Consider the following 144179-nt stretch of genomic DNA (forward strand, 5'->3'; position numbering starts at 1 on the left):
GTTAGTACCCTGTTTTCCCCCAAATAAGGCATCCCCTGATAATAAGCCCAATCAGGCTTTTGAGCGCATGGCAATAAGGCCAAGCGCTTATTTCAGGGTTCAAAAAAATATAAGACAGGGTCTTATTTTCAGGGAAACACGGTAACGCGGTTGTTAAGTGGATCTGGCTTCCCCATTGACTTTGCTTGTCAGAAAATGGCAAAAACTGATCACATGACCCCGGCACACTGCAACTGTCATAAATATGAACCACTTGCCAAGCATCTGAATTTTGATCAGATGACCACAGGGATGCTGCCCATTATGCCGTGGTCATTAAGTGTGAAAAACGGTCGTAAGTCACTTTTTTTCAGCGCCGCTGTCACTTTGAACGGCCCCTAAATGAACTGTTGCAAATCAAGGACTACCTGTATTTGTCAGCTACAACTTTGAAAACTCTTTGAGTGCTGGAAAGGGGAGAAGTTGTTCCTTTGTTGCATCGCTTCTTACAAGCCAAACGGCGATCGAAGGCGGCAGGAGAGTCTTCTTCCCCCAAAAAGAACCGGGTTTAATCCAACCGGGCTTCTCGCTGGGTTCAGGCACCGATGGCTTTTATTTATTTATTCGAGGGCCGAGGAAAGGGTTAATTTTGGAAGAGGGAAGTCAGAGGGGGGCGAAAGCTGGAAGAGTTCGTCTCGGCGCCCCGCCCCCCCCCCGCGCGCGTGTGTGGAGGTGGCGCGCGCGGCGGCGGGGGGTGAGTGGGTGGGAGGCAGGGAAGGTGAGGGGGGAAGAGCCGGCCAAACCTGGCCTCCCTCTCCTGTTGTTCTCCCCGGACGTCTCGGCCCAGGCTAGGCAGCCTCGGGGCTGGAAGGCGAGGAAGGGAAGGCCGCGCGCGCTCCGGTCAAAAAAAAAAAAAAAAAAAAAGCGCTCTCAGCCCAGCTGCTTTTGCAGTGAGACATGCGCATTGCGGAGCGCCCTCTCACCCCGCTCAGTTATGCCAAGTATGTGAGAGCCCGAGCTGCAGCAGCAGCGGCGGCGGCGGCGGCAAAGAGCGAGAGGCGCCCAAGGACCAACTAGAGAAGATCATGGCGCGCTCTCGCCAGCCGCGCTCCAAGCTGTTGCGCTTGCCGTTGCCACCGCCGCCGCCTCCGCTTTGCTCCAGGAGCCCCCAAACAGCGGCACCCCTGCTGCGCTCGACGGCAGCGAACTGAAGGAGACGACCAGGCATGGCTGACCCTCTGCGTAGGACTTTCTCCAAGCTGCGAAGTAGGAGGTCGCAGCGAGTAGCCACAGGCGCCGGGGAAGCCGCCGCTGGAGACCCCAGCGAGAGAGGCTGCAGGGGCGTCGGAGCCCATGGAGGGAAAACCCAGCAGAACCTGCACCTCCATCACCCCTGCCTGGAAAACGGAGTGGCGACCGAAGCGTGTCCCGGGTTGGGAAGCCAGGTGGGCGGTTGTGAAGTGCTCCTCGTGTCTCCGGGCTTGCGGGAATCGGCTGCCTGGTCCCGATGGGGAAAGGCGGAGACGCCCGGAGAAAGGTTGCCGGGAGCCGCCGTGGCCCGCGCTTGCCCTCCGAGAAAGCGCGCGGAAGGCAGGGCGCTGCAGCAGCCGAGCCCCCCGGAACTCCGCGCGCCTCCGCTGGCCGCCGAGCTCTGCTTCTCCTCGTCCTCCTTTTTCCCGAGGGGCTCCGAACCCGGCCCGGCCCTGGAGTGCGGCGGCGGGAGCGAAGAAGACGACTATTACGATAACCAGCGACTGCCTGGCTGGGGCTGCCAAGGAACGGCCCAAACGCCCGAAGAAGCAGCGCGGGGAAACAAGGAAGGCAACGCGGCCGCCGCTCCGGCTGTTGGCGGCGGCAGCCGGGCCAGAGCGAGAGAAAGCACCGGCAAACTGCGAAGCCAGCTCCAGGAGGCTTATTACCTGTTGATCCACGCCATGCACGACCTGCCTCCGGCCAGCCCCACCGCTGGAGGACCTTCGCCCCAGCCCGCTAGCCATCTGCCCGCCTCTGAGGCTGCAGAGAGTGATGCTTTACGCTGGTCTTTCTCCTGCGCAGACGGATGCTCGCCGTTGCAAAGATCCGATCCCAGTGCCCAAGGCTCAGCCAAGAATCCCATCTGGCGCCAGGGCATCAGCAAGAGTCTGGAGAGCCTCTGCTTTCCCCAGCCTTCCGCATCCAAGCTGCTGCTCCTGCCGAGATGTCGGAGCGAAGGTGCGCTCCAATCTCTGCCTCAAGAGCCACTGGAGCCCCGTGGCCACCTGCTGCTCGAACCTCAGGAACTTGGCACCAGCCGGGAAACCTGCTTCCTGGCAGCTGCCGCACATGGCTCTGGTGACAGTGACTGTGAGAAGAGTCTCAGCAGCCAAGGCCTTGGTGAAGCACATCCCCCAGGGCTCCAGGAAGACTTGGAGGAGCTGTTGGCCCATGAGCTGTATGGAGCCCAGGGTAAAATGGTGGATCCAGCAAGAGCAGCCAGGTGTAGCCGTGAGGGAAGACCCCAGCAGCCCCCAGAAGATGCCTCCCCGGGCCCCTTCAAGCCACCCGCCGTGACTGTTCGGAAGCTGCAGAAGTGGATGTACAAAGGACGCCTGCTCTCCTTGGGCATGAAAGGCCGGGGTGGGACAGCTGGGATGTCCCCCCCATCTTCCCGCACCAAGGTCACTGGGAGTTGCAGGCCACTTCTTGGCAGAGGAGAGGGGCTCACACTTTCGCCCCCTGCTCACTTGAACGGCCCAGGGGCCAAGGCCCGAGTATCCCCTTCAGACCAAAGAATCTTGCTGACAGGTAATGATTTCTGTGGTCTCCTGTTTTCCTTTCAAGGGCCTTGTGAGCCTAAGGGCTTTGTCCCACTTTTGCTGTTAAGAGTTTCCCCTCTTTCTTGCTTCTCCGTGGTTGTGAAAGACTTAGCTTGTTGAGTGTCTGCTAAGCCTAGGAAACCAGCCATTTTGAAAGCTGATAACCATACCAAAGCCTCCTGTACTCTGTGGTCTTTTTCCAATTGGCTTATCTCTTCAGCAGCTTCCAGGGGCAAAAAAGGTAGTTTTACTTTTCCAGCCTGGAATACATGATTTATGCAGTGAAGTTAATTGAACCTTGTTTACACAATATTATACAACCCTCCTAATTTTCAACCCAGAAGGCATGCAAACTCCAATGCCAAAACCTAAAATGTAAATAGCAGGCTAAGTCTGCAGGAGAGAAGGAGTCTCTGTCCGTGTTTGTAGAGCAGAGCTAGACATTTTCCATAAGGAACGTACCACAGTTGAGTTCCTTTTGGCATAACCTGCTGCATAATACAGTCTGGTTAAATGTTAATACTTGTGTAAACTGCTTCTGTTCAATGTTGACAGTTTAAATGTGTTTTTCTTTGGCTTTATTATTATAGTTTGAAGCATATGGTGTCATGCTTCTGGAACTCCTGTTGCTAAGAGTGCAAGTAAGGATGAGAAATAAGCATATTTGACAATCCTTTTGTAGCTAGTATCATAACCTGTAAAAAATTGCCACGACAACAATGTATACTCTAATATGTCACATGTAACATATAGAAGTTGCTATTGTTTTAGGAATTTGGATACCCGGTGAAGAGAGTTAGGGTTTCCACATGGTATTTGCTACACACCTACTTCTTATTTCTCTCAATTAATATGAGTTCACAAATGATGTCTCCATACTTCGACCTTCCCTAATTAGATCACCTGTAGATTGAGCATACTGTAGTTAAATGTGACCAGGGACTATACTGGCTAGGAATTCTCTGAGCTGCCATTCAACACACTTGGGACAGTAGATTAAAAAATGGACAGTGCTAATAAAATTGGACTACCACTTACATCATTCCCTGGGTAGGAAGCTAAGGGTAATGAGCATTATAGTCCAAAACAGTTAGACTGTATCTGATACACAATTAGGCAAGTGGTTTCAGAAGTTGAAATGAAGGCTGTGTGAATGTTTGATTTTCAGATTCAGTTCAAAAAGCCGATTTGGATAAACTGATCTGATTTAAATTGGTTTTGGTTATTTTGGATATTTTGCATACCTACATAGGAACTTTTTGAAAAAAGAACTGACTATTTGGTTTTCATGGACTCCTGGAAATATCAGTGACATATACATAAATACTTTTCTCATCTCTCTTTTAAAACCCCTGCTTCAAGCAGCAGCAGAAATTGAAAAAACATGGGTCTGGTGAAGCCCTGTGACTTCATTTTATTCTGTCTATTCTGAGGGGTGAAATATTCTAGGAAGAGCTGCCAACTCAGCATGGCCATTTCTAGAAAATGGCTTCCTTTGTATATTAATTGTGTGTGGCTAAAGTGAGTTAATAACTCACTTATTCAAGTACCCATATGTGAAGCAATCTTTCTAAGTCTCATTCCATTTATTTCTTTTAACCCAGCATTGTAATAGTTCAGCATAAGCCTGAATCTCACTAAATGTTAATAAAGGGTCAGGGAGGAAGATGGGACAAAGTAGAATGAACTATCTTTTAAATTACAATGAAGGGAAAAAAATTGAGGGAGAGCCTTCGTAAGTATGCCTTGGCTCCAGACCACACATATTCTTATGTGCGGAAATTAGAAGTTGTAGGTTTTTAAAATGGCAATCTGGTTAATTACTTGTTGGGATAATCATCTTTTTATTGTGCATGCCTATTTTATCATCATCATCCTGAATCAGTTCATTACAATATGAAGACATCTTCACTGAACATTATGGACTGAATCTATTGGTCTACTTCAGTGCAAGTTGTTAGACTTTATAGACTAGGCTTGAGAGAGAGTGACTTCCCAAAATCACCTAGTGAGCTTCTGTGCCTAAGGGAGGACCAGAATCTAAATCTCCATGCTCCAATACCTTAAGCACTGTACCACATTGTTCTTGCATGCCTATATAGTAGGCAAGGAGGGCCATCTCAGAAATGTGTAGCTTTACCAAACCTTTAATTCTACTTGCATTATTGAATAACTTCTGAATCAGCTAAATTATTTGTTTTTCTTTTTTTAAGAACTAGACATAGCCTTAAATCTAGTTTTTACATGTATGGTTATGTATGAACGGTTATGGAAACAAGTTATGTGTTCAGAATCCACTCTTCAGAAACACAGGTATCTATAATGTAGGAATAAGCATCTTCTATTTTAATATATTCTGATCTGTTGATTGGGAGCTAGTTTGGAATAGTGCTTAAGGCATCAGGCTAGAAACCATGAGATCATGAGCTTTAGGCCCACATTAGGAATGAAGCCCTGGGTGATCTTGAGCCAGTCACTTTTTCTCAGCCCTAGAAAGGAAGGAATGACAAACCAGTTTTGAAGGACCTTGCCAAGAAAACAGCAGGGACTTTGCCAGGCAGTGTCAGAGAATTGGAAAGAATTGAACAGTAGTAAAAAAAAAGATTATTTATATTTATGTTGTTATGTTAGCCTTCAAATACAGAGATATTTATCTTACTATATGGTAGAATTAGCCAGTTTGGTGACTTCCTTGTATCTTGAACTTCAATTCCTATGAGTTAGCATAGATAATAGTCAAGGTTTAGAGGAATTTATGCATTTGTTAGATATATATCCTATCTTTTAGGAGCTCAAAGTGACAAATGTAGTATTCTCTTCTCCCCTTTTTTCTACAGCAGTCAATCTGTGACATAGGCTGGGCTAAGCAAGAATGAGTGGTCCAAAGTTACCTAGGAAGTTTCCATAGCTAAGGGTAGACTTGAACATCTTTCTCCCTAGTGCCAGTCCAGCACTTTACCACAACACGATACAGGCAGAATTATATGCCCACACTGAATTTCATAAATTCAAAATACCTGGAGGACATAGGGTTGATTGTCCACATCTCAGAAGCATTGCATAATCAAATTGCATAATCCATCATGCTTAATCATAAAATCAGTTAAGTAGTAGATGTACTGCAAGGGTGCTCCATATCCACCCTCTGATTCCTTCAGCGAGTGGAGAAATATGACTTCCAAGCTACCTTAGCTTGAGTTAACTGCTTTACTAAATGCTGTGTGTGTGTGAGAGATACTACAAATATTTGCTTAGTCTCCCCAAATTATGCATATTTTCTTCATAGAGGAATTGGAATCAATACCAGCTAGTACAACTGCTTCTAAAGTTTGTTGAATTTCCAGGAATTTTACACACCTTTGTATAAATTCTCTCCGGGTGTTGCTGGAAAATCCAAGAAGTAAACCTGCTGTGTTATTCAGGACCCATCCCCCAACGTTACTGTGTTCAGGTGAAAAGGCGTTACAGGTGTTTATGCTTTTCATAACGTTTGAAGAAAGACTGAATTACATTAATAGGCATTCCCTATCTTGCCCTTTTAGCAGTGTGTGGTCTCTCATTAACTGTAGAATCAGTTACATTTTAGTATGGTTTCTTTTTCTTTCATGTTACAACTTTTCGATGTAAGTACATACTAAATTACTGTAGTAGAAAATGCTTTTCAAGCGTGCAGCCACATTTTGTTTTATGTTCTGTTTTAGGATTATAACAGGTTTAAAGTTTCATTGCTTTAAATCCTACTAGATTTATTACAAAACACTTCTTCAGAAAAATATAATTAGCAAAAGCATGCTAAGTATTGGTTGCAAAATATTATTATATTTCACATATTGTTTTACAGGCATAGGGAGGTTACAATGCATATAATTATAATGTACCTTTTAATTATACAAAGTTGAATAGGCATAGTAAGAGAAGCAGATATGTTCAAGAAGTAACTATGCTATGTTGTGAACAATTTTTGGCATGTAGAGTTATAGTATCTTGCTTAGAATTACTGTTTAAAGCAAAATATAAATACTAGCACAGTGAGCAATTAAATGATAGCAAGTTCAATTTAGAATGGATGGTATATAAATGAGGAATTCTCCATCTTTAAAGGAGACTTAGAAGACCTTAGAATAAAAACAGAAAGAGAAAAATCTGTGTTACCTTTAAATATAAAGAAGACAAGGTAATATCAACATCCATGAGTTTACACTTGATAATGAATATGTGAAATAGCGTTTTTTTAAGCAGAAGGATAAAGATGGGCATTGTGCTTGAGACATAAAGACAAGTTTAATCCTAAAACCAATGCAGTACAAATGTGGGATAGATCATAAAGGATCAGGTCATTTTAGTAAGAGTAAAGATACTGGTTAAAGCAGGGGTCTTATATGGTACTGTACAGTTGTGAAAGCTGTTTACTTTGAACTTCAAATTATGAGTTTGGAATTGGCTACTACAAGTATCATGGTGAACAAGAAAGAGCAATCAGTCAGTCCCAGACCAAATAATTCATCTCTTAAAACTAGCAAGCAGAAATGTATATATTGGGCATATAATTCCGCCTCTATCATATGCCCAAAGTCATCCTGATAAACGGAATTTGAAGAAGGGGATAGAGCTATAAGTTACTAAAAACAGCCTTTGCTATGTGTGACTAAATAGTGCAAACTATTACTTGAATTTAGGTATTCAAGTACATGATAAATACATGATAAGTGTAATATCATGAAACCTTAAACTTTGCAATTAACTTAAAAGAGCTCACTGAATTAAATAGCTGAACAAGAGAGGAGCTCCCCGTTTCGTGGTTAAGATATTGAACTTGGAAGATGCAGATTCAAGTCCTTGATAAATCATGGAGTTCACTGGGTAACATTGAATCAGTCATGCATTCTCTGCCTATCCTCTCAAGGAGCTAAAAGTACACAAGATCCATCATGTATGCCATATTACCCTTCCAGAGGACATGATAATTCAGTTGAGAATGATTCTTGGTAATTTCATAGACATAGCCAGTATTCTTGGCAAGAAGGTGGAAGGGAGATTTGCCGGTACTTTCTTCAGAGACTTTTTTTTCCTGATCTAGGCCAAATTCTTGAGATTTTTCTTATGGTCTCCCTTTGGAGTCCTAATCAGGTCTGAACCTGCTTAGTTTTAAAATCAGCTGAGGCCTATCTAACTAAGCCCAGAATTGTGTGCACTGGCTCAAAAAAAGGTTGTCTAATCCTGCTGTAGATAATTATACAATTTTCTTATTTTTATATGTTTTGTGTGACTAACAGATTTTAAAATATTTTTAAAAGGGATATGTTCCCGTATTCGTTTGATTAGAAGCAGGAGGAATACGTTTATTAAAAATCCAACTTAAATAGGTCTTGTTAGCTGGGAATATCTTACTTCCAGAAAAGCCAGATACATTCCATTCAAGAATAATGCTGTTGTGCTGGTTGAAGCAGAGCTTCCTTACTAAGTGAGCATTTATTGAGCATTTATTAAAGGATGTAATGGACTTCTGATTTGCGTTGTTGTTAGCAGAGGGGGAAAGGGGTAGTCCCCTTTTTTTGGCATTATCAGTATTCCTGGAAAATCATACAAATTCTGATATTACCATAGTAACATTGGTACAGTAGTTATATCATGTCTATTACTGCTGTCAATATATCAAATTACGTAGTTTATTCATAATGTACTTATGTAGTTTCTCTTAAATTAAGAGATTGCTTGACTCTTGAATCAAGCTTGCCCCTTCTCAACTTGGTGCCTTTTTTAAGTATTGCAAATGAAACTACCAGCCAGTTTGAATTTAGTCTTTTATATGTGAAAGTGGCATTTTTAGAATTTCTGGGTAGATGTGGTGTGCTGTTTCTCTTATCATTGTGGGTTGATATTGCCCTGCCCCTTTTTTTTAAAAAAAAATCCTTTCTGGCCTGTGTAATCAATTTAGTGGCATTTATTTTATATCTTGAAATGAAACACAAGTAAACTCACATGCATTAATTAAATGTATCCATAGTGATCTCAGTGGTAACTAGATACAATGCATGAAAAACACGCCAAACACAATGTGCAGTTGTGACATGTTGATTTTAGTATTCATTGGCTTCTAATACAATTTAGTCTAACTAAATATAGAGTGGTTTGGGCAATCTGTTTTTCCAAATATTTTTTGAAATATGTTTCCCAGTAACTTCAGCCATCATGCAGAGGATATGTATGTAGGGACATTTATAGTTTTTCAACATCATCTGGGCCATACATATTTCATTCTTGCATTACAGGTATATCTATGCAGATCTTACTCAACATTTCCTTGGAATTAAATCCCAGTGATTTTAATGGGATTTGAAGGGCTATTAAGGCTTTAAAGGAAGCTGAACTGCCTTCAGCTATAAACATATTTTGCGACTGCTCATAATATTCATGAATGAAGACAAATATACGTGTACCAGGATAATGTTGCAGGATCCAATGTGGGTCAGTCACCAGGATGAGAAGCTTTGTCTTCTGAGATTTCAGACTTGTGCTGGAGCCCATCTTCAGAGAACTTCTACTCTGACATACAGTAGTCTGCCAGAGAGAAGTTTTTTTTTGTTTTTTTTTAAATTTGATTTATATGCCGCCCTTCTCCGGAGACTCAGGGCGGCTTACAATGCGCTAAGCAATAAGTTCCCTCAGGATGGGCTCCAGCACGAGTCTGAAAGCTCAGAAGACAAAACCTCTGGTCCCAGTGACCAACCCAAATTGGATCCTGCTCACAATATTATTTCATAATTTTAAATAACTTTAGATAGGGAGAAATAAAAATAAATCTACATAATCTTGTGGACATAATCGTACAGCTTATGAAATATATTATCAGGCAGTTGAGTAAAACCTAAGTTTTTTGGGTTTAGCGACACTAAATAAAATTTGCCATAGATTCATTAAAATAGATAGATATAAAGGTTAAGACTGGATCAGATCAGTGGTGGGTTCCTCCCGGTTCAGCCCGGTTCCACCGAGCCAGTAGTGGTGACGATATGACATCACCGAACTGGTTCTGACCCCTGCCGCCGCCCCCGCATTATTCTTACCTTTTATTTGGCCCCACCCCCAATCTATTGTTGCCTCCTGAGTCACAGTTGGTCGGCTAGAAGGAAATAAACTGTTTAAACTCTTGCTGTGGGGCTTCAAAGGGCCGCCCTACGGCTGATCAGTGTTAAAAGACAGTCTGGTGGTAGACCGGTGCCTCCAAAAATAAATGGGTAGACCAGTGCCTCCAAAAACAAATGAGTAGACCGGTGCCTGCAAAAATAAATGGGTAGACCAGTGCCTCCAAAAACAAATGAGTAGACCGGTGCCTGCAAAAATAAATGGGTAGACCAGTGCCTCCCAAAACAAATGAGTAGACCGGTGCCTGCAAAAATAAATGGGTAGACCAGTGCCTCCAAAAACAAATGAGTAAACCGGTACAGCTCTGCAAGCAGTTAAAAGCCTGGTAGACCAGAACCTCTGCTAAAGAATTGTCACATGACCATCAAGCCACGCCCACAAAATAAGCCACACCCACAGAACCTGTAGTAAAAAAATTTAGAACCCACCCCTGGGTCAGATGTATTATGTTGACCATGGTCTGAAAAAATACTGCAATTCTATACCAAATATATAAGCCATGCTTAATGGAGCACCTGACATTTAATAACCAGTCTTTCTAGTATTACAAAGTTGCATGGATGGCAGTAGAGAAAACATTATCAAGATTTTGGTAATAATTTGGCCATCATCTTGATGGATGATTAGCTTTGCAAGTTATTTTTCTGTGTTTCATTTGGACTTTACCTTTAAAACAGCTTGCTGTATTTCTTTCAGCACATTTTATCATGTAGCATTTAATCATATCACCCTTGATTCTGTTACATGGACAGAATAAGTTTTGCCATTTTGCAACTGGACTATTATCTTCATGGATGAAATCTTGATTGCATTGTGTTATTTTATGGCTCTTTTTTATGTTACAATATTTTACATACACCTGATACCAATAATGACAACTTGATGGCATCTAACACACTCTTTTATTCCCTCTTCCATTTTATAGAGCTGATCGAAAATGTTTACATACCTTCTGTGAGCAGAAGAGAACTTAAGAACTTGAAATCCAGTGAAGTTTCCGAGTGCAGGCCTCAGATTGCTAGCATTACTGTGTCCAAGAAGCGGAACTGGTTACATCAAAGTTCTCTGAGAGTACCTAGTTTGGAAAAAGGAAACACTTACAAGAAATTTTCAGGAGAAAATTACCAGGTACTGAAATCTTCCAGTCCTTTCTTTGAGCCAAAAATGCCTCAGACTTTTTCCAAATTTCTAGGACAGGAAAGCCCTAGAGGAAGAGTCAGTTCTGCACATGCTGCTGAGAATGGAACAAGATCTTTGGCACTACAAAACTGTACTTTAGATTTTGGTGAAGATAATGATGCAGATGATGAAGGAGAAATATGGTACAATCCTATCCCTGAAGATGATGAGCCTGAGTTCCCTTGTTTTCTAAGTGGCCATAATAATCATTTGGACCCCCAAGGCTTGAATTGCAAAATAGCACCTGGGAATGATTTAATCAAAGTCATAGGGCATAGTGAAGGCCTTCCTCAATTTTTAGACTGTTCTGGAAATGGTCAGCCTAGAGAAACAAGTCAAACAGATAATGTGCATTCAGTGGAATATTTGCAAACACAAAAGCCAAAGCCTGTATGCAATACTCTGACTGGGTCTGCAGTGGATGAAGGTCTTCTTAAAGCTACTACGGGAGGTAAGAGCAATGTAAACATTTAACTTACAGTATAATTATGTCTGCCCCCCATAGCCATGCGATACAGTCATGTTTTAGAGAGGTGAAAATTCAAATCTTAAATTGGAACTAATTATGCACAACCTACTTAGATGTGTAGATGTCTGTCTTGTATGAATATCATGTTCAGCTGAAATAATTATTTGTACCTGTAATATATGCATTTCCTAATAATGTGTGTGCATCAGAATACATTTTTATAAAATTTCACCATATCTTAGGCCTGTGGGAAATCTCAATGTTCTACTCTGTCAGAGTGGGCAGGAAGCATATCTGAATCACAGCTGGTTTCTTCAGCTTCATATTAACTCATGGCTGCATTTTTGTAATTTAAATCACACATGTGTTAAGGTGGCAAATTATTGTTTAGCATGCTAAGATTATAAAAATCATTAAACTGTAACTATTCTATAGAGATGGAAAGAAATTTATTTGGCGCCATTACTGTGAAATGGTACATTGAAAATCAATAACTGCTACAAAAATGTTGATTTTTTTTTTCTCCTGAGGAAAGATAAATTACATTTGTAAAATAGGCAATCCTCGCTTACCAATGCTAATTGAGATCAGGAATCTCAATTCCATCGCTAAATGATGTGGTGCAAGACGCAATTTGATATGGCTTCATTGACTTACAGCAGGGGTGTCAAACTTGCGTTGTCATGTCATGTGATGTATTGTGACTTTTTTCCCCTTTGCTAAATCAGGAATGGGTGTGGCCAGTGCGTGACGCATTTGGGGCACGGGCCGCAAGTTTGACACCCCTGACTTACAGGAACAGTTCCAGCAGTCTTGTTTGCTGTTGTCAGGTGAATCCTGCAGGTCACAGCCTCCCATGGTTATGTGATCACTACATGTGACTTGTCAGCATCCCCATTAATTTACTTGTCAGAAGCCAGCAATGCAAATTGAAAATGGCAATCATGTTCCCGTAGGAGGCTGTGGTGCCATAATTGCAAACTAATTGCCTGAATCGTGCTGATGTGATGGTGGGGATGCTGTGACAATCACAACTAAAAGGACACGTTGTAGTTCCCTTTTGTTCAACACCGTGATAACTTTGAATAGTTACTAAGTGTACATTAAGCAAGGACTTCCTGTATTTGTTGTACAGGTAACTTGGAGTATTGACAGCTTCCCTCCAAAATGAATCCTTCTCATTGTAAAATAACTCTTTCAGTAAATTGTTTAAATCAGTTATAACTTTGAACCAGTTTTGGGGAGCATCATACCTCTGTTTTCTCTAAATGTTTATGTCCTCTCTTTGTAGTCACATAGCAATCTGTGAGTTTTATCTTTACGTGTCTCCTCTTATAGAAAAGCAAAACTAATCCTCAAATTATATTTTTATATCCATTGGTTTGGAAAGAAATGTCTTTTAATTAATCTTTGAATTCCGTTAGAGGAGATAATACGGTATATCTTTAGTTATTTATACTTTGGAACAACAAAGGTTATAATATCAATAACTCAATGTTATTAGCCAAAATATATATTTCTTCATAAGCTGGAAACAAGTATGTCCAGTGGATGTGTGTGTGTGTGTGTGTGTTTTCGCAGAAGTAGTCTCATGAAGTTCAGGACGACTTTACTCCTAATGTATGAACATAGCACTGTAGTCTCGGGATTGGTGTGTTTGAGGGAAGATGATTAACATTAAGGGGGTTTACATTTGCTGTAGCAGCACTGTTAACGTTTCTTGGCATGTTTTTATTTTTATGGCTTTTGCTAAAATGTTAATAATGGTTTTTATTTACTAACTGGAATATTGTAAACTGTATGCATTTATATTGCAGTGTAATTCAGTGATGTTTTTTCTCCACTTGTTTTAGTTGACGTTTGTAACACATCCCATCCCATCATTTACTAGAGAAAATTAAATAAGAACTTTCATATCATGGGCACAAAAGTCGTTGCTTTATTGAATGTTTTGATTATGAGACTATAATGAACTCTAGTGACATTGTTTGTGAGTTTATCCTACACTGTCTCTTTATGGAGTTAATGAAGCTATTTTAAATGCCTCTTGGGGTTTTGTGTGAGTTGAATGAGGATCTCTTTGAACGAAATAATTGATGAGGAGACTTCCTACTGTTAAGTAATTGGCTTTATTGCTAAGTAATACTTAACATTTCATTTAATCCTGTTAAGGTATCTACTAGTTTAATTTTAGTTAAACTGAAAATGACAGTTTATTTAGGCAAAATGACTACATAAAGGACAGTAGGCCAAACAAGCTCACATTATATGAATGTGAAGCAGTAAGCAAAATATGTTAGGCTTATATGGATTGATGGTGGAATTAATAATTCTTTTACTACAGTGATATTTTAAACACAGTAAGTATCTTTCTAATATCTACACTTTATGTGCTGGGTTACATTACAACACTAATGAAAAAGTAACTTTAAAAATAACTCCTTTTTTGACTTTATGATTAATCCTCACATTTGCCACCTTTGCAAGCCTTTAATGCCAAGGAAAGCTGAAGTTAGCTCATAAGCATATTTGTGGTTTTACTTAGTGAACACTTTGCTATTAACAGAGTTGTTGGTCCCAATTGTAATTGCTAAATGAGGACTACCTGTATTGTAGAACAATTAATGCTTTCATCATGCTTTATCCACTTATACTATTCTGCTGTTTCTTAATCTTAGCATGTTTAAGATTTGTGGATTTCAACTTCCAGAATTCTGGGAGTTGAAATCCACACATCTGTTTTGACCTTGGCTTCTTGAGAAAGCATAAATCACCAGTTTAGTCCCAAAAAACCTCTTTTATTGAGACGGCTGTGAATTATGGTCATTCACAGCCCGTAATGATTCACAGTCTGTGAAGATTCTGACAGATGTCGGCTCGAGTTGACACAGTCTTTCAGGGTAATGTTGATAAGCACCCACCTTTATCTTCCTTGAAATGCTGCCAGAGATCTAATTGCCAATTAGTTTTGCAAGGCCAAATGGAGCACAGAGTGAAACGGACTTCTCAGAGCTTGAATTGACTGTATGAACTAATTGCTTCCTGCAAAGGCTCACATCTGTTTGCTCCTCTTTTATGTCTTATGGGAGGGGCCAATCATCTCCAAGCCTTACTCCTGAGTCACCTTTTTTTTCTTAATTGTTCTTGCCTTCTGGCAGTACTGCGCATGCGCACACTGGGAACAGGCTCACATTGTTCTTCTGCCTCGCTGATGTCAGATTCCGGAAGCAGCACATAACTACCAGATGATCCTGGCCCCGTCTGCCTCCAACGCAGAGCCCTCGTCCGAGCCTTCCCCAGACTCCAGGACTGGCCCATGTTCCTCCCCAACCTCTCCACTGTCCAAATCTGCTGCCAGCTCTGCTGGCTGCTGGTGGGCCACAACAATATCTTAAAGTTGCAAAGGTTGAGAAACACTGCTCTATTTCACTCCCCCATCTCTCTTGCCCTATGCCACATCCACAGCCAATTATAATAATGACAAAATAACAAAAGCTGCAGTGGTGACACCATGATGCAAGCTCTGCCCTTTTTTTTAACTTACATTGGAGCATTACACAGCAAGTCCCAAAGAGGCATATATGCTTTGCAATGTAACAATGCATCTTTCATCACTTGCTCCCTCTTACCCCTTCTTTGCTGTTGCCGATTCTGCACCCACCATCCTCACCTCCAAGTTCTGGATACTAAAGTGACCTACTGACTCCTCTTTAAAAAAAAAAAGTACTGTAGTTTTCTCTTTCAATGCTGTGACTTTGTGCGGATATCTAAATGTGGCACCAGAACTGTTCCTCTTAAAGGATTACTAAAAACAGTCTTAAATTACATGGCACAGAAGTGCTTCAGGAATTGCATTCCCAGAAGATGGCACGGTGCTTAAATTGCTACAGACTCCTAAGTCCCTTAGAATGTATTGTTTTATTTTCTTTAGTGCAGTTGTTTCTCACTCCCCTTGCCATTAGAAAGCATTCTAGAACGAAGGAGCAGCTTTTTCTTATCAAGAAGTATAAACACTGCTTGTCCTAGAAAAAAAACAAAACACCCCTTTTTTAGGCAATTGCAAGCTTCTCGAAATAAGTTTGTCTTCTCATTGCAATTGCTATTTCCATCTTAACTATAGTGCTTGATGGTGAGGATTTTGGAGACAATGTTTACAGAACTATGCCTAGCTCCTTTTTCAGGCTTTCTTTAGAAAATTAGAGCAGGTCCTATTTTAAGTTAAGGGAGAGACTGAAATGAACTAGAGTCTGTATTGAACTTCCTGAAGTCTAGTAGTGCTTGTAATTTTTATCATACTGTTTCCTTTTTTTGCACAAGATTTGTGGTCCTTTTGAATTTTTAAGGCTTTCGAAGTGGGTGTAGAAACGTACAGTTTTGGCCTTCTGAAATAATGGGAAAACATTTTTAGCCACAGTACCTCACTGGAAACTTGTCAGGAGATGCTTGATCACAGTGAGAAGTGCCAGAGCTCATAACTATTACATATAAGCGGATGCACATGGTGATAGACAACTAGTATTCACATGTGATTTAGGTCATTGGAGGTGAAGGCTCCTGATGGAGCTGACTTTGCTTATAGGAAAAGCAAAAAAGCATTGTTCCAGTTACCTCTTGAAATTAAGACTGTGCAGTATTTTGGATAATGGTAAAAGGCTATGAGGTACTTTGTGTGTGAGGCCTAGCACCTGTCTGCACATTCTTAGCAGTGGGGGCTTTGCCTGGAATTGTATGACTTGTCCTCTGTAAACTGCAGTACAATTCTTTAATGAGGATTTTATTAAATAATTCTTACATGTACATACACACTTACACAGGCAAAGAAGCCATACACTGCTTTAGAAATAATTTGGAAGAGGTACTTCAAGTGTTTGCACAATTGCTTGTGCACTGCGGGATGTTTCAGGGGAAAATGTGGCTAATTAAAGAGTTGAAGACTGATCTTTTTGGAACAAATTTTGAAGTATTGCAGATAGATAGATAGATAAATAGACAGGTGGAGAGAAGATATCACTTATGTAGACTTCTCATTTAGGATCAATATATTGGACAGATTGCTTGGTTTGCTTGGTAACAAAGTTATGACAAATGACCTTTCATAATTTTTTTTTCCCAGAGAAATTTCAACTGTGAAATGGTGGGGTATAAATTTAAATAAATAAATATATGCTAATACAAATGTGAATTATTACAAAAAGCAGTGCTAATAATATTGAACCATTTCATAATTCTACATTGTGTGATTAATGTAAACAGAATGATCAGTGTTAATCATAAACACTTTTAGCGTTTAGAAGCTGTGGATTCATATCCTTAACAAAATAGGTCTTCTATTGAATAAGTGAAATCATAGTGTGTACAGAAGGAACAGGCACACCTGTTGCATAATTTTAATATACTGTTTATGCTGAAAGGAGATTTTCTGACTTGATCAATAATGACCATATGATTTCCTTTTAGTAGGATTTAAAAATAATTTGTAAAATGGAATACAGAGTTAGAAATACCAACTGCTGACAGCCTATAGTGACAATATCACTTACAATTATTGGTCGGTAAAATAGTTGTAGTAGATTTCAAAAAGTTGTCTGTTCCCTCTGTGTATGTAATATATGGTTGCTATAATTCCAAGAAAGGTTCCAGTGTCCTTTTGACATTATTTATCATTCCAACAATGAAAGAATAGGAAGACTTTATGAAGCCACCGGAAGTTTGAGATAAAATGTCAGGAATGTTAGATTGACTTCTCAATTTTTTTATATTTTGGCTTGCTTTTCTAAGCCTTTGCCAGAGGCTTCTGACAGAGAAAGATTAATGTGAATTAATTAAAACTTTGCCCTGATTACTATGGAATGCCTCAGTACAACCCACTAGTGAGACTGTGTGGTGATTTGCAGTACAAGAGAGGCCTTTGTCCAGATTTATCAAATACCACATTTTTTATGAGCTGTTGCCAGAAAAACACAGCGGGAGTGCTAGAAATAGTCTATTCCATGTAAGGAAATAGCCTCAATAGAAGCAAAGCAGTTGAGCGAAACAAGAAATTTCACTGAGGCTCTGGAAAACATATTTTGTGCAGTAGAATTGTCTTCATCGTTTTTGAAAAACAAGCCTAGTTGTTAATTTCCAGCAAAAAAAGAGAGTGATTTAGCTCCCGTTTAAGAAAATAACAGGGGTTCTGTAGAATGTGGATAAGGTGCTATTTATTTGAATCTCAGTTTCTAATTGGGTGGGCTGCAGAAAAAAATGGAATTATTTGTGTGATGCTATAAAAACACAATGCCTACTTGGTCACTAAGCAACAGGGCTCCTGCTATCAGCAGCACCCTAAATTTTAATTAATTAATTAATTAATACTTATGTTGCCCAGCTCTCCTATAAGGCGGTTCCAGACCATAATATAGGTATCTAAGCAGGGTGGATAAAAATCAATGATTTTTTAAAAAAAAAATCAAAAAAATTGGATTTTTTTGATTTAAATCGTATTTTTTTGATTTTTATTGAATTTATTTTAATAAAAAACTTTTGGGGTAAAAATCTATCGTAAGATAGTTTTCTATTTAAGATACATAAATAATTTAGTTTATTCAGCATGAAATGGAGCTTAGTTATGTAGCACAAGGCTGTATATTCTGCAACACTGGGACTATCGGTGAGTCAACAGCGGGTCAAAGGAGTAGCAGAGATGACAGTTGCTCTTTAAAAATTATGATTTAAATCGAGTTGATTTAAATCAAGTCTTTTTACTAGTGATTTAAATCATGATTTAAATCATGATTTAAATCGACTCGATTTAAATCAAATCCACCCTGTATCTAAGTAGTGATAGGGAGATTTGATAAGTGTTTTCATAAGCATTTGCTTAGATTTTGTTTGGTTATTTTTCCTTTGAATGTCTAAGCTAGGCAGTCAGACCTGGTTGGTTGTTGAGTGGGAAAGAAAAATTGAATTAAGAGTCAGATGAACATTTGCTTTACTTTTTAGTTAGGATCCAGATTGTTGGGAGCAATATGCTGACTCTGTAAACTACTTAGAGAGGGCTGTAAAGCACTGTGAAGTGGTATATAAGTCTAAGTGCTATTGCTATTGCTAAATGTACTCTCTGTAGTTTTTATGGTACAAATGAGCAAATGATGGTCTGGGGGTCCATTCTGGTCCCTTTGATGGATAGATTAGGTTAGGATCTATGCTTTCCAGATATTATTTCTTGTCCCTTTGAGTATATTTTAGAATGCTAGAAGAAAAACTATAAATAATAAATTCTTCTTATTGTCTCCCAATTCTACAGTAAAAATGGCCTTGTATTTTGTGGTGTAAGGTAAAATGTGTCCATAAAGTTTTCCAAAATCCCTTTATTGCTGAAACACATACATAAAAATACCAACTTGAAAAACTGCATGGCTGAAAGTCAGCATTTCCCCCCTCCATTTTCTGGCAGTGTGATCTAGTTATGTCCTGTTGTCCCACAAGGGATACTAGAGGATAAGGCCCCTCCACCCAATTATTAAATTACAGTTGGTAGTTTGTACTGAACATCTGTTTTTAACTCTTAGATTATGAAATTGCTGAATTTGGAACACAGTAGAGTTATTGTATATTTGTAATAGAATTAGACATAGACTTATTAGACAGTAAACAGGGTTATGATGTAAAAATGTTTAGGTGAGCCTTCCACTTCCGTGAGGTAAGAGCCATGAACAAAAGTTCATGGGGGCTCATTTTTCACTATGAAAAACTATGGTGTATAAATTGCTATTATTGTATGCTGTATTCCAGTTTTGCATTTTTATTTATTTCCTTCTATCAAACTGGGTTTTTTTATAAAATACTTTGACTATGCAAATAACTAATTAGGAATCCAATATTAACTTATTTCATTGGTTGTTTATGAAATTCAGATTTCTTTGATAAATGTAACAAATGTGTAAGAAAGGATTTATTAGTGGATTCAAAGAAATAAGTCATGTTGGAAATTTGTGGAGAATTGATTCCAAATATATCATAAATTCACTCTGGCATAATGAGAAGAGGCATACATGTTTGTTTGCAAAGGGGAAAAAAAACCATAAAAAAGAAAATTACTGTGAAATAGCCCACCTTTGAAATGCACAGGAGCCCTAAAGCAAAGTAATTCCATTTGTTTTCCAATATTTTCCAGAACTTGAGAGTGTAGGCAAAACATACCATAGAATTTTATTTTCAGAAGAGATGCTGAAACAAAACAGTTGCATCCAGCTTCTCCTTTGAAAGACATCAATTTAACATATACAGGACAACAAAACAAGCAGAATGGTCCATCAGCAGAGGGATGGGTCAGTGATTCCTAGGTAGCATCTGCCTCCTTTGTCTCTTTTAAGGAAAGAGGGACACATGTTCTTCGTTATTCTGGCACACAGGAAGGGGTATTCATGGGAATAATGTAGATCAGGGTCCCCAATCCCCAGGCCACAGCCCGCTATAGGGACTTGAGCCCTTCCTAACCGAGCCATGGAGGTGGTGGGCAAGCACATGCATCCCTACTTGTGCGAGTGGTGGGCAAGCATTTGTGCATTCCTGCCACATGCACAATGGAGCTGCGTGTACATGCCTGCCACATGTGCGGAACCTTCTCTCCCTCTCTCCCCGTCCCCCAGTCTGCAAAGTCAAAAAGGTTGGGGAACTCTGATGTAGATGGTGCTCAGCATCTTTCTAAATAGACATTTTTCAGATCACGACAAAGAAGTAGTTTTTTTTATTTCCAAGTATTTTTTTTTATCATCTCTTTCTTTTCTTTTTTCAAAGGTCCTGGAATCATGTCTGCAAACAAGGCAGAGACAGGAACAGCAGAATATTCTCCTCCAAGCCCAAACCCATTGAAAAAAGGTGGCTCGATAAACTGGCCTTTCCCTGATAAAATAAAATCCCCAAGAACAGTCAGGAAACTTTCCATGAAGATGAAAAAATTGCCTGAACTCAGCAGGAAGCTCAGTGTCAAAGGAAATTCAAGCCATAATAGCTCAGACAATTCTTTGTTGCTTAAAAATAATTGCCAGGAGGTAGGCCATGCACCGTTAGCTTCTTCTGGAAATGTAACAGCAGCTGCTAGCAGGAATGTTATAAGCCGGTATCATCTTGATAGCAGTGTATCCTCTCAACACAGCTATAAAAAGAAAAACAGGGGGACTTCCAAATCCTCCAGCAAAGGGGGCTACCTCAGCGATGGAGACTCTCCTGAGCTTATAGCAAAATCAGGGAAATATGCAGCTGAAAGCAGGGTTGGGAAAGGAAAGGAAGTATTTGCAGGTAACATGGGTAATAAATCAGAAATAGACATTGATGCTTTTCGACACTACACTTTTGCTGACCAACCCAAATGTTCCCAGTACATATCTGGACTCATGAGCATTCACTTTTATGGTGCAGAGGATCTGAAACCACCACGGATGGACTCCAAAGATGTCTTCTGTGCAATTCAGGTAGATTCAGTCAATAAAGCAAGGACTGCTTTGCTGACTTGCAGAACAACATTTTTGGACATGGATCACACTTTCAACATAGAGATCGAAAATGCTCAGCATCTAAAATTAGTGGTTTTCAGCTGGGAGCCCATGCCAAGGAAAAACCGGGTCTGCTGCCATGGTACGATAGTTCTTCCTGCTCTTTTTCGTGTGACAAAGACTCATCAGTTGGCAGTAAAACTGGAGCCTAGAGGTCTTATCTACGTCAAGTTAACTCTTCTGGAACAGTGGGAGAATTCTCTTTGTGGGACAGATGGAGAACGAGAACCGATACTCTTTGGAGTTGATGCTCGGAAAGTTGTTGAGAAGGAAAATGAAGGTTTGATGGTCCCTCTCTTGATGAAAAAGTGCATTACGGAGATTGAAAAAAGAGGTTGCCAGGTAAAGAAGTAAAGTTTTATAAATATAATGTTATTTAAATCCAAAGAATACAACATCCTGTAATCCCTCATCATCTTCATTTGAATAGCTGGCCATTATTATGGTCTTCTTAACATTAGGGTACAAGATGAGATGAATAAAAAGAATCATCATCCTTTGTGTAGCCTACAATCCTTTTGTATTTGCCAAATTTTAGGTGACTAGTCTTTAGGACTTCCAAACCACTAGTGTAATGGTGGCATTTGTATTTATAAGGGCAGATAAATCTCAAACAGGATGCAAGATTCAGAAATCGTAATGAAACAAAACTGAGGGTAGAAGGGTTTTTTTTGTAAGGTAACTTTATATGTTGTTTCTGTGGGAATTGTAGGCATTGCCCTACAGATGTTGCTACTATCACAGCAGACTGTTGCATCATTCAGTAATTGCATCATTCAGTAATAATAGGACTATTTACTTTCACTTCAGGCAACCTATATCTGATTTTCCCCCCCCCCATCTCAAAAGCTCAGAAATCATGAAACCGATTAGAATGATTTCTTCCTACCTTCCTGAAATTCATGGGAAGGCCGCTGATTTTAAAAAGATGTCTAACGTGGCTATAAAAAATGCTTGGCATGAGCTGTAGGGATTTTTTTTTTTTTCAGTATAACAGGTAGCCTGTCAGCCACCATGCCTTTAGAATCACAGTGTGGATGTTTGACAGGATTAAGAAGATGCTCCAGGGCAGCCTTAGATGTAAAGATACATGCATAATATGCACATTTTGGATTAAAAATATAAGTGGGTAACAGAGTCCAAGAATGCCCACAAATCTCACCCCAGTATTCAGCAAATGGGTATCACTGGAAATCTTTACGCATTGAGAGCAAGATTTCCTATTATGGGAAAGCTAAGTGCCTTGTATTTAAGCCTTTTAGATCTCAGGTTTTAAATGCAGCCAGATTTTAAATGTGCTTTACCTTGTCTCTTTGCTTATAAGAATTTAGTGCTTTTAAAGATCATTAATCTAGAAATTTCCAAAAGGGGATTGAAAAAATAACAAAAGACTAGCAAATATATTGTGGTTGAAGCTTTTGTGGACTGGGTTCTGGAGAAAAATGTAATAAATGAGTTGGTATTTAAAGTACCATAATACTCTCTGGTATTTAATGTTGATGACTAAAGCTTTTTTATACTGTTTTAGTTTATATTATAAAAGAATTGTTTACCCAACTTCTCAATTTGTTAGAGAAAATGTAAGCCTGAATTTCAAGTAGCATGTAAACATTTAGTTCTGGTTTAGACTCTATCACTGTAACAGGATGTATTTATATGAGAAATATTTGGATTTAAAAAAATAATACCAGATATATTCAGTGTCTCACTCTCTTACATTGCATTGTGCAGGAACAATGCTTCATCCTACAACTGAAATAACATTCATTTGTAGTAATGATGCATCTAAGAGTGTTACACAGTTTGTACATGAGGTACTATTGTTATTAGTTAAATTTCTATTCCATTAAAAATGCTAAGATAATACAACTTTCTTGCTATAACTTATTTTCCCTTTTATGTTAGCTGAAATGGAGTTGCCTTTTGAAAAAACTCTTAAGAGATTACTTCTACTTTTGCTAGGAAAGAAGCAATTTTTCATGATATGATTTAGATTTTTTTTTAAAAAAAAATTGTGCTAAAACTATATTGGTCCATTCCTTAAAGCATAGAAATTCCTAATCAGAAGGGTTCCTAATCAGAAGAGCCTTTCAAATAAGTTTTACTGCTAGCAAATTGCCTGCGCATGATTTCTTGAGACTCGTGATGTTTGGCTGTACCATGCAGAAGAAAAATATTTGCTTCTATAAAAACATCTTTGTAAGTCCGAATTGCAATAAATGCATCACCATAATTTAATTAATATAAATAATTTATTATTAAAAAGACAATGGTACAGTGTTCCCTTTTCCATTTTCTTCCCGTAAGAATAACTACATCAGGGATAAAAACTGGGTTTGCAGTTTTTGGTAACCAATAGTTTATTTAACATAAGTTTATTAAACAACCCAGAAATATCTAGGTCCCACAACACCCTAACCTATAAATGATATTTTACAACTCACACTCAGTGCAGACAACACTTTAAATAGGAAATAGTCCATCCTCATTTCAGGATGCAGGCTACTGTATTTCAAAGTGAGTGTCTATGGAGATTCATCAATCATCAAGGTCATGGTTGTTACAAGGGTGCTTTTCAAAAGGCAACTAGGCTTTCTTGGGATTTTTTCCTTAAAACGTTTTGCTTCTCATTCAAGAAGTTTCTTGAGTTCTGAAGAACTGAACTGAGAACTGAAGAAGCAAAAAACCAACAAAGTCCAGTTACTTTTTGAAAAGCACCTTTGATTCAAAATGAGTGTTTATCCCTGAGAAAGCCCCTCTATGACATTTTTCCTTGACTTCTTGGATAAGGATTCTAATAGAGTAGGCAGGTAGACTCTACTAGGTTAGACAATGCTGAAGGTAAGATGGACCTAACCCATCAGTTTGATGACTAGGACTGAATGTAAAGTCCCTGGGAAAGTTTATAAACTGTAAGCTTTTGTGGCTGAATATGGATGGACTTTGGTCTCCCCTGTCCTATTATACCACTCTATTCATTGCAATTAAAGTTGATATACTTCTGATAAAGAATTTATTTCATACAGGGTTTCCTTCTAGTCCTTTTAGAGTCTTTTATGGTAGACTATATACATCTTGGTATATTGACTACACTATATTTAAAATTGCATTTCTGTTGAATATTTGTTTTATATTTTAGTACTCTTTAAACTAAATGAGGTTGCCCTGTAAGGTTTATATTTTATTTCTAGGTTGTAGGGCTCTACCGTTTATGTGGGTCAGCAGCTGTGAAGAAAGAGCTCCGAGAGGCATTTGAGAAGGATAGCAAAGCAGTTACTCTATGTGAAACTCAGTACCCAGATATAAATGTGATAACAGGTAATAAATTTGCTTTTTATAGAAGGATAAATAAATGCTCAGAATGTCATTGGGGTTTTATTGTGCAGTGTATCGTATAAGTAAATATTAAAAGAAGTTTTTAATAAGTAATGTCCTAAAACTGAGCCTTTTGAACTAACATCTGCCCACTGTGGAAACCTTGTCACTAAATGCAAGGTAAGAGGGTTTTTTTAATTTTGTAAGAACAATATTGTCAGTTTTGATATAGATTCAGTTTTGTTCTGGATTCTGGAATAATTTTGGTTCCAGATGAATGCTGGCTGGAGAATTCTGGAAGTTGAAGTCCACATCTCTTAAAGTTGCCAAGGTTGAGAAATGCTGTTCTAGATTCTAGTCAATATGTATGTATGGAACCTAAGCTTGGGCACATTGAAGAAAGAATGGCAAGTGCTTTGTTGTATCTACCGTCAGTATATTCACAGCTTAATAAAAAAACCTGTGTAACAATTACTATTTAATGGCTACCACATCTTGATACAAAGGCTAAATCAGCTGTAAGGGTCTTATGAAACCTATTTTTAATGAAGAAAGTGGGGATTTGTTCATATTTCAATGAAAGCAGAAATTCTAAAGGCATGAACCAGTGAGCCATCTGATTTCAATTGCCAACCCCAGTACACTGATAGGAAACTTGTCTATAGCTTGTTTATGATATATGCTGTGGATCCCGTCAATCAAAGAATTTCGGCTGGCAGGATCCAGGAGAAAAGCCTTCTCTGCTGTGGCCCCAGCCCTTTGGAGCATCTAGCCCCCTGAGGTTAGATTGGCATTCACCCTCCTGATTTTCCATAAGAGCCTGGAGACCTGGCTCTGCTGGTTGGCTTGGAGCCCTGATGGGGGAATTTCACACTGGAGGTGGTTGATCAGCTAATAGCAGTCTCCATCTCACTCCCTATATATTCTCTCTTCTTCCCCATCTTTAGTTATAGCTTGAATTTTATTGTAATTTTGATGCGATTTTATATATTTATGGTTTCAGTTTAATGTTGTAAGCCACCCAGACTCACCTTGTGATGAGATGGGTGACAAACAAATTTAATATATAATGTTAATACATGTATAACCTTTCCTTTCTTCACCCAAGGTTCTGACCTTGGATTGCTTAATTAAAGCGTGCATAGTAGACAAAGCTAGAGGAGAAAAGATAGTTCCTTAGGGCTCTAGATGTGGCTGTTTCCTTCTCCCCATTTTCCTCTCCCCAGTTCCAAACTGAACATTGTCTGAGGGTGGCAGCTGAATATGTAGGTTTCTTCAATTTTTTATTTTTTATTTTTTTTGGTAACTAGGAAATGAGCTTGCTCTACTGAACAAATAAACCAGTGTACATTTTCTTCCATTCTCTTATTTTGAAACCAATGCAAGCTTTGTATAAATCCAAATTATTTTTTTGGTCAAGCAGTTCTTGGAGCTATGAATCCATGGAATACTGGAAAAGCTTTTGAGAACTTCTTTTACATCTGGCAATAAGAATGGAATTTATTATTTCCCTGAGATAATTAACATGTCAGCTACGTACACGCTGAAAAATTATACATGTTTGTATTATCTACTGTCTTATAAATCAGAAGGGTAAAATGTAAATAACCCTATTCCATATTATGCCCCAAACAGCTTTCCTGCCCTTTGCAATAGCTTTGCAGGAGTCTTTCTTAAATATTTATTGTACTTGAGTCTCTACAGTAGTATGTTTGTTTCAAAAAAGTGTACATTCTTGGTTTCTTATGCAAGAAAGTTAATTATTTCTTCATTTGAAATGTTTGGACTGTTGAATGCCATTGCTTATGCACCTCAAAAATATTCAAGGGATGTTAGAGAGTTCATAGGTGTGCAGAGGTTCAAAAGGCCTTGGTGGTAAAAACATCTCAATAGGATTTTGCCTCCAGAAAGTAACGACCGAGTTTGCACAGTACAAATCAGAAGTGGGTGTCTGTGCAGGCAAGAAACAGGTGGAGAATCTGCACCCTTGAGGAGAGAACTCTACCAAAAAACATTTTTGTTACACATTCTAAAGTATCACCCCCAGTATAGATGAATAGAAATATGGGATATCATCTTGAATCATCTGGTAAACTTTCTCTGTGCTTTTACGTTGTCACGCAGTTGAATAAAATAAAATTTATAACTTCCTTTTTAAGGAAAATTCCTGTTTTACATTTCTTGGATAACAGGAAGGTCACCAAAGTGGAATTTCCTGTGGGGATGGACAGTTTCAAGCAACGTTGTTTGAAATACAGCTGTTTTGGAATTAGAAAGTCTCTTGTGTTCTTTCCTCTTCTTTTGAGCGGTCACAGCTGCTTTTATTTATATGCACAGACTCTAAATTGTAGTGTTCCCCAAAAAGAGTTTTGCTGCCTTAGAACAAGCATTCCTCCTTAGAGCTAGTATCCTATTGTCATCAGTGACCAGTGACCAAGTATTGTGGGAAGTTTACACACAGCACTTCTGAGGAATAGGCCACACTCCTTGCATGTCCTTTGCCTCTGTTATTCACCTCTGAACATGATAGAGTTACATGACAGAGTTATTAGACAAGTAGATAACAACTCTTGATATATAAGCCTTTTAAAAAGCCCTGTAGTCTAATGGTCATCATGTAATCTGTGAGGTTAAACGCAATTATTTTTGTGCTTTGAAACCACAACATTAAAACATTTGGCCCAATCCAGTGATATCAAAAAATCCCTGCAGTTCTCAGAAGTCAATAGTCAGTGCAGATGTTTCTATCCCTAAAGCAAAATAGGATTTTGTAGCTGAGAATGGGTAAAAATAATACGTTTTCTGTCTGCCACACATATTAAAGTGCTTGTAAATATATAAGACTATTGAATTGTTAATCTTGTCTTGTAAATCTTCAAAGTCCATTATTTATGATTTATTTGGGGCATATAGCAATGCCAGGGATAGTTTTTTTTATAGTAGCAAGAATAGAAACTGGAATCAGCTGCTGAGTTTCATGTCCTAAAAATCACAGCTTTCAAGTTTAAAAAGCTACCTCTCAATCATCATTAATCTTAGTTTCCCAAACAGCACTTGTTGAAAGCTCAGAAACTGGAACGAGTTTATTTGATTATTTATTTGTCATAACAAGTGGACTTCTGCTCTTTGCTGAGAATGCCAAGGAATCAGACTTTTCCCAACTTCAAAGCTGCAGGTGACACCAAAGTATGAATCCTGTTCTTAGAATACGTCTCTGACTTGGGCTTGTAAGGAAAAAAAATATCTCTGCTGATCTAATTAAAACGAGCACTGTTGGAGAATGGACATGTCAGTATTTACATTTGTAAAGGTTAGACTGGAGTATTATATTAGATTTTTGTTTTGTATGCTATCCTAGAAGAGTTTTGAATCAGATCGAGCAGTGGCTTCTGGATATTGAGGAAGGTCTTTCAAAGGGCACTTTATTGAAAGAGAAGCACCTTATTAAGAGATTTGCACATCTCTAATAAAGTAATAGGCATTGTTCTAGTAATTTGCCAGTCTTCAAAATTCCTCTTCGGTGAAAAACCACGTATACATATTTTCCTTTTAAAGTCAAATACGACGGAAGATCGCTTTTTCAAGACTGGGTCTCAAAGGTTTCTTTTCTTGCTGTTTTGAAGAACTATTCTGTTGCTCAGGAAATGCACATTTAATTATTAAACCTTGATTCAGAAATGTATCTGTGGCTGGCACTGGCTTACAGTGAAATGCACATGTCATTCAGAATAATGTGCCTTAGCAAATTTAGCAGCTGGCTGATTTCTGATATTTCTGCATCGTGTCTGCTTCCAGCCATGTGAACTCTCTCGTAGTAAAGTATACCGTATAGTTGACAGTTCAGTGGGTTAGAAAAATGAGAAATTAATGAGGTGGATTGGAGAAGTATGCGTTTTCTCTCATTACTGCCTATATTCTGTGCCAGCAATGGTTGGAACAAGAAAAATAAAGCTGTCAGGAGATGCCAGTCCATAAAAAATAACTGCCCTCTCTTAAAGGTCTCTAAAAGGAGAACAGTGTAGGGTGAGAAGACTGACAATTTGTTTCATAGAGGAATGAAGCGAGAGAAAGTGTTTTGAAAAGGAAAGACCAGGTGACTTGATTGCAAAGCTTAGTGTGGCTCCTGTGAAAAAACATTCCAGAAGTGCCTTCTTATTGAGTACTTTTAAAAATGCATAGCAGACTCATTTCCTCTTACTTAGGTATTTTGTGCTGTCTTCAGAGCAGTTCCTTTGCTAGGAAGATAGCAAAATTCTTTCGTGATTAGTTCCCCTACTCCTAAGCTTCAAAATATTGAAAGCCCAGAAGTGTTATTTACAAGTATTTGATCCTGCTGTAGATTTAAGCCTTTCCTAAACTGGGATCGTCTAAACCAGAAGTGTCCAACCTTGGCAACTTTAAGACTTGTGGACTTCAACTTTCAGAATTCCCCAGCCAGCATTCTGGGAGTACAGGTCCACAGGTCTTAAAAGCTACCGAGGTTGGACACCTCCGATCTAAATTTTTGGGTTATAGTAAATCGGGAGATTATAGGAAGGTTAGTTGAAGCTATTTGCATAGCATTAGGTTGAGGGGAAGGCTGGTTTAGATTGCCGATTTGTGGACAATCTTCCCTTGAAATACTTAGACAAAAATAGCTTTTTTGACCTGCAAGATTCTGAGGGTGACACTGAAATTATGTAGTCCCAATCACTTTCTGAATCCCCCTCTCTATGAAGAGTAGAAATGGAGCCCCTTGCTTTAATCTTAAAAATTCTGTTCTCTTAACAGAGTCTTCAATTAACACAATTCACATTACAGTTGGGTCAAAGGGTAGGATTTGTGGTAGGCACACTGAGTCTTGCAACAAGTCTTGCTTTGTTAAGAAAAATTCAGCAGTGGTATTTCTGTCATGGTTTGGGGATTAACAAGGCCTTTATTTGCCAGATACTTAAATTGGTATCTCAGCTTCCTACTTTCAGCTCTTTGTTTTCATTCTGCATTAAACGGTACGATTTATTAAGGCTCAGCTTATATTCAGCGGCTTGCATGAACAAAATGGGAGCAAAGCAATTAAAATCTGACACTCAATTTTAATAGTTAGGAAAATGACTGTCACAAAAATATCTGTTTTTGTGTTTTGACATTTTATAGTCCAAAATGTAGCATGGGATTGGAGAGATTCCTGAAATAAACAGGATGTTGTAGTTTAAACTGCACAAATGTAAATACTGTTGCTTTGCCTATTATGGTGGTGGGCAATTTTGGAGAGGGTGAGGAGGTGCAAATCAGCTTCTCAGCCTTTCAAGTAAACATAGGATGCCTTCTAGTAATAGGGAAGAAGCAATCAATTAATTCAATTTATTTTGATCAAAATCAGATTTTTTTTAAAAAAAGATAAAGGGACAATGTAAAAAGTAGCCTGAAGAGACCTCAGGAACTATATTGCCATAGGACCTGAAGGCATTTATCTAGTGATGCTATCAGCTACCTTTCAAAACATCTATGTGTAATAAAAGTGTTATTATCTGATTAAAAGAAAGTAATATAACATTTGCAGTGTGGTAGCCGAGAAGAAATGAGACTGCTTCCACTATCAGTAAAAGGGAAGGTTGGGTTCAGCAGGACCAATATTAATGGTGAATCTCTGTTCCCATTCTTACTCAGATTTTTCTGAATTAAAAGGCTGTGATTCAATTCAGTTTTGAATTCTTCCCTAATTTAATCTCTTTTTTAAAAAAATAGACAATAGAGAAAGAGGTAGACCATTTTTAAAAATCTGACTTGGTTTGTTGTGTTTCCATCAAGAACAAATTTTTAATGTTAAGGGAACAACCAAACTAATATAATTTTTTCACTTGGTAAGATCTATTCCAGGGGTCCCCGACCTGTGGACCGTAGCCCACTACCAGGCCTATTAGCAACCTGGACTGCGTAACGATGGGCTGGCGTGCACATGCATGCACACTCACAGCCCAACTCATGTGAGCAGCTGGCTGGCCGCTCACAGCCCCACTCGCACAAATGGCGGGTATCTGCACAAACTCACACAAATGAAGCCATGTCTGCACATGAGTGTACCTGCCCCTCGCACAAAACCATCCCTTCTTCCCCCCCTCTCCCTCTGCGCTGGGCCACCAACTCCAAAAGGTCTATTCTGCTTCTTTTAGCTTTTGGAGGAGGGAACTAGATATGGTGTTTATGTCTGTATGTATGTATTTACTCAATTTGTACTTCCACCTACCTCAAATATGTAACTCAAGTGGCTAGCAATGTTTAAAAACAAGATTAAAACATAATAAATCAATATATAACATATGCTGCCGTTGAGATAAAAAAACCAACCAATCATAATTAATATAACCAAGATGTGAGCTCAACTGTGCCTCCTTTTACTTTCACCTACTTTGCTGTTTTATTTTTAACAAGTCTGTTGCTTGCTTGGGTTTGAATGCCTCAGTATAAAATTTATTTATTTATCCAATTTATATAGCCGCCCATCTCAGAAACATGTGACTTTGGGCGGCATACAACAAAAATAAAACAAATACTTAAAATTATTATCATAAATATATGCCCACCTTCAGCTAAGGGTTACACATGGCATTTGAGTGTCCTCCTCCACAGAAAACTTAATTTAATGGAAATTAAATTAAGTAAATCCACATGACTATTCCCCATATAGTTAATAATAATAGTTAATAATGTCAAACTTCTGTTAAATTAAAATTTATAATCTGTTGCAACTGTTGGGGATCATGCGCATGATAGCAATAGCAGACTTACATACTGCTTCTTAGTGCTTTACAGTCCTCTCTAAGCGAATTACAGAGTCAGCATATTGCCCCCAACAATCTCGGTCCTCATTTTGCTGTCCTCGGAAGAATGGAAGGCTGAGTCAACCTTGAGCCGCTCAGAATCGAACTCTTGGCGTGAGCAATGAGTTAGTCTGCAGTACTGCATTCTAACCACTATGCCACCACAGCTCTTGAAATCTGAGATGGACTGCATTTGATTCAAGAACTGTGGGTTATGCATTAGAGCGGCTTGCACAATTTGTAGAGAAGATAGGGTCCAGCTGATAAATTAAAAAGAAAGGTGGGCTACAAAGGAATAGCTGGGGTACTGTTCATCTGTTGGCAGCTAGGAGAGCATTGGCAGCAAAGGAGCTGGCAATGTGGGTGAGATGTAAGGGAACAATCAAAGTGGCAGCTGCGAATCTTTACTGGGGCAGTGGCATTTGGCAGCAGTGAATGCATTGAGTTTTTAAAAAATGCCACTGGACTGCATATGGCTGGAACTAGAGTGGATGATGTATGTGTGAAGGGAAAGGAGTTAAGACATTGCAACAGAGGGGGCCAGTACCTTTGTCCTGAATGTCCAGTTCTGAAATTTTGTTTTAAATGACATGAGACACAGTGAAATTAACATATGTAAATAAGAATCAATAAAGCATTTGCAACAGTTCTGAGCTGGGGACAGAACAACCTGTATTTGCTTGTGGTTGAGACTACTATGATGCATGATACTTAAAACATTCTGATAAAATGTTGTGTATTAAAATTTAGAAGTGATGTAATGCTATGATTGCTATCCCCAATAAAGTTTACATACATACATACATACAGTGATGGAATCCTACCAGTTCGCACCGGATTGGGCGATAGTACTGAACCGGTAGTAAAAAAAACAGTTTGTCTAACAATCAGCTCTGCTGCGCGATTTATATTTGCTAGAAATCCTGCTTTCTAGCGAATCTAAATTGTGCAGCAAAGTTGTTCCCCCCCTCGCTGTTCTACTTACCTTGTTAAGTGTCATTTTCAGCGTGAAGCACGCATTTTGTGTGCATTTTGCTTGCATGTGCACTGCATGCATTTGGTGCACCATGCGCAGTGTGAGTTTGGCATGCACCGCGCATACGCAGGCAGTGAACCAGTGGCAAATGGCGATATTGTATGTGTATGTGTCTCCAAGATACCCAATTTTGAGATAATTTCTGCAGGAGCACTATTGATTGTCCTGCTGAAATGTGATTTTCTGATAAATTCATTACACTTTGTTTTCCCTGCATGTCTTGTTTAGGTATCCTCAAAGATTATTTAAGGGAGTTGCCTTCTCCGTTGATAACTAAACAACTTTATGAAGCAGTATTGGATGCCATGGTAAAAAGACCTTTGAAAATGACAGCAAATGGATGTGAAAATGATTGTAATGATTCAGAATATACAATGGCTCTCTTGGATTGCCTGCCAGAAGTTGAGAAAGTAAGTATTTGTTAACCCATTGAACTAGTGCATGGCTTAAGGCAGCAGTCCCCAACATTTGTGGCTTGACAGCCCAGCTGTGGGGGAGACGGGAAGTGGCCCTCGTGAGCAGCGGGCCAGCCCGCATACGTTCCAGTGCCTGTCAGCCCGCCACTTGCAACAGTTGAGCTGCACCTGTGCATGCTCAGGCTAGCTGCTTGTTGGGCCCAGTTCCGAATAGGTTAGCGGTCCCCAACCTTTGCGGCTTGGCCTAGCTGGGAGGAAGAGAGGGGAACTGGGCCATTGCACTTGAGCGGCCCAGTTGCAAATAGGCCACTGCCTGGTAGTGAGCCGCGGCCCAGGGGTTGCGGACCCCTGGCTTGAGGAGTACAGGTAGTCCTCAACTTACAACTATTTTCATTTGGTGACTGCTTGAAGGTACAATATTACTGAAAAAAGTGACATGATCAGTTTTCATGCTTATGAAAATCACCGTTTGTAATCTTCCCAGCCAGCTTCCGACAAGCAAAGTCAATGTGGGAAGCCATATTCATTTAACAATCTCACAATTCACTTAACAACTGCAATGATTCACTTAACAACTGTCTTGCTTAGCAATAGAAATGTTGGGTTCATTTGTGGTCGTAAGTCAAGGACTACCTGTATCACTTTCACTTTTTCCCTCTTCAGAATAAAACTTTGACTTGACTTCCAGTGACTTCAGCTAAGTTGGCTCAATGAATTGATTCACAAGTTGTTAAGACCACATCAAGGATTCTTAATATTTTTGATACCATGATCTCCTAAAATAAATACATGTGTGTACCCACCTCTGAATAATAATAACAATTTCATTGATTAATTGGAGTTAACAGTTTGGCAAAAATATATCATTTTTAATCATTAACATTTAATCTATCATATAAAAGCAAATAGAGCCTTGCAATTCTATTCAGTTTTCATTGAAATGATGAATGACATATAAAACCCCATTTTTCATAGGAAAGATTAATTTCATTTCGGTTGCAAATATGGACTTTATTTTTGAGAAAGCCACTATGCTCTATGTTTATTCTGGATTGATTTTTGCTTTTTATAGCAGCAGTTGGAGAAAATGAGGACTCCTCTGTCAGCTTGTTGAGGGAGCCAATCCTGAGCTGGACTTGCATGCCTTTTTGCTGGAGATAGTCAGAATTTGCTTTGATGTTGCTTGTACAAAGCAGCTGTTGGTTTGTCCAGGCAGAATCACAAGAAGTGATCCAGCTTTGCACATGAAAGCCATTAGACCATATTCAATTTGCTTGATGCCAACTGGGAAGGTTGGCTGCCGGCTTGTCCAGGCAGAATAGGAGCAAGTTCTGGCAGTAACTCAGTTTTGCCATTAGGTTTGCAAAGTCACTTTGCAAAGAAGATTTGCTGGAATTATTCTATAATCAAGCCAGTTTATGTGTGTATAGCAGAATAGATGCAGCACGAAACTTGCTTGCAGTTGCATTGAAAGAAAGACTACTTAAGTATTCCTTTAAAAAAGATTCACCAGTCTGCCTAACCTTAATCCTTCCAAACCCACAGTAAGTTGTTTAATTCCCTTCTCCCTAACAAGTACGAGGAAGTGATGTGAACAGTGATTTGGGGGCTTTCCCTTACTGCTATTGTCTGATGCCAGCTAAAGGTAGACAGTTATATAACCATTTCTCTCCTTGAAATGTTTGCTGCTGCAACTTCCAGGAAAAAAAAAGATACAGATCAACACCAAAACATTGCCTGAAGCTACTTGTTCTTGATAATAGCAGATTGGCCGGCAGTACACTAACTAACAGTTGTCCAATTATTGAGGCAAGTTGGATTTTGCTGGTAAATTAGAACAAGGGTTGCGAAATCTACAAAGATCAAGATGACCATGATATGGCATTAAAACTAGCTCGCTTCGTTTTATTTTAGTCTTTTGGAGACTGTGTGAAGTCTTGTAGCCCAAATCAGATAGCTTCAGGTAGAGCAAATTGTGAACTGACTGACTGGGGTTTGAGTTAGTATGTGTGGGTAGAAAAAAAAAAGAAAGTAAAGTTCTGTTTGAGAGATGGAGAGAACAGTGGCCACTAAGCAAATCCGAAGCGGTAGATTCCTCCCACTCCATTTTGGTAAGCCGTCTTTTTTTGGAGGCACTTGAATTTGAATAAATTCAACCTCTTTTGATATTAGAAAAGTATACCATAGATACGCTAGAGTTGAGGGAAAGAGGCATCATTAAGGTTCAGGACACCATAAATTAATATAGGCATGGGGTTATTCCCAGGGGTGAAATCCAGCAGGTTCTGACAGGTTCTGGAGAACCGGTAGCGGAAATTTTGAGTAGTTTGGAGAACCGGCAAATATCACCTCTGGCTGGTCCCAGATTGGGGTGGGAATGGAGATTTTGCAATATCCTTTCCCCAGGAGTGGGGTGGGAATGGAGATTTTGTTGTATCCTTCCCTGCCACGCCCACCAAGCCACGCCCACAGAACCGGTAGTAAAAAAAATTGAATTTCACCATTGGTTATTACAATGTTTCATATGCTTTGGAAATTAGGCTGAGAATGGGAAGTACCCACTAGCACCTAAACTAAGGGACACAATCACCTGGACCCCTTTGCTCTTTTAGCATGATTGTGCAGGTGCCCCTGTTTGTGCAGCCTCTTTTAACTTTGCACTGCCAGAAATCACAGTTTTTCTGTGTCTTTCCATTATTCCACACAGCAGGTCTCATATAATAAGCAAAGGGAAGCACGTGAAAGGGAACTTGTGCCTTTAAGGGCTCCCACTCGGCAATTCTTATCAGGACTCCAAACTGTAGCTAACCTTATGGATTTGGATTGGAAAGGTTTTATCCTGGGAGGAGAGATTTGTTATGCATGTGCAAAGCAGTGAAATAATCAGATCAGTTTGGTGGTAGCAATATGATCCAATGGTTTCTTTAAATCCGATCTCCAACTCACATTTTTTGCACACTGTCAAATAATACAGAAGGATTTAATTCAAAGTTATTGGTAGAAACAAATGGTTTTCAAGCAAAGTTGAACACACTGAATACTTAATGAATAGTCCTCAATCATTTGTTTAGTGACTGTTCAAAGTTACAGTGTCATGAAAACAGTTATTTACAATCAGTACACATGTTTAACAACTGTCTTGCTTAGCAAGGGAAATTCTGGTTCCAATTGTCATAAGTTAAGGACTACCTGTAATGCTCTTGATTTGGTAATAATAATTTATTAAATTTTGTGCTGTCCAACTGCCAGCTACTCTGGACAATACACAAGGTTTTTCTCCTGGCAAGCTACCATTTTCGGGCACCTATGCCTAAAACATGCTCCTTAATTAATTTTATATGGTGTCATAATATGCTGAGCTACAATGTGGAAACTTATTTGTCTGTTGCAGAGAACCTAGTGAAGGAAACCAGCTGTGGCCTTTTATGGGCAGGCAGCTAGACAAAACATTTTTCTTAGCAGAATTGCTTCCCTCAGATCTTACAAAAAGATGGTTTTATTTATCATCAGCATCTCTCCCCTTCTTTTTCACTCTGCTTTGTATTTAACCCTAGACATGTTATTTGACCATATATTTCCCTTTCTAAGTAATTTTGGTTATGAAAGGGCACTTCATAAATTATTGCTTTCAGCTAATAACATTCCCCCCAAATGTTGATTAAATTATCTTCTGTCTTTGCAGTGGAATGCCAACATAGATTTTATATATGTTTTCACTAGTATGGTATCTTTTTTTTAAAAAAAGAGATAATTTATTCATCTTGCAATCTGCAATAGCTGTTGCAAATAAAGAATTATAAATCACACACCAAAAAAAGCCAAAACCAAAAGAATCCGATTAGGCTGGGAAAGACGTTTTTCTGAAACTTCAGAGGGTCTAATCAGATAATAATTATGAGCTGGATTGTGTGGTATTCTAATTTTGGTAATGCAGCTTCCTGTGTTCTTAATGAAGTGGTGGGAACATCTTACTCTGTTTGTTGGTTTTGGCACAAGAAAAATTAGTTTCATAGAAAGTTTGCCTGTGACCCCAAAGGACAAACAAATCTGGGGAAAGGAATCTTTTTTACACAAGAGATGAGCCCCAACCAAATATTTCCAGCCATTTAATTCAGTGCCAATTATGGGGCAGAATTTCTGTGCTATTTAGTTTTAGTTAAATGCAGTGCTATTAAATTGGTTCATGGGAATAGGCTGATTGTTAAAGCCTTTCTCCAAGGTGTTTTGTGTAGTTTATTTCCAGGTAAGTATGCAGAAAATTGCAGTTCACTGGCCTTTGCAAAATATTTCCTTAAGGGCATGTATAGGATAGTGAGCAGCTGCAAAATCCTCAGATCTGTGTGCTCTTCTGCTTCACAAAAAGGTATTCTTGACATGTTATCTTAAGTGGACACCGCTAGTGGGCATGAATGACAATGTTGTGATGGAATTAAAGGAACAAGGCCTTCAATAATATTGCCACTGCCTCTCTTCTTAATTACATTTTTCCCCTGTGATTAATGAACTAATACCATTCTTCTTTTTCTTTAGGCAACTCTAAAGATGCTCTTGGACCATCTGAAACTGGTGGCTTCATACCATGAAGTAAATAGAATGACTTGCCAGAATTTAGCTGTGTGTTTTGGGCCTGTATTACTTAGTCAGTGGCAGGAAACTACCAGCCACAACAACAGAGTGTTCAGTGATTCAGAAGAGCTGGCCAGTGCCTTGGATTTCAAAAAACATATAGAAGTTTTACATTATCTGCTCCAGTTGTGGCCAGGTAAAAAAAATTCTCACAATGGAGAACATTTAATTTCATTCAAGGCAATGTATTAATCTGTTGCAGTAAAAGCAGTGGAATCTCTTGCATTGTTCAAACTTTTATTGTAGCATAAATTTACAAAGACAAATTTATTATGCCATATTATTTATACCTGTTATTATGGTATATCAACTACATTATAACTTTATACTATTGTAACCATTTTTTCACTTTATTAGTTATATAAATTAATATCTTTCTAATGTACCCTTTTACTTTTGCATTTGGTCCTGGCTTGTGTCCTTAAGTTTCTTTAATATAAAGATGAATGGGATTTTTTTTGCACCCACAGTAAGAATATAAGATCCAGCCATATGAAACAACTGAAACTGTGTGTTTATTACCAGTGCCCTGAAGCGTCCCCATTGACTTAATTCAAGGACTATACTCATGGCCGTTGTCTCTATGTCCAAAAAGCATCGCTTTTTCATGAGCCTTATTTCCACCACCACCACCTTTTTTTTTTTTTTTTTTGTCTTTACAATTGGGGACTTCTGCCATTTCCTTCTTTCTCTACACTTATTATTGGATAACCTTGGTTCTATCTATAACTTCTCTCAGGCAGATATTTAGGGGCGTAATTTTTGGCCTTGGTTTAACTTCAGCAGCTAATTTTTCAGACAGATATGAATAGGTTACACCGAACAACCCTAATTGTTTTTGGAGCAGTTGATCTCTACTTTAGCAATAGCATCTTCTGGTGGTCAGATGTGTAATGCCACTGTTGTACTGCCAGCTTTTCTTTAACACTTAGCAATAGCACTTAAGACTTATATACCGATTCACAGTGCTTTACAGCCCTCTCCAAGCGATTTACAGAGTCAGTATATATCCCCCAATAATCTGGATCTTCATTTTATCCATCTTGGAAGGATGGAAGGCTGAGTCAACCTTGAGCCAGTGACAATCGAACTGCTGACAGCTGGCAGTCAGCAAAAGTAATCTACAGTTCTAACCACTGCACCACCACAGCTCTTTGAAGACTCATTGTTAGCACAATGATCAGGTTGTTAGTTGAACAAAAGTCAAGATGTTTTTTCCCCCGAATGTGGACAACTGATATTATCTGCTCAGATAAAACATACGGAAATAAGCAATATAGCTGCTTGATTGGTGATTCAAAATGGAGTTATTAATAATCAAGTCCTTGAAGGTTTTTCTCTGTAAATGTATCTCCTGGATGACTGGGTGTATATTGTCAAAGAATTGAACTAACATAAGCTTAAGCATTTCAGCCTTTTCTATAACTACAGGGTATCATGCCAAGTTCTTTGGCTTTTCAAAGATTTAATTAAACATTGTGGCGTGAGCTCTGTTCCTGTGAAGGAGTAAAGCCAAACATCAATCCACTGATTAATATGGAAAACTTGATAACGATGCTTGTGACCAACTTCAAATTTTCATTTATCTGTTTTTTTATAAATTGAAAAATCATGGTCCTTGTTTATTCAGAAAACTTAATAATACTGGCACTTAATGTTTAACACATGACCCCTTTGTTCTAAAGAAAAAATCCTAATCAGAAGAGCTTTTGTTGATGTACGTGTTTTCTCATCTTTTTAAAACAAGAAACCAGAATTGTTAGGCAAGTAAGATATACTACTTCCAGGGAGATATTTGAACCTGAGTGAAAGTTTACTCATATGACTATCTGAGTAAGTGGCAGGTTGCATTTGTTGGCTTCTGTCTTGTTATGTGATGGAGTTAGCTTTTTATATCACAACAATCTCCCTTAGAAGATCTCCCAATCTTCTAAAGGAAAATCGGGATTAAATATAATGAATATATAAATACTATAACCCCTGGCAGATACAGTTAGAAATAACAGAGCCACTACAGTTCATGATGGTCTTTGAAGAAAGATATCACATAAATAGCAATAGCACTTAGACTTATAAACTGCTTCACAGTGCTTTACAGCCCTCTCTAAGTGGTTTACAGTGTCAGCATATTGTCCCCAACAATCTAGGTCCTCATTTTACTAACCTCAAAAGGATGGAAGGCTGAGTCAACCTTGAGCCGGTAAGACTCGAACTGCCTCACAGGATAGATATGCTTGGTATACCAAATGTTTTCCATTCCACCTAAGAGGCGGAATATACAGGTAGTCCTCGACTTATGACCGCAATAGGGACCAGATAATTTGTTGCACTCCATTTTACAACCTTTTCTGCCTTGATCACATGACATCATATGATGCTGAATTGCAACCTTCCCTGCTGGTTTTCCTCATTGACTTTGCTTGTCAGAAGCTACCTGGGAAGGTTACAGAGGGTGATCACATGATGATGGGACGCTGCCACCATTGTATACACACCACAGTTGCCAAGCACTAGAGATAAACACATCACTGCAGGGATTTTGCAGTAGCAGAAAGTGCTTGAGGTTGATCTTAAGTCAATTATTTCAGTGCTGTTGTAAACAATTGTTAAATGAACAGTCATAAATTGAGGACTCCCTGTATAAATTTAAGTCTTGAAAGTACACTCTTCTTTTGCTAACTGTCCACCCCCTACAATGGCACTTAATCCTCACTCAGTTTTTTTCTCCTTATGGCCTTCCCTGTCCTACAAGATCTTTACTTTTCAAGTTATCTTCCTTCTACATTCTTTATAACAAGCTTCGTCTGCATATTAATCAGTTTTTGCATCTTCTGACAAGACTAGCTAGAGAGATACAACTCCTTCCATCCAGTACTGTTGAAACAATTCAAAGGTCTCCTAGCTATTTTTGGACCTAATTTCCTTTAGTCTCTGCTGCCATTTTCTCTCCATTCCTTATCAAGCCTTATTGACAAAGTTAGTAAAGATGGTAGGAAGGATGTCCCTTCTGTGTTCCATTACGCAACCAGAATATTGTGATCAGCAAAAATAACAATAGAATCAATAATGATGACAATAGTAGAACCAAAAATCGTAATAATAGAAATAATAATAATAATAATAATAATAATAATAATAATAATAATAATAATAATAGAACCATTACTACAGAGAGGTGCTTGGAAGAGAAACTTTTACAGTTGAATTATGTAGCAGTTGTTGGTGAATAAAACATTTGTACTGTTTACCATAGGAAGGCGATAACAAGAGGAGACTTAGTTTCTAGAGCTGTAAAACCATGAGTTCAGGTAACAAAAGTGCCAAATGTGTGTTTGTTCTGCCTGCTTTTTCTTACATAGTTGATTGTAGATCGCATTTGGAAGCTCTTCTTCGAACTGTACTGTGATTTTGGACTGCGATTAACTTGCAAAATTAACTTGCAGAGTTAATCAGGTTAAACTTCCAATTTTAATAGATTCCTCCAGCGGCAGTAGACAAAGGCATGGTAGTTTTAAGATGAAATGTTTACTAGTTGGCTTTTCCTTTTCAATATAACTTGACTGGCTGGTACCAAAATCAGTACAATAGAATTATTGGCTGTTCAGTGTGCATGCATTAAATGCATGTTCCCAAGTCATAGACCGGTGGAAAAAAATAAAATTGTCATATTGCTACTTTCTTTTAAGGCGTACTGTTAAGCTAACATGAGTTCCAATTATGCTTTATCATAGTGCAACATCCATCAGCTGAAGAGTCAGCCTTGCTGGAGCAGCAGTCCTCTGTGAACTATCTGAGGCCTAAGAAACAGCGGCCTCAAATGTTAAATTTAAGCGAAGTGTCTGGGATCTTGCGATCCAGGCCAGCCAGACTGGACAGCCCTTCAAGCAACCGCTATGCCGGAGACTGGACTGCTTGTGGAGAGAACTACTTTGTCAGTCCCAAAGAAGCTCTGAGCGAAGCAGACTATGATGATGTCCCTTCAGAAGAGGCAGAAAGTGGGGACGATGGCAGCAAACTGGATGCTTCCAGAACGCTGCTCCGGCGGCCCATTTGTGTGTCCAAAGAACGCACCTTTCAGGCCTATCTGACAATGCAAACAATGGATTCTGCGGTGAACCATCAAGTTAACCTCAAAAACTTGCAAGAAAGCATTGATACTCTGATAGGAAACCTGGAACGGGAACTCAATAAAAACAAGCTCAATATGAGTTGTTGATCACTTTGCTTTGCTATGTCTCCAGTTTTGTATATCCCTTCTGTTGTGTACCACCAGGAAAGTATAAGGAAAAGGATGAGTTTTGGATGGGGGTGGTGGTGTCTGTATTATAATTGCATTGGGCAATGTTGGAGATCACTGGGTAAGTTAGGCATTCATATTACAGTCTTTCTCCACCATTTGAAAACACACTACTTTTTATAAAACAATTCCGCAATATTCCTTGTCAAGGTACTATGCACTTAGGAAATTTGATCAGTTTATTGAAGATATATAATGCCTCATCTCTATCTTTGTTATACTGGAACAGTACACTTTGTTCCTGAAACCTTAGCCCTGGTACGGATGTTCTCCCAGAAGAGAGGAGATTAATGTTGCTACTTAAGTGATAATATGCTGCACAAATTCTATGTAGATCACGTTCTATTATATTGACACCTTTTCACTTGCAATGCAAAGGCTGCTATGAAAAAAAAAAGGCTTTTTGATAAGTTCAGTTGTATGAATATTGTTGTATTCCTGTAGTAACACTTTCAAGCAACTACTTAAAACTTGCAAAAATATTTTTCTAACTTTTGTTTTGTAGATATTTATATGTGAAAAACATTAGGCGTGATTTGGGCCTTTCTAGTTGAGGTACGTTTCATTGGGCAGGATTAGAGTTATTTCGCTCTGCTCCAATCTGGTGCTCTGAATTTATGTTAAACTACAGTTCTTTAATTTCCCAGCATAGTGATGATGATGGTGGTGATGTGTGTGTGTGTGTGTGTGTGTGTGTGTGAGAGAGAGAGAGAGAGAGAGAGAGAAGAGTAGAGAGAAAGAGAGAGAGACCAAAAGGTGGGGGTAGATTAGCATAGGAAATATCATTTCTTCATAGAGAGCAAGCCCTGCTATTGCATTAGATGATTGTGTAAAATGAAGTGGTTGTGCACTATTTCTATAGTTTGCTCACCCTTCCCCCTCATGCCAGTCAAGTAAAACTGCTGATGCAGGAGGTTAGTATTTTTTATGCCCAATTGGAGATGTTATACATGACAACACTGTAAAAAAGAGTACATGTAGCTCAGGGTTGAACTGTAGAATCCTTGGTGCTTTCCAGGGTGGATTTGATTTAAATCAAGTTGATTTAAATCACAATTTAAATCATGATTTAAATCACTAGTAAAAAGGCTTGATTTAAATCAACTCGATTTAAATCATAATTTTTAAAGAGCAACTGTCATCTCTGCTACTCCTTTGACCTGCTGTTGACTCACCGATAGTCCCAGTGTTGCAGAATATACAGCCTCATGCTACATAACTAAGCTCCATTTTATGTTGAATAAATTAAATTATTTATCTATCTTAAATAGAAAACTATCTTACGATAGATTTTTACCCCAAAAGTTTTTTATTAAAATAAATTTGATAAAAATCAAAAAAATCCGATTTAAATCAAAAAAATCTGATTTTTTTGATTTTTTAAAAAAAATCATTGATTTTTATCCACCCTGGTGCTTTCTGAGCTTGGCTGTTTGTTTGCAAATGTTTATCCAGCTAAGTAGCATCAGCATTTTAATGGGTAATGAAACGTCTGCAAGCAAATAGTCATGCTCAGAGAGCACCAAGGACTCCACGGGACAGCCCTGTGCCCATCTGGCCCACTCTAGATTTGAGAGCTGAAAAGAGACTTGCCTGTTGTGTTGTCAAACAATCACACATAAGCAATTGTGGGATACCCTGGACAACAAAGTGGTTGAATACTGAGATATTTGAAGGCTGCAACTAAAAGCATACAAATTACTTTAAGGTATCCAGGATAACAAATTGTCTAGACACAATGGCCTGTTTGTCACACCTTTCTGAAATTCTCATTGTGAAACTAAAAACATGTTTCTAGAGATGCTTTGAGACTTGATTGCTTGGCAGAGACCATAACAGCTACCAAATCAAAACATTTTTTTATTATGGTCCAACAAGTTATTCTACCAAATTATCCACAAATATGCACATTTAAAAAATATGTAATGACTTTAAATGCAGATCTTTAATCTGATCAGCCTAATGTTAGCACTGTGCATAGACAATAATCAATGCAGTCCAGGGTGCTGACCGTTAAAGCATCTCCAAATATAGTGAACCATGCTTAGGCATTATTATATCAATCTCATTGGATTGGAAATACAGAAGCGTAACTTTGTATATCATTACAGGTAGTGCTTGATTTATGACCACAATTGGGAATGGAATTTTGGTTGCTAAGCGATGTGGTTGTTCAACAAGTCATCACATGACCAAACCCAGTTTTACAGCCATTTTACTATGGTTGTTAAAACAAATCACATGGTCATTAAATGAATCCTGGGTTGTTAAGTCAATCACATAATCATAAATGCATGCCAGTTGCCAAGTGCCTAAATGGTGATCACATAATGAGGTAGGAGTTCTAGTGTGATGGTTGCAATTTCGAGGATGGATCATAAGTCATTCTTTCTGAAGCCTTTGTAACTTTGAACCATCATTAAATTAATGGTCATAAGTTTAGTACCTTACCGTGTATCTTGTCCAGTTTGTTTCCCGAATAGGGAATTTTCCCTTCTGCTATGCTAATGGGAAGCTCCTCAATTTTGATAGTTGTGCTGTTTCTTTATTTGTGATAAAGAACCACTTCTTATATACTTTAAATCTGACCTCCTAATACATTTCTACACCTTTATCCATCCTAGGGAGACCCCCAAAGAGTTCGCCTCTTTTTCAAAGGTTGATATGGATGAAGAAAGTGCCTTTTAAAGTAATGTGTTTTAAATGGCCTGAAACATTTTGAAGGTCTTCATTCCAGTTGGTCTACCTTCTTTAATCCCAAGAATGTCCTTAAGTGCTAAGACGATCAATGTATTGTTTATCTTGCCAGGTTTCTCAAATGATTATTGACAGCTTTTCCAGTTTGTTGTAAGAAGGGTAAATTTAATAAATCTTGATTGGATTGGTCTGCAGATTTTTAATATTCACTGTGAACCAAAGTAAATACAAGCCTGATGCAAATTTAAGTTCTGTCTGCAGTTAGGCAATAAGACCCAAGCAGCAATAAATTGCAACCAGGTGCCTCTTAAAAAAAAGAGATAGCAATGGAGTAGAGTATGTCTTAAATGGCATACCTTTAAAACAATATTAGTTAGCAAGCAGGGGAAGCCATTATCTTTTTAAGAGTGTTTTGAACACTATTTGCTTTGCATTAACCTTCATCAACTGATGTCTTCAGTTGTTTGGAGATCACAACTTCCTCAATTCCATCTAGGAATTCTGGGAATTTTTTTTTTTTAATTTGATTTATATGCCGCCCCTCTCCGAAGACTCAGGGCGGCTTACAATGTGCTCAGCAATAGCCTTCATCCTTTTGTATATTTATACAAAGTCAGCTTATTGCCCCCACAACTGGGTCCTCAATTTACCTACCTTAGAAAGGATGGAAGGCTGAGTCAACCTTGGAATTATAGTCTTAAAATAGCTGGAGGACAAGGAAAGGGTACCCTATATTATAGGTATGGTTTCCCCCCCCTTGTTTATTTACATTATCAGTTCTCCTCTTTTTTTCTTATGGATCTGGTACAAGTGCTATTTAATTTGTTCCTTGATATTGACTATTATAATTATTTTAGCTATTTATTGACAATAGGATGACTGAATTTGGTGCATGATTTTTGCCACATTTTCCTTAAAGAAATATTTCAGCATTTTATACAGTCTGGTTAATTTATTGATGATGATGATGATGATGATGATGATGATGATGATGATGATGATGATTAGAGTGGCGGTACATGACTACAGTCATTTCAATATAGTGATACAGTTTAAAAACATATATTTTAACCTGAAGCATTTATTGATAAGCTGACGTATTTTTTTAAACCGTATGTACAGGAAGTGAATTATTTTTGAACTATGTTAATTCTGAATAAAACCCAAAATTCAAAATAACTTGATTTTGTATTTTTGTAAAATGTTATTATTTAAAAAATATATTTTAAAGATAAGACTGTTAACTCGTGTGAAAAGACTTTATATGTGCAGGATTGTTAGTCTGCTTCACTATGAAATGGGAAGAACACAGACTTAATCTAATGTATCAGTTTGGGTGATGATATGGAGGGGCAAACCTTTCACAGTTGATAAGAGCAGATGGCCCTTTTATCCGATCAGAGTCCATCTTGTCCAGAATCCTTTGAAGAAGAATGAATGGAATGGAATGGAATCACTACTTCCACTCAAGAGTAGATGTCATTTTGGACATCATGTCACTTGTTGCAGTCCTTGGTGTCAAATCAGTACACCTGATGGCCTGAACAACACTGGCAAGTCTACTTTAAATTATTCCAATGTTACTGATGCAATGCAATGCTGCATTATAAAAAAGAAATGCAGTACATTGATGCTTTTAAAGCAAAAGTGGCTCCATTCTTTATCCTGCAGTAGCCCCACTGAAATATTGTCCAGGATTTTACCTACTGCTACACTTTCAAACGTGGAAAATATGAGCATGGCTGTGTATGAACTCAGAATGTTGACCTGGGTGAAAGGTGAGACCTGCATGTAAGTTTATAATACAAAATTCAACCTTGAGTTTTATCTGGAGATTCTCCACCATCCAGGTCATCGTTGACCCAAAGGTGATTTTTCAAGAGGCAACTGGACTTTTCTGTTTTTCTTTGAAGACGTTTCGCTTGTCATCCAAGAAGCCTCTTTGGCTCGGAGCCAGTTGCCACTTGAAAAAACACCTTTGGGGCACTCTTTGAGTTGGCTTTATCTTTTGTTTTCTTTTAACACCACAGCTTCCACAATGCCATATTTTACAAATAAATAGGCGTTTATTAAATCTGCATTGTGACACTACAGCAAATTAACAATAAATATTGCTTAATTAATATTGCATTTATTATACATAATATAGGGATAGGGAAGAACAGCATATACATGTTTGTCTGCTATCTTTGGCCATTCTCACTGTCGAAGGCATAATTAGCAGTGAATTAAAAATAGCTGGGTGTCTGTTTCATGGAAGGACTTACAGTATAAATTATATATGTTGGGAGTCACAGCTATTCTGAAGTTGTTCATTATCGTTAAGTAGTGCTAAAACTACATGTTTCTTGAGGGGCTAAATTTATCTGGTCCTTTTATTAATCCAAGTCGAACCAATATGGCTTTCTCCAAATCCAAAAATTCTACATAATTTTGATTGGTCTGTTCTTCCATTAACTCTCTTGATCGCTGACCACCAACCACTTTCTGCAAAGAGAAGAGAAGAATGAAGGAGGAGGAGGGGGGAAGGAATTATAAGTTACCCTACAAAACAGGCATTTTTCCCGAGTCTCACCAGATTCCATCTTTACATTCCTGAGACAATATCTACTTTCAAAATAGCCAGCAATATCATATGCTAAATGTTATTTTTAAAGTAACTTAGTAGTCAAGAGGAGTCCTATGGGACTGGGTGGCTATAATAAATTTAAATGAATAATAATATTTTAGAACAGCCTTCTCAGCTTGAGGTTCTCAGAAGTGTTGGGAATACAACTTCCAGAATTCCTAAGCACATGGTTATGGGATAGGCATCTTGAGATCCTACCAGTAACAGTTCCAGTTTGTCTGGAGGTCATTGTGCAGATAGCCCTCGACTTACAACCAGTTGCAACTGCACTGAAAAAAGTGACTTACAACTGGTCCTCACACTTACAACTATTGCAGCATCCCCACAGTCACATGATCAAAATTCAGGCACTTGGCAACTGGCATGTATTTATGCCAGTTGCAACATCCCAGGGTCATTCATCACCATTTGTGACCTTCCCAGCTGACTTCTGACAAGCAAAGTTACTCACTTCACAACCGCAGTGATTCTCTTAACAGCTAATAAAAAAGGCTGTAATATCAGGCACAATTCACTTAATTATCACCTTGCTCAGCAAGGAAAATTCTGGTCCCGATTGTGGTTGTAAGTCAAGGACTACCTGTACAATCTGATAGAGACCATTATAGGGGCAAAATAAGAAAAGAAAGCAGACTAGAGACTCAGTACCATTTTTGGCTTTTCTGTTTCCAGGAATTCAAAATGAAGTATGGCTTAACTCAGGGGTGAAATGTAAAATCTGTTACTACCGGTTCTGTGGGCGTGGCTTGGTTGGGGGGGGTGTAATGTGACTAGGTGGGCGTGGCCAACTTTTTTTTTTTTTAATTTTTCAAAGCATTTTTTCTAATGCTTTGAAAAGCCTCTCTGCCGATTAGGAACTCAGCTGGGATCGTAAGAGGGGCTCTTTAAAAAATGCCTCTCTACCATCAGGAAACTCATTTTTCATTTTCATTTTATTAGATTTCTATACCGCCCTACTCCCGAAGGACTCAGGGCGGTGCACAGCCAAACAATAAAAACAAAATACAAAATTTAAAAAATAGAATAAAATCAAATTAAATAATTTTGGCCCCGACAAATTTAAAACCCCAAACTTTTAAAACCAATTTAAAATTGAATATATAAAATACTAAAATATATTTAAAATTTTAAAAATCTTTTATAAAAGAGGGGGAAAATTAGGCCAGGCCGGCCTGGTGAAATAGTAAGGTCTTTAAGGCGCGGCGGAAGGTGCGCAGATCTGGGATCCTCCGTATCTCTGGGGGGAGCTCGTTCCAGATAGTAGGTGCCCCCACAGAGGAGGGTCTCCCCCTGGGGGCCGCCAGTCGGCATTGTTTGGCTGACGGCACCCGGAGGAGCCCCTCTCTATGGGAGCGTACCGGCCGGTGGGAGGCTATTGGTGGTAGTAGGCGGTCCTGCAAGTACCCGGGTCCTAAGCCATGGAGCTGGGATCGTCAGAGACTTTTCAAAGCATTTTTTTTAACCACCTCTTCAGCCAAGAGGTTGCAGAAAAAAATGTTTTGAAAACCCTCTGATGATCTCAGCTGAGCCGCGATCATCAGAGGCTTTTTTTTTTACTTTTAAAAGCATTTTTTCATTGGAAGAGGTTGTAGAAAAAATGCTTTTAAAAGTAAAAACAAAAAAGCCTCTGTTGATCATGCGGCTCAGCTGGGCATGGGGGAGGGCGCAGAGATTTTTGCTACCGGTTCTCCGAACCACTCGCTGCCATCGCTACCAGATCGGGCGATCCAGTCCAAACCGGGAGCATTTCACCCCTGGCTTAACTGCAATTAGCCCAAACCACCATTTGGTTTTGGATTTACTAAGATATAGTATTGTAGCTATTTTAAAAAAAAAAAAATAGAAAACTTCCTCTTGCTGAAGAAAGTTAAAATAAAGTAAAAACTTGCATTTTATTTTTCCCTCCCTTTCCTCATAATCGCTTTCCACAGATTGCAAATCTAAGAGTAAGGAATGTTCAAGTTTGTATTGGTTTGTATTCAGAGGTGGGTTTCAGCAGGTTCTGACCAGTTCTGGAGAACCGGTAGCAGAAATTTTGAATAGTTCGGAGAACCAGTAGTAAAAATTCTGACTGGCCCCTCCCCATCTATTCTCTGCCTCCTGAGTCCCAGCTGATCCGGAGGAAATGGGGATTTTGCAGTAACTTTTCCCTGGATTGGGGAGGGAATGGAGATTTTACAGTATCCTTCCCCTGGAGTGAGGTGGGAATGGAGATTTTACAGTATCTTTCCCATGCCACGCCCACCAAGCCATGCCACGTCTACCAAGGCATACCCACAGAACCGGTAGCAAAAATTTTTGAAACCCACCACTGTTTGTATTGGTTTGTAACATTATCTGAGAATGTTTTTGGCTGCAGAGGATAGAAAACCTTGTAAAAATAATGATTAATAAAGGATTAGGCACAATGAAAATATTCTTTGTTCCTAAGGATATTCAATTGGCCACCATCCCCTACACCATAAACCCACTTATTTTAATCTACTTTTTCGTAGTTCACTTGCCCAAGAGGTTTGTAAATTAAATAATATTCATAACAGCCTTATCTTAGCTTTTTAGTCTCTAAAGATCTTACCGTTCTCTTCATTAGCTTTTCATACTCAAGTGCCACCCTTTCTTGATCTCTGAATTCCTGCCGCTGCTCAAAATACTCCAGATGTTTGACTTCTCGCTCAAAGTAATGAAGAACACTGGAACGCTGACATTTCCAATGTATGTTTAATTATAATGAGCATGGTTTGTCCATTCATAAAAACATGTTTAGCTTTATACAACTACAAGAACTGAAGAAACCTGAATACTATCTAGCCTGCATTTCACAGTGGAAGAGTGGAATATAAATGTGAGAAATAAAAAGAAATGAATATTTTTGTTAGGCTTGGAGAATAGGCCTATCCTAACCAGTGCCATCCAGATGCTTTCAGCAAATATCTTGCCAGTAAACTTGTTAATGGATGCTAAAATCCAGAGTATCTGGAGAGCACCATTTGCTAAATCCAAGAAGTGTAATTGTTCACCAGGATAGAAAACGGGACATGGTACATTCTGGTCCTGCCTTAGGTACGGAAGACGATGGGGTGACTTTGGCCCAATCGCTATCTCTCAGCCCAGCCCACCGCACAGAGTTGTTTTGGAGAAAATGGGAGGAGGAAAAATTATTGGGTAATTTGCTACCTTGAGTTATTTATAAAAATAATAAAGGTGGGGTATAAAAAAAAATAAAAATCCAGTAGCTGTAAATGTGATCATTTTACTGATTATTTGAAGCTCTCCCAAATGCTATTCAGGGACTTTTTTCCTGTATAACTGACTGATACTATGGTTTATATGTAATGAAATTCTTCATCTTTTCTGACCTTATTAATTGATCTGTGGGATAGCAGATTCGCTGATGGGGGACACAAAGCTGCATTTGCACTATCCTATTGCCTTTCTTGAATCAGATGTTTCTTGCCTAATGTGGCCTACATCTCAGTTTTGTTTGCTAAATGGCAGGGTTTGCTAGGTGCCACAAGTTGCCCCACGCTACTCTATTCTGCAACTTTCAATAGCCACCCACAAAAATTTATGAAATGAGTTACAAACCTCATTGCTGGAAGGGTGAATTAATGACCATGAAATTTCTAAAATATGCAAGGTGCCAAAATCATCAGCAACTGCTAGGAAGTGTTGCTTTGCTGTAGGAGAAGACAGAAAATATTATTGCGGGTGAAAACATACAACTGCTAACCATTGGAAGAGTATTTGCTTTCATTATTGATGTTGGTGAATAGGTGTGAAAATGCTCATTTCCAGAATACATTCTTCCACTTGTTCCCCAAGCAAATGGTACTAAAACCTGTTAGATTGATATAACCTGCTAAAATATATTGGTTCATGACTTTGGAATAGAGTTCGCAGATTTTTGCTCATAGTTAAAATTCTTACACAGAATTCTAATGATAAGTAAATCTGATTTATGCTCTCTATTGTAATAATGTTTCTCAAACTTGAGAACTTGGGAACTTTAAGATGACTGGACTCCCAAGAGTTGAAGTCCACCCATTTTAAAAGTTCTCAAGGTTAAGAAACAGTGCTATAGAGCATTTAACTGAGAGCAAATATTTTATCATGATTATAGCATATATAATGGTTTGGCCAGAAACTTAGGTTTCAATTGCTGGAAAGTGGCAGAGGCTAACTCACAGAATGAATTACAGTTAGTCCTGTAGAGAGCAATTGGGACTGGAATTTCCATTGCTGAGTGATGCAGTCATAAAAGCTGGAAGTCCTGCAGCTGCATCGCTTAGCCATGGCAACCCTGATACCCTCCCAACTCTGTCCTGCACCCTTCCTTGTGAGGCAACAACCAGCACAAAAATGCGTGGCTCTAGGGCTGCTTGCCATATTATTATTTATTTCATTAATTAAAATTTTATGCCACCCATCTTCCCTGAAAGGTGGCTCTGGGAGGCTCTGGGGTTGTATACAAAATGGCAGCTGCCCCAGCCCACCAGGTACTATGGCACAAAGCCCCAGTCACCCCAAGCCCTACCGAGTCCAGCAGCAAAGGGTGAATTTCCAGTCACAGCTCCCTTGCCACCCCACACTCCAAGGCCTATGCTGCCTCATATATCCCCACCCCAGCTGACCGTCACTATCTAACAGGGTTTGTCCTCAAAGGGAGATTCAACCTGGAAATAAAAGAGGAATTGTTCTAACTGGGAGAATGATTAATCAGTGGGACAGTTTGCTTGCTGGAGTTGTGAATGCTCCATAACTCAAGGTTTTCAAGAAAAAGTTGGACTACCATTTGTCCAAGATGGTATAAGGACTGCTGGCTTGGGCAAAGGGTTGGACTTAAAAGACCTCCAATCTCCCTTCCAGCTCTACGATTGTATGATTCTACCATCTTCTTGTTTCCGGTGCTGATGAAGTATGCCCAGCTTGGCCCTTTGCAAGGCAGCACAAGGCCTCCTTCCCTAGGTCTAGTAAGAAAACTGCTGCATGCCACCTTGGAAGGAGAACCTTGCCTGGCCAGCAGCTGCCCCACAGAAGGCCAAGCTGGGTATCCTGGGTTAGCAGCAGGAACAAGAAGAGTGCAAAGGTCAGCTGGGGAAGGTGGAGTGCAGGGCAGAGGGGGGTCAAAAAGGCAGAGATGGAGCAGGGACACAGGCAGGTGGAGGAAGTTGAAGTGCCCCTGTGGCTTTAAGTGCCGGGGGTGGGGCCACCAACAGCCCAAATTTTGATCATGTAACCATGGGGGTGCTGCAGTGGTCATGACTTCAGGGACCAAGTCTAAGTGACATTCATTCAGCACCACCATAATCTCAAACCTCATTGAGCAAATGATCGTAATTCGAGGACTACCTGTATGCCTAACATGAGAGCCAGTTTGGTCTACAGAAGGAGTAAGGTGAGTGATATATGTTTGCTGCCTTGAAATATTTGTAAAAATGATAAAAGGCGGGATAAAAATAAACAAATAAAAATACTAAGCCAGAAGGATGAACAATTAACAAATGTAATGAGTCTCACCATATCTCTGTTTACGTTCTGTCTAGTCAAATGTCCTATCTTATAAAGCCATATTTTAGTCTTTAGTTTTTGTTCCAGTCAAACGGCACCAACATCTATAGATTTATAGATTTAGTTATGGAATTTGGAGATGGGAATTGAAGTTGCCAGGATTGAGGAATACTGGGCAAGGACATATTTGCTATTAAGTCTTATGGTTTAATATGACATAAATTAGTCTGTGACCATGTGATATTTTTTCATTCCACAGCATAGTTATACTGTAACTGTTTTTTAAATGAAAAGTCACTTAGATAGAGTGAAAACTAATGTTAATTCAGCTTTATCAATTCATTTTTCCATTTTTTTTCTGCCTATTACTTCCCACTCCTCTACATAGGATTCAAGATAGCATTTCTGCTAGCAAAACTGTGATTTCTGAAGCACCACTGTTCAATCAGCTTATCAAGCTTAAATTACATGCATTTGTGTGTAATATACAGCTTTTTTCTATGTTTAATTTATAAGATTCACATCTGGACTTGTTCTATATTTTCTACAACTACTATTATTGTTGTTATTTTGCCAAAATTAGTCACCACCTTCCTTGCTTGCTTGCTTGCTTGCTTTTTTTTTAGCAGCTCAATCCACTTTATAATCATTTAAGTGTGAACCTGACACTAAGAATTTGCATAGGTTGGTATTTTCTGTTTACCCCCCAATATTGTCTTGCTACATAGCATCATCTCTTTATTCACATGCTGCTAATTGCTAAAGAAAGACCCATTGCAAAATTATATTGTTTATGTAGAGAAATACAATTATAGCAAACTGTACTGACGTACAAGAATAGATCCAGGGCTTAATACAAGTAATATGTGCAATGCTGATATTTTGGGTCTGAGATGCTTCATGGGTTTTCTCCAGTAGGTCCCAAATGTCAACATTTCCATCTTCTCTTCCAATAAAGAAAACTCCTGGTCTTGATAAAGACCAATGTCCAACAGTATATCTCTTTGCTGCACAGTTTGACTTAAGTAGTGGTCCACCCTGAATTAAAAACAAAAGAAATGTTTTTTTTAATATTTTCTCAATTATTTGCCACCACAGCTCTCAAAAAGCTTACACTGTACAATCAGATAGACTTCCATATACCTTCTACAGTTTTGCTCATCTAATTATAACACCTTAAATTCTATAAATTTTGCTTTATTTTTATGACAGCAAGTTTCTAAAAAATAATTTAGCAAGAAAGTCAAAATCACCCAAAACCACTATTGACACAAAGCTGCTTGCTTCTACATAACACACCACACACACACACACACACACACACACACACACACACACACCAGGGATGGGTTCTACTTACCTTTACTACCGGTTCGCAATGGGGCCGCGCGCCTGTGCTTGCTTTGCATGTGCAGAAGCTTCTTGATGACATTGGGGTTGGTGGGCGGAGCCTACTGCTGGTTTTACTACCGGTTCTATGGAACCGGTCCGGGCAACCCGCTACTGACACACACTCAAATTAAGCCCAGGCAAAAAAATCTCAATGGATTTAATTACCAGCAATTCTGCCACCTCCTCTGTAGGGATTGTACTATAGTGAAAAGTTTAAGTAAGTTTTTAAGGTGCAGAGCTACTCCTAAGTTCAAAGGAGGCTGCAACGTGTTTGTGCACCTCTGAGTTGCCCTCTGTTAAAATTTTTGATCTGCAACATCTTTTTGGAGATTTCTGATTCCAAAAATCTTTACCGTAACACCTTCTTTCCATATTGCAAAATTCCAGCCTCCGATTGTGAGAATGATATCTTTGAAAAATGGTGATCTTTGTACAGTGTGAACAAGTCCATCATGGGTGCTGTGTATGTTAGATGGTTTCTGGCCTGAAACAGGAGGAAAAATACACAAATACAAAATTTTGTTTTTCTGTTTTTTCTCGCAGAGTTGGGCTAAGAAGCTGGCCCAGATTTACTCAATGAGTCTCCGGGCCGAAGGGGAATGTTAATCCTTATCTCCTTATTCCTAATCCAGTCCGTTAAACAGTGGTGTTATACTCTGGTTCACTCAATTCATCTTCCTAGTTCATGTGGCTGTAGTCAAATGTTCAACATAGTTGAGGCACCAATAGAAGGGAATAGTTGTAGTTCAGGGTTGAGCGTGGGGTCTTTGGTGCTCTCTGAGCTTGGTTGTTTTCTTACAGATGTTTCATTATCCAACCATGTAATGCTGCTAGTACTGACGATGTTAGGTAATTGGGTAATGAAACATCTGCAAGAAAACAACCAAGCTCAGAGAGCACCATGGGCCCCATAATTAAGTCATTTCTCCATCAAGAGAGATCAGGATGAGGAGTTCTCATCCAAATTAGCCTCTAGTACCGTTACACTTATTTTAATTGATGATTAAGTATTGCAAAAATAGATTGTCGATTCATTCTACTCTAGACTCCTTGGGATTGTAGCAAAAGACATTGTTCATGCAGTGGTCTTAAAAAGAGATACTATACTGAATGTTCTTTGTTCTACTGTTTTTCGCTCCTTCCATGGGATCCATGGTGATTTGAAAACTGTTTAATTGTCAGCTTTCACAAATTTGTGCTCTTAGACCATTTGACTTTCATATCTATGCTGCCTGTGAGATCATGTGAATTGAAACACAGCAGGCTGGGAGAAGCTGCTATAAGAAGTATTTTAATGATTCTTCTTTCTATCTCTCTATATCACCCTTTGACTTTATTCTATCATCCTCTATCGTCTATCTGTCTGTCTATCTATTCTATCATCTATCTGTCTATCATCTGTCTATCATCTATCTATTCCGTCTATATCTATCCTATCATTTATCTATCATTGTGAACCCACCTGGGTAAAACCAGAGAAGGAACAAAATAAGATGAGCTAAATCTATTTTATTCTAAGGCTGCATTAACAGTCTGAAAATACAGACTTCCCACTGCCACTTTTAACTGCTTGACGCGTTAGGGTAGATTTTCCTAAGAATAAACTCATTCTCTGACTGTTAAGCCACTGGGGGTTCCTCCCTCTCTTGTCTGATTGTTACTCAGACAGCACCTCTTGCCCCTTTTCCCTTAGAGCATTCCCATATTCCATTACAATCATCTATCTATGGTTCTGGGCACTCACAAGTACAAAAAAAGAATAGAACGTTTATAAACAATTCATATAAAAACATTTGACCAACATTCCTCCCACACTTTCTCCAGCATGGTTTCAACTTTCATCGCTTGGGAGAAAATCCCGGTCTTTAATAACTTTAATGTCAATGGGAGCCCCAGTTTGGTGTAGTGGTTAAGGAACCAGCCTAGAAACCAGACAATTATGAGTTCCAGTTTTACAGCCTGCTGAGCGATCTTGGGCCAGTCATTCTCTCTCAACCCTAAAAGGTAATGGCAACTATTAAAAAAAAAAAAAAACTTTGCTGAGTAAACTGCAGGACTAGTCCAGACAGTTGGGAGAAGTAAACCCCCCCCCAATATCTATCTTGAAGAGTTCCACCACTCAAAAAGAAATTTAATTGGGGGCACCCATGAGAATCTCTGGGGAGAGATCATTCCATAAGGAAAGTTTGGCTTCTGGTCCCATTAGCTGACACAGCTTGATTCATGGGACCTTAAAGTGCGACTAGCCAACTGATCTCACTGAATATCAACTGATGGTAGAAACCACAGGGACCGGTTGTTCCTCAAATAACCAGGCCCTAAGTCAACTACTAGTGTATTCGGACAACCATTTTTTAAAATACTAATTCAAAACAACAAGATGATCCGTGTTTACAGAAATCCAACATATATGTTGTGCTTTACAAGTTAGTTTTTTATTTTTTTGAAAAACTCACTATCTGGGTCCTACAGCCGTTTTAGAAATATTGAGAAATTTAAGACATACTAAGCAGTCTTCCTGAGTCACCATCTCTTTCCATCTTCCAGTCTGAATAAAGAACTTCACCGTCCTGCAAAATGCCACAAAAATGTAATTAGCAAGGGGAGCAGGAGTTCAGATGAAATATGGGTTTACAGAATGTGATCGCTTTTGAAGTTTACAAAACTCTTGCAAATGGAAAGTATTTTCTTCATTATCTTGACATTTAGATCTTTGCAGTCTGAAAACTACCCCGATTCAGTACTGATACTTTAAAAATATGCTTTATAATACAATCCCTTGTACAATTAAAAATAATTTTTGGCAAGATACCGGTACTTGTATTTATGGCCAAAATAACAAAGCCTTTAATCTATTCTGTGGACTGTCTGAAAGCTCAGTTTTCTTAAATCTGATAAAAAGCTCTTTTCATCTTGGATACATCCTCACCACCTATTTAATGTGCTCCATTATATTTCTGAAACATCACATTTTTAGAATAGTAAATTTTGCTATTGTTTGTTTAAATGGGAAGCAGCATGGGAAAAAATTGACAGGATCATAACCTATTTTAGTTATATTTACAGTACTGTATCATGTTTTTCATGTTCATATGGAAGTCAATCACATTGTGTTCTGAGGAGAACATATGCAGGGGTTGATACAGTGAGATTTATAATCAGAAATTAGTCAAAGACTTCACGGAAGGGATAGCTTTGAAAGAAGAGAAGACTGTCTTAGTCTTATGTTTTTAAAAAATAGACAACATTCTTCTTTATTAATTCTTTGCATTGTGATAATGAAAACACAGATTCCACATACAGCAAAAATTATATCATTTCACAGAATATGAACATATTTGATGCTCAAGAATAAAGGCTTTTAAACTTGAATGCTCACAAAACGTTTTGCACTACATTTCTTATAACTACACACAATGGATACAATTAGCATGGTTAGTCTCTATTTTCATGCAGAGAACCTACTGATGGAATTCCAACTATCCAGTCTAATCTATTAAATTAATAGTAAACCAATTACAATAGTCTAACTAAAGTAGATTAAAATTAAGTTTCCTTTGCGAACATGTCAGATAGGCCAGCAAAGGTATTTCAAAAAGAGAGAGAGAAACCATACCTGCTACAAAGACATATGTCTTGACAGATCAAAGTGGGGAATTCCCTGCCCACTCACAAGAAATGGATCTGGCTGATCTAAAACAACATTGCCCCAGTGTTTTTCATGTGAAATATGAGATTCAGTGTGACTACAAGCTGATCTTTAGTGACCACTTATAAAAACCATTTCCACAAATTTCCAATTGTACAGGCCTAACCAGAAAAGTCCAAATGTACCATCATTTTGTCTTCTTGCTTTCTTTGCTAATTTGTGTATTTGTTGATGCTTTCTCAATAAAATGCATATTCTAAACGGGAGTTGTTTTATAAGCTCAATAATAACAACACCTGCTTTAGATTTTCCAATAGCATTATAATGGCAGCAATTACTTTTATCCAGGGTAACTTTTTGAGCTGTGTTATTGAACACAACTCCTCCGTTTATAGAAAAACCCAGCCAAATAGAATCCCCGTGCTGAATTCTAGCAATGGTAATCAAACCCATATATGGGTCTGTGTAAATAGATTCACAATAACTCGTTTTTCTAATGATGCTGCTTTGTAATAGGAATTCATTGATCAGCTTACAACGATTCTCTCCAACATTCTCCAGTTCTCCCATCTTTCTGAAGATAAGCAATCAATTTGCACCCCAAAGAAAAACTTACTTCAGTTCCAACAAAAAAGCTGGTATTTATATTTTCCAGCAGCTTAAGAGGTTTCATCATTGTGCCCTGAATCTCCGCATATGGAATTTTTTCTATGGGTGCCTCTTTGCTTTGCTTGCTTGGGACGGCTGTTTTGTCTACAAAAGAATTGGAATAAGATGATTGTGAGTAAAACTTACATAATGAATTATTTTTCTCATTCATCAAAGCAGGTTAGATGACAGGGGAAAGGGAGATGTTTTTAAAATGACATAGTTGAATGGGAAACTGATTAACTTTCTAATTCAACTATATAAATAGCTCTGCATAAACTGAGGGCTTACTAGCTGAAGCTCATAGGTTCCTGGCCTGGCAGAGAACAGAAATGAAGAAACTTCACAATCTTCAGTTTAGAAAACTTATAAAATACTTTTGCATTATGTACTGTATTTATTTATCAAATTTAGACAGCTACCTATCTCTGAAGTGTGTGACTCTGGGCAGCATACAATTAATGATTCTGGGTGTGGTACAATAATTAACCATTAGGTATAAAACTTTAGGAATATAAATTATACTTAATATTATCTACTAGATACAAGCTCAATTTGTATCTAGTAGATAATAAAGTTCATAATCAAGATCCAATCGAGTTCAATCCTATAAAGAGCTGAGGTGGTGCAGTGGTTAGAATGCAGTACTGCAGGCTACTTCAGCTGACTGCTAGCTGCAGTTTGGCAGTTCGAGTCTCACCAGGCTCAAGATTGACTCAGCCTTCCATGAGGTGGGTAAAATGAGCAGCCTGATTGTTGGGGGCAATATGCTGACTCTAAACCGCTTAGAGGGGCCTATAAAGCATTATGAAGTGATATATATTGCTATTGCTATTGTTATTTACTTAGTCCTAGTGGACAGAATCTTGCCAAACTCAAGCTATAAGCATTTAATTTACTAAATTATATCCTGAAAGATGCTAGGGTGTGGCTACTCTGAACCAATTCCCCACTCCCCCATCCAACTCAGGACTGTGCAGTCTCTTAATCTGGTCCTCTATCTGGGAAAGTTCTGTGATGCCAAAAGTTTCCCCAACTCCTTTTACAGGTACACGATCCATCACACCTTACAAATATACAAAAACTACTCAGATTATTTATTAGGAAATGGAAGCATCCACAGAGGGACTCAAGGGGTCAAATGATGAATGTGGAATTGCACCGATGCAACACAACCTCTGCTTCTTTTGTACCTCTCATATTGTACCTGTCATATTGTACCTGTCATATTGTAGCAGATGTCTCTATTAGGAAGCCATACTGATCATTTGGGTAAGATTTTTCTCTTTCGGTATTCACTCTGCCACACAGTTCTAAATTATGCTAATTGTTGATATATTTCCCCAAAACTTAAAAAATGTTTACCTTGAATTTTGGTGTGATAGTGCTCTTCTCTGAAGCTAAATCTTATTGGACTATATTCAGCACTTGTATCTGCCTTGGGCAGATTGATCTGTTTTAGGATTTAAAAAGCATAATGGAAAAAACAGATATGTTCATTGAAAAACAATGCCAGAAACCTATTTATGCTAACACAGTCCTCTTAAAAACACAGTGTTTGGGTTGCAAATATACAATACAAACCAACCAATATTATTCTAAGATAATTTATAGTTCCTAATTCATAATAATCATAGACACACTATTAATTGATGTTGTAATTAGCATCTGACTGCTTGATGTGTTTCCATTTTTAACAATACATTTTAAAACAATATGAAAGGACAAACTCAGAAGAATTTAATGCTATTAAATCTTCTAAGATCAGTATCAGTTTAATTATTTTTTCTTTTAATAAAGTTTGGCTATTTCCTGTTAAGATAAAGCTATTTTTGGTGCACTGCATTTAAAGATATTACAGTACTGTTAAATTTTTTAAAAAGAGATTTCACATTAGTTAAAGGTCACAATTATATATGTATTATATACCTCATATAAAAATATTATTGGCTTTGAAAGACAGACACGAACTTACATTCAACAAAACAAATAAAGCTTTAACATAGGTAATAACTTGAAACCGAAAAAGAATCATGAATGGGCATGACCAAGCCATATGAGTTAGAGAACTCTCTTGTAATACCAACACACAAAACCTGTTATCTAATCTTCTTAAAACATTATTTAAGGAGCTCATTAAACATGGTACAAGATTTTTTAATGATTAACTTTATCCTGGTGGACTGGTTTTAACTTCATCATCAGTAAACTACCGGTAACTTCTTTAAAGAAGTTTCTTTAAAAAAGAAATGGACATGATACCCCAGAGAAAGAATATTAGGAATGAAAGAAGCCCAACCCAAAATGTATTTTTTAATTCATAGCTCCTTTTGTATTAGATAAATGTTATAACTGCTATACTAGAATGAAATTCATTCTAACTGCAGTAGAGATTAGGAGGAAATTTGGGGAAATACAAGAAAATATTTATTTTAAAGCTGATTTCTGGGTATATACTTGTTGGCATGTTGGTATTTTAATTTTTCCATCTTAGTCATTCTTTAAAGTTCTCTGCATGTCTCTGCTGTACCTTTATGATAGGTTTCCAGGCAAGGTCTAGGTGTTTGAAGGTGGTGGGCACATCAGGTGGAACATTAATAATGCCCTCTTCTTTTTTCTTCTCAGCTGAAGATTGTAAGGTAGGCCTGTAAGCTCGGAGATCCCAAACATATATTGTGCTAGATAGATGGGAATAACAATAAAACTGGAAGAGTGCAGGGTTATCTTTTGTATCTAAACTACATCTGAGTATTTGAGTAGTTTCTGCTATATCTAATCAGTATCCAAACTAAGTAGATACAAGAAAAACAAATTATGCTATGTTGTTCAACAGTCAGAAAGGATATCAATAGCCTTCATTATGGCCTGCCAACCAGTCTTTAATGCACTCTAGCAGAAGTGGTATTCAGCAGGCTCTGACCAGTTCTAGAGAACCAGTAGCGGAAATTTTGAGTAGTTCGGAGAACCGGTAAATACCACCTCTGACTGGCCCCGCCCGCGTCTATTCTCTGCCTCCGAGTCCCAGCTGATCGGGAGGGAATGGAGATTTTACAGTATCTTTCCCCTGCCACACCCACCATGCCATGCCCACCAAGCCATGCCACGCCCCCAAGCCACGCCCACAGAACCGGTAGTAAAATTTTTTGAATCCCACCACTGCACTCTAGGCTGTTGCCTCAAGACCCTGGAACAACCGATAATTCGTTTCCTCCTCAATCTGTCTCACATTATGAGAGCAGGGTTAACAAATCTGAACTGCAAAATTTCAGATGAATATCAGATGGCAGCAGATAAGAGGGGTCTATTTTAATCTCTCTTTCTTCCATGTACAGTCATCCAGACTTTCACAGGTCATGTCTAGTAGCGCTATTTAAGAGGGCAGCACAGTAGTGGTGTTTTTGAAAGGGCCTTTGCTCATCCTCAGACGCTTCATGCCCCATGTAGCCATCTTGGTAGTTCCATCAACATTTAACGCTTAAGGTGACATTGGTATCAGATGACCAGCACATTAATAGGATGGCCAGGTTGAGCATTGCTTTGGGTACTTTCAACAGTGCCTTGACCACTTCCAGGAACATTTGTCAGAATGAGTAAGTGAAGCGAGCAGCTATTATGGCAGGAAACGTCAGCAGCAACAAGCAACAACCATATATAGTGGCTATGACAGGGTCAATGAAGGCAGCGCATCAGAACTAGGGATGGGTCCTTCTAAGGTCCTGGCCTTCAGCAGCTAATAATCACGCTGACCTCTGACACTGGGGCTGCTGTTTCTGTGGTTCTGAGCAGGACCTAGAACTCCACAGGCTACCTGGTGATTTGCCCTCTATGACATGTAAACTGCCCCCAATTTGGAGCAGACATAATTTTAATTGGAAAATGGAACAAAGTGAGAGTAAACCAGCCTTGAAAGTTTCTTCACTTAGGCAGCTATTTTGGTACTAGTGGAAAGGTGAAACTCTTCCCTATCACTAGATCTCCCTTTTTAGGGTTTTTAAAAAGTACCCTGCTCAAATGTTTAAAAAACAAAACACTTTCAGGCAGTAAAAGAAATTGAAAATCAGATCCCAATGGTGAGATGCTCCTATTGTGTTTGAGTAGAGCCTGAACAGCCATCTGTCATGGGCGCTTCAGTTACCCAGAATAGGGGTTGACTCAATGGTTTAAACAATTATTTTGAACATTGGCTCTATAAGACTAAAAGTTACGAAAAACTCTAAACTCAGCTGCAAGGGTGCAAATGTTTCTGCCCAAAAAAACCAACAATTGTTCTCTAAAAGAAGAAACAATGTTCCATAACTAGGATGTCTGCAGGGAAGGATCAAAAAAGTCATGATCAAGCCACCTTGATCAGATGATAGAACCTCGTCCCCTTTTTATATGACCCTCGCAAAAAAGGAGTAGGACTTCAATCACATTTGCTCAGTCAGTATTCTGTGGTGTTGTTTTTTTTTGGGAACCACCCTATATTGACTGATCCCTTTTTTTTTCTGTACAATTGAACTTTGCAAGTGACATTTCTTTGCACTGTTCAAATGGCAATTCAGAACATTAAGATGGTCACTGGTTCTATTTGTATTTGAATTGGAATTGGTATCTGCTTAATAAAAAAATGGTAATGAACTGGGCAAAATATGAAAACAAGAAAAGGGTTATGAAATCAAAGAAAATATAGACTAGACTAGACTAGACTAGACTAGACTAGACTAGACTAGACTAGACTAGACTAGAATAGAATAGAATAGAATAGAATAGAATAGAATAGAATAGAATAGAATAGAATAGAATAGAATTCTTTATTGGCCAAATGTGATTGGACACACAAGGAATTTGGTACATATGCTCTCAGTCTACATAAAGAGAAGATACATTTGTCAAGAATCATAAGGTACAACACTTAATGATAGTCATAGGGTACAAATAAGCAATCAAATCATACTAGGAAACAATCAATATAAATTGTAAGAATACAGCAACAGGTTACAGTCATACAGTCATAAGTGGGAGGAGATGGGTGATAGGAACAATGAGAAGATTAATAGTAATAGTAGTGCAGATTTAGTGAACAGTTTGACAATGTTGAGGGAATTATTTGTTTAGCAGAGTGATGGCGTTTGGGAAAAAACTGTTCTGTCTCTAGTTGTTCTGGTGTGCAGTGCTCTAAAGTGTTGTTTAGAAACAATTTATAAACAATAGAGATTATTTATATCCTGCCTCCCAATTTTGACATCATGATTCAATAAATTACAATCCTGGTTTGAAGATATATTTAAATCATACCTCCCTGACTGAATCACTGGAAACAGTGATATAAGAATCTAGAATATTTTTGCTAATTTGGACACATAAAAACTAATAGAAGGAGGGAACACACAGACATATAATTGCATCTTCATATAATACATTTTTTGAATAAAATATTACCAGTCTGGTGAACAGGTCATCAATTGAACACAAATTCCAGCTCTGTTTTCAAAAACAGTACCCATCCTGTTGACCTAAGAAAGATTAAGCAAAATACCATTTCATATTAGAAACAGGAGAATAGCAATGATAATAAAAAACAATACAAAGAGATAGATGTTCTAGAATGGGCAAATTCAGAAGTTGGAGGAGGCAGGGGCCAAATATGGAGATAGTGTTTTTTGGGTTTTTTGGCCAGGTATTACATTCTCCCAGGTTTATTCAAGGTTGCACAATATTTCCAATTAAAAGAAAGCAGAAATCTTTACACAGATATTTTGGAAACCTTCATGTTCCTATTTAGAATCATCCGACTGCTTTACAATATTTTTCTGAAATTATATATATGTAATTTTTCTTCCACAACATTTCTTCCACACCATGTGAAAGAAATGTTCTTGTGAATCAGCCCTTGGATTTCACAAGAATAAATAATGCTGGAGTTGTTATTTACTGCAAATTGAGAGCAGAGATTGTATTTTAAGTATTTATTTGTTAGGTTTATAACCCATCTTTTGTTTCAAAAATCTGAAGAAGCAGAGAGAACACTACAGTATGTCATCTGGTTGATCTCAAAAGCTATGGAAGTTGTTTGGAAGAGAGGTGAGCTTCTGATGACTTTGAAGATACAAAGGGAGCTTCCATGACAGTGTGTGGATCTGATGTTAGGTTCCTTTGAACTTCTAGTACTAAATTCTTGGGACTCCCATAATGGTAAGTAAATTTGTGAAAATCTCACCCCATAAAACTAAAGAAAAATAAGCAAACACTGCCATGATCTGTGAATGTACCATTTCTTTAAGCTTTTCTCAAAACTAGTTTAGGCTTGTCCAAACAAATCAAGGTAGTCCATTTCCTGCACAAGTCCAATAGGGCAGGGGTGGGCAACTGTGGCCCTTTTACAACCTGTGGACTTCAACTCCCAGAATTCCTGAGACAGCTTGGCTGACTCAGGAATTCTGGGAGTTGAAGTCCACAGGTTGTAAAAGGGCCACAGTTGCCCACCCCTGCAATAGGGTTTGCGCTTTGTTATGTGACCACCCCTCCAAGTTGCTCATGATACCCCAGAGGGGGTCATAACTCATGATTCACAAACCCCATTAAATAGTCTATGAAAAATAGACTACATTTATACCCAGTACTTCCTTAAAACAACACATAGCTGGATCTTCTCTTATTTTGCTTTCACAATAGCCACCTCTTGAAGTAAGAAGACTGAACAAATCTGGTGGTGTTTGTATTTTTTTTCCTTAGTGACTGAAGAGGAAAGAGTAATATTCGAATCTTACCTCAAAAAACTCTGGCAGCCAGTGTATATCAGTTATTATAGATTTATGGCCGTATTCTATAGATGAAACTGCACAGTACCTCACCAAGTGTGGCTCCTTTCTTATTTGTTGTTCCAGCATGAAACTGGGCTAAAAATTGAACATGACTGTTAACACTTAAGAAGAAACCAGCTATCATTCTTTTAAAAACCAAAAACTAAGTTTATAGGCAAAATGGAGGGCATATAAGTTTAATGAACAAACAAATAAATAAATAAATCCTTTCTTTAAAGTATGAGGATCTTCTAATATTCACAGAAATTGATGATGCATCTGCCATCATCAGTGGGAGGAAATAAGGAAAATATATTGGCTGAGGTGGGGTGGAGAGCTGAGCCACTCAAACGTAACAAATTATTTCTTGTAACAGATATTTGAGCCTCAGATTTTCCTTCTCGCTTTCCTCTCCTGTCCATGAGCCATAAGGTTTGAAACATTCAATTTTAAATAAACCACAGTTTTCTGTCGTGTCAAATTGAGATTTCTTTAAATAATAGTACCATAGACTCGACCCTTGATTTTCTGTCTTATTCTGAAACCACAGTTGAAACAAAGCTTTGAGCCAATTTTAGGCTGAACATGAAACTTATGTTTGTTTGAAAGTCCAAGTGAAAACTCCTAATCTCTATTTAGCTCTATTGGAGGAGGTGTAGGAGACCCACAAACCTTAGATTCGTGATGGCGAACCTATGGCACGCGTGCCACAGGTGGCATGTGTAGCCATACTGCATGCGGGACCGGAAGTTGGCAAACAGGCTGTTTTCAGCCTCCGGAGGGCCTCTGGAGGAGGTGGGGAAGGCCATTTTCTCCCTCCCCAGACTCCTAGAGATGCCCCGGAGCCTGGGAAGAACAAAAAACAGGCCTTCCGGTCCCACTGGAAGTTGGCAAACGGGCCATTTCCAGCATCTGGAGGGCCTCCGGGGGGGGGAGGCCGTTTTTGCTCTCCCCAGACTCCTAGAAAGGCTCTGGAGCCTGGTGAGACAGAAAAACAGGCCTACCAGGCCATCACGTGCCAGGAGTGGGGGGAGCAGTGTGTGTGGCGTGTGCATGCACGGGGGGGGCACATAGAATTATGAGTGTGGGCACGTGCACGCACCTCCCCCTCCTGGCACGCAATGGCAAAAAGGTTAGCCATCTCTGCGTAAGACCCTTGCAAACTTATTCACATACAGATATTTATTTATCTAGGAGTAAGTAAGGAGTAATTGACATTATGGAATACTCACCACATTAACTGTTGTGCCAGCAGCGGTGCCCAACTTGGCACTTTTTAACCTTTCTTCGTATTCTGAAATGTCCCACAACACAACCTGGCATTGGAGCAGAACAACAGATTTAACAAATCAAGTGCAGGAAAGGTGTTCGAAACACGTCTCTTCTACATAATATTCCCCTCCAATTATGCTGAGACTATTAAATTTCCCAAATTCTAGCGAGATTAAGAAAGTGCTTTTCCTGACTGTGAGAAATTACAATGCTAGGATTATATGTGCAGGCATAGAAAGGAAGGATTTTTTTGTTTTGTTTCAATATCAGAAAGGTAGAAGTTATAAAAGTTGAAAAATAGCAGGCTGAACTCCACATGTGGAAATATAGTAGTGACATTCACAGTTCTATTATCTGGACCATGTGTTTTGGAAATTTGAGAGCACATTTCGTCATCTGCAGCCCAGATTCTCTCAATCTTTTTAAAGGGTCATTAAACATTATTAGGAAAAATTGGGGGAGAGAGCGTAACTTATAACACAATGCTGAAAAGATACTCAATGCATATAAACATATAACTCAATGCTCATTTTAAAGACGATAGAGAGAGAGAGAAGTGTGAAAATCCAATTGCTAACCTGTCCATTCAGACAGCCTCCAACAATGATGTTGGGATCATTTGGAGAAAACTCAAAGCAATAAACATCTTCAGGGCACTCCAGCATCAGCTAGAAATAACATTGGGGGAGAGGGAGAGCTCCATCAATTTTGAATACCATTTTCACAAAATAAAGTGGCTGTGTCTTTGTTGGTTAAACCATGTACAGAAATAGTCAAGTTGTCAAAAACAGAGAATACCTGAGGATGAATTGGGTCAGCAAAACTCCAGAACAGAATTGGGGCTTTCCATAAGAGCAATTTCCCAGACTGGGCTACTCGTTCCTCAAAAGAGAGCCGTTCCGTCACTGCTACGACAATTATTCCTGAAAGAAGACAATATATACCATGTTTCCCTGAAAATAAAACCTGGCCTTATTTTCTTTTAAACCCTGAAAAAATGGCTAGGGCTTCTTTTCGGGAGGTGCCTTAATTTTTTTGAGGTGCAGGAGGTGGTGAGTGCGGTCACCTCTTATCCGCACCATGATTAAGGGGCTGAGCAGCCATGAGGTGACCAGGGAAGGGAAGGGCTGCCTCCTGTGCTGGCCACACCCACCCCTTCACTAGGGCTTATTTTTGGGGTAGGGCTTATATTAGACACAGCCCAAAAATCAGGGTAGGACCTATTTTTGGGGTAGGTATTCTTTTTGGGGAAACACACACACATATTCAGGATAGTAAAAAGAGAAATCTTTATGTAGGTGACGATTGCATTTCCCTTATCCCCTTCCCTTCCCTCCCCTCCCCTCCTCTCTCTTTTTTGCAATTGTTAAACAGTCAAGGTTGAAAGGCTTGGGGATATGATGACATACTTGGTGCACTGCTTGAGCCAGTGTTAAGCTTTTCAGTCATAGGCACTAACTTTTGGGAAATTTATTGCATCCACCTTTTTTCTCTTCTCTTTCTGATTTTTTTTTTAGAACAACAAAAATAGTGTAACTTTTGCTGATCATGCTAATTTAAAAGTTTCCACTCTTTTAGAAAAGGCTATCTCCAGATTTTACACAACTGCTCTCAGTATTTATCAAATGTTTTAGAAGAGGTGTACACAATCAGCCAACACTCCTCCCTAGTTAGGACAGTGATTCCAATTCCACAGTATTATAAATTATTTGCTAAAATATTTCAAATGCTTTTCTCACTGCACTTCCTGATTGCTTTTTCAGAGAACAGAATAGATAAAATACAAGAGCCGCTACCTTTTAAAGATTTCCAGATACCCATCACAATTGTTGTAAATATGAACCATTGTTTTGTAAACCTTACCATAAATGGTCGGGTGCCAGCAGACGCAGCTAACAGTTCTGTCCTTGAGATAATGCAGATCTGTAAAGGACTGATACTCCTTCATGGTAACATCAGATTTACCTGCAAAACCACTTTCCTCTTCTGCAAGAGCTTTCCAGTCATCGAAAAAAACATTCATGATTTCATTTTGTTGCAGTGCCACTTCAACTCTGTGTTAGGGGAAAATGAGAGAAAGAGAGGGGGGAGGGGAGAGGGAGAGAGGGAAAGAATGAGAAATTAAAATACCATGTTTCTCCAAAAAGAAGGCCAGGTCTTATTTTCTTTTGACCCCTAAAAAAACAGCTAGGCCTTCTTTTTGGAGGGTTCCAATTATTGACTCACCTCGTGGTGGTGGCACTGGCAGTCCCACCCGCAGGAGCCCACTTCTTCTGCGGTTGCTTGCCGCCACTCGCACGCTTTGCCCTGGCCTCCGTTCCATCTTTAGATGCCTGCCAGAAGGCATCTGCAGCCAATAAGCAGAGCTCCGGACCAATTGGGAGCTCTGTTATCGGCTGTAGATAACAGATGCCGGCAGGCAACTGAAGGCGAAACGGAGGCCAGGGCGATGCGTGTGAGTGGGGACAAGTAGCTACAGAAGGCGAAGTAGGTGTTGGGGTGTCCGAGGCCTGGTAAGTAGGGCAGCTCCATCCCCCATCCCCACCCTAGCTTATTTTTTACCTGTGTGCCTCGCCCCACCCGCTACACCTCGGGGTGGGCGGGGTCTTAATTAGGGGTAATTTTGTAGGTGGAGCTTAATTTGATCACATGCGCTCAAAAACGTGATAGGGCTTCTTTTCAAGGTGGGTCATCTTTTTGGAAAAACAAGGTACTTAAGGGATTATCTACATTAGGCATCAATGGGTTTTGAGGAAAATTTGCAGGATAGGGCCACCCTGCCAAGCATGTGGGTACCCTGCAAATACTCTCACTATTTTGGGTTGTTATTGCCTGCAGCTGGTCAAGGTGTATCCCCATCTGAGCTGACAAACCAGTATTTCCCTTTCAATTACTCTACTAGTAAATGATCATTAATAATGGCTCTGAATCAATTAATGCTTACTATAAACCCAAAACCAGAAGTAGGGTTCACCCCATCCAGCTTATTGGCAGAGCTATACAGAGATCCTTTTTTTTTAAGGGGATGTCTCATCAGTTTAATAACTGCAAATCATGCCAAACTGACACTGCTCAAATACAAGGAATGAATTCTGAAAAGTTGCATCTGTCACTAAAGCCGTGTAGAATGTGGGAGGGTTTTTTGGGGGGATAGGGGGGGTTGTTTGTTTGCATATTATTGCTTGCATCTCAGCACATTACATTAGTGGGGCACAATACTAACCGTAAAGCCACAGACACGATAAAGTTTTTCAGCTCTTCTGTTGACAAGTACACCTCCTTTTCATATTCTGAAAATTCTCTCGGGTAATATTGTGTCGTTGCATTTTTGGGATAGGTCCTAAAGCACATGAATTCCATTGTTTAAAAAATGGAGAGTGGGAGAAAAAGGACTTCCTAACACTAAAGGCTAGATATTATAATTTAAATGATATTTGTCCTGTAGCTGGTGTATCAAACTGCCTACCTGCAGACCGGATGTGTCATGCGCAGGCCACATCCACCCCAACTCCACGAAGCGGAAAAACGTCACAATACGTCACATTTTTTTTTTAATTTGATTTATATTTGATTTATATGCCGCCCTTCTCCGCAGACTCAGGGCGGCTTACAATGCGTTGTGGCATGATGGCAACGTGACACCGCATCCTATAGCATCCTATAGCATCTACTAATTCTGCAGAATTTTGACAATCACTCCACGGAATTGGTTGATGCTGTAGGGTTGAGGAAAGATAGGCAAATCTAACTGAAAAAAGAGGGAGAAATATGGGTGCCATCTTTTTGTAGCACAATCAGTTGTGGGTTCATTTGTTTACTTTTTGTTTAAGATGCTATATGATTTATAAAGCATGGTTTTCATTTTAGTGCTAAGTCAATATGGGAGACATATGGCTTATCCAACAAAATCTGTTGGTCTGATGCTCCCCTGCTGGGTTAGATTTCAATTTCTAGAATTCCCAGCTGAAGACTCATAGTCTATTTTCTGAGTCAGACCCTCAGAGTCAGACCCTCAGAACTCACATAATACAGCAACCTTATTTAATTTACCATATTTTTCGGAGTATAAGACGCACCTACCTTTTTTGGTGAGGAAAAGAAGAAAAAGAAATCTCCCTCTGCCTCTGCCTCTGCGCAATTTTGCCTCCTTGCAGCAAACAGCCTCCTTTACTTTCATTTTCATTTTCAGCATAGCTTGATTAGCATAAGGGGGAAAAAATCTGCTCCAGCAATTTTCCTCTTTGCAGCAAGCAGCAGAGCCCTGCGCAAAAGAGCTGAGAGCAAATCAGCTGAGAGTCGGGAGGCCGATCCAATCAACTTGTGCTGAAGCTGAAAGGAGCTGTTTTTTCTTGCTGTTTGCTTGCAAGGAGGTAACTGCTACGAGGCAGAGGCCAAAGGATGGGGGCCAGTGGGTGGGCAGGGCTACATTCGGTGTATAAGACGCACCTAAATTTTCACCCCCTTTTAGGGGGGGGGGAAAGGTGCATCTTATACTCTGAAAACTACGTTAAATAAATCTGACTGTGATCAGTAACCACAGAATGGGCAGCCACCCAGAACTCCATTATATTGTTCTGAATTCTATCATAGACAAAAGGCAGAATACAGATGAAATTAGTATATTTAAAATCTCTCACACACAAGCTTTCTAGGTGCAAGAAAGTAGAAGTTGTTATTCTCTTCCCCCCAAAAAAATCCCCTCCCTCCCAAAAAAAGGACACAATTTGTCTTCCCTTTTTTAAACAGAAATTAAATTATGAGTTTTATACCATTTTGTCTGAGTTCCGGTATTTTCTTCTTCTGGAACTACCTGAACGCCAATGTGTTTCTCTAGCTGCCGAATGGTGAAGTTCTTGTCTTGATAGGGCATACACTCCACATAGGCATGTTTGTCAAGCGATGCATTTCTGTTTTGGAACTTAACCCGAATCCCAAATTCTTTGTGTGGCCGAGAAATCATATATTTAATCTGAAAGTCCAATAAAAATATTTCTTAATGAAAGGATTGCTTTGGAGCAGTGTCAGTCCTAGGTGTCAGGATCTGATGGTTACATTATATCACTTGGCTTTTTGTGCTTCCTTTTGATCTGGTATTATATTTAAAATGCTGCATTGATAAGACATAAGAGGTCATCTTTATAATAGTCCATATGATCAGGAAGGTAGCATTATTTGATGGGAATTTAAAAAAGAATCGCAATGAATTTTTTTCTTATCTCCCATGGGCAGAACAACTAAACTTTCAGATCATATAGGACAACATACTCCTTATACCAGAAGAAATATTTGCTATTTGTACTTTAAAATTATTTTAATAATAAATGTACATAAGGATACTCTTATAATTTTTTTCTGTGAAGTAAAATCTAACTACAATAATATATTGCACATTGTTTCCTGGGTTGTGCACTATACAATTAACAGCAAGTTTATGCATAGATATTCAGAAGTTAATTGACTATATCCCTAAATTAGTTTGCAAAGAAACACAAATGAATTTTGTGATTTTAATTATTAAACAACTATTCCAAAAATGGCATGAATAGTAATCCATATTTGCCTAGGTAAATACTGTACAAAATTATCAAAAAAGAAAGAGAAAAAGAGAGAGAGAGAGAGAGAGAGAGAGAGAGAGAGAGAGAGAGAGAGAGAGAGAGAGGAGAAAAGAGAGAGAAGAAAAAGAGCAGGAAAGAAGGAAAGAAACAGAGACAGACAGACAGACAGATGATAGGAAGGAAGGAAGGGAGGGAGGGAGGGAGGGAGGGAGAAAGGAAAAAGAAAGAAAGAAAGAAAGAAAAAGAAAGGAAGAAAGGAAGAAAGGAAGGAAGGAAGGAAGGAAGGAAGGAAGGAAGGAAGGTAGGTAGGAAAAAAAGGGAATATGTAAAGGTAGATAAAAATGCATATAGACCTTTCTCCCAGTTTCAAGGTTTGCTTGTTGTGGAACCAACCGGTTGAAATTTTCAAAAGGTCCATTCAACTTTCTCATAAATACAGTGGTACCTTGGTATTCATCATTAATTGGTTCCAGGACGCGCGATGAGTACCAAAAACAATGAATACCAAATTTTTCTCATAAGGAATAATGTAGTGAGTCACAAGGCAGCTAATACTAATAAATTCTAACAAACTAACAAATGACGAGGGACATTTTCACATCAAAATGTATTGAGTACCAAATTTGATGAGTTTCTAAACAGTACCAAGGTACCACTGAAGCTAGAATCTAATTCTACTGAGTATTACAAGGTTATTCCCTTAGATTTTGCTTAATAAACTTCAGTCTCCTCACCCTCCTTATTGATTCCCTGACTGATTCTTCTTCAATTTCCTTTTCACTTCCAAGTGAAACCCAAGGTTTGCGCACAGGAGGTTTATAAACTTCTTCTGGCACCCCTTCTTTCACTTCTTCCTCTTCCTCTGGCTCTGGTGGCTAAGGAGAGGAAAATAGTAAGGGTGTTAACATTTAATGTATTGATTTTTTAACCCTCTATCATGCACATACCAAATAACTGAACAATCTCTTACATTTAAAAGGTTTTCCTTGGCTTCTTCGGTTGCAACAAGATAGAAGATTTGTCCATATTTTAATTCTCTATCAAAGGCTAGCAGGAGTTCTTCGCCAGGATAATCCTGTGTGAATATAGATAAGTGGAATAATTAGAAAAAATACTAAGCTCCAAATAGAACTGAGAAAAGAGAAGAGGGGTGAGAGACTGAATTTATATCTTGACCCTATGTCAGTTGCTATCCATCGTTTAATAGTCCAACACTTTTGGCTTTTGAATTAATATTTTTCACATGCATAACAGAGATAGATCCTCTTCTGAAATATGGTGCAGTTTTTTTAACCAGCTCGTTTAGGCTAATCCAAGCATCTCAAAAAAACCCCAATCCAATGCAATCTAGAATAATTGATATGTAGTCAAGCACATCAAGTTCCAACAGAGAATTGTACATACAACATGCCTTGAAGCAGTGGTGAAATCCAATTTTTTTTACTACCGGTTCTGTGGGCGTGGCTTGGTGGGCATGGTGTGGCTTGGTAGGAATAGCAGGGAAGAATACTGCAAAATCTCCATTCCCACCCCACTCCTGGGGGAAGGATATTGCAAAATCTCCATTCCCACCCTACTCTGGGGCTAGCCAGAGGTGATATTTGCCGGTTCTGCAAACTACTCAAAATTTCTGCTACAGGTTCTCCGAACTGCTCAAAATTTCCATTACTGGTTCTCCAGAACCTGTCAGAACCTGCTGAATTTCACTCCTACCTTGAAGGGTAACTTACTAGTATAACTTTTTTGATAGGGTGGAAGTCAGAAATTGCAGCTCTTGTCTTCATATCATTAATAATATCTTCCTTTTTAATGAGCTTGTAAGGATTTTCAGCTGTTACATCTACATCAGCAGAGCAATTAAATATTTCTTGTGTTTTTTCAGTAAGGACCAAGGGAAATATTTCTGGGTGGCCTGAAAAAAATACAAAATTTTCTTCAATGAATGTGTGTGTGTGTATGTGTGTGTGTGTGTGTGTGTGTGTGTGTGAGAGAGAGAGAGAGAGAGAGAGAGAGAGAGAGAGAGAGAGACTACCTACTGTATTCACTCCAAAGTTCCACAATGTCACAAACATTTTAAAATGATAGTGTATTTCTCAGTAAGTTCAATATACTCTTTCCCTACATTTTGAAGAACCCTGCCTTCAATGAAATCACATCAAAATGAAATTATGGCCAGTCATCTGATATTGTAAAACAAGAGCAAATCGCCAAGAAAATGGAAGAGGCTTGTTTTACATTACAGAAGAACTTTATATTGTAGTGAAGTGTGAGTGTGTTTGTGTGTGTCTGGTAACTGTTTTATTAAGGAAACCATGGACTTCAATGGAAACTAAATGTTGTCTTCCCCATGGATGATTCTTTTCATATAAAAATCTAGAGCTGCCTGAGAATGTTCTTTAGAAAAGGTTGACTGAATTAATTAAGAGGCTCTTAGTCCTTAGACTCAGGCTACAGAAAACTACATTTTGATATAAAATCATCATCAATTGAACTACTTCTGTCCCAGGGAACTTCAAACCTTTGAAGTAGGCCAAGCTCCAACAGTATTACAGGAATACTATTAGCCAGAGTTCTCCCCTCTTACACCAAATGGAAACAAGGTGAAGTTATTTGGAGTTTCTTTCTCACACTACCTCTTTTTTCAGGACTGAGTTGTCATTTTTCTTCCCTTAATGGATTTTGCATTCCTTCAGCAAGATTATCTCCACCTTCTTAAAGAATTTAAAATAAACAGCAAAAAGCCAAATAAGATTTTGATCTATGAAAATTATAAATGGGTCAAGGGTCCAATTAAATTTGTAATATTGACTTTTACAAATAAGATTTTGGAATCTTATAAAAAATAAATAGCTTCTTGTGAAAACGAGATTTATTTTGGCGATCTTAGGTTGTTGTATGTTATGGCAAAGATAAGCAATTTTATGATTTTTGTGCTTAGCTCCACTAAGGCTGAATGAAGAAAATATTTTTGTTGGTCATTCATGTTGTTTATGGCTGGCATGCTTATGCATACTTTATCAGATTATTGAACTTACCCATGCTTGCCATAGATAGATCAGGCTCCTCTTCTTTCTTAACTGAAATAAGAGAAAGGGGTTTTAATGTAAATCTTTCTGAATCAGGTAGGGCATGCTTTGTGTTTTTAATTTTTATGTACAATTCACTTTACAAATGATAATTATCAGGACTAGCAGTCCACTGGTGAAGCTAATCCTCTGCTAATGTGCTGAAATTCCTACTAATGCTATACTACTAGGGTATCACCATGTATTTTATGTACTGTCTTTGGCCTGAAATATTATTTGATTTTGTCAGTGACTTTTATTTGATGAGTTTGAGTATTATGACAGAAAAGGAAATAGAAACACTCTTCTAATCTTGATTTTATAAATTTCTAATCCCAGACCAGGAACAAACTACCCCCTCACTCCATCACACATCTAAAAAGTTCCAAACATTTTAAATTCCTTACACAGAGGGTAGCCTAGTATCTTGATATAATGATGATTTATTACACTTGTTTGTTGTCTGACTCCCAAGAATTCTGATCACTATTTTCATGGCTGTATATTTCTTCTCAAAAGTAATAAAAATATATGTATATAATAAATACTAAGTGTATGTATGTATGTATGTATGTATGTATGTATGTATGTATTATTGTTTTAGCCAGGGTTTTTCCTACGTAATTCAAGATGTTTATATAGCCATAGTTCAGTGAAATCCCAATTCACTATTTTCTAAGCTTTATCAGACATTAACCAGCATTTTGCTGTCTGTTGTAAGACTTAAGGGAGAGACAGACAACAGACAGCAAAATGCTGGTTAATGTCTGATAAAGCCTAGAAAATAGTGAATTGGAATTTCACTGAACTATGGCTATATAAACATCTTGATTTATGTAGGAAAAACCCTGGCTAAAACAATAATACACATATAGACCTACGAAAAAAGAACAATATACACACACACACACACACACACACACACACACACACACATATATATATATATATATTTGTGTAGGTGTATTTGTTATTCCAACAGAGAAAAACACGAAGGAAAATAAATACTTTGACTCCAGGAAGAATCTTTCCTCAAGAATGAGCAGAATGGAGCGTGAGTAAAGAATGGTTCAAAATCACATAAAAGCACCATACTTTTGGCTTACATGCATTGTGTATTCTGGGATCAATTTTTTACTGCCTGATATGGTTTCCTTTCCAGTAAATCCTCTGAGTGTTAGTAGGAGCTGCTGCAGTCGCAGGAAGTAAAGAAAAGATCCCTTCCAAAAGCTTCCTTTCATTTCTGAATCTCAGGATTCAACCATTGTACAGCATATTCATTCTGCATGCTGATCCATTCTTTCTCAATAAACAATTTATGGGCCTTTCCCTGTGATTCAGTTAAAATGGTATTCATCTATACTTGAGCCAGTCATAATATTTCCAGTCCCCACTGCTATCTGGTCTCTATAGTTTCTGGTCTGGTTTGGCATAAGATGTTGATGTCCTGATTCCAGGTGTGCAGATCGCCTTAAAGCCATTCATTTAACCTTCTGACTATTGCCTGCCCCCTCTGAAAGTAACCAGGGAGGGAGGAGAGGAGGCTGGCTGGCTGGCTGGCTGGCTGGGAGGGAGGGAGGAAGGAAGGGAGGAAGGAAGGGAGGAAGGAAGGGAGGGAGGGAGGAAGGGAGGAAGGAAGGAAGGAAGGAAGGAAGGAAGGAAGGAAGGAAGGAAGGAAGGAAGGGTTAGGGTTCTTCGAATAAATACACACAAACATTGACAAAGCATTAGTTGCATTCATCCATTCTTGAATATTTTTGTGTTCATATTTAGATTAAGACAAATAACTTTCTTCAGTTCTATATAATATTACACTTACCAGGAGATTTTGGTTTTCCTTTGGGGCTTCCTTTTCGTTTGGCTGACCCCTTAGGACTTCCTTTTCCTTTGGCTGGCCCCTTAGGACTTCCTTTTTCTTTGGGTGATCCCTTAGGACTTCCTTTTCGTTTGGCTGACTCCTTAGGACTTCCTTTTTCTTTTGGTGACCCCTTAGGGCTTCCTTTTTCTTTTGGCGATCCTTTAGCTTTGCCTTTGCCTTTACCTTTGCCTTTCTTTGCTGAACCATCACTATCAGGTGAGATACGCAGTTCGGTAGATTCTAGATTTTCATCCATCTTTTAAAAGCTTCTGAAAAGTGGACAACAGAAAAATCAAATGAGACAGAACTGAAATGCCTCCCAGGGTCTATATTTATAACTAAGCTAGTTGATTATGATTAATTTTATATACAGTTGAAGTTAAATAGGAGTTACCTAGATAACCTCATCATTGCTTTCAATGGGGTTGTGGTTTTGAATCAACTTAGAATGGGTTTTGCAAAAATACAGAGACTACTTCAGTTGACTAAAGTGTGAGAAATTCAAGGATCCATTTGGAACTCTGCAAGATATCTTGAGTGAAATATTGTTGGGATTCTTGAAAATACTATATACAATTGTGTTTGAATTATTTGTGCTTTTCATCCCAATTCATCCTTACATTTTGTTCCTGAAAGTCAAAGCAGAAGAGAATAAGTTGTGTGAGAAAGAGAAGAGGTATGACATGTAGTGCTACTAATCAATGCACGGAATATATTCTTCATCATCACTCTCCATTTAAGGTCCCTGTCTTATGATCACCATTTTCATTTCTCAAGTCCTCAGAAGCATTTAGAACGTTATCTGTGATTATCTTAGTTTCTGTTTTAATTTTTTCAGAATTAAAATTCTGGAAAAAAAGAGAAAAATCACTGTTTACCCCAACTATTATAGGTCCCTTTATTCTCACTCCACACAAAAGGGGAAAATCAAACTAATTAACTTAATATTTTGTCTTGTCTAAAACTGAAAACAAAGGGGAATTTAACTGAACATTTCAGTTTCAGCTATATACCAGAAATAAATTGGTTCAACTTGCCAAGGCCAGTGCTATTGTAGGAACATGGTGTTCTGGAGCCATTTTTCAAACTAGTATAGAAACTAGGGGAATGGTAAACAGAAGACAGATTCACAAAAATGGAACTGACCACCACATTGGAATGAAGAGCTAATAAACAGACTACAGGTGAAACTTGAAAAATTAGAATATCATGCAAAAGTTCATTTATTTCAGTAATGCAACGTAAAAGGTGAAATTAATATATGAGATAGTTTCATTACATGCAAAGCGAGATAGTTAAAGCCTTGATTTGTCATAATTTTGATGATTATGGCTTCAGCTCATGAAAACCCCAAATTCACAATCTCAGAAAACTAGAATATTACATGAAATCAATAAAACAAGGATTGTACATAGAACAATATCGGACTTCTGAAAAGTATAAGCATGCATATGTACTCAGAACTTGGTTTGCATCAATTACTGCCTCAATGCGGTGTGGCATGGATGCTATCAGCCTGTGGCACTGCTGAGGTGTTATGGAAAACCAGGATGCTTCAATAGCGGCCTTCAGCTCTTCTGCATTGTTCGGTCTCATGTCTCTCATATTTCTCTTGGCAATGCCCCATAGATTCTCTATGGGGTTCAGGTCATGCGAGTTTGCTGGCCAATCAGGCACAGTAATCCCATGGTCATTGAACCAGGTTTTGGTAATTTTGGCAGTGTGGGCAGATGTCAAGTCCTGCTGGAAAATGAAGTCAGCATCCCCATAAAGCTCGTCTGTAGAAGGAAGCATGAAGTGCTCCAAAATCTCCTGATAGACGGCTGTGTTGACCCTGGACTTAATGAAGCACAGTGGACCAACACCAGCAGATGACATGGCTCCCCAAATCAACACAGACTGTGGAAACTTCACACTGGACTTCAAGCATCTTGCAGTGGGTGCCTCTCCATTCTTCCTCCAGACTCTGGGTCCTTGGTTTCCAAATGAAATGCAAAAGTTGCTCTCATCAGAAAAGAGGACTTTGGACCACTGAGCAACAGACCAGTTCTTTTTTTCTTTAGCCCAGGTAAGACGCTTCTGACGTTGTTTGTTGTTCAGGAGCGGCTTGACGAAGAATACGACATTTGAAGCCCATGTCCAGGATCCGTCTGTGTGTGGTGGCTCTTGATGCACTGACTTCAGCCTCTGTCCACTCCTTGTGAAAGTCCCCAACACTTTTGAATGGCCTTTTCCTGACAATCCTCTCCAGGCTGCGGTCATCCCTGCTGCTTGTGCACCTTTTTCTTCCACACTTTTCCCTTCCACATAACTTTCTATTAATGTGCTTTGATACAGCACTTTGGGAACATCCAACTTCTTTTCCAATTACCTTTTGAGGCTTTCCCTCCTTATGGAGTGTGTCAATGATGGTTTTCTGCACCACTGTCAAGTCAGCAGTCTTTCCCATGATTGTGATTCCTACTGAACCAGACTGAGAGACCATTTAAAGGCTCAGGAACCCTTTGCAGGTGTTATGGTTTAATTAGCTGATCAGACTGGGACACTTTGAGCCTAGAATATTGAACCTTTTCACAATATTTTAATTTTCTGAGATTGTGAATTTGGGGTTTTCATGAGCTGTAAGCCATAATAATCAAAAGTATGACAAATCAAGGCTTGAACTATCCCGCTTTGCATATAATGAGTCTATCTCATATATTAGTTTCACCTTTTAAGTTGCATTACTGAAATAAATGAACTTTTGCACGATATTCTAATTTTTCAAGTTTCACCTGTAACTGTTTGTAATTCTTCTCTGGACAAAGAAAGGACTTGAGAATGCCAAAAAGTGCTCCAGGCAGTTGCTCTTCATAGAAAGACTGCAAGACAGCTATCTCCCATGGGTTTTAGAGTTCTGGGAGATGAAGGAATAGCCATCTCATTCAGACTATGGTCAGCCCCTTCAATGGGACACTGAGTTCACATACTTCCTTTTCTAATCACTTTTGGAAATTGCTTGTTAACTGTTTTGTGGCTATTAGGAACATTTGGTTCAACAAGTCTGAAATCACTGGGTTAGTTTCCTTCTTAGCAAAAGAAGTTTTCAATACAAGGTTAAGGACTTAAAATATTTTTTTTTAATAAACAACAAAAGAGTGATTAGAACTTTGATTTTGAAAAGTTACAAATGAACTAAGGGTACAGATGAATTTGAAATAAGATTTTGGAATTAATTATAAAAAGATTTTCCATGGAAAAATGCTTTTGTTTTGAATTCTTTTAGAAAAAAATCAAGTGGAACTTTAACTTATATACCGCTTCACAGTGCCTTACAGCCCTAACAGTCAGCGCATCAGTGAGCCAATGAGAATTGAACTGCCAAACTGCTGGGAGCCAGCAGTCAGCAGAATTAGCCTGCAGTACTGCATTCTAACCACTGTGCCACCACAAAGATTGGACACTAAGGGAAGTAGAAGGAACTAAAGATTTCAATTTAAAGGAGAACCACCTAAATTTGACTTATAAACACTAATATTTGTGAGGAAGAAGGAAGTCATTTCTTTATATATTTCTTTTCTTTTTCTTTTCTCCATTATTTTTCTTGCTTTTCTCCTTTTTATTTTCTGCACCCATTTTTTTCTTTTCTTTTCTAGTTTGTATTAATATTATTGTAATTATAATTTTTAATAAAATTACTATACAATTTAGACATGTCAGAGGCAAAATGAAAGAGTTAATTGGGTTATTGGGGATGCCTTAATTGATACATGAATGCCCCTCTGAAGGAGAGCAGGATGGCTCCTTCTTAAAAATGGCAATTATTAGACCATATCTTTTGCGGCACATGCTAGTAACTTGCAATCTTAATCACTGCAATGCATTCTATGTGGATTCTGACTTTATGTCTAATATGAGGACTCCAATTTGACACAAAATTGTAGCCATGTTGATCTTGGAAGAACAATGCAAGCCCATGTTGCACATATAATTAAAGCACTGAAATGGTTCTTAACTTGTTTTCTAGAAAAATACGTCCAATCAGGCAAGGTAGATAAGTTCTGTGTCCCCTCAGTGAAGCAGTTTTGGTTTCCACACTGACAGATAGGACTTAGGAAGTATGCTTTCTGCCCCCAGTTACCTACTTCATAAACAACTTCCCTATGAAGATTCAAACAGCCTTGATCCTACTTGGTCTCCAGCATAACAACATAATTTTCCTCATTATGGGGCTGTGGAAGCCTGCTTCTATTTGTTATGTGGATAAGGAGATTTTTTTTTTACGTGGCCCTGTATAAAAGCCATTTAATACTATTTAAATGTCAGGGTCAGAAATCACAGGTCTGTTGAGATGGTTATTTTGTTCCTTACTAAATGAATGGCCAGATTAATGGGGAATAAGAGTAAAGAATAACTGTAGCACCATCGTGTGGAGATGGCCTACATCACATGGCAGAATTGGACAGAAACCAGTTTTCTTTTCAAAGTTTCCCAGGAATGGCATTAACTTATTTTGAAGTTAGCATTAGTATTCATTTAATTAAAAGACCTTAACTTTGCTTGGATGTCTTCCCTGCAACTGCATATTACAGGACAGGCATCCCATCAAAAGTAAGTACTAAATCTGATGTAACAGCAGATTTCAGAAAATGGGATAAATGCATAAGAATGCTCAGTGCTCCTAAATAGAAAATTTTAAAAAAGGGTTATTGTAGAAACAAGGACTATTGTTTTGACAATAAGGAACTGAAATAACCCACAGATTGGAAAATATGATTGTTTCTATCAAGTCATCCAAACGTTTGAGTCACATGAACAACATTGAAGTTTCAGAGATTAATCACCGAGCTATTTTTAGAAAGCAATTTGCAAAACCATGCAGAAAGTTCCTAATTATTCCTACGGGATTGCTCTCACATAGTTAAAATGAATATTTTCAGAATAACTTAAATTACACATAAAACGTCTACATGAATAAAGATAGCAAACTAGAATGAATTTACTAAGTAGCAGATGATTATGGTCAGTAATAAAATCTAGTGAATGAATAAAAACAAGAGGAAACATAGGATTTACTTTCTATGTATTAATAATATTCTTACTATTATAATATTATAATCTTTTTCTGAGATTTTTTTTTACTTCCCAATCTAGACTAAGTCCTGAGATTTCTAGAAATTTCTTATCCAAGTATTGACCAGGACTTACCTTGCTTACTTTCTAGCTTTCTAATGTATTTAACAAAAATAGGTGTACTCCAGGGGTGGGTTCTACTTACCTTTACTACTGGTTTGCAACGGGATCAGCATGCACAGATCACTTCTGATGATGTCAGGGTCAGTGGGCGGAGCCTCCCGCTGGTTTTACTACCAGTTCTATAGAACCGATCCGAACCGGGGGCAACCTACCACTGGTGTACTCCTATCACAAAGAACACCCTAGACCACACCTGGAGTCTGTAAGTCTGTTAATAATCATGTACATGTGATTTTCAAACATCTGCTACTTTCTCCCTCATATATAACATTCTGCATTTGTGTTCATCTTGTGCTCTCAAAGTAAACACAGCAACCGTGTAGTCACTGTCATGTGCCTATAGGGCAGCAATGGTTTTGAAATAAGTACTGTGTGCAACGGCACCTCCTTGGCATAGGAAAGGGCTGGAGTGCTTCTCTGCCCTTTTTTTTTTTTTTTGCTGTTCTGTGTTCAAGAAAAAGGGAAGAGGATGCAGGGAAGATAAGGGACGCTGAGGTAGAGGAGAGGAGAGGAGAGAAGAATGTAAAAGGTCAAGAATGTCTTTTAGTGATCACTGTTGTGCCCAGATCACGTAGACAGCAAAGGGCAGATTTCTTTGCAATTAATAAATTCAATCTGAGTAGAGACTAAGTCACAGTCCTGCAAACAACAGAAAAAGGGGAAATAGTAATGAAATCAATGGTGGTATTCAGCCGGTTCTATCCAGTTTGAGCGAACTGGTAGCGGCGGCTGCGGGAGGTTCCGCCCAGCTACCCGGACATCTTCTGGGTTTCAAAATTTTTTACTATCAGTTCTGTGGGTGTGGCTTGGTGGGCGTGGCATGGCTTGGTGGGCGTGGCTTGGTGGGTGTGGCAGGGGAAGGATACTGTAAAATCTCCATTCCCTCCCCAATCCAGAGGAAGGTTACTGCAAAATTCTCATTTCCTCCTGATCAGCTGGGATTTGGGAGGCAGTGAATAGATGGGGGTGAGGCCAGTCAGAATTTCTACTACCGGTTCTCCAAACTACTCAAAATTTCTGCTACCGGTTCTCCAGAATTGGACAGAACCTGCTGAAACCCACCTCTGGTCTTCACGTCCCATTTTTGACACTCTGCGCACGCGCGGCAGGCCTTGCGCATGCATAGAGGGGGCGCGTGCAAGCGAAGTGATCACGCACGCTCACATTTGCGAACCGTTAACAAAGGTAAGTGAATACCACCCCTGAATGAAATGTTGGAAGAATGCTCACACCTGAATACTGTCTCTGGCTGAAGACCTGCTTTATATTACAGTACCATGAGGGAGACAAATAGAAAATGAGAAAGAAGCATAAGGGCCCTGTTTGATCAGACTAAAGGCACCTTTATCCCAGAATCATTTTTTTTTTTTTTTGCTTTAATTTATATGCCACCCTTCTCCGGAGACTCAGGGCGGCTTACAATGCGTTAAGCAATAGCCTTCATTCTTTTGTATATTTATACAAAGTCAGCTTATTGCCCCCACAATCTGGGTCCTCATTTCACCTACCTTTGAAAGGATGGAAGGCTGAGTCAACCTTGAGCCTGGTGAGATTTGAACTTGCAGTAATTGCAAGCAGCAGATGTTAATAACAGTGCTTAGTCCACTGTACTACAGGCTCTTACAATGTTTCCATTATGGCCAATCAGAAGCCTCTCAATGTAATGTATAAGCAGGACACAGAAGCAACAGGTCCCATCTGCTGTTATTCTCCAGCAATCCATATTTGAAATCCCATTACTTTTAATCCTGGAGGTTTTATAGTCATTACAAAAATAAGTCATTAATTGATTTTTTTCCCTCTATGACTATATTTATCCCTCTTTTGATTGCCCTCTACTCTTATTTATTCAGGATAAAATTGCCTTTCAAAGTTGCTCTTTCCAAGGATGCCCACATTGAAGCACAAAATCCTAAACAATTACAAACTGATATCATTGCATCATAATATAAATCCCAACATTGTTAACTACTGATATAAATATATAAGAGCAGCAGTCGCAGTGTCAATGGTATGAAATGATCTAATGCAGGGGTGAAATTCAGCAGCTTCTGGAGAACCGGTAGCAGAAATTTTGAGTAGTTCGGAGAACTGGCAAATACCATCTCTGGCTGGCCCCAGAGTGGGGTGGGAATGGAGATTTTGCAATATCCTTCCTCCAGGAGTGGGGAGTGAATGGGGATTTTGCAGCATCCTTCCCCTGAAGTGGGGTGGGAATCAGTGGTGGGTTTCTATCAGTTTGCCCTGCTCCGGGTGAACCGGTAATGGCTGCGGTGGGAGGCTCCGCCCACCCGTCCAGATGTCATCACGGATGCTCTGTGCATGCGCAGAATGTTCTGTGCATGTGCTGAAGTGCCGCGCGCGAGTGCTCACAGTTCTGAACCAGTAACAAAGGTAAGTGAAAACCACTACTGGTGGGAATGGAGATTTTGCAGTATCCTTCCCCTGCCACACCCACCAAGCCACGCCCACAGAACTGGTAGTAAAAAAATTTGAATTCCACCACTGATCTAATGTCAAACAAAAAAACCCAAAAATGTCAACAAAAAAACCCAAAGGTACAAGTACATACTAGGTCAGTGATGGTTAACCTTTTTGGTGGCGAGTGCCCAAAGCATGTGCATGTGCACACGAATGCACTCGCACGTGCCCGAACCCCCAAAATGCAATGTGTGTGCCCCCACATACATGCGTCCCGTCCCACAAATACACATCCTGTGCCCCATTTTGGCTTCCAGGTTGCTGCAGGAGGTCTTTCAGGCCCAAAACGGGGTACGGGGGATGCGCAAACCCCCCAAATGCAATGTGAGCATCCCTGGCACATGCGTCCTGCCTTCCGCGCATGTGCATCAGAGACCCAAAGACAAGCTGGCCGGTGGGAGGCGTGCACACATGTGTAGTGGAGTTGGGCTGGGGCGACGGCTGGCATGCCTGCAGAAAGGGCTCTACATGCCACCTGTGGCACGCGTGCCATAGGTTAGCCATTACAGCACTAGGTGAAATCTGGCTCAAAAACACTAACTGTGAGAGGGATCTTGGAGTCCTAGTGGGTGATCACTTAAACATGAGTTAGCAGTGTGTGGCAGCAGCCAAAAAAGTCAATACAATCCTTGGTTGTATAAACAGAACAGAAGCATAGAATCAAAATCATGTGAAGTATTAGTACCACGTTATAAAGCCTTAGTAAGGCCACATGTGGAATGCTGCATCCTGTTTTGGTCACCACATTACAAAAAAGATGTTGAGACTTTGGAAAAAGTGCAAAGAAGAGCAAGTAGGATGATTAAAGGCTTGGATGCAAGTGAAATTTTTTTCTGCCTGCCCTCTCAGAAATGAATGGAAATTTTGGTGGAGCACAGTGTGCATCAGCTGCATCTATTCCTGGACCAGGAGGGCCTGCTCACTGTTACTTGTGTCTTCATGACTTTACTGGACTACTTCAGTGCACGCTAGATGGGGCTGCCCTTGAAGAAATTTGACTTGGTGCCAGATTTTTTTGGGGTTTTAATGTGTTTAGTTTTAGAGTATGTAGTAATATGGCTTTTATGCTATTTTAACTTTTGATTGGGACCTGCCCCGAGTTGGTTATAAGATGGGTGGTTATAGAAATGTGATAGATAGATAGATAGATAGATAGATAGATAGATAGATAGATAGATAGACAGACAGACAGACAGACAGACAGACAGACAGACAGACAGACAGAGAGATCAGTAGGTAGGTAGGTAGGTTGGTCGGTCGGTCGCTAGGTAGATAGAAAAACATTTGAAAGCTTCAACTTGTCCAGAATGTGGCAACATGGGTAGCAAATGACATGGTTATTCAGTGAATGTAACACTATTATTCCATTACCTTTTGCCAGTATATAGTCTGGGTGCAAGTCAAGGTGTTGGTTGACAATTCTAAATTTCTCCACGGTTTAGGATCGCATTACTGAGGGACACCATCTCTCCTCAGTTGTTTCTACCCATCCAATCTGGTCAAGCAAGATGGTTATGCTTTGTGTTCCATAAAAAAAATTGCTGGTTGTTGGGGCCTAGAAGACGTGCCTTTTCTGCCATAGGATCCACCTTGTGGACATTCTTCCTCCAGAGATCAGGATGGCCCCAACCCTGCTGGCCTTTCATAAAGCCGTGAAGACCTGGTTCTCGGCTCAGGGGCCCCGCTTCTTAGTTGTACTAAAGATTTGAGTTGGATGTTTTTCAATTGCTTTGTATTTTAATTTTTGTAATGTTTTTATTTTAATTTTGTTCACCATCCAGAACGACTTGTTGAGATACACTGCTATATAAACTGAATAAATAAATGATCATTAAGTTCATTTAGAGAGGAGAAATTCCTGGCAATTTCCACAAACTGCGACATCAGTTCTAAGCCAACATTTCATGTTTTGGAACAACAAAAATTATAATTCCACTTTTCTAATCATCTTTTATTTGACTCAAAGGCAGCTATCTTTTTTATATATATAATTTTTTTTATTTCTCATAAACACATTTACGTGTACAGTCATTTCCATCATTTTTCATTCATCTTTTCTTTTAACTTTAATTTTTAATTTTTACTTTTTCGGGACTCCTCTTTTAGCCTTTACCTTTACTCCAACCTTTCTTCTTCTCCTCCCCTTCTCTTCCTTCCTCTCTCTTCTTCCTACTTCCTTCCTTCTTTCTCTCCTTCTCTTTCCTACTTCCCCTCCTCTTTCCCCACTCCTCTCTTCTTCCCCCTTCTAACCTTCTCTACTCCTTTTTCCCGTCCCTTTTCTTCCTCTCCTTTTCCCTTTATTCTTTCTCTTCTTCTCTCCTCTCCTCTCTTCTCCCTTCCTCTCTTTCTACTCCTTCCCCTCTCTCCTGTTGTTTCCCTTTTCAGTTCAATCTAAAGTGGTATTCAAGCAGCCCTGATTTTCTAATTATCTTTATTCTCAATTCAATTTCTTATTCAATTATTATTTATTTTTATTTCATCATTTGCGTACATTTTTATAATATCTCACTTTTTTCCCTTTTACCCCCCTCCCCTTTCTCCTTTTACTTGACATCATCTGGGTATCTATTCTTCTAATTGTTTTCTCTCATCTATTCTCTATCTATTTTATTTTTATATCCTTATTCATATTTCTTTTCTAACTAATCATAAAATTTATCCCATGTCTTGAAATACATTGACTCCTCTTTATCTTTTATTCTCAATGTTAATCTATTCATTTCTACACATTCTAAAATTTTATAAAACCAGAAAGATTAGCTAAGATGTTTAAAAATAAATCAGCTAAGTGTTGGAAATATCACCAGTTGCCGGGATCATACTATCATATGTGGTAGTTGTGTAAAGAAGTAAAACAATATTGGGTGAAAATACAAACATGGTTAGAGGGAATGCTGTAGCAACATATAGAGTTAAAACCAGAGATATTCTTATTGGGAATTGTACCAGAGAAATATAGTAAAGAAGATACATATTTGATTATTCATATAATAACAGCCTCTAGAATTGTATTTGCACAAAACTGGAAAACAGATAAAATCCCGTTGGAAGGAGAAATTATAAAGGCAGCTATCTTTTTTGTTTTCTTTGTAAAGTGGTATGGGCTGATTTGTGCATTCAACTTCCCTCATTCCAGTATTGAAAAATGACTGACAGATGGCTGTGGTAGAAAACTAAAAGTTACCTTAGGCCAGAAAGGGAGAAAAAAAATAGAGTAAGAGCACATTCTTGTAATTAGCTAATGGGGTGAAATATTTAACCTTACAAAACAACCAGCATGTTGCTAAGTATGCAAGGATGGGGATAGTTAATTAGTTATCAGCAAAGACATGAATGTTGTTTGTTCCAGGAAGGAAGAATGATTAATTGGCACTGGGATTGAACTGTTTTAATGTCACATGTATGCACTTTACTCATTAAAGATTGCAATTTGTTTTGGGGCAAAAAAACCTGAACCATCAAAAGACACGTTTTAACCCCCAAAACCAGTAACAACAACATGAGAACTTCAGAAAAAGAGATGTTTCAGCCTTTAGGGTTCCATGTTAGTTTCACTGGATAAATGCCATCTGCTCTTGTGCTAAATCTAAAAAGGATCTAGCATTAAGTTCTTTTAATTATTGCTTTTTTGTTACATTTACATTTTTTTTACTCTGACTTTGTTTCTAAATGGTGGCAATTTTGTAAGTGGGTTCACTTTAACTGTTCTGTAGAGATTAATAGGGCATTCAGTAAATACAAAAACTTAAGTTTTGTTTTTTTTAAATTTGATTTATATGCCGCCCTTCTCCGGAGACTCAGGGCGGCTTACAATGTGCTAAGGGAAAACTAGGAATATCTATGGATGGTATACTAGTCTCCTATATTAAAATTACTGTTCCTTTCTTATTATATGTAGCTGCACAATTGCCACTCTTTGAATCTGCTTGGCTTTAGGAAATCCTTCTGGAGATCCTTCTCTGGAGATCCACCATATAGCCTTCTTAGTTCTAACACCTAGTCTTCCAAATGCTCTCTCTAACACCAATTGTATTTCTTGTTAAATGGCTTTTTTATTTATCCATTCTTTTGAATATATTTCATCCATAAGATAATAGTTTTACTTGGCCTTAATGGCTTTTATGATTATTTGTTCTTGTAGCTGTTGATTTTTGTTTCAGATTTTTTTTACGGCATACTTCACTTAATCCTCCAAGGAAAGATTGAAGGCAAATGAGTTCCAGGCAGAAGAAGAACATCATGGCTTCAAAATCTAAGGGACTGGTTTGGACAAAACTCAACAGTACTTTTTCATGCGGCTGTTGATAAAAATAGGATCGCCAACATAATCACCAACATCCAATGACGGATATGGCACAAGAAGAAGTAGCAAGCAGTAGGAAGGGCATGGATTAAGCGACCGCTTTTTCTATAGTAGACCAAAGCATTCAAACACATTTCCTCCAGAGATGCATTCAACTCTCTCTCTCCTTGCATTTTAGAAGGCATGAAAGTTGTATTATTCCAACATGGTCCAAATTGATTGTGGTCACCCATCAAGAGTATGCATGTGTTTAAAATGTTTACTACTTTGCTTACTGTGGTTTTGGTTTCATCTCTATTTTGTTAATCACAATCTAATGTCTTAATTGGTTGGACAATCTGCAAATTAACGTTATCATATGTTTTATTAAAAAGCAACTCCCTTTAGCTATGATGAATCTACTAACATTCACTGGAAGAACATACGTTCAAATGTTATGACATAGGAAGAAAAAGTCTTCTTCATCCATTTTCTCCCTACCATACTCCTGTACCTGTACTCTGTCCTTTCGTACTCAATTTTTAAAGTAAAGGTTCAAACAATATTTTCTTATGGGAAAAATCTGTTGTACCCTTTTCCAGTTCTACAATATTCTGGTGCAATAACATGAGTAGTCCAAGACGTAGCCATCCCAGATTTGTATAATATTTGTATAATATGTGGCAACATTGGAACTGACAACCTATGCAGCCCTAATCTTCGGTATGATGTGTAGCTTTTTCACAACAGCCATACACTAAGAAAGCCTAGCTTTGCATGTTCACTGAAAATAAATTTTGGAATGGATATAAAACATGTGTATTTTATTGTATTTTCTTTTATCTATTTTACCAGAGAATTAGATCCTGTATTTTTTTATATAGCCATAAGTAAGACTAATCAATTATCTGTCTATCTGTGTCTTTGTCTTTATTAACACTTAACACATGTGAATAAGAACACAGCCTTTTAAAAATGTCACTGTTACATTATGTATCCAGACACTTGTATTCTTTTAAATTAATCTTTCAATTACATAGACATGATAGCTGACTTTCCTAATCATGGTTTGTATTATATTTCACATAATTATAGCCCGAGCTTTTAGCAAATGAACATATACGCCTCCACATTACCCATTTAGTAGACAGCCAAGCAGTATAGAGATTACTTATTGATTGGGCCAATATCATTCCAAGCTATTTAATTAACCATAGTTTATTTAACAAGCTATAATTGATTAGGTTCATACATCATGCTATCATAAATGATAATGCACATTGGCTATCTTGCATAAGATGCTAAATTACACACCAAATACCTGCATGCAATGTATAAAACTGGTCATTATATGCAATATAATACATATTCATTCTACCATGCTGAGTAGGTGGAAATTGTCCCTTGGCTTGGAAGCACAGCTATGCCAAGTCAAAGAGACTTGAATGAATCTAAACAAGGTCCCTAGAACTTGTGCTGCCTTTCCCCCATTCCCCTTATTTCTTCCTTTATCTCTCTCTCCAGATATTTCCTCAAGAAAAGGAGGATATAACCTAGAAATTGCACAAATCCTTTCCATCTTGGGAGTATAAAGCAATCAGAAGGAAATTCCTAAAGAAAATGGTCTTAAAAGGACTTTTAATACAATCAATTGCATTAGATTAAGGAAAATGTAGTCATCTTTGAGTCACATTTGATTCCTGACGATTCCAGGAAAATGTCTATATAATGTTCTCATCAGCAATATAGAAGTGATTAGTTTTTGTCTTCTCCAATATATTTTTCCACCTCCCAGCAGAACATATAGCCCTGGGATTTTCCAGTGGGCTCCCATCCAAATATGGACTAGGTCCAAAGTCAGCTAAATATTGCCTCTTGATAGTATATTAAAGTCAGCTAAATATTGCCTCTTGTCAGTATATTAAACTCAAACGTCAGAGCCAGATAACACCTGGGTTCACTCATCACACTAAGTCATTGGTTCTCAATCTTTGCAACTTTAAGCTCTATGGACTTCAGTTCCCAGAATATACTGGCTGGGGAATTCTGGGAGTTGAAGTTTATATAGCTTGAAGTTGCCATGGTTGAGAAACACCTTTAAGTCAGGAATTTAAAATCTCAGTTTATCTAATAAGCTACAGTGTTCGCTGGTTTAGAATCCTTCCTTCCTTCCTTCCTTCCTTCCTTCCTTCCTTCCTTCCTTCCTTCCTTCCTTCCTTCCTTCCTGAATTTGAATGGCAAAGGAAGGACATATAGCATCTGCTTTAGGTAGCAAAATGACTTAGGATCAAGGTAAACCCACTCTCTTGTTTCAGCTCCTTATATCTGCCTTAGGATCCCATTGACAAAAAGCCAGCAATGCTGCAAAACTACTATGAGCGAGTCCGGGGGTTCATTCAATTGTTTGACACTGGTTAAGGTGGAAGGAAGCCACTATTTCCCTATCTATGCAATGGGTACACAAATAAATATGTAGCTTTAGTCCTGGCACAATGAAGAGAAAATGTTGCAACCATGCATGCCAGTCTGGGGTCCCTTCCTATGGAGCAGGCTACAATTCTCACAATTCCCAGTTAGGACAGCTTGTGAACGTGGTGTTATGTAGTCCAGCTTTTTGAGAGTGGGAAAAGATGCTTCAGTTCTGCCCAAGTTTGTTTGTTGTTTCATACTCCCGATGGGGCTTTGTTCCCAGTGCGCCACTTTCCCCTCTCTCAGAGATTACTACTTACCGCTTGCGAAGTTATTGTCCGTCTTTTACCCACTTTTTCTGTCTTTCTTTCTTTTTTCCCCTTTCAGCTCTTAAAGCTCCTTTCCGCAACAGGCGTCGTTCAGTTGCTATAGTCAACAGCCGCCCAAGATTGGCGTCTCCAAGAACGAATGAGCATTCTTTACGCTTAACCCTCCCCTCTTACAGAAAGGAGCCAAGAGCATAGAGCGAACTACAAGTTCCAGCATGCTTTGCCTTTAGCATGTCGGTGTGTAAGAACGAACTGTGCTTATCGGCTTTGTTGGGTCCTGAATCCATGTAAGATTCGGATCGCAGGTTGTAGGTGCGAAGGAATGTACCGATGTCGCTTTCCAGTAATCATTTTCCTCTGTTCTGTTGCCAGCCCTCGATATAGGGTTGTTGTTTTTTTTAAAGTGGTATTTCCTGATTTTGTAATTCTTTTGGGGAAAAATCTGTCTTCAGATATATGGCTGACTTTTTCCTTTAAACCGATCTAATCACTTTAATAAATTAAGTATATTTTGGATCTACTTTGGCTTCATTTGTGGAGAAACAGTCAAAGATAGCACAGTACAGTAGATCTTTCTCAGTACTAAAAGGAGATTTCATTAGAGACTCACAAATTGCTATGCATACAGTACAGCCACAAAAGATCAATGACAAATTTATTTTATTTATTTTATTTAGTCAAGCATGTATTAGATAACATACATAACTATAAACATAACTCATGAGATGAATACAAATAAAAGAGAACATTAGGACAGGGACCGTATTTTTTCTAAAGATTGGCAGATTTTCTTAAAAGTTTCTTAACAGTGCAATAGGTGGTCTTTGTATAACTTCAGTAAATTTTAGGATACTTTTCTTATGACATTTAATAGCCATACTTAAAATTCATGGCCCTTATTAACAAGATGACTATTGTGATGCTAATGAAGCTGTTTTCTAAATCCTTTCATAATGTTTGAGTGCCTGTTGTAAAAATTGCTTTTCTGTTCAATTAGCACTTGAAACAATCTATATTTAAAAGACACCCAAGACTAAATTACACAATGTCAGAAATGGATGCTGGGAAATGGGAAATTGAAGTGCCAAGATATCTCAAGAGCTCTTTTGGAGAACACTGGGTTTATTTTATTGATTGATTGATTAATCAAATTATATAACCAAGAAGTGACTGGGCTCCCTATCATTAATTACCTATCATCCCTGAAAAGGAAATTTCAACAAGGAGTTTTCCACTAATCCCAATTTAGCCAGTTTAGCAATTGGTATATGCAACTGGGTTCCAAATTACATTCAGATTCATATGTGACGAAACAGTTTTTCAGAAATCCTAGTCTTAAAATATTTAGAACTAACTAGTAAGAACTAGAACTCTCAATTAGATTTAGAAAAAAATGGAAAAACTAGTGTAACTTTAAAATCTACATGGTGAAATCAGAGTACATAATATATGGCTTGTAATTCACAGGTCTTGCAATAACTATAGTTTTCAAGTGTAAGATTATGTTGAGTAATCTGCTGTTGTAACATGCTCAGGAGCTACGCGCAGGCATGAGAGAATCATGCTGTACCGCGTATGCGAAAAACTAGATAAAGGTTGCAACAACTCATAGATAAGGACTGCAACAATTCACTAGCAGCTAGGATTGTAGATCTTCCCAAATTTGGGCATTGCTTCCATGTATTACTTGTACTTACGTATGCATTACATGAGACATGCTGTAATATATTATTGGCTTAAGCTAACAAACCCCTCCTGCCTTTGTTTGTGTACAATAAAAGAGGCTCCCGGAGTCAGATCTGGGTCGTCTCATCCCGAGAAAACTCGTGTCCGAGTCTTTTCTCAATATTGACCTCATGGGCGGCCCGCGGAAAACTCACATCTGGTGACCCCGACGTGATATCCGTGTCACCCACCCATCTCACCCCCGGCTGGGAATAGCCTCGCACCCAGGGACGGCCGTCGGTGAACGGAGCACCCTCCCACATCGTGAGTATGGGATCGGGCTTCTCGAAGGACCAGGCAATTCATCTCAATGAACTTTGAGATATCTGCAAATTATCTAGTGTAATTCCAGGCGGCGGGTAAGCCGCTTCCCATTCCCCCGAAAAAATATCTAATCAGTGTACTAAAATACATTTGGCAACATTATCCGGCTTATCCGGAAAAGGGCTCTTTAAAAGTGAAAGTGTGGAAGCATATAGGAACATGCCTCCACGAACCTCCCCGAGCCCTGGAAAAATTCTGGCACTCTGGAGATTGGCTATAGAGTGTTTAATTATGCATGAAAAAAAAAAAAGAGCCTTCAGGACACTGATAATGGTTCCTTTTTAGATTAATGTCATCAAGGAATAGAAAATATAGCTCTGATGCCTTGGAAGAGCAACAATTAATTACAAGTCCTCCACCTGATTATAAAGTTAAAATTGTCACCTCAAAACCATCTTTAATTGAATCATAAGTTCCTTCTGAAGGAGCTGGTAACACCCCCACTAAGCAGAATTCAAAGAAACAGTTAGACAAAAAAAAGTGGGGGGGTGAAATATAGAAGAAATTCCTACCGGCTGCAACTTTGCAAGTTTCTTCTGAATGTGCTTATCAAACCTTCAGAAAAATGCCTGTTTTTGGCAAGCGTCAACAAGCCTTCTCTAACATAAGGAAAAAAGCTACAAAGAACGCCACTTCTGAATGCCGAGGAGCAATTGTTGGGCTGGGAAAAGATCTTGATTTGGCAGATATGGTTCAAGTGTGTCAGGATATAGAAACATTGTATAAAACCAATTTGTTAGCACTGCTTTATCACCAGGCAGCAAACCTCAAGAAAACAACCTAATTGGCTTTTTGAAATACAAAATGATTTATGTGTAAATGAATTGCACATTGCCCCAGAAAAAATACAGCTGTACACTCCTTATCTGTATGTGCAATTTCTTTCTGTTCTGGCTTTCCCTTGTATAAAGTTACCAAAAGTTATTTCCTTAGTAAATTTGCAACAATTACTGGGTACTATTAATTGGGTCCGCTCATATTTTTTTTACCTATGCATTTACTTAGCCCATTATTTGAGTTATTGACTAAAGGAAAAAAAAGCCAGGAGATTTAATTAACATCTTGAGTATTCAGTTTGTAGATTGGATCCCTCATAGAAATTGTCAGTTTGTTAATATTTCCTACTAGTAAGCTACCCACAGGAGTATTGGCTGCTTTAGAACAGCAAAAAGTATATTGCATTGAATGGCTTTATTTGTCTCATTACCATCTAAAAATGTTTTACCCTTTATCCAAGCTATTGCTGAAATTATAACCTTGGGGCGTACTCCAGACTGTCGAAGAAATGGAACTGATTTAATAAATATTATTCTTTCTATCTCAAAATCTGACTTTTACTTTTCTATCTTAGCTTTCACACTTTTTCTCAACAACCTTTTAATCTGATCTCTGACTCTCAGTATGTTTCTCAGGCTGAAAAAAATAAATTGTTTATTGTTCTTCCCACCCGGGGTTTAGCAGGTAATAAAATTAAAACCTGTCTAAATGGGAAGACTCAGATAATTTGAACTGATCAACTTGAAGTGATTTCTGTTAAAAATATTTTGTTGATGTGCATCTATAATGATAGTGTGTGGAATTGTATGTGGTTGAATTAATTATGATATGCTTGGCTGGCCAGCAAATTGACTGGGCTTGAACTTAAGGCTGTGGAAAAACAGGCAATGGTTATGGGCCCAATATCACCTTTTGTGATTAAAACTGCTGCCTGAAATTTTTTCCACTGTTTTGGGAATAAGCTAGTTCATTGAAATAATTTGAATGACTGATTTGCATGGAGGACGTATTATACAAAAGGTCTGATTGCAGTACAGATGTGAATGGGTGTGTATGAAGTCATTTATTGGATTGCATGAAATGTAATTTTGTGTATAAGCATTTTTTTTTTCCTTTCTCTTCCTGTCCTCCCAGGAGGAGGGAGGCTCGTCCGTTTTAAAAAGTTTTTTCCTTTCTCTCACCCCCTCCTTTTTTCCTGGGAGGTGAGAGGCACAAAAAGGGGGGCTACGGTTTTTGTTCTCTTAACCATTTTTTCTCTCTCAGAGAACCAGCCTGAGAAAGACGGGGTAAAGGGTGATATCTGATACCTGCCTTTGCAGTTTCAGAGTATTGACTCAAAATACCTCATTTAGATTGTTTGTTTTATTTTTGAAGCTGTTTTTCTTACTCCTTTATGTTTTTATGTCTGCGTGCATTCTGCATACTTAACAGATGGCACGTTTGTTCATTTGTATGTTTGTTTGTTTGTTTGTTGTTTGTTTGTCAGCAGCATAAATTGCTGCCTTTTTAGGAATTGTCACAGAGATAAGTTAGAGATTACAATATATAGAAAGAGAGGTAAAATACTTAGGACATTTAATTAATGAAAGAAGATAACACCTGAAGAGTTGAGGAAATTTCTAGGATTGACTGGATATTGTAGGCTGTGAATAGATAATTGTGCTATTTTGTATGAAGACTGGTATGCAAAGAACCCAGTGTTACAGGGAATGTAAGGGTATGGCTTTGAGGGTTTTAACCCAGAAGTGGGGAGGGAAGAGAGAGTCAGTGAAGGAAAACAGAAAGTTGACTTTTGGAAGTAAGAGAAAGTGGTTGCATGTAAGAAAAGACATTTAGGTAAGTTGGTTTGCACAGACTTGGGCTGGCTTGGAAGTCAGAATGGCAGTGGGAAAAGGATTTGAATGTATAGTGTTATAAGGAGATTTGTTTATTGGAAGGTTATAGATATTGTAGGTGGCGGAGACAGAGATTTCCATCAAAATAAAAAAGCATTAGCGAAGCAATTTGGTCTCACGGCAGCTGAAGCGACTGCCATCATACAACAATGTCCTACCTGTAGTCAACAAGCTCATTCTATCCCTATGGGTGTAACCCTAGAGGACTAAAAGCTTGTGAAATTTGGCAAATGGATGTAACTCAGTACCCATCCTTTGCCCCATGGAAATATTTGCATGTTTCCATGGATACTTATTCAGGATTTATTATTGGCATTCCCAAAAAGGGAGGAAGCAACCAAACATGTAATAAATCATTGTATTCGGACTTCTGCATCGATGGGACGCCCAATTGAACTTAAAACTGACAATGGACCTGCATACACCAGTACTGCCTTTGCAGACTTTTGTAACAAGTGGTCCATCACACACAAATTTGGCTTATAAATTGAAAGAGGAAAAATGCCTCGGCCTCCCAGCCATGCAAAACAAACTCAATCCTTGCTTATATACTTTGAACTTTCTTAACCTGACTGGACAGCCTCCCACATCGGCTGCGACCCGTCATTTTTCTGCTTCTCCATCAGCTACCCCAAAACCGAAGGTCTCTTTCCGCCAACTACCTGATCCTGCATGGAGAGGGCCTGCTGACCTTATTACCTGGGGCCGTGGATACGCTGCTGTCCAGTACAAAGATCGCATCATTTGGATCCCCAGAAGACACGTAAGACCATTTCATTTACAACAAAAAGAAGGACAAACTCCACTACTCCTATTTCCCAAACCACACCCACCACTGACACTGGGTGGCTCATTAAAAACTCAGATATCCAGAGGCATCTTGCCCAATCTCGGGTGGCAATGAACAATCGGGATCTTCATTTACTAAATAACTGGACAGTACATATGTTCAACGAGACTATCAAGGTGCTGAAGCTGATGAACAAAGAACTGGCTGAAATCAGGGAGGTGGTCTTACAAAACCGATATGCCTTAGATATTATGCTAGTAGCTACCTATGTATCTGATTATCAGTATAACATCACTCACACCATAGAACATATGGAAAAGTTGATCAAAAACAATCCCTTATCATCCAATGGATCTGGCGCCATTGACATCTGGACTGCTCTTTGGTCATGGCTCCCGGATGGTTCTTGGTTGAAATCAATTATGCCAACTATTGTATCTATAATTGTACTGCTTGTTTTGCTTTGTTGCTGTATCCAATGTCTCCCCTCCCTTCTGCAAATGTGCAAAGGTTTTATTCCCTCCAATAGGAAGGACGTCCTGATAAGTGAAACCACAGCCCTTCTGGAACTGGAGGAACAAATCAGGTGTGGTCAGAGAAGGTGCTCGGGACTTACAGGATAGGGCTTCCAGAATAACTCAGAGGTTACAAACTCCTGACATGTGGTTTTCTTGGGTGCCTGGATCTGGATGGATTTACAATTTGTGCGAGCGATTTGTGGAAATGTATAACTGGAATACAACTCAGAAACTTGATGGCCTACCTCGCTTGACATCTCCTGGCCACTTTTCCACTAACTTTGTTCACCGTAATAAAAGGATGGGTGAGCTACAAACATTTGCAGAAACCGGATGGCTGAAGAACATATTGTCTACTGTACTCATGATCATTGCTTTGCTTATTTCTGTATGTTGTAGTATCCAATGTATTCCTGCTTTGTTTGCTATGATGACAAACATGTTTCCCAGGCATAAAGAGAACATCATAATAACAACACAGCTAACCCTGTTGCAAAAAAAATTAAAACAAAAAGTAGGAGATGTTGTAACATGCTCAGGAGCTACGCGCAGGCATGAGAGAATCATGCTGTACCGCGTATGCGAAAAACTAGATAAAGGTTGCAACAACTCATAGATAAGGACTGCAACAATTCACTAGCAGCTAGGATTGTAGATCTTCCCAAATTTGGGCATTGCTTCCATGTATTACTTGTACTTACGTATGCATTACATGAGACATGCTGTAATATATTATTGGCTTAAGCTAACAAACCCCTCCTGCCTTTGTTTGTGTACAATAAAAGAGGCTCCCGGAGTCAGATCTGGGTCGTCTCATCCCGAGAAAACTCGTGTCCGAGTCTTTTCTCAATATTGACCTCATGGGCGGCCCGCGGAAAACTCACAATCTGCTATATAAAATAGACAAATGCTATCATTTGAACACGCAGAAGCTATAGCAAATCTAACAGCATCCCCAGTCTGCACAATTGATCGCACAACAGAGTGGAAGGAGATGGGCAGCACATCAATCAATCAATCAATCCCAATCCAAACAGATTATATGTCCAGTTCTCGGTTAGGTTGCTGATGAATTATTGGACCATTTCTCTATTTGAAGTGAATCTTTGTGCAATTTTTAACTCTGCCAGGATTCCAGATTGAACATTTTTATAGGTTATTTGGCGCAGATATGGGTTTGGTTTAATGTGATAATCCCAAGAAAATAATAGTAATTTAAATATAATGTGTCTTTCATTATCATTCAATAACCATTGTGAAGTCTAGCTCCAAAGATCTGAAATAAAATAAAATTTCTTGGAATTATATGGAACTTTGTGTGCACCGTGAGCCAAGCGGTCACTTCCCCTGAAAGAGGCGGTAGTGAGGCCTCTCCTCAAGAAGCCATCCCTGGATCCGGCAATATTGGCCAACTACCGTCCTGTCTCCAACCTTCGCTTCCTGGCGAAGGTTGTTGAGAGTGTGGTCGCGCGACAGTTTCCGCAATTCCTGGAGGAAACATCCTATCTAGATCCGTTCCAGTCGGGTTTCAGGCCTGGGCACAGCACGGAAACAGCATTGGTCGTGTTGGTTGATGATCTCTGGAGGGCTCGGGACAGGGGTTGCTCCTCTGTTCTGGTCCTGTTAGACTTCTCAGCGGCTTTTGATACCATTGACCATGGTATCATGCTGCACCGGTTGGAAGAGTTGGGGATGGGGGGCACCGTGTTACGGTGGTTCTCCTCCTTTCTCTCCGACCGGTTGCAGTTTGTGTTGGCAGGGGGGCAGAGGTCGACCTCGAGGCCTCTTATATGTGGAGTGCCTCAGGGGTCGGTCCTCTCGCCCCTCCTGTTCAACATTTATGTGAAGCCACTGGGCGAGATCATCCGTGGCTTTGGGGTGAGATACCACCAGTACGCTGATGACACCCAACTGTACATCTCCACCCCAGGCCACCCCAACGATGCCCTTGAAGTGATGTCCCAGTGCCTGGAGGCTGTGCGGATCTGGATGGGGAGGAACAGGCTCAAGCTCAACCCTTCCAAGACTGAGTGGCTGTGGCTCCCGGCATCCCGATATAGTCAGTTGACTCCATCACTGACTATTGGGGGCAAGTCGTTGGCTCCCACAGAGAGGGCTCGCAATCTGGGAGTCCTCCTGGATACGCAGCTGTCCTTGGAGGAACATCTGACGGCTGTAACCAGGAGGACCTTTTGTCAGGTTCGCCTGATTCGCCAGTTGCGGCCCTTTCTTGATCGGGATTCCCTGTGCACAGTCACTCATGCCCTCGTCACCTCTCGCCTTGACTACTGCAATGCTCTCTACATGGGGCTCCTCTTGAAGAGCACCAGGAGGCTCAAGCTGGTCCAGAACGCAGCAGCGCGGGTAGTGACGGGAGCAGCATGGCGCTCCCATGTAACACGGCTCCTGCGTGAGCTGCACTGGCTCCCGGTGGTCTTCCGGGTGCGCTTCAAGGTGTTGGTTATCACCTTTAAAGCGCTCCATGGCATAGGGCCTAGCTATCTGCGAGACCGCCTGCTGCTACCGACGACCTCCCATCGACCCGTGCGCTCCCACAGAGAGGGCCTCCTCGGGGTGCCATCAGCCAAACAGTGCAGGCTGGTGGCCCCCAGGAGGAGGGCCTTCTCTGTGGGGGCACCTACCCTCTGGAATCAATTGCCTCCAGAGATAAGGAGAATCCAAGACCTCAGTGCTTTCCGCCGTGCCCTTAAAACCTTCCTTTTCCAGCAAGCCGGGATGGCCTAATTTTTTTTAAAGTGTTTTTAAGTGTTTTGTTTATCGTTTTTAATTAATGGGGCCAAATTTATATATACTTTTAATTGTATTTTAATATTTGTACTTGATGTTTTTACTTGGCTGTTCACCGCCCTGAGTCCTCAGGGAGAAGGGCGGTATACAAATTCAAAATAAAATAAAATAAAAAAATAAATTCTTAAAGTGCAATATGAGAAAGTTAAATAGTCCCAAAAGCCATTTATTTTGCCTGAAGAATTCCATTTTCATAACTTGTATTTTCATTTGAGTATGGGAATTATAATCCAGGACAGGACAGGAAGAAGTCAAGTCTGTTGGTTAACCTCATTCACTTTGTATTTCTCTGATTTGCCTCCTTGTGATATTTCTGAATCCATAGAGGAGCTCAGAAGCTCAATGGCTCATTGGGCATTTCAGGAAGACGAAGCTCCTCAATATTTTTGAACATGCTTCTACGGTACAATGGGGAATTCTCTTCAGGTATGATGTGTCTTGGAGTTACAAGTCCAGATTGGGTACAGCTTCTCTAAAAAAACCGTAGGATTTATATGACCTTGACTATCTTGATAGAGTACACACAATATTTTAGTATGTTTCTATTAAATCTGGTATGGCACTGATGCTTTTTATCGATTTATGTCATGTTCATCAGTTTCTTAAAAGCGTACTCCTTTGTTGTAGATTGTGTGGGTTTACTAACACCAAGGCTGTAGAGCAGAAAACCCGTAAACACCAGGGGCAAATTTCAGATGGGTACTAGTAAGGCTAACCAACCAGGGTTAGTAGAATGTTTAATAACAAGTCACTTTAATCCAGTATTCCGCACTCAATGTGTAGCCCTCAATGGAACTGCATCTACATGGAGGGAAGTATACAGTGGGGTACCCCATGGTCTGTTTTAGGCCCAGTACTCTTCAACATCTTCAATGATTTGGACGAGGGGACAGATGGGGAACTCATCAAATTTGCAGATGACACCAAGCTAGCAGGAATAGCCAACACTCCAGAAGATAGGCTTAAGATACAGAAGGATCTTGACAGACTTGGAACATTGGGAGCTATCTAACAAAATGAAATTCAATGGTGAAAAAAGTAAGGTTCTACATTTAGGCAAGAAAAACAAAATGCACAGGTACAGTATATGTGGTACCTTGCTCAATAGTAGTAACCGTGAGAGGGATCTTGGAGTCCTAGTGGACAATCACTTAAATATGAGCCAGCAGTGTGCTGCAGCTGCCAAAAAAGCCAACACAGTTGTAGGCTGCATAAACAGAGGGAAAGAATCAAGATCACATGAAATGTTAATACCACTTTATAATGCCCTGGTAAGGCCACACTTGGAATATTGATTCCAGTTTTGGTCGCTATGATGTAAAAAAGATGTTGAGACTCTAGAAGAATGCAAAGAAGAGCAACAAAGATGATTAAGGGATTGGATGCTAAAACATATAAAGAACAGTCACTGGAACTGGGTATGTCTAGTTTGATGAAGAGAAGGACTAGGGGAGACATGATAGCAGTGTTCCAATATCTCAGGGGCTGCCACAAAGAAGAGGGAGTCAAGGTGTTCTCCAAAGCACCTGAGGGCAGGACAAGAAACAATAGGTGGAAACTAATCAAGGACAGAAGCAACTTAGAACTAAGGAGAAATTTCCGGATAGAACAATTAATCAGTGGAACAGCTTGCCTCCAGAAATTGTGAATGCTCCAACATTGGAAGTTTTTAAGCAGAGATTGGATAACCATTTGTCTGAAGTGATGTAGGGTATCCTGCCTAAGGACTTCAGGTTGGACTAGAAGACCTCCAAGGTCCCTTCCAACTCTGTTATTCTATTCCTGTGGTGGTAAACCTATGGCACGCGTGCCAGAGGTGGTACGCAGAGCCCTCTCTGTGGGCCCGAGCGCCGTCGCCCCAACTCTGTTTTGGGTCTCTGTCACGCTTGTGGGGGGACGCCCACACGCATGCGCCCACACCTTGCAGTTTGGGCACGTGCCCATATTTTGGACATTCGGTGCCTAAAAGGTTCACCATCATTTATTCTATTCTATTCTATTCTATTCTATTCTATTCTATTCTATTCTATTCTATTCTATTCTATTCTATTGCCATTTACAGACAGGGGCTGTTTTTCAATGCATTACAGCTACATTCAAAATCTGGTAAATCAGGTCTTCTTCTGGATCTCTGCCCCCGAGTCCTTTTTCTGGAGACACCATCCTTAATAGCTCAGGCCGCTCCAGACCATGACTCTGGTCTGGAGAGAGGAAAAGGCAGCTTGCGAAGCGATCGATTTAGCAGAATTGGAGCGATGGAAATCAGATGCCGCCTTCTCCCCAAACAACCCGTCAGGCCTGCTGCGGTTTGCGCCCGGGCGGGGCGGCTGCCTGGCCTCGGATCGCATTGCCTTTGGGCGAGGAGGAGGAGGAGGAGGAGGAGGAGGCTGACGAAGCGGGCGGCAGAATCTGTCCTCGGTCACGTGGCGCCGGCGCAGAGGAGCAGCTTCTCCCTCCTGCAATCTCCGACTGCTGCTCATCGCCCGGCTTCTGGGGATGCTCCCCAGGCACGGCTCTGGCAGCGGAGTCGGGCCGAAGCCGCCACGTCCTGCGTCGCCTCGCCTTTGCTTTGTCGCGAGGCTCAGGTGACTCTTCTGCCCGGCGGCGATGTAAGGCAACCCCGGCGCTCGCTCGCTCGCTTCGAGAAACCAGCTTCACCTGCCGGGGCTGAAGTAGGACTTTAAAAATAAAAGCACCTCCCCTCCCCGGTTCTAGGCGGAGGGGTTCAAGGCACGCAAGGGACGCCCTGGCACCAGTAGTGCCACTTTCTTTTGGAAAGGTGAGTCTGGGGTCGGCGGGCGCTTATGTCCTTCCTTTGGATGGTGGGAGGAAGAGGCTTCCTGAGCAGAGAGAGACAGGAGGGTGAAAATGGGCTGCCTCTGGTTGGATCCGATCGCGCTTTTGAATTATGGAACTAGGCCAGGGAGAGGGTCCAGTCGTGTTTTTAAGACAGACCCTTCGCGGGACGGAGCTTGCTTTTTTTTGGTGCCCCGAGAACCTTTCCACGAAGGATTTATAAAGGACGAAGCGGTAAAATTCCAGTACTGAGCTGTCGCTGGAAGGAGGAATATTTAATTTAATTTTTTAAAGCCTTTCTACTGGACTAAAAAGCTCTTCTCCCTCTTAATTGGGGGATTTTTGGAGTATTTTAAAAATAATAATTATTATTTAATATTTATTTAATATCACGTTTGTTTGTTTTTCTCAAAAGGGATGGTTCTGTACTTGGGACAAACTCTAAGTTTGCATCCCCCCTTCTGTTGCTAGGGGAGGAAATGATTTTTATAAAATTGCATATATTGAAATATATGCATATGCCATCTAAACATGAAGGTGGCATTCTTTTTTCCTTCAAAATTATAGTTTCACTAGAATACCAATGGGTATAGAAGTGATCAATTAACTGTTAAAACCTAATTTAATTCATCAGTATAACCCTATGTTGACTTAATGGAAATATTCATTATTCTAATTAAGGTTAAGTTCTTAGATAGGTGGGCATTGTTTTAGATTCCTCCTTAGTTAAATTGACATTTTAAAAAGTTTCTTCAATTGGAAGACTTCTGGATTGTGATAAAATCCCTTCCTTCCCATTCAAATGAATAGTTATATGAATGTATTGCTGTCTTATGCTTTATTGTGGAGGTAATTTTAAATCTATATGCCCTTTCTTTGTATAGTAGATTTCTTTTTAGGTAATTGGTGTTAAGTTTCTTCAACTGGACAACTTAGAGGAGAGTTCGTACATTTAAAAAAACTCTGGTTGATGTTAAAATATGTTCCTTCCCATTCAGATTAAAACTGTTATGGAGTTATTGTTGCCTTATGTTATATTGTAGAGGTAATGTTAATTCTGTATGTCCTTTCTTTAAAATCATTTTAATGAATGGCACTATGTTATTGGTTATGCAGATGAATCATGGCTATTTATCATTCCCACAAGCATGATCACGCTGCATATCTACAAAAACAAAAAACCCACATCTTTCTGGAGGCTATTTTTTTATTTGAAGGATATTTGAATAATTTTCAAAATTGTGGAAAAAGCTAAAATGCTTGGATATCTAAGTGAATGAACAAAAGCTTTCTAGAACTTTGTTTTTAACTTCAACTGAGTATGCAAGGTTAATCATAACTCCTTTTTCAAATTCAACTGGCTTTTTAATTTTAGCTTGTAGAACAGTTCAGTTCCTTGAAGTGGATTTTAGTTACAGGGTGTGGTATAATCCATCAGTGGCTAGAATAATTGAGACTCGGTGTCAGAAATTTAGAGTCTGCTTCTGTGAGACACTTGTATAGTAGTGTTGACAAACCATAGATGCCCAGCTAAATCTACCACGCTTATTTATTTTATAAAGCTACTCTGAACTTCCTAAATACAAACCTAATAAATATGGAAAATATACTAATTGTATTGAATTGAAAAATCTGGCTAACTAAATCAAAAGTTTCAACAAGTGGTAGCACCTTGTCTAGTTGAACAGTGGAGCAGGGACTACTTGGTACTTAGCACTTGGATGGAAGTCTGTGAAGAATCTCATGTATAGACTAGCTTTGAAAAATCCTATAAGGCAGTGGCAAAATCATTATCAGATTGTAGCCAAAAAAAACAAACAAACCCTTATGTTGTCATCAGGAGTAAAATTCAACTCAAGGATATGATTACATTACTGGCTTCCTGTTCTTCAAAGATTTTTCTGAATTCTGGTCACTTTCAAATGATGATACTAAAAATGGATTCTGGGATTTTATATTCACTAATTAACTCTATGCATACAGATACTTCCTCTGGCTCTGATTTGACAATTTAAGGGTAAATCAATAAAGAACGAGAATGTTTAGCATTATATTTGATAAGTGGACTGCAACATTTATGTAAGTAATTTGGGATCAGGCCCAGTTTTGCATGGGTTTTATGTACCTTGTGAGATTGTGAGCATCCCTGTTGGGCTAGCAGTATTATAGAATCGATATGATATTAATAAGCCTATAGGAATAGGCAGTCATGTGGCACAAATATGATAGTTCCCACAAAATAATTTAATATATGAAAATATTTTTATACTGCTTTAGAATAAGCAGAAAATCAGTTCTTGTTTAAATGCCAGTGTCAAATGAGATAACTTATAATGATTTTCCTCCCATTTATCTGCATATACTGTATCAACATTTATGTTGATTGCTTATTTAGTATCCTATGACTATCACTAAGTGTTGTATCTTATGATTTATGATGAATGTATTTTTATGATTCATCATAAAAATAAAAAGTCATGACTATGATCATGATTTATCACTAATAGCTTTTATGTACAATGAGAGCTTATGCACTGAAGACAAATTCCTTGTGTGTTCAATCACACTTGGCCAATATTCTATTCTATTCTATTCTATTCTATTCTATTCTATTCTAGTCTAGTCTAGTCTAGTCTAGTCTAGTCTAGTCTAGTCTAGTCTAGTCTAGTCTAGTCCAGTCCAGTCCAGTCCAGTCCAGTCCAGTCCAGTCCAGTCCAGTCCAGTCTAGTCTAGTCTAGTCTAGTCTAGTCTAGTCTAGTCTAGTCTATATAATTGATATAAAAATTTCTGACATGGATATGTTTTGTATTTTTGCACATCTACTGATGTGATATTGTGGGTTGGTGCTTTTTGAGAGAAAAAGAGAGGAATTGAGGAATCTGCCACATATACTATAGATCCTGGACCAGGGAAGAGGAGGGAAGGGAAGGGAAAGAGAAGGGAAGAGAGCTACTGCTTTATAGATTAGCTTCTTTGTCCTTTATATGCATAGGAATCTGTTCTCCAAATATTGCTTCTTTTGTTTTTCATAGCAATACCAAAAGTGCAATTATATTTCTTGAGCACATACAGTCCTCAAGAGTAAATTCATTGAATTTAGTTAACCTGGTTTTCTGGTATCTTCTGCATTGAAGATGCTGATGATACCTTGTCATCATTCTCACAGTGGATTTGCTTCCTACCTATTGCCTTTCTACCGAGACATGAATGGGAGAAAACACAATTTTTCAGATGAGGGATCTGCCTCTGAGTACACTTACTTAGGAATGGAGCTGCACCTGCTTTTAATGTTTGTCCTCTACGAAAAACCTATGATATATTAAGGCCAATGTTGCAAATACAGCACTAAATAATTCACATGCCTTCTGTGAAGGAGAGGGTCAATAGAACTAGAAGGAAGTTCAAGCAGATTCTGTGATATTTGTATTCTAAGAGCAAACAGAATGTATTGTAATTTCTAGGGTTCCTAATACTAAAAAGCCCAGGAAGTTGTTTATGGAAGCTTCCCAGTGTGCTAAAGTTTCTTGGCTCACAGTATTTCAAGAAATTGGATTTAAAAATTGGTTTGTTCTGTGGCTTTTCTCTGAAAGGGTGATCTGTATGAGAGTAAGAAAGAACACACAATTATTCATTTATTGGACTTCTAGACCATTCAGAAACCGTGATTCTCAGCCATTTCATGATGTTGCAGAAATCAAGCAAGAGCCAAGGATGAATGTGCATGTATGAGAGAGGGGAATTTTTTTAAAAAAGAAGTTTTTTGAGAAATAACTCTTGAAACAATATCCAACTGTAAAATCTAAACAGGAAAACTGATATACAAAATAATGTGTTTATGGAAAGAACTTCCTTATGTTTGGTTCCAAAAATAGTGCTTTCTATGATAGGAACGTGAGAACTGTGGGAGAACTCATTTTTCTTCACTGTTAATATCTTTTTCACTGCTATGATTAGCTGATAAAATAACATTGACTGGCTATAATTTGGCATGGATGGTGCTGTAATACTTGTAGTTCAGAGTTGAAACTCTCATTGTTAAAGGAGACAATCACACCTTGAGTTTTAGATATGCTCACAAACACATGTATAGCATCTTTGGTTAATCATTCCAATATTGCTAATGTTTTTCTGTTCCAGCAATGGAAAATCCTGAAGTGCTTGTAGGCAGCTGCAGTACTCAGGATGATGAAAACTTATACAATGTCAAGCATCATTCATCAATGTGCCAGCTTCTGGAAGATCAGTTGAGAAGGAAACTTAAATTTTTCTTTATGAATCCCTGTGAAAAATTCTGGGCCCGAGGAAGGAAACCGTGGAAGCTTGTCATACAAATTCTGAAAATAGCCATGGTTACTATCCAGGTGAGGTACACAGCTGCGATACAATTATTTTTTTTTAACTCACACATTTTTGGTTACTGCAATACAAATTCAAGAAGTTATAATCAGTTAAGTGGCAACCCTTGATTTACTGATGCTTTGAGAATTGTGTTTTCAGAACCATCTATATAGTATTTGAAACTTTCAGACCTTAATACAGGTAGTCCTCGACTTATAACCATTTCTTTACCAACTGTCTGAAATTACAATGGCATGGTCATGTGATTAGAATTTGGCAACCAGCATATACTAATGATGGTTCAGCATCCTAGAGAAATGTGATCAGCATTTGCAATCTTCCCAGCTGGCTTCCAACATGCAAAGTCAATGGGGAAAGCTGGATTTGTTTAGCAATCACATAATTAAATTAATAACCAATGATTCATTTAACAACCGTGTCCCCCCTAAAAAAAGATTATAAAATCAGGTACAATTCATGTAATAATTGCCTTGCTTAGCAACAGAAATTCTGGTCACAATTGTGATCGTAAGTCGAGGACCATCTGTAAATATTGAAATGACCTCAGTGTTCTTGCACCCTGAATACTTTGGAGGAAAATATTTTTGTCAGGTATTTAGTATTGACAAGTTTAATAATATTATATGTATCCTCATCATATGTTCTCCATCTGTGTTGTATAAGAACTTTCATGAGTGCCAACTAACATAGCCATCTTGTTTAGGAATTAAAGGATTTTTAGTCCAAATATCTAATGGGTGCTAAATTGGGGTAATGGACAGAATGGGCCATTAGTCAAGTGGAGACAATGAACAATATCAAGATTACAGCTGCAGTTTTGTTTCATTTCATTTCATTATTATATGTGTCAGTCTTAAACCTTTTAGTAAATGCTCATTGCTCATCAACTATTGTTTTTCTGTGTGTTCAGAATACAGTATAAAAATGTCCAATATGAACTATACTAATATTATCCAATGTTTTTATTCAGCAAACCATATCCAAGATCAAAAAAATAATGCAGTTGTAATATTGAACGGGGCTAAATTATAAAGGTAACAAGAATATAATTATTATGGTACATAAATTTAGGAGAAGGCTTGATCACTGAATGAAAATAAAATTTGTAAAATAGGGAGGATGCTACCCAGCTCTCTTTTTCTACATGCTCAGTTACTGATTTATTTACAAGGTCCCTTTCATACTCCCAGAGTAAGATGAATCTACCAAAGGAAGGAGTAGGGAACGGTGGAAGGGATAGAACCAGCTAAGAATGCTCCAAGAGCTATAAAAATTAATGTACTTGTGGTCAGAATGAACTTATTGAGTATTTTAGCTGAAAGATTCCCTTTCTGTTGCAACTGATACTAAGTTCATACTACATATGAGCTCCACATTTAATGACCTGGGTTGTAATTATCAATACGTGACCAATATTTGTGGAGAAAAGTTTACATTACAGACTGCTAATATTTAAATTTTTTTGGGGGGGGATATTTTCAGCTTGTAGTTTTTGGGCTAAGCAATCAAATGGTGGTTGCATTTAAAGAAGAAAACACAATATCCTTTAAGCATCTATTCCTGAAAGGTTATACGGACAGCATGGATGACACCTATGCAGTCTACACGCAAACCGAGGTCTATGACCAGATCTCCTTCACAATAAACCAGGTAAATTTTTATATATATATATATATAAAAAGCATCCTCATATTGTATAAAAGTAAAATTATACACTGAATTTAAACTAAGCTTGAAAAAAGCCAAGTCAGTATATGTGAACAGATATGAACAGAAGGAAAATCAGATTGGTTTCCTGTACCGTATAACTTACATTGGCTCTAATGAGTCAAGAGATGGAGACCTTTTAATTTCATGATAGTCTCATGAGATAAATGTGACATGGCCAATTGGCCCATAAAAATGAGGTTTTCTGTAATTGAATCCATTTCACTGAGTTTTATTTGAACCTTAGTCTTTATAATTCCATTCATAAGGTCAATAAATCTGAAAAGCAGAATGTTCCATCACAGACATTCTCTTGCCTCTCTAATTAGCTCAGTTTTAATTATCAGACAGCTCCATTAACTGGTTGTCCCTTGTCGCTTAGTTCTTACAGCTGCGTACTATTTCTGTTGGAAATCATGCCTACGAAAAGAAAGGAGCTGAAGAGACGCCCATGGCAATATGTCAGTACTTCTACAAGAGAGGAATTATCAGCCCTGGAAATGACACTTTCGATATTGACCCAGAAATTGAAACTGGTGATATACTGAACCACTCAAATCAGATAGATTGTTTCTGTGTGTGACAGAGAAAGGAGAATGAGAGAGAGGGCGAAAGAGAGGTCAGAAAGAGAGACAACTTGAGGAAAGTCATAGTGTTTAAAAGCAAATACATAGTAATTTCCAGTAACATTACAGTATAATGAATAGACACTTCAGATATTTTATTAGGCACACTGTACAGGAAGAAACTCAAGTACCGCAGATAGTCCTCATTTACCAATTGCTTCATTCAGCAACAGTTCAGAGTTATGACAACAGTGAAAAGGTATATTTAAGACCAATCCCCGAACTTTTAGCTGTTGCAGCATCCCTGTGCTTTGCAATTGGTGTGTATTTATAATACTGTAGACACAGCATCCCATCATCATGTGATTGCCATTTGTGACCTTCGCAGCTGGCTTCCAACAAGCAGAATCATTGTGGAAAATGGCAGGAAGTCACAAGTCGTGGTCACATGACATTTCGCTTAACAACTTGAGGTGATTTGGTTAATGACCGCAGTGGAACTGACATCCTGAGCATGGCACTGTCACGTGATGTTTCACTTCATGACTATATCACTTAGCAAGTGTGGTTGGTAAGTGAGGACTACCTGTTCATTGCAGTCTTGTTTAAGTCATTATGAAAACTGCAGTAGTGATGTGAGTGCTTCACTTAATTCCTTGCCCCATGTCACTCAAACAATGTCAGCTTCAGTCAGACCTAATATGTTCCATACAGCTGTACAGGGTTTATATCTATGGAGATTCTCAGTCATCCAGGTCATGGTTGTCCCGAAAGTGCTTTTTCAAGAAGCAACTGGACTTTCTAGAAAGTTGCCTCTTGAAAAAGCATTTTTGGGGTGTACGTGGTTTAGTTTCCAAGTGGCCTGATACTCTGCTGATAAAAATTGCTGACTCGTAGGCCAGTGTGATGACTCTATTGTAATTGTATCTGAAGCAGGTTCTTCATACCGGTAATTATTGAACAGAGTTAAGGGTCCATCTACTTGCAAGATACTGTAGTATAATCAAAACCGAAACAGATTGCCATCCCTCTTCCACAAAAATGTCTTGCCAACTCAACATTGCAGACATCAGTTGTGTAATCTCAACACTAATTGGTGATTCAGGTTCAGGGTGAGATTTACCATTAGGCAAAGTGAAACAGTCAGTCAGACCGCAGACATGTGACAGAAAGCATTAGTAACCTGTTGGATGACATAAATGTTTGCTGTGTGGATTATTTTGCGCTCTTACTCTTTTGCCCTGAAGTATTGAAGAAAACATCACCTTACGATACATTTACAAAGCCAGTTAGCTTATGTTCCTGACCTGGGCAGGGTGCCATTCATGTTCATGTGCTTTAGGCAAATACCAAAATATCTTGGCTGACTCTGCCCTGTCTTTCAGACTGGACCGCTGAAACTTTGTGAATAAACTTAAGTGGTCAGTCAGTTCAACATTAATTTTGATTACTGAACATATATAATTATTGGTAGTGTCTGTTATGGTAGTTCAGAAGCATTGTGACTTCCTTTTGGAGTTTGGAAATAGTGACATAAATAATAATCTCTTAGTGAACTAATGTAGTAAATACTGTATATGTGCACAACATTTCCGAACAATACTGAAGGCTGAATTCTGTAAGGACGTCTTAGCTCAAACTTATTGTGTTTGAAAGATATTAAAGGACTGTTGAAAGATTGAGGGTCTTTTCTTGATATATGTGTATGCAATTACGATTACATTATAATTATAAGGACTTTTTGAATTACTGTTTCTTCATTTTATTTAGATGTAAGTAATTTATAACTGCGTGGAAATATCGTTCTATAGACATAAATAGAAGATATTCTTTGTAACCATAGAAATAATATTGTAATTCTACACTTATTTGGTATTAGGGTACTGATCTGTGGATCAAGTATAAAATTTCCTTTTTTAATTTATTTTTAAGTAGCAGATATTTCCAGGGATTCTTTATCAAATAAGAATTTCCACAAGGCAGAAGTTCAGTAAATGTATACATTAAATCAATGAAAAAACATAGCTGCTTTTTTCTTGCAAGTATAAAGAAAGATTTTACTTCTCATATTATTTAGATAAGACTACTAATGACCAGACTGGATTTAATTTCCTTATTACTGATTTTCTGTCTTCTTCAGCTTATGAAATGTCGAGTATTTTCTATATAAACCATCTGTCTTCCCACAGAGTGTCTTTATGTGGAGCCAATCCTACCTCTGGAAAATGGGACACTGAGGAAGACTCCTTTCAATTTCACTTTAGACTTCCATAGGTGAGGAGAAATAAAAGTTGTTGATATTCTTGCAGATTTTTGGTAATTCTGAAATAAAGCTCCAGTCTCTATTCTAGACTTGTGACTCTGACACTTGTGTTCAAACTGAAGGCCATTAATCTCCAGACCATTCGACAACATGAACTCCCAGACTGCTATGATTTCACACTAACAGTAAGTAAAAACCTAGAGTCCTTGGAACTTTCTGAGCCGGTTGTTTATTTGCAGATAAACTAGGTAGCATCATGAGTAGAAAAGCAAGTCAAAAAAAAAAGTTTGAACTCCTGATGAAGACTTGTAATTAGCCTTTTTCTGAAGGGCAGGTTTGGATGGGAGAAATGGGCCTAGATTGTGTCAACTTCTTCTTAAAGTGGACTGTTGCAGTATATGTATTAGCAACTTAGGAGAAGCAGAGAATGAAGTAAAACTATGAAGCTGAATCTACATCAAGAGGCAGGCACCAGTGATTTATTGCTACCAGAAAATTGCCTGCCCACAGCTGCAAATACCGATTCAGTAATTCACCTTTTCTCCTTTTAGTAAGTTCAAAACATATTTCTGAATAGTTAGCTTTTTGAATTGTATTAAGAATAATATTAATACTTTTGCTTATGTATGTAACTATATTCTAATTGTGCATTTTAAAATTTGTTTCTATTTCTTTTTTGTTGATGGTAGCTGATGGCTATCTTGAATACTCCTCAGATGGAAAAGTGCAATAAAACCCTAATAGTGATAAGAATAGCAATATTTCTAAAACAATACTAAAAAGATGGAGAAATTGGGTTATGTTCTCTCATAGTTTGTTATTTTTTGTTCCAGAGTTATTCAAATATAGTCTTCCTTCATTTTATTTCTCTGTCTTATTTTTAAACTGCTTAGATTTTGGAAAGAATGGTACAATGACAGAACTAAATGCATAGGCAAAAAACCCCAAAACCCTAAGCATTTTCTGTTTTTTACAGGACATGCTTTTTTATATGCCACCACTGCTTCAAAGTTATACTTCAAGATAACTATAAGTCTTTATGGCTTCTTTGAGAAGAAGAATAGATAGATGGATGGATGAATGAATGGATGGATTTTGCTTTTGCTTTTATTTCCTAAGCATTTGGCATAAACTGTTCAGATTTTTTTAATTTGCTAGATGGATAATTCTCAAATTCAACCTATCTGAATTAGTGAGTGATAGAAGTCTTTAGAAATAATAATAATATCTTTTCTACCTCCATAATATCTACAGATAGTCTTTGATAACAAAGCTCATAGTGGAAGAATTAAAATAAGCCTAGACAATGATATTGCCATCAAGGAATGTAAAGACTGGCATGTTTCTGGATCGAGTAAGTTTTTTTAAAAAAATCATAGTTTTGTTATTATTTAGCACTTAGTGGTTTTATTGAAGGTCTTGTGATGCATGAAGTTAAATACAGTATTTGCTATAATCTGCAGTAACTATTTTTTAAAGTGTGTGGGTCAACTGGGCACACAATTTGAATATGAGTGTGTTACATCATTTCATCATTTGCTATAGTCCTTAAAAAGTCTTTCTATATGATTAATATTTACAGTATATTAGAAGGGAATTCCCCACAATGGGAAATTTGCCCCAAATGCAAATAACTAACTTGAGAGATAACTTGAGAGAGGAGGAGTTTTCTTTAGACTACCGAAAGGTGTGAAGCATTCATTCTTTTTGATGGCTCTGAATCCTTTAATTATCCACCTCTCCCTTTTTCAATGACATGTATTGAAAGATTAAGTAAGATGAAGGCCTCTTCTCCATTATTAGCACTCTCTCAAGGCAATTTCACGAAGAAAATTCCCCTACAGATACAAAAGAGTATGTGTCCTATCAGAGTATCAGGTTAACAATTACACATAGACAAGTAAATCAATCTTTTTTCCCCCCAGTACAGAAGAATACCCACTACATGATGATCTTTGATGGTTTTGTCATACTGACATGTCTTGCATCACTGATTCTCTGCACACGATCTGTAATTAAAGGAATTCATCTACAAAGGGTAAGCTTATGTTTGTCAGTATCTCTTAATAAATGTAATTGCAGCTTCTCAACAGCAATTTCTCTTTTCTTGCCCACTCACATATCCTAGGAATTTGTGACTTTTTTCCAACATCACTATAAGAAAGAAGTATCTTTCTCTGATCAGATGGAATTTGTCAACGGATGGTATATCATGATCATCGTTAGTGACCTTCTTACCATAGTTGGTTCTACATTAAAGATGGAGATACAAGCTAAGGCAAGTGACTTGCATGCTGATTAGATGACCTGAGTTCCAGTTTTGGAAGTCCCAATTGAAATTTTATTGGCCAATCTGAATTTCTTATTTTCATAGTTCAGTTGAGTCTTCAATTGGGGAAAATGGTCAGATTGAGAAAACTGCTGCTCCACAGAAAGGACTTTTCTAGCTGTATATTTTGCCTAACCATGGTAATTTTATTATAAATTAGGAATGAGCAGTATGTGTGCATATCATCAAAAGTCTATTAATTTGTTGTGCAGCTCACTTGTGCTCTCTGTTTACCAGGAAACAGCCCTCTATCATTTTTTGTCCCAATTTTTTTATCCCAACTTTTTTGCTGTCCACACACCCGTACTCATAATGCAATGTGCGTGTGACCCCTCCGCACCCGACTTCCGCACATGCACACACAACCCCAGTGCATGCACAAGACCCCCGTCCCCCGTGCATACACGTGTGACCCCCCCCTCATGTGCCCTGCCCCCCTTCAACTATTTTTGGCTTCTAGGTTGGTGTAGGAGGCCTTCCAGGCCCAAAACGGGATGCGGAGTTAGCGTGTGCACCCCCACCCCCCCGTGCCCTGTTTTGGCTTCCAGGTTGGTGCAGGAGGCCTTCCAGGCCCAAAACGGGGTACATGGTGCCCCATTTTGGGCCTGGAAGGCCTCCTGCACCAACCTGGAAGCCAAAATGGAGTGCAGGGGTACCGCACAAGGCCCCAAAATGCAGTTCGAGTGCCCCCGCGCATGCACCATGCGCAAGCGCGTCCCCCATATGTGCCCCACCCCCCACGCATGCGCGACAGAGACCTGACAACCAGCTGGCCAGCAGGAGGCACACACACATATGCGCGGTGGAGCTGGGCTGGGGCGACGGCTGCCGTGCCCGCAGAGAGGGCTCTGCATGCCACCTTCCAAGAATGGTCTTGTCTATCTGTTAATCCAGCAAAAATATTTATTTATATGCCAGCCATCTCAGTGTCAAAAGTCAAGAAAATACAGTGTTCCCAAGTATTAAAATGAATATGAAAGGGTTTTTTTTTCTGGGCACCCCACCTGAAATTCACTCAGTGTAACTTATTGAATATCATCTTAATCTTCATATAGAGTCTGACAAGCTATGACATCTGCAGTATCCTCTTAGGAACTTCCACCATGCTTGTGTGGCTTGGAGTGATCCGCTACCTCAGCTTCTTTCAGAAATATAATGTAAGGATCTTCTGGAACCTTCATGCCCTTGGTATTTATTTCTATTATTATCTGGCAGTACTGAATACCTTTGAAAAGTCTAATGAGTATCTCTGGGTTTTTGTTTGGGCCTTGTTTTTCAGCTGCTTATTTTGACACTCCGTGCAGCATTGCCTAATGTCATTCGATTTTGCTGCTGTGCGGCTATGATTTATCTGGGTTATTGCTTCTGTGGCTGGATTGTGCTGGGCCCATATCATGCTAAGGTACTGTGATTGGGATGTTTGTCATCTAGTTTTGTATCTGATGTGTCTTGCACAAATATTAACAAAATGAGCATGCTGCCAAGATATCTGAAAAGGCCAGTTTATCTCTTTAGTTATATAACTATATATTCTCACCAGAATATGGAGTTCTCATGTATAAGTATATATTCTCTATTATCTGAGGCATTGATGCAAACGTTAATAAAATATGGTAATAACCTGTGTTTTTCAAGGACTGGTATTGAGTAAAACCTGTAACATTTATTTGCAGTTTACTGTATTTGGCCAGTATTTTTTAAACAACTTGAGCAAAAATGGAAATAATATTCTTTTCTTTTGTCTGTTTGTTCTCTTCTAGTTCCATACCTTGAATATGGTTTCTGAATGTCTTTTCTCTTTGATAAATGGAGATGACATGTTTGCTACTTTTGCAAAAATGCAACAGAAAAGCTACCTGGTGTGGCTGTTCAGTCGGATTTACCTCTACTCTTTCATTAGCCTCTTTATCTACATGGTCCTGAGTCTCTTCATTGCCCTAATTACAGACACGTATGAAACAGTGAAGGTACATAGACATTTACTATAGGATGTTACGTTTAATCTTTTAAATATGAATTTCCCAAAGTTCTGAAATAGTTTTCTGAATATGAAATGATTTTGTTCATTTCATTAGTCTTCTGTACATACAGAGATATTCTATCTACACCTTTGCAAGAATTCAGCCTAGCATCATGACATCATCATACGACACAGAGCTCTGATAAGTTCATATTTACTGCAAGTAAGCAAGAAAGGACCATTTGCATGATGACATCATGATGCGGGGTCATCATTTATTCCACGGGTATCAAACTCACAGTGTCGCGTTGCTGTCACATGACGTATCGTGACATTTTCCCCCTTTGCGGAGCTGGGGTGGGCGTGGCCTCCACATGATGCATCCAACCAACAGGCCGCCAGTTTGACACCCCTGATTCATTCCATATCTGTAGTGATAAACAAGTTTTTGTGTTTAAATTTTGTTTGTTAGCATGGTGGGACTGGTTCTAAAGAACGACCAAGACTGAGGTTTAAAGCTGTAACCTATTGCTTAATTTCCCAACTCTACTTTAATCTGAGCTGCTGTGTTTAATTTCCCTTGGGCAAGAGGGCATGCACTATGATAACAATTGTTTTTCCCTTTCCATTGTCTATAATATGAGGGAATCTCTTCAGAAGATAGTTTGGGTGCTCCAATTTCCTAATGTCCTTTGTAGGCCCTAAACTGAATTTAAAAAAAAAAGAAAAAGAAAATCCATCAAGCAACCTTCTTGCAATACCGACATGAGAAGACCCCAGGAGCAAGACAAAAATTTTAAGTTAATGTTATGTTTAAATTGAATTACAAGGACATTTAATTCAACACAACTCCTATGATTACTCCCTCTCTATTATTTAATAACTGCCATAGCAGCCAACAGCACCTACTGGTAGCTAACTTACGATTTGACAAAGCAGGTTTGGCTCTGGTTAGCTTTCATATGGGAGACCAGTTGAAAAATCTAGTGCTGTGGGAGGTTGAAAAACCATCCTGGAAGATGGTAGAACCATATCACCATTCCTGGGCAATAAAACTGAATGCATATATCCAGTGGTGGGATTCTACCGGTTCGCACCAGTTCGGTAGAACCGGTTGTTAAGTAGTTAAGCAGTTCGGAGAACCGATTGTTAAAAGAAATCTCCTTTTGTTTTTTTCCACTTTACAAGGTTAATCCTGTAAGGAATTACAACATTCAGTGTTGTTTCCTAGCCTAATTTTTATTGCCTTGCTTACGGAAACTGCCTCTCCGGCAGTATGACTTACTGTTGCTTCTGGTTCTGGAGGGGTTTTTTTGCTTGACTTTCTTAAAGGGAAAGGGTTGTTTTAAGCTTTTTACACTGCTGTTGCGAGGAAATACTCCCCTGTTGGAGTTCTTCCAGCCAGGGTGTAATGATCAGCACTTTGAAGAAATAATTGAATAACGAAGCAGAAGCTTTTAATGACAAGGAACCAAGATGAGTGACATTCAGCAAGGCTTTTTGGCTAGCTAGAAAGATTGACATTCAAACGTGAGTTTACATACTTTTTGACTTTTGGCCTAAAATTGGTTTTTGGTGATGTTTAATCCTGTGTTTAGTGATGAGATAATTTTCCCTATTCAGCTTTGTTTGGAAGGAAAAATATTAATCTCTGTTCCTGAAAAGTAGCAGCTTCGGAAATCTGACTAGTTCTGTGTCTATTTGTTCTGGTAATTGGTATAACAAGCAACAGATACTCTGTTTGCTCCTTTGCTTCATTCTTAAATGACTCTCTGCTAAATGGTTTCATTTTATGAGCAAGAATTGGCTGCTGATAGTTATCATTGCATTTTAACTATTTTAATTCCTCAAGGTGCTGATTTGTAACTCCAGTTTGCAGGTATTTCTAATCTAATGATTGGTATTTAGGGCAGCTTTTTGCAAGCAAAGAAGCTTTTTGTATTTTTGTACAGGTAATCCTTGATTTACAACAGTTACAATGGCACTGAAAAAAGTGACTTATGACCATTTGTCACACTTACGACCATTGCAGCAAACTGTCATTAGGGCAAAGAAGCGATGCCATATGACCACCTGGCCACACCCACCTGGTCACATGAAGCACCGCAATTGTGAAATGAGTGACACGGTTGTTAAGAATGCTGCAACGGGCATAAATGATGACCAGTCATAAGTGCGAGGACCGGTCAAAAGTGCGAGGACCTGTCAGAAATCACTTTTTTCAAGCCCTCTGGGTAGTTTTTTTGTGCATATGGACTATTCAGAGAGCTGAAAAAGTTATTTTGACCGGTCCTCGCACTTTTGACCGGTCCTCACACTTACGACTGTCCTTACATTTTACGTTTTGCGCCCTATCTTGTCACCGTGGTGAAGAGAAGCAGTTGTGAAATGAGTGACATGGTTGTTGAGAATGCTGCAATGGGCATAAATGTGAGGATGGTCATAAGTGTGGGGACCAGTCAAAAGTGCGAGGACCGGTCAGAAATGACTTTTTTCAGCCCTCTGAGTAGTCCCTATAAACATAGCCACGGCCACCCGGTCACATGATCAGCTAGCCATGGCCACCCAGTCACATGACCACCAAGCCGCACCCACCCAAATTAGCCACACCCACAGAACTGGTTGTTTAAAAAATTGTATCCCACCACTGCATATATCCATGTAAATCCCAAAGAGCTGGGGAAGATGGCTTTGCTTTTTGATTTCAGAATGTTCCTCTCATATGAAAAAGTATAATTTGGCAGCATAATTTGGAAGAGATCTGAATATTTCCTCCAAGGCAATTAGTCTGCCTGGAGTCCTGAGGCCCCAGGTTGTGTTCCCCTGTCATTTCTACCAGTCTTGAAGCCAGTTCAAATGTAGTTTACAAATCCATCCTAATCTCTAATCTTATGTGGAATCTTGGGGAAAGACGGATGAGAAACAGGGTGCAAGAACCTCATTTTTCTACTTACTTTTAATGGCTTCTAACTCACCAAGAGAAACCTCTGACCTTTCCTATTTTTCCTCACCCAAGGACTCTTTAAAAATTGTGTTTTTCATAGCCATTTAATATCCACTGGAGTTGGACATGAGTAATTCTACATAACAATTATTTTTTTTAGCATTACCAGCATGAAGGCTTTCCAGAGACAGAACTTCATTCATTCATAGCCCAGTGCAAAGATCTGCCAAACTCTGGAAGATACAGATTAGAAGAGGAGAGTCCTATAAATATCTTCTGCTGTTGTAAAAGGTTAGTGATTAAAGGACTGGGTGACAACTGCATCATCTGATAGCTTGTGGTTTTTTTTTTTTCCTTTTTCTTCGATGTTATATTCCATCCTGGGTACAAAGCTGAAGTTGGCTGCTGTGAGAACAGAAAGCAGGTTAACAGGACATCAGTCTTGAATCTAGTGAAATTATAGGCACTTCCGCATAAGCTTAGGTTTGAAAGCTGCTCTGGATTCCCATGATCCCTCAGTATCAAGTCACATTAGAAAGCTGAGCTACTTTATTTCCAGCTTTGGTAAATGGAAGAGATTTTTTTCCAAAACATTCTGCTTTCATTTCCCCATTTGAGGAGTTCATGCCATAACTTTTCTTCTGGCTCTTGAGCAAATAGAGGAAATGCTGACATGCCAGCTCTGCAACTCCTCTCAGGCGCCTAGAGGAATGGAGCAGGAGTTCAATAAAATGGGATGTTTTTTTCAGATGCTTCCTTTTCAGCTCTGAATCTGTTGGCTTGAATAGTTTTGCTAGGGTACTAGTTATTTTCTCTTTTCATCTTTTCTTTTCATCTTTCCCTTTTTAGTGTAACAAGGATGATGGGACTTTCTTTTCTTGGAGCAGGATAGATAGAAGATAGATAGATAGATAGATAGATAGATAGATAGATAGATAGATAGATAGATAGATAGATGATTGATAGATAGATGCTCTTTTCAGCTTTGCAAATTGTCAGAAGTGAAAGCAATTATTGATTTATTTTAAACTGTTTCTGAAGGCTTGAGGAATAAAGATACCAGTGGACCTTTTAAATAATGGTGCATAAGATAACTTAGGTATTAGTTATATTTTTGTAAAGTGAGCAGCTGTGATTATCCCCACTAATTGTTTATTTTTTTTAACATTAAGATTTCTAACGTTGCCCTTCTTATTCAGCATGACTTGTTTTATTAAAATTATTTTCTTTAGATCAATAGATCTTATTTGATTTATAAAATGGGACCATTTTGATTTCTTTCTCTTTATCATATGTTTTGCGTAGCTGGATAACATATCTCTGCACCTTTTCCCCTTCTTTAGGTCTTAATAAAAATATTGGCAATAATTGCTGAAATTAGTTGGAGATTCTGGAGCTGGACAATCATCACAGATTCACTGAGAAATAATCAAAGAGGAAATTCAAATATAAGAGGCACAAAATTGTCATAAATGTTTTTGGAATATGTGCTGGTAATCATGTTAATTCTAATTTATAAATTGAGTCATAATTACCATATAATGGACAGCTTAAATTTGTTATGAAAAACAGTGGAAAACTAAAATTATATTGTGATGTTACAGGCACAATGTATGAATAACTTACATGAATTAATCACACAAGATTTTCTCAGTTTTCTATAGGTATCTGTAGATTATCTGAAAAGTAAAAGAGAGCAAATGGTTTCAGTATTTTCTCTCCGTGTGATTTGACACAGGTCACTAAAGGACTTTTGACTCCCAGTTGTTTATAAAACACCACAGAAAATAAAACTATAAAAATGGTTCATACCCTTTCCTTGCACAACACTAATTGAAGGAGATTGATAGTGGAGAACCAAGAGTGGATTTTGGTTCCTCATCAAATTACATCTTTTTCCTGATGTGTTCCACAACTTGACAACTTTTAGATTTAGAGTTCTCAAGTTTAATTGTTTGTTGAATCTGTTGAATTTGTGAATGTTAGTTCTTCAGCCAATATAAAGATGGTTGGCCTCGTTATTTATTCTAATTATTCTGTGAAAGAACTCCTATTTCGAACTTAAACAGCCTCTTATCAATTGCTTTCATGTCTAAGGCAGGACTAGAATTCACAGGCTCCTGGTTTCTACCTGGTGCCTTAACCACTGTTAATGCCCTGGGTACTCTATACCAGAAAAATATTCTTAAACTTAATATTTTACTATTTTAAGAAATGCACCGCCATGTTTTAAATAAGTTAGCTAGTAGCAAACTGACCTTAAAAAGGGAAAGATCATACCTCGTATCAGAAAAAGTTATTTTCCTTTATGCAAAATCTTATCTTTACTGTTCAACATCATTTAGGACCCAAATTGGTCTTCCAAGGATTTAATCTGAAACACTAGGATGAATGAGAATATATCAGCAAAAAAAAATCATTGGCCAGGGCAACCTTAGTCAACATACTCTAACATTGGAAGCGTAGACATTTCTAAAATCATGCTGGCAACAGATCTGTAGATTGGAAGTGAGGGAACAGAGATATTTGCAAAAAGATTATTGTCCTGCTCGGAAGAATGGAAGAGAATGTATGCCCATTCCAAGCCAGTATAGGTAGTCCTCAATTTACGACCACAATTGAGTCCAAAATTTATGTTGCTAAGTGAGAAATTTGTTACGTGAGTTTTGTCCCATTTTACAACTTTTCTCGCCCCATTTGTTAAGTGAATCCTTGCAGCTGTTAAATTAGTAACACACTTGTTAAGTGAATCTGGTTTCCCTGTTGACTTTGCTTGTCAGAAGGTCGCAAAAGGGGATCACATGATCCTGGGACACTGCAACCATCATAAATGTAAGCCAGTTGTCAAGCATCTGAATGTAAATCAGGTGAACATGGGGATGCTGCAATGGTCGTAAGTGTGAAAATAACTCACTTTTTTCAGTACCATTGTGACTTCAAACAGTCATTAAGTGAACTGTTGTAAGTTGAGGACTACGTTACAAGCTTTAAGAAAATGTTAGAGAATCAACACAGCATTGGATCCATGGCCCTTCCCTGAGCCTGCCTCCTTCTGGTTCTTTCTGAAGTCAGGGTTCATTAACATCAGAATCTGACTGAGTCTTGAAGGGTTCTCACATCAAGGCCAGATTCTTCTCCTTAGGGGGAAAATCCTATGGTTTCAAAATCCCCTAGCTCAGGGGTGTCAAACTCGCGACAACACATTGTCGTCACGTGATGTATCACAACTTTTCTCCCTTTCGCTAAACCAGGGGAGGGCGTGGCCACCGTGTGATGCATCCAGCCCACGGGCTGCAAGTTTGACACCCCTGCCCTAGATCATAGGGTTAAAACTTAAGCTTTGTACTGGTTTAATCTCTTTCTAAAATTACTTACAGGAAAGAAGAAACTTGCAGTGTTTGCTCCTAAGAAACAGTTTCACTAGGAGTAGACTTTCATGACAAGTATTTGTTAGACAGTATTGGGCTTTGGCATTTAGTGGTTGTGCTCTAGACTAGAGGTCTCCAACTTTGGCAACTTTAAGACTTGTGGACTTCAACTCCCATAATTCCTCAGCCAGCTGGCTGAGGAATTATGGGAGTTGAAGTCCACAAGTCTTAAAGTTGCCAAGGTTGGAGACCCCTGCTCTAGACCACAAATTTCCTAACATTTTACTGTGGCTGGCAGATGATCTGCAGACCATAGGCAACAAAACAGGAAATGACTGGGCTTCTATCTTTATAGGCAGGTGTCCTGACTTTTGATTAACCAACTGCTCAACAGTTTCCCTAGGAACTGGAAAAGACATATTTGAGCAAAGCTTCAGAAACAAATGTAGACAACAAATTATTTAAATGCAACTAAATAATGTTTTAATCCAGTTACAGCCAACTTTAATGGGTATTGTCTTATCTTTAATATGCTATCCTAGTTTTGGCAAAGGCCACAGGAGAGGCTGTTACTGGAAGGACCAAGCTGGGATTTTCATCCTTTCAAGGAGCTTTCTGAAGTAATTTTTTTCAAAAAAGTAAAAATGATACATCAAACTATTGAAGACAAACGTATCTCTTTTAATTATTACCTCTCATGCCCCCCCCTGGAAAGTTTTATGGCTGTCATTCAGTGCTTTACTGCTTGATTTAGCATAGCAATCTTAGAGGGCTCCAGGGCTTGAAAAAAATAACTGTGGAGACCACCTGTGATCCACAGGTTTCCTACCGCGTCAGTCATTAAAGTTCAGTACCGACTTTTATTTGATGCTCTTCCAATTACAGTAGATGGAAATAATTGGATTGACACATTTGAATTCTTTGGTCTATTCTTAGATAAAAAGAGATCATTCAGTAATAGAGAACTGAATATTTTATTAGAGTACATAATAAATGTATCATCAGTGCAATGTGTTTCTCAAATCTTTATATTAAGTAAATGCTATCTGCTTGCAGTAGAGCAAGAATGGGCATAACATGAAATATGCTTAATTATAGTTCTTAATTTTTTCCTGTCTTAGAACTGTTAAATAATTGTATAAAAATCTTGAAATGAAACTTGACTTTTATGGATGTCATGTTATATTGGAAAGCAAATCTGAAAAATGAAGAAAACCTATTTTTAGACTCAAATTTTCAGATGCAGAAGCAATAATTACAGCACAAACTGCTGACAAAAGACAAAAGAAGATATTATAATGTACTATGTACAAACTTTTGAAAGTATAAAACATGTTGGCTGTTCTCATTTTGTAAAATGATACTGTAGAAAATAATATATTATTTTGAATGTATGTCCGAATATTATATTGAATGGTACATAATATTAACACTACAAATAAATATTTCTCTATCCAGTAATGTCTTTGTGTAATTTAAAAAATGATTTCATATTGTAGTGGTATGATTTCATATTGTACCAATATGAAATATATATATATCTGAGTTGGGGTCTAGAGGAAACTCCCAAAGGAAGGAGAATATAAAGTTGTAGAGTTGTATGATTGGAAACAATATTTTGTTCTGCTTTACTTAAAAGTCTTTTTATTAAGTATCTATATCCTACCTTAAGAAATCAACAGTAGTGAATAAATATGGCACATTGTGTGATGGTATTATGAAATACAAATAAAATTGAGTTGTATTTTTCCCAATTCAAATTGGGCTGAGTGAAAGTCTTATCAAATCCAACCAGGCAATATTGAAGCTCAAAACTTAAATGTTAAAAGTAGCTTCCCCTTAAAGGTTTACCTAGTAAAGTTGGTAACAGGGAAGGCTAAAATTAACATTTCTAAGCCAGAAACAACCATCTTCAGTTACTATTATTCAGGCAAACTATATATGTTAGGCCAGTTAGGAGCCTGGGGAGGTAAAAACGGCATTCTCCACACACCCCCAGAGGCCCTCTGGAGGCCAGAAATAACCTGTTTCCCGGCCTGAAAATCAGCTGGCCGGCGCACGCACGCAAGCTGGAGCTGAGCTAGGGCAATGCTCGCGTGCCCATCGATATGGCTCCGCGTGCCACCTGTGGCACGCGTGCCATAGGTTTGCCATCACGGTGTTAGGCTATATCCACCTCTAATTAAGTTCTCTTGTTGCTTTTTAGTGGCCTGTTTAATACAGAAAAAGACTTTGTGCAGGACTAAAGTGCACAATTCAATCTGAACATATTTCTTCAGTCTATTAAAGACCATTGCTATGTTTACCTCACGTTGAATTTGCCTATGGACATAGTTATGGCTATAAATCTACCACCACCATTATCTATCCGAAAGCTGTCAATTCCATATAGAATTGAATTATACTGGATCTCACAGCCTAAGAATTGTCCTCATTAACCATACTAACCTGGTGGTCAATGGTTCCGCTATTCAACCTGTCTCTTGCCCTTTCCTGTCCTAAAGTTGCATGGAGGTTTACTGTATAATGAAACCTGACAAATCTTGGATACAATTGAAGAGATTCAGATGACACTTAGAAAAGGAAAGTGCCTGTAATGATAAGATAGATACATAGATAGATGATCTCTATGCATAGGGCTTCTACTTGTAGTGGAAGTCAGATAGTAATCAGATGGAGGAGTAATTCCAGGGCATGGGATGTATTTAAAAATTAGGAGAAATAAAAACAAGCCCGCTAATCCCCTTTTCCATCCATTGTTGTGTAAGAAGCTTTCCAAGTTTGAGAATATAAGGGCAAGGACTTATCAGACAAATTCTGGAGCTTTTGAGCCAGACAGCATCAAAATGTCTTTTGTGATGAAACAGTCTTTCTTTTGCTCCGCTCTTCCACTGCCTCATAAGGACATCCTGTGCTTTAAGAACCATATTTAGGCTGCAAATATCCAGAGGACTATTTGGTAGTAGCAAACAACTTGGGTTTTCTATAACTCTTGTGATGCCTTGTGGTGATCTGGGATTTTTGCAGCCAATATATCCATGTAATCAAATTTGTTGAAGGCACAGCAAGAGGAGAGATTTGTGATTTTCAGGGCAGCTGCTTGTTCTGCCTTCACTATGCATATGTACACTTCTGACTTCTTCACATCCACTACTGTCACTGTCCAAATCCCATGAACCAGTTTTAAAATCACAATTATTCTCACTCTAGTTACCAAAAACTCTAAATCGGAAAAGAGTAGTCTTTTTACAGGGAGCAAAATCATTCCCACCCTTACTTTTTTTAAGATTAGGCAAGATGATCTGCAAACATCCACATGGCAGGACAAAATAGTCTCTCCACGTTTCTCTGCTATCATCTAGTAGTCAATCTAGATTTCTGCAGTCAAATATGGTTCAGTAATCTTAGTTTTGCTGCCTGTTTTGTTGCAGACACAGAGGCAAAACAATCCTTACCCAAGTCTAGTCTCTTTAAAGTATTAAATAAAAATAATAAAGTTAGCCATCAAGACCCCAACCACTTTTCCTTAATGTTCTGATCATTCAATAAATGGATTTTTGATAGGCCCACAAAATAGGCAAGATACTAAAAAGTATCTTTTTGCTGCCATCTAATGACCATTTTAAGTTTTTGCAGCCCAAATATGGTAGGCCCTAGTCTTGGGGTGCGGAGGGGAAATGTTTTGCTGCAAGTAAGACATAAGTCATAAGTTTATTTGTCAAGCATATATAAGATAACAGGTAAAAGTATAAACATAATTTGAATACATGAAAAGAGTAAGTAAAAAGGAATATTAGGACAAGGACGGTAGGCACGCTGGTGCACTTATGTATGCCCCTTACATTATTATCTTACAGTAATACTGGAAGATAAAATATCCTGAGCAGAGAAGCCTCACTATAAAAAAGGACAGTGTGCATACATCTTATATGTGTATCTCCTCAATTTAGTGCCAAATAGATCCCCAAAATTCACAACCACGATCAAGCCCAGCATTGCCCAAACTGCTGCCTAACAGATGTTTTGAACCTCTCCTGACAAATCAGGAGGAAATTTAGGTGACATGATATACGTGCCTGTTTGCTTGAGGGAACTCTCTCTTTTCTGAACAGTTATAAGATAGACTGCTACTCTGCATTGAAGCCCGGCTATCTTATCTGCATTCAGGGCCACTCAAAAACATGACGAGGAGGGAATAACTGACCAATGCGAGGTCAACCAGCCAAGGATTCGTGTCACCTGAAATAGAAAACTTTTTCCCGATAAAAGATCCCCCCCCCCCATTTCTCGCCCTTCCAGGAGCCTCTTATTGGATCCACTCGCTTCCCGGCTGACCAATAGCAAAACGCAAAAAAAAAAAAAAAATACAGCGACCCGGCAAAAGTTTCATTCTCTTCTCTTTTCACGTTCCGATTGATTTGATTGCAAGGGGGTGGGTCGCTGGGGGTGGAAGTGGGGGGGGGGAGATCGGACCCAAAGTCCACGTTTCCGAGAAATGGGGAGGATCCTTAAGAGGCGGAGGAAGCCGGAGCCCCCGCCAGAGGGTTACAAGTCACCCTGCAGCTGCAAAAGTAACTTCGCGGCGTGCCGCTTTGCAGCAACAGTTGGACCCGCTTTGGATCGGGGTGGGGTGGGAAGAAGCGGTGCCCCAAATCCTAAAGCCTTACTCGCTTCTTTTGACCGCGACTGCCTGCGCAGGTAGGGCTTTTGTCCCTTTTTAAAAGCAGGGCCGCGCGGCGCGGGGTGTAAGCCCGGCTTCCTTTGGAAAGATTGCAGCAGCAGCAGCGCGGCGGGCTGGGTGCTAAATGATAGCATCTTGAATTTCCCCTTTGCCGGAGGAGCCCCGCAGAGACAAACCGCGTGGGCCCTTGGCGGGTTTCCGCTTGCCGGCTGCTGTGTCCGCTCCAGTTCCACGTGAGGGCAGCGCCGGTGGGGCTTCTGCTCCGCTTCCTTTCTTCCTTTCTCTTCCTCCTCATGTGTCCTGTGTCCCTCACAGAACCGCCTAGAGCCGGAGGAGGAGGAGGCGGCCAAGGTCGGCTTCCACGCCTCGGGGCCCTGCGGTCCCGGGGTAAGAGAAATCCTTGGGTGACTAGGTGCGTGGGTGCAAGGTTTAGAGAAAAAAAGGGGAACAGCAGACACGGGCGGCCCAGCAGATGCATCCCTTTGCAGTTTCACCATTTATCAGAAGGCAAATCTCACAGTTGACTCACCACTGACCTCTTTAAAAAATTTTTTTGTTTTTTTCACAAAAAAAAACAAGTTTGTGGTTTTTTAAGAAGTCAGTGGTGAGGTGTGCCTTCTGATAAATGGGTACTTGTTTGTTTTTTTTTCAGCAGAGAGCTGTACAATTCAGGTAGTCCTCGACTTACGGCCGCAATGGAGGCCAACATTTATGTTGCTAAGAGAGACATTGGTTAAGCGAGTGGTGCCCCATTTATTTTGCCACAGTTGTTAAGTGAGCCACTGCAGTGGTTAAATTACGAACGCAGTGATTAAGCGAGTCTGGCTTCCCCATTGGCTTCGCTTGTCAGAAGGTCGCAAAAAGGGATCACACAGGATGCTGGGACATTGCAACCGTTATAAATGAGAGTCAGCTGTCAAGCGGGCGAATTCTGATCACATGACCATGGGGACGCTGCAACCGTCATAAGTGTGAAAAACGGTCACAAGCCACTTTTTTCAGTGCCGGTGCATCTTTGAATGGTCACCAAATGAACTTTTGTAAGTCATGGGCTATCTGTACTTTAAGACGCAGCTGCCACCCTGGGAACATTTAGGGTTTATTCTGGAAAAAAAAAAAAAGCAGAATGCTGCTTCAGATGACCTAAGACTGGCTGGTTATCAGCAATCCAGGCATAGATTGTGATTTTTGTCAGCAGGGGAGAAAGGTTGCTTTGCAATCTTTAAGCCAGACTTCAGCATTGGAGTCTTTCTGTGAATTCCATTGATAAGTGGCTCCTAACCGGTTTAATTTTTTATTAAAGTTAAGTTAGTTTGAAGTCTTCAACTCAGGAACAATGCCTAGTGATTTCAGTGGGGCTTTGATCCTCTGCAGTAGAGATTACATCTGGCTGAACAGTGTGTGAAGTGTAGGCCTTCAAAATTCCTTCAGTTTTTCCAAAGCTAGTAAAAATTTGTTGTTATGCTTATTCAGAATTAAGTCCTATTTAGTTCACTTAGGTTTTGCAATCAAATTCATTCTCCTAAATGTGAATGATTAGTTTTGTGTTTTCCGCTTGTTGGACCTCCAAGGTCCTTTCTATCTCTTTTATTCTATTATTTGGAGTATAGGACATCATAATTGCAGCTGAATATTTTTACTTGGAAATATATCCTTGTTCAGCTTAAAAGTAACATAAGAGCATAGGAAAGGGACAGAGTTCTGGGAGCAAGCTGGGCAGGTGCAGTCCCTGAAATACAGGTATCTAAGTGGTACTGGAACTTTTTTCACTCTATCTAGCATTAGCTGTGTAGCGCATAAGATTCAAGACTGTTGCTATTTCTTACTTGTCAGATTGCCAGAGGCAATTTCACTCTAACTTATATACTGGAATTAAATTTATCTGTCACTATTGTTAGAAAAGAGAAAGCACTCAGTACCCAATTCACAGAGGTGTGTACCCTATGCACAGAGGAAAGTGGAGTTGCTTCCACAAGACACTTTCAGAAAAAGAATTCAAATTTCTCTGATGTCATTCGGCTTGTCAGTTTCAGGGGAATAGCCAAGGCAAAGAGGAGACATCCTTGTTTTCAGTGGAGCATTTATGTGGCGTTTTATGTGACATAGTATGAAGAAACATTCCAGACTAGAATTAGCAAATCATTGAGGAAATGAATTTGAGAAAAAAATGTACTTTGTTGATTAAAAAAAATGTATTACAAAAATTATGGAATGTTTTGAGCAAGCACAGGTAGTCTTCCCAGCAAGTTCTGACAGGTTCTGAAGAACCAGTAGCGGAAATTTTGAGTAGTTCGGAGAACCGGCAAATACCACTTCTGCCTGGCCCCAGTGGGGTGGGAATGGAGATTTTTGCAATATCTTTCCCCCAGGAGTGGGAATGGAATGGGGATTTTGCAGTATCCTTCCCCTGGAGTGGGGTGGGAATGGAGATTTTGCAGTATCCTTCCCCTGCCACGCCCACCAAGCCACACCCACAGAACTGGTAGTAAAAAAAATTGAATTTCACCACTGATCCTCACTTAACAATGATGATTGGGCTGTTTCATCACTGAATAACACAATTATAAAGCAGGAAATCACATGACCTCATTGACTTAAAATGGCATTTTGGTTTGCCATCATTAAACAAATCACCCACAATTGTTAAACGAGGTTTCACGTGACAGCGAGTTATAACATTCCCCATTGACGTTGCTTGTTGGAAGCTGGGAATGAAAATCACAAAAGGCGATTTACATGATTGCAGGATGCTGCAACTGTCATAATTGTGCACCAGTCACCAAGCACCCAATTGCAATTTGACTGCAAGAGGCAACTTCGAGGACCAGTAATAAATCCTCTCATTCAGTACCATTATAACCTCAAACTGTTACTAAGGAGGTGGTCATTAAATGAGGACTACATTTAGAGGCAGAGATTTGGCTGCTGAGTGCTATAAGAGCAGTATAGGATGGAAGTAAGTGATAATAAATGGACAGGCTAGCAAATTTTTCAACATTGAGGGAATAACATCACATCTCCTTGAATGCTTAATAACAATTGTTTTTTCATATTAAAAAGTGTTTGGTTAGCAACATGAATGGATATGAATTTTTGAATACAGATCATGCCATGTTGTTGGCTGAAGAGCCCAAATGTTTTGCAGCAAATATTAGATTATAAAATGTTACATGGAACTGTGAACTAATGCACTAAAGTTCAAAGCACCTGTGTTTGACAGGCAAAATGGAATAAATAGATGTAGGGTATCAGTAACCAGTAAAAAAAATTGAACATGTAGATGAATTTCTATACTTTGGTAAAGTGTTTACTAAGGATGAAACGATCAATGGAGAACAGTTAAGATATGCAAATGCTATTAAGGGGGTATTATGTGGTAAAGAATGAATGTCAGAAGAGAAAATAAATATGAATAATAATATGCTTTTGCCCAAGTAGAAGTGAGAGTTGGATATGTTAGAAACGTAGAAGTGAGTTGAAGTCATTGACAGTGGAGTACATCAAAAAGCTGTATAGTAAAACATAAAGAACTAAAGTAAAGACTTGTTGCTAAATGAATGCATTTTAAATACAAAAGTAAGTGACCAGGGTATGTTGAGGTAATATGATATCAATCCTTCAGGACAGGACAGATCAGGAATCTGACATTGCAAAGATAGTTGTTGGAAAATATAACCACAAATTCTTTAAAAAATTGCTAGTATTTCCCTTTGCTACCTCTTAGACCAGACAGAATCAAGGTGAAATTACCAACGTTATTCTTATATTTCTCTACAATTGATCAGGTGGAGGAAAGGCTGAGAAAGTTGTGGTTGGATGGAGTTGATTAGATTGTGAAAAAGAGAGGAGTGGGAAGGTTAAAGAATAATGACCAACCTGTGAAGTGGATGGAGCAGAAGTCAGAATGGTTGGCAAACTCAGAATGGTATAGATAAGTGTGGTGTAGGTAGTCTTCCACTTACAACTGGTTGCTTAGTGACCATTTGAAGTTACGATGGACCCCCCCCCCCCAAAAGGTACTTACAACCTGGATTCAAAGTTCTGATAGCCACCCCCTAAAGGTCATGTGACTGCATTTTGGGTGCTTGGCAATTGGCCTGCATTTATGGCCATTTGCCAGGGCAAACAATGGGTTCACTTTATGTCTGTGGCATTCATTTAACAATTGCTGCAAAAAAGGCAGTAAAACAAGATACAATCACGTGATGACCCACTTAATGACTGCTGTGACTTATGACTGTAATTGCAGGTTCAGTTATGGTTATAAATTGGGGACCGGTACATGTAAAATAAACAGTTTTAGCTATGCTTCAATCTCTTTTTCTCATCACATACCTTTCAATTTCCCGTGTTACTATTTCTTATCCCTGTTCTGTGGTCTGCAAAATCGTGCTTAACCCCAAAGGAAAGAGTGTGTGGTACTCATAAAGTAAGCATTAATATAAGCCAGTGTGTGAGAAGGAGGCTAAAAATGTTGCAAAAATATAACCCAGAACCAGCAGAGTTGGCATGCTCCATATTCCTTCCATTAGCAAATGTCACTGTGTAGGAACTAGAGGTCGGCTTTCTGTTGCAATGTTTGCCTTATGGAACAATATCAACCCAGAGGTACTGATGGCCCTGACCTTCTTAACTCTTCGTAAGACTTAAAAGACCTGGATGTTACCTCAGGTACTTGGGCTGGGAGGTTAAACCAGTCCTGCCGGTGGATTTATTTGTTTTGGCCTTTATTGATTGAAAATAAAATGTTTTTAGAACCTGGATGTATGTCATTTTATTATCATTGCCATTTTTAACCAGTACTTGGGTTTCTTTATTTTGTATATCATGTTCTGTTTTTTAAATTCTAATCCCCTGAGTGTCATGTGGTTTACATAAATAAATGCTACAGGAAACTTGCACTAGTCAAAGCCACTGCAAAATCTGCATCATAGCTGTCAAAGCTATAAACTCAAAGCTATGTACAGCTATCAGCTGTAAACTCAGATCTGTTCACCACACTGAAAGGTGAAACAGTTTCTTATTTGGATTTTCCAAATAATAAGAAATATACAGTAATTTGCTGGCATGCTTAATCATGGATTATTTAACCAAGATTTGTTGACTAAGCCACAATTTGGTGCGCTCACAGATCATATTCAGCCACAAACAAGAATTCACCATTGCATAGGCTGCATTTCAGAGGTGGTATTCAGCAGGTTCTGACCAGTTCTGGAGACCGGTAGCGGAAATTTTGAGTAGTTCGGAGAACCGGTAAATACCGCCTCTGACTGGCCCCGCCCCCATCTATTCTCTGTCTCCCGAGTCCTAGCTGATCGGGAAGAAATCAGGATTTTGCAGGATTTTCCCCTGGAGTGGGGTGGAATGAAGATTTTACAGGATCCTTTCCCTGCCATGCCCACTAAGCCACACCCACCAAGCCATGCCACACCCACCAAGCCACAGCCACAGAACCGGTAGTAAAAAAATTTGAATCCTACCACTGCTGCATTTGGACTCTGCCCAATTTTTATGGCTCCACAGAGTTTCTTAAGATTATCTGTCAAAATCCAACTGTAAATCAGTTAAATTTTCTGGTTTTCTATTTCTTAAAAAAGTCTAAAACATCTTTATTCAGTCTCTGATAGACTTAACATATTCACTTTACTTTCAGCTGACCAACATCTTCAAACATGGGCTGGATAGGGAACCAATTTCACTGTAACTGAAGAATGAACATAGCCCTGTAGAAAAGAACATCGAATGTAAAATTCTATTAGAATTCAAATATTAATTTATGTTCTATGTTTTAAATTGCCATCTCTTAACATCGACTCTGGTTTTTGAGCTTTTGTGGCTGCTTTATGCAACACATGCAGCCGTATCCAAGGCCAACACAGAGTGTAAAACATTTCTTAATGTTGCATACTGCCTATAAATCCAAGGGCCAAGTTTCAAAATGGTTTTACATTGTGCCTCCAGTGATACAGCTAGCTTGTGGCCCAATCAACCCTATTTGGAAGATGTCCATTGCTTTATATGTCCAGCTCATTTGAGCACCCAGGTCATGTTGTTTCTGCAAGGTGCATTTGAGGCATTTGCAATTCAGACAGAATTATTTGTTTTGGGCTTCCTGGAAGAGTGTAGTGAGTGTTGCGGTGTAATACATTTAGTCAGGAGATAGGCGGCTGATGAACAACCACAGAGACCTTTGCTTTCAATCGCTCCTTCAACTGAGGCATGTTTTACAGCTCTACTGTTTGTGTAGTGTCACTAGGCCAAATATAGCAAAAAGGTTAAAGGAAACAAAGATTATTTGTACCATCCATTGCTGACATGTTGGAAGACTATTGTGAGAATTCTCCTTACCAGCACCTTGGGGCCAAGTTACGTGTTACAGAATTGTAAGTAGGATAATCCTAAAAAAACCTTTCTTTGAGGAACTTTCTTTCAGGATTGAGAACATTATGCATTTTTCAGTGTAAGAAGAGGCGGGGAGGTAGAGAAATTAGCTTTCTTGCTATTCGTTCCAAATGCATGGCTCAGGACTTTGAATCTTGCAGAAGTGTGAGAGAGTGTGCGTGTGAGAGAGTTTAAGGGCAGCAAGTGCAATAGGCTATCTTCTCAGAATGTAATCTTTAAATTGCATCAAAGTTACAGCAAAGGACCTTGTAAATCCTTTTAAAAACTGGACATTCTTTTTCCAAACTCTTACTTAGTTCGGTTTTGTTTATTTCATGTTTAATATTTCTTAGCGCATTCAGGAACCATGCTGCTTAAAATACTATGTAAAACAGGATATGGTTTAATGGCTGGGTGATTCAAGAAACCTTTTTTGTTCAAAGAAAGAGTAATTTCCCTTCTGATAGTTTCATTTGTTAACTTTTGAAATGAAAGCAGGTGGTATGTGTGCAAAATGTTTAGCTTTTTTTTTAAAAAAATAATCAACCTGTGGGTTTGTTTTTTTGAATGGCAGGAATATGATGGCTCAATCAGATTCAGAGTCCATGGAAGAGGAATCACTAAAGAAGGATTTAAAGTTCTACTTTATGAATCCATGTGAAAAATATAGAGCTAGACGTCAGATACCCTGGAAACTGGGGCTTCAGATTCTGAAGATAGTTATGGTTACTACCCAGGTAACATTTTAAAAGATGCTCGTGTTACTTTGTTGGGGATTCACATATGTGAAATGGCAAATGAATGAATTCCTAGTAGATTTGTTGTTTCTAGTTTTATTCAGCTTAAATATTGAGAAATGGATCAATTGTGGGTAGAAAAATAAATAAATTGTCACACTCTGAAGCCTTGGACCACTTGACTTGTCATGTGTATTAAGTTTACTTGCGTCACAAGAATTACAAAATTAACCATTAATTCAGGTGGAGGAAATGGTTTTTTTAATCAAGGGCCACTAGAAAAAATTAATAGGGCTGACTTGTTTTTAGTGTAGTTATTATATCTTTGTACATCAGTTAACTTCCGGACACTCATGAAAACATGGACTGAACTCATCTTTCATTCTTTCCCCCACTTCTCCCTCCCTCCCTCCCTCCCTCCCTCCCTCCCACCCTCTCTCTCTCTCTCTCTCCTCCCTCCCTCCCTTTCTCTTTCTCTCTCTCTCTCTTCCCCCCCTCCCTCCCTCTCTCTCTCTCTCTCTCTCTCTCCTGTGGAAGAAGTTCAGTAGTGCCCCATCTTGAAAAGACCTTGAATACAGGTAGCCTTTGACTTATGACAGTTTATTTAGTGAGTTACAAAGTTATAACAGCACTGAAAAAAGTTATTTGTGACAGTTTTTCACTTTACAACCGTTGCAACATCCCCATGGTCACGTGATCAAAATTTGGGCACTTGACAACTGGTTCATATTTATGACTAGTTAAGAGCTGTGGTGGCACAGTGGTTAGAATGCAGTACTGCAGGTTACTTCTGCTGACTGCCAGCAGTTTAGCACTTCGAGTCTCACTGGCTCAAGGTTGACTCAGGCTTCCATCCTTCTGAGGATGGTAAATGAGGACTCAGATTGTGGTATTTAGTTTAAATGCTATTGCTATGACAGTATTTCAAAGTAAAAATACTTTGAAATACGATATGGAGTGAGATACAACAATTTGAGAAATCAAGTGGTGATGAGCTTTCAGGATTAATGTCTTGTTTTAGTGGCCTTGTTTTATTGTATATGGAATATGCTTTGCTGCCAATTGTAGCTGGCATCTTCAAAGACAAAGTGAGCTGCTTTGTAGCATGCCACTCAGCAGTTCCCAGACAACTGAACAGGGACTGGAGTGGGTTCTGGGTATTTGAACCTGGCAAGTTGATCACAAGAATCCAGGAAAGCTGGCTTCTGATTGGGTCTTCATCTAAGCATTGAAAAATATACAGAATAAAGCAGTGGTGGGATTCAAATAATTTAACAACCAGTTCTCTGCCCTAATAATTTCTTCCAACAACCTGTTCACCAAACTGCTCAGAAAGTTAACAACCGGTTCTCCCCCAGTGGTGCGAACTGGCTGAATCCCACCACTGGAATAAAGACTTCCTTGCCATGTCCTAGCAAGTGATTTTATAATCTTCAGTCATTTAAAAGCTTAACCAAAATATGACTCCTGGTTCAAGTGGGAAAGGACAATCTGTGATGCTTAAGATATTGCTGAAGTTCAATTTGTTGGTTGGTTTTTTAAACACGCTCCATTGATAAAGTTAAAAACCAACAATTTTTTAAAGTATTTCATGTTTAAGTAACTATAGCTCTTCATTAAATTTCATTTCAAATCCTGGTTTAAAGTGATTTCCCTAACCAGAATAATACATTGGAAACAAGTCACATGTAAGGAAATGAGGATTGAAATGATGGAGGAGTCATTTGTATCTTTCCACCTGCTAAATTAGGGGTTGACAAACTCTGGGAGGGGGCATTCTGTCTTTCTTCCCTGTTGAGGGAAATCCATGAGGATGTAGCCAGTAACATGATGCCATAAAATGGAATGTTCAAACTTCTTTGGATGGACTTTGGAGATGGGGTTTAAAAGCAGAATGACTTAAGGCACCCTGAAAAATGGAAAGTTTGCCACTTAAATATTTAGATTTTGGACCTCTATCAACAACAGCAAAAAGATTCAAAATTTTCAGTGTAGCCTGTTCTGGAAAGTTCTTTGGAACACACAAATGTCGGGGACTTACATATTGCCTGTGTTAAACCATGATTTAGCAAGCTAGAGTGCTTATATCAAAAAGTACCTGCTGCCTGATTTAGGATGTGTTACATAAAACAATTTATCTCTTGCTCTCTTTTCTTCTCTTAAAGCTCATCTTTTTTGGTTTGAGTAACCAATTGGTGGTTTCTTTTAAAGAGGAGAATACTATAGCTTTTAAGCATCTGTTTCTGAAAAACTACTCTGGGGTCGATGAAGATGACTACAGTTGCAGTGTATACAAACAGCAAGATGTCTATGATAGCATCTTTTTTGCAATTAGTCAGGTAAGTGTCTACCTTTGGTATCCGAGTATATGAGTGAAAAACATGCACACATCTGAGATTCAATGCAGAGATATAAAGTCTCTGGGATTATGCCTTCGGTATGTCCTAATAATTTGACAAAACACCTACTTCTTTAGAAGTGAAAATTGTAAATTCATGTGCTTGCCCAAAAAATATGCTAGATATTGGCCACCTTTGCTAAGGCTGAGGCTACAATCCAACTCTTTTGCCACAATTGAATTCTTTAAAAACTTGGCATACTTTTGTTACACTTCACGCTAGTCTTTTCCAAAAGGAATTTTTTTAAATTCACAGATTTGCTTCTAAGTAAATGTGTAACTGGCAATGAATACCAAACAGTGCAATTAATACAATAACTTTCTATTAACAGGTTCTGCAAGTTTATTTTGACAATAAATGAAATATTTCAAAGCTAATTTCAAGCTTCTTGTTTAAATATCTGTGTTTTTGGATGTCTCATAATCCTAGCTGAGGCTACTAAAAAAAGAGTGTTTCTTTTGTTCTTTGCATCTAGTACCAACAACTGAAGAATATATCCCTGGGCACACTCGGTTATGAGCAAGATGAAGATGACATGGCTGGCTTACACATATGTAAGCAACAATATAAGAAAGGCACAGTGCTTTCTTCTAATGATACTTTGCTCATAGACAGTACTATTGAAACAGGTACTTTGCAATCAGCACTGTAACTGTAGCTGTCCATTTGATATTTGTATGTTTGTCAAAACTTGGGGGCAAAACTTATAGTTAGTCTCTGATTTCAGGTTTACCCATAACATACACTAAAGTTCTTCTCTCTCTTGTGTAGTAGAATGTTACAAAGGATATAATCATTTGCCTTGGCTGCCCAAAGACCCCTTGTCTGTAAATAAAGCAAGAGCTTTACTCTCAGGATGCCACAAAACTAGGTTAACACATCACAACAAGTTATAACATAATTCATATTTTGACATGATGTGCTATGTGCCTTAGATCAATGTCATGGTTTGTTTTAGGAAACTATTACACAGTTTGAAATAAAGCATTTTTCTTAGATTCCTAAATTAGGCAATGGCCTAGCGATGATTTTGTAATTCCTGGTTTATTTTTGCTCCTCACCCAAGTCTCTAGTTAAGAGATACAAGGCACTCTATGTTTAAAAAATGTGTGTGGGTAGATGATAAACCAGGCATTAACTTTCCAAGCCATGATTGAATTGCTGATCTGAAAGTCTGACTCTGGGTTTTTCATTAAAACATGGTTAGTTTGATCTGTGCCATTGGACAGTTGTTTTTTAACTTAACAAACTGGGATGTGAATGAAGCTTTTTTGCCAGTAAAGAAATGCCTTTTCCCACCTGTTATACTGTGCCTTGGTGAAATACGGAAATATAAATTAACCCCCAATTCCTGTCTACCTGAATTGAGGAACTAGGGTAATTTGTTTGAGAACTGAACAGGAAATTTAACCACAGTTAAATTCACAGTTCAAGCTTGCTTAAAAGTGAAAATGGGAAATCTTTAGGCAGTTAGAGGGCCCATTTTTATATTATACTTTTTCTTCAGTGCGGAGATAGGTTGGTGATATACTGCATCTCACATGTTTTGGATTAGATTTATTTTGAAAATCAGGAGGAAATTGCAGCTCTATAATTTAACTATTTGCCAGATCAGTTATGGACATAGGAGTCTACTTGTGGCATTGACTATTTCTGTTTTGGGATCGTTCCCTGTTCCAGAATTGATCATTTTAGTTTCCAGATTTCAATAAAATGGGAACTTATATTTCTCATAGCAACCAGAAGAAAGAGCAGAAAGTTTATGGGAAGCTTATGAACATTTGGCTCTTTGAACTGTAAGGGGATTGTCTAGTGTAGCCTACCCCTTTTGATTGTACTTAGGTTCTTTGTTTATTGTGTCAGTCTGTACAAGAAGTAGTCCTCATTTAGCAACTGGTCACAGTTAGGATAATGACAAAAAAATAACTTTGCAACCATAGGAAAGCTGAAGTAAGATCATAAGCACTGTTGCAGTTTTACTAAGCAAGCTCTTTGCTTAATGACCGAGTTGTCAATCTCAATTATGGCTGGTAAACAAGGACTAACTGTATAGCCAATGGATTGATTGGAAGAGGGGTTTGGGATAATAATAATAATAATAATAATAATAATAATAATAATAATAATAATAATAATTTTATTTCTATACCGCCCTTCTCCCGAAGGACTCAGGGCGGTGTACAGCCAATTTAAAAACACAAGACACAACAATAATTAAAAATTAAAATAATTAAATAAATTTGGCTGATTTAAAACCCCAAAAATTTAAAATACCCCAATTTAAAATTATTAAGTCGATAGCCCGGCCTGGCGGAACAACAGGGTCTTCAATGCGCAACGAAACACCCGGAGGTCGGAGATCTTGCGTATTTCCGGGGGCAGTTCATTCCACAGGGCTGGGGCTCCCACAGAGAAGGCCCTCCCCCTTGGTGTCGCCAGCCGACATAACTTGGCTGATGGCACCCTGAGGAGACCCTCTCTGTGGGAGCGGACTGGTCGGTGGGAGGCTATTGGTGGCAGAAGACGGTCTCGAAGGTACCCGGGTCCTATGCCATGGAGCGCTTTAAAGGTGGTAACCAACACCTTGAATCGCACCCGGAAGACCACTGGGAGCCAGTGCAGCTCGCGCAGGAGGGGTGTCACACGGGCACAACGGGTTGCGCCCATAACCACCCGCGCGGCCGCATTCTGGACCAGTTGGAGCCTCCGAGTGCTCTTCAAGGGGAGCCCCATGTAGAGAGCATTACAATAGTCCAGCCGGGAGGTGACAAGGGCATGAGTGACTGTGCGCAAGGCGTCCCGATCCAGAAAGGGCTGCAACTGGCGGATCAGGTGAACCTGATAAAAGGCCCCCCTGGCCACGGCCGTCATATGCTCTTCTAAAGACAGCCGTGCATCCAGGAGGACACCCAGATTGCGAGCCCTCTCTGTGGGGGACAAAGATTCACCCCCAATAGTCAGCGATGGCACCTGCTGACTATATCGGGACGCCGGCAGCCACAGCCACTCGGTCTTGGACGGGTTGAGTCTGAGCCTGTTCCTCCCCATCCAGACCCGCACGGCCTCCAGGCAGCGAGACATCACAGCAAGGGCATCGTTGGGGTGGTCTGGGGTGGAAATGTACAGCTGAGTATCATCAGCGTACAGATGACACTTCACCCCAAAACCACGGATGATCTCACCCAGTGGCTTCACATAAATGTTGAACAGAAGGGGCGAGAGGACCGACCCTTGTGGCACTCCCCATGCGAGATGCCTCGAGGTCGACCTCTGCTCCCCTGCCAACACGAACTGCGAGCGGTCAGAGAGGAAGGAGGAGAACCACCGCAGAACGGTGCCCCCTATTCCTAACCCTCTTAACCGCCGCAGCATGATACCATGGTCGATGGTATCAAAAGCCGCTGAGAGATCTAATAGGACTAGGACAGAGGAGCAACCCCTGTCCCGAGCCCTCCAGAGATCATCCACCAACGCGACCAATGCCGTTTCTGTGCTGTGCCCCTGCCTGAAGCCCGACTGGCACGGGTCTAGATAGATAGCTTCATCCAGGTGCCCGGGCAGTTGTCGTGCCACCACACTCTCAACAACCTTCGCCACAAAACGAAGGTTGGAGACCGGACGGTAGTTAGCTAATTCAGCCGGGTCCAGGGAAGGCTTCTTGAGGAGGGGCCTCACCACCGCCTCTTTCAAGGCGGCGGGAAAGGCACCCTCACTCAGAGAAGCAGTTATAATCCCCTGGAGCCAGCCTCGTGTAACCTCCCGGGAGGCCAGTACCAACCAGGAGGGACACGGGTCCAATAAACATGTGGCGGCACTAATCCTACCCAGAACCCTGTCCACATCCTCGGGAGCCACAGGATCAAACTCCTCCCAGATAATATTCTCAAGGCCTGCTCCTGTCTCCTCCCCTGGACTCATCCAATCGGAGTCCAAGCCATCCCGAATCCGAGCGACTTTATCATGCAGGAATTGCACAAAATCCTCAGCGCGGCCTTGCAAGGGATCTTCCCGCACTCCCCCCCGGAGGAGGGAGTGGGTCACCCTAAACAGGGCGGCTGGGCGGTTCTCTGCAGATGCGATAAGAGCGGAGAAATGATTAGATTTCGCCACTTTTATCGCCACTAGGTAGGTCTTGATATAAGACCTCACCTGTGTCCGGTCGGAATCTGGGATGGTACCCAGATAGCTTATTTGTGTAGGTTTTGATAATGTATGACCTGTTTATTCATCTTATCTGCTTCTCTTGGTTTTATTATTTAGATATTGCTTATATACCAAACTGGATTTACAGAATATAAAATTATAACTTGGAACGATCTTTTTTGTATAAAACAGAAGATGGAGATAATAATGATTTTTGCCTCATGTATGCTTGCTTTGAAGCCATATTGTTACAGATATCGCATCTTTCAATTTCTCAAGCCCATGTTATATATTTGTAGGTATTTAAGTATATCTTTTGCTTCCTTCTTCCAGAATGCATTCATTTGAAACCTCAGGATCTGTCCACTAAGGAAATAAGTGACTTAAAGAATTCAACATTTTTCCACCTTGAGTTCTATAGGTAACATGCGGTTTTTAAAGCCCAGTTTCTATTTCCTTAGAAAAAGAAAATGTTATAATGGTTTCTCTTTTTTCCAGGCTCATACAGGTTGAAATTTATTTTAAACTAAAAGGCATTGATCTGCAGACTATTCATACCCGTGAGCTGCCTGACTGTTACGAATTTGAAAATACTGTGAGCAATTTTTTATTATTTCATCCATAGAAAATATATTTTACTTTTCAACCACTTTTTATGTTGGCAGCTCTTACATATTAGCTTAATACAAGTTGTCCTAGATTTATGACCGGTCACTTAATCATTGTTTGAAGTTTCAATGGATCTATCTGGGGGGTACTTAAAACCTAGATTCATAGTTCTGACAGTCAGCTCCCCTCCCACAGTCACATGACTGAATTTTGGGTTCTCTGCAACGGGGCTGCATTTACAGCCATTTGGAGCATCCCATGACCACATGACTGCATTTTATGATATTTTTGCTGAAAACAGGCATTTATTTCCAGTTTTTGGCAAAACCGGACCATAGCAAACCATTTGTTTGCTTAGCAATCACCATAAAAAGGTTCATAAAATCAGGTCAGTCACATGACTGACCTTTTTCACAACCATTACAAATTATAACCAATTTGGGCAGATTTCATTAATGTCATAACTTGAGGACTACGTGTATTATGCATCTCTTGTACATTAGCTTAATATACTGTAGTGGGCAATACACTAACCTATGAAGGAACTTTGTTTACCAGCCAAAGGATTTTTTTTGTATATAATACATCTGTATGTAATATTTCATAAATATTTTTAATGGGAAAATTAGCAGTGATTATTGTTTAAGCAACTTCCCATACCAGGTTGTTTAATTTTTCTAGTCCTCTCCTACAAGGCACTTACACAGCTTTGTTCTTCATTGGATTGAAAAAAGTAAGCTGCTGGATATTTTAGTCTTTAGGGTGAAATTGAAATAAATTAAATGGTTGAGGCAAACTAGGTACTGTAAATTGCTACCCTTTAGTGATAGGAACAAGATGCCAAATACATTGTCAAGCTACTTTCTGGAGAATTACTGCTTTGATTACCTATGAATAGATTTAGAGCTTTGTAACATTTTTAAAAATTTACGGTATAAATTTATACCAGTGATGGCTAACCTTTTTGCCATCGCGTGCTGGGGGGTGGGGTTCGCACACGTGCATGCCCATACCCATAATTCTATGCCTCCCGCCCTGTGCATGCGCGTGCAACCCCCTCCCCCCCGCTCCTGGCATGTGATGGTCCGGTAGGCCCGTTTTTCTTTCTCACCTGGCCCCAGATCCTCTCTATGTATCTGGGGAGGGTGAAAACAGCCTTCTCCACCACCTCTGAAATGGCCCATTTCCCAACTCCTGGTGGGACAGGAAGTGACTTTTGTGCTATCCCCAGTCTCCAGAGACTCTCTAGGAGGGCCTCTAGAGGGGATGGGGAAGGCTGTTTTCGCCCTCCTCAGATGCATAGAGAGGATCTGGAGCCAGGTGAGAAAGAAAAACGGTTCTTCTCCACCCACCCCCCCAGGCCCTCCGGAGGCAGGAAACAGCCTGTTTCCCTACTTCTGGTGGACCCAGAAGGCCCGAAAATCAGCTGGCCGGCATGCGCATGCGCACCAGAGCTAAGCTGGTGTGCCCACTGATATGGCTACGCATGCCACCTGTGGCATGCGTGCCATAGGTTCGCCATCACTGCTCTATACAAAGACAGTGGTTAAGGCACCAGCCTAGAAGCTGGAAGACTATGTTCTAGTCCTGTCTTAGGCACAAAGCCAGTGAGATCACTGTCTCTCAATCCTGGGAAGAAGGCAATGGCAAACCAATTTTGAAATCTCGCCAAGAAAATCATTCCAAAAAACTGGAATTCTCCAGGCAATTAGTTTAGTTAGTTTAGTTTAGTTTTATTAAATTTATATACCGCCCTACTCCCAAAGGACTCAAGGCGGTGAACAGGCACAGGATAAAATACAGAAATACAAAAGTTAGAAACAATTTAAAACCAAATTAAATAATTTAGCCCACGACAATTTAAAATCCCAATAATTTAAAAACAAATTAAAATTTCAGTTTAAAAATGTAAAAGAAAGGGGAGAAAAATTAGGCCAGGTCGGCTTGCTGGAATAAAAGAGTCTTAAGAGCACGGTGGAAAGTGCGCAGATCCGGGATCCTCCGTATCTACCAGGAGCAAACAATGACTCAAAGGCATGCACACCCAAAAAGGGTACTCCATATGATCTAAAGTAGGTATCCATTCTAGGGTGTATATATATATATATTTTAAAAAAACTTTTTTTCTTGACAGATTACTTTTAACAATATGGCTCACAGTGGTAAAATAAAAATATATTTTGATACTGATGCTGACATTCAAGAATGTAAAAACTGGAATATATCTGGCTCTTGTAAGTATCATGAGTACTTGAGTAAGAAAATGGAAGTCTCCTTTTTTATGGATAGCACCATTTTGCCTAGAGACTGTAGCATTGATGACTTAAACATTGTCAACAATGCAGAAAATTTGACTGGGTCATATTTCTTGGGCAAATAAATATATATGCTTATATAACTAGCTATGTGGAAGAGCAGTGCTTACCATTTCATGTCATTATTCTGAAATGGAAGCTACCTTGGATTTAATTTTTTTTTAATTCATCTAAGAGAAATGGATGTCTAAAAAAACCATCAATGGTTTTTTTTCATATTAAGTTGTAATAAAATACTGAACAAAGAAGCTCAAAACCATAAAAACTCAGCTAAGCTAATATTGCAATTTAACACAGAAAATTTATGCATGGAAAATTTATGCATGGAAAATTATTGTGTAAGCATTCTTTACAAGTACTGTGGCTAGAGAATTATATTTTGAAAGAGTCTGTAGATCAATGGGTTTTT

At 39.0% G+C, this 144179-nt stretch overlaps 4 protein-coding genes across 4 annotated transcripts in view; 3 read left to right on the forward strand and 1 right to left on the reverse strand.

The window, feature by feature from the left end:
• Positions 1-923: 923 nt before the first annotated feature.
• SYDE2 (synapse defective Rho GTPase homolog 2) lies at positions 924-41962 on the forward strand. Its single transcript, XM_070939419.1, has 7 exons — positions 924-2763; positions 10843-11547; positions 20344-21440; positions 24290-24416; positions 32475-32656; positions 37193-37424; positions 41020-41962. The coding sequence occupies exons 1-7, from the start codon at positions 1206-1208 to the stop codon at positions 41502-41504; spliced, it is 4386 nt and encodes a 1461-aa protein (XP_070795520.1). The 5' UTR covers positions 924-1205; the 3' UTR covers positions 41505-41962.
• Positions 41963-46619: 4657 nt separating this feature from the next.
• On the reverse strand, positions 46620-76896 carry DNAI3 (dynein axonemal intermediate chain 3). The gene is made up of 22 exons (XM_070939420.1): positions 76602-76896; positions 74753-74794; positions 73448-73629; positions 72688-72792; positions 72452-72592; positions 70932-71131; positions 69386-69502; positions 68026-68216; positions 66961-67085; positions 66741-66830; positions 66123-66206; positions 64858-64986; positions 63530-63603; positions 60639-60786; positions 59474-59561; positions 58077-58213; positions 56318-56381; positions 54165-54295; positions 53253-53457; positions 50497-50588; positions 49487-49609; positions 46620-46769 (listed from the first exon to the last, which is right to left on the reverse strand). Exons 1-22 carry the CDS (start codon positions 76894-76896, stop codon positions 46620-46622), a joined length of 2913 nt encoding a protein of 970 aa, XP_070795521.1.
• Positions 76897-107148: 30252 nt separating this feature from the next.
• Positions 107149-124751, forward strand: MCOLN3 (mucolipin TRP cation channel 3). Its single transcript, XM_070941076.1, has 13 exons — positions 107149-107370; positions 108851-109018; positions 109458-109611; positions 111831-111915; positions 111993-112089; positions 113159-113258; positions 113830-113942; positions 114033-114182; positions 115289-115390; positions 115513-115635; positions 115994-116200; positions 119298-119428; positions 124712-124751. Exons 1-13 carry the CDS (start codon positions 107149-107151, stop codon positions 124749-124751), a joined length of 1692 nt encoding a protein of 563 aa, XP_070797177.1.
• Positions 124752-134141: 9390 nt separating this feature from the next.
• The window catches only part of MCOLN2 (mucolipin TRP cation channel 2), a 17698-nt gene continuing 7660 nt past the window's right edge, over positions 134142-144179 (forward strand). The window contains exons 1-6 of the mRNA XM_070939421.1: positions 134142-134304; positions 136470-136643; positions 137179-137332; positions 141180-141267; positions 141345-141441; positions 143590-143689. Coding sequence (XP_070795522.1) covers positions 134146-134304; positions 136470-136643; positions 137179-137332; positions 141180-141267; positions 141345-141441; positions 143590-143689 — 772 coding nt within the window. The 5' untranslated portion in view covers positions 134142-134145. The remainder of the gene's footprint in view (positions 134305-136469; positions 136644-137178; positions 137333-141179; positions 141268-141344; positions 141442-143589; positions 143690-144179) is intronic.

Source organism: Pituophis catenifer, unplaced genomic scaffold, assembly GCF_029215685.1.
Source record: "Pituophis catenifer annectens isolate HBS135680 unplaced genomic scaffold, rPitCat1.0.hap2 SCAF_3, whole genome shotgun sequence".
In the NCBI taxonomy this organism is placed as follows: domain Eukaryota; kingdom Metazoa; phylum Chordata; class Lepidosauria; order Squamata; family Colubridae; genus Pituophis; species Pituophis catenifer.

Coding starts and splice junctions, on each gene's coding strand:
- MCOLN3 (XM_070941076.1), top strand. CDS start 107,149: ATGGAAAATCCTGAAGTGCTTGTAGGCAGCTGCAGTACTCAGGATGAT. Junction 113,259..113,829: donor CTGGCATGTTTCTGGATCGA/GTAAGTTTTTTT, acceptor TTTTCCCCCCAG/TACAGAAGAATACCCACTAC. Junction 113,943..114,032: donor AAGGAATTCATCTACAAAGG/GTAAGCTTATGT, acceptor CACATATCCTAG/GAATTTGTGACTTTTTTCCA.
- DNAI3 (XM_070939420.1), bottom strand. CDS start 76,896: ATGGATGAAAATCTAGAATCTACCGAACTGCGTATCTCACCTGATAGT. Junction 68,217..69,385: donor ATCGTGTCTGTGGCTTTACG/GTTAGTATTGTG, acceptor CCCCTAACACAG/AGTTGAAGTGGCACTGCAAC. Junction 60,787..63,529: donor ATGACCTGTTCACCAGACTG/GTAATATTTTAT, acceptor CCATCTATCTAG/CACAATATATGTTTGGGATC.
- SYDE2 (XM_070939419.1), top strand. CDS start 1,206: ATGGCTGACCCTCTGCGTAGGACTTTCTCCAAGCTGCGAAGTAGGAGG. Junction 2,764..10,842: donor CCAAAGAATCTTGCTGACAG/GTAATGATTTCT, acceptor TCCATTTTATAG/AGCTGATCGAAAATGTTTAC. Junction 32,657..37,192: donor GCCTGCCAGAAGTTGAGAAA/GTAAGTATTTGT, acceptor CTTTTTCTTTAG/GCAACTCTAAAGATGCTCTT.